This window comes from Vulpes lagopus, chromosome 13, assembly GCF_018345385.1.
Source record: "Vulpes lagopus strain Blue_001 chromosome 13, ASM1834538v1, whole genome shotgun sequence".
Classification (NCBI taxonomy): Eukaryota; Metazoa; Chordata; class Mammalia; order Carnivora; family Canidae; genus Vulpes; species Vulpes lagopus.
This window is the reverse complement of record NC_054836.1, coordinates 27,092,656-27,236,834: the sequence shown is the minus strand read 5'-3', so window position 1 is coordinate 27,236,834 and position 144,179 is coordinate 27,092,656. Positions and strand designations below refer to the sequence as shown.

The following is a 144,179-nucleotide window of genomic DNA, read 5'->3' as shown; positions in this document are numbered from 1 at the left end:
CATTAGGTAAAATCTGCAAATCGGTAACAATCTTGAGGCATTTTGAACAGTGTACACAGTTCCAGATGTTTAATTTCTGCCGTGAAGTATTCTATTTTGATTTGTGTCTATACCAAAAAATAACCATGTTTTAAAATTTTGTTTGTTTCTTACAAGGGAAGGTGAGATTATATTGTGCTAAAATAGACTGGTGCTTTAGAAATTTGTGGAAATGACCCAGATATCAAGAGAATTCAGTATGTTTAGTCTTTCCCAAGTTCCACCAAGTTCCCATTTCATACCATGATACAGGAATGCTAAAAAAAAAAAAAAAAAAAAAAAAAGGTAGCCTGGGTGGCCCAGCAGTTTAGCACTGCCTTCAGCTCAGGGTGTGACCCCAGGGTCCTGGGATCAAGTCCCACGTCGGGCTCCATGCATGGAGCCTGCTTCTCCCTCTGCCTGTGTCTCTGCCTATCTCTCTCTCTCTCTCTCTCTCTCTGCCTCTCATTAATAAATATTAAAAAAAAAATTAACAGCTTTTTGTGTCATGTTCCCCTACAAAATAAGTTTTCTTTAAATACATCTGTCAGAAAATATTCTGGCTATTAATAGCAAATATCCATTAAATGTTTACCATGTGTCAGGTACTCACTAAATATCATACTGTTTCATCTAAGCCTTTTAGGCAATTAAACTCAAACAGTAGGCATATGCCTCAGTTTACTAGTGAAGAAACTAAGGCTGAGGGCAAATAAATTGTCCAAAATGAAAGTAGTGCATAGTGGATCTAACGTCCAAATCTAAATTTCCATAGCCATTATCAACTGCCTCTCAACACCTACTAATCCATACCAGTTAACAATAATAGCTGCCATTTATTGAGTTGTGAATTGGTGAGGCACTAAGTAGTTTACATAATTTCACCCAATCCTCTCAAAATTCCATGTGACAGTCTTCATTTTCCCAAGAGGGCATTCACATCATGAGAGGTTTCAAAGTACATGCCAAAAGGTCACAAGTGAATAGTGAGAGAGTCAGGATTTGAATCCAAATCTCCTGTTGTTTTTTGGTAAAAACACTAAATTTTTAGGCACACTTGTCCTCCTAAACTAGCTTTCCATGTAGCTATTCCTGTGTTTTTAACTTGCATACGGAGAATTTAATACATACTTCAGCTGTGGTTTGAGACTATTCTCTCTGATTATCATGTTTTAATATTAACTTTATGATTATTAGTTTATCATGCTATATTTTTCATATTAAGTTTTTTTTAAGATTTATTTTATTTGAGAGAATGCACACTAGAGCAGGGTGGGGGGCAGGAGGAGACGCTCTCAAACAGATTCCCCACTGAGCAGAGACCAATGGGGAATACAATCCTATATACAATCATGTGGTCATGACCTAAGCTGAAACAAGAGTCAGACACCCAACTGAGCCACCCAGGCATCCCATTCATATTAAGCCTTAGATAACTCAATCTTCCGTAAAATTTGTAACTGAATCTGATCTCTAAATTAGGATGCCCTCACTCTACTTTTGGCTGATTCTTTTAAACTAAGTATATATTTAGTATTTCAAGTTTTTTGTGGTAAGATATACACAAAATTTACTATTTTAACTACTTTTGGATGCATAACTCAGTTGCATTAAGTACATTCACAATGTTATACAAGCATCACTACTATTCGTTTAAGAATCTTCTGCTAAATTTAAACCTTAAATGTAAAATTCCAACTTCAAATGATGGAATATTCAAAGTTCCAATTTGTATTACCTAAATGTTGACTGTTACATCACCAAAAGTTTTTTTTAAAAATCAAATATTTTTTGTCTTTTGTTATCATTGAAGAAACTGTTGTATTTCTATTACTGATGAAATTCTTGTATTAACTAGAACCCTGAAACAGTCTACCAAAGACCTCCTTCCAGGTCACTATGAATTATTAATCAAACATGGTGTAGGTGTCAAATGCCTTGTACAAACAAAAACATTCTAAGTCTAGGTCTTTCCCTCTGTTGAGAAACCATCATGCTTTTACAGACTAGTAATTCCCTCTCTATATACACTTATTTTTACTAGTAATTTCACGTTTCAGCTTCCAAGGATTTATTCATTTCTCCATGATTCTTAGGGAACCTATGCTGGCTACATAAACTACACAACTATTTTCCCCAAGTGTCTATAATCCATTTAGGAATAACCCCAGACTTCTTTATATTTAACTTATCTTTGATAATAATTTGAATTTAGAGTTATCTGGTTCTTGATTAATGTTGGAAATTAAACCAAATCATCCTAAATATAAGAAAATATTTTAGAAATATACTTTGGAAAAGTCGTACCTTAATAAAAAACTAGATATAAAAACACTGCTAAAACTCTTCAGGATGTATTTTAGGAAGACTCCTTAGCAAAATGGAAAATATTACGACCAGTTTTGGAGTTGAAAATGTGTTTTATACATCAAAGCTAGTAGAGTGTACACACCATTTTCTTTGTTGTTATAGTTGTGTGCTAAATATGAAAACACTTAGCGTGGATTGGCTCATCAAATTCTTAGGCTACAAAATAAGGGTCGAACATTTAAACTTTCAAGAGATAGTTAAAACAGTACTATTTCATACAGCAAGTATATAAAAAGTACAAGTGTGCTAAATATCTAAAACCATTCACTGATTTTGTTTTTTCAGCGAGCCTTATTAATCCATCACACATTTAGTGATTAGAGTATGTATCATGATTTCATTTAGTGAAAGTTAAAAAAAAAAAAAAAAAAAAAAAAGAGTTCTTCCGGAAAACAGCCTTTGGTGCCTGTCAGACTTGAGGAAAACCCAACCTACTATGGGACTATGTAAACCCAGCTGTCAGTTGTTTTTGCACACCTAATTAAAAGCTTTACCAAATGGAAATACATTAAAACTCAAACACTGGTCTCCTAGTGCCTCCAGTAGTTTATTGGTAATTATCCACATTTTTATAAATATAAACATTCTAAGTGACTGTCACTAGTGCAGTACATTTAACAATGAAAGCTCCACAGGAAGCTACTTCGTTTTGTGTGTAACAAGAATCAAGGTTCCAAAAACTTAACAGAACAAACCCTCAAAACAGAAACCCCAAATCAAAACAAAACCCTGCTAGCAAAGTGCAGTTCTTTTGGTTATCTTTAGAACAAACAGCTGTTGGCTATACACACAAAAATTATGCTGATTTGCTAATAATATATGACCACTGGAAGTAAGTCCTTGCTTATAGATAAGAATTAGGCAAAGGGTTGTCCTTTTAATTTACAGGGGCTTTTTGGATTCCAGGGTAAACGGCACCAGCGAATTTTCACAAAACATAGCTTTGCTACTTTCCCCTTCATTTTCTAGAATCATAATTCTTATCTGCAGTACTGCCTCATTTCTTCCTACCTTATAATCAGGACTGGACGGCCCACATAACACTGCTTAGATTGTAAACAAAAAATTAAAGCTCAGAGCACTTACAGGATATCTCTTACATTTTCACTCCACAGTGCATCAGGTGTTGATTATAAAGCTTCTGCTCCTCTCAAAACACTACAAAAATATATGAAACCACATTTGTGTTCAGCCAGCAAGGATCAATAAAACAAATATTTTACCACTGGAATTACCTTAGAAACTATGTATTGTAATTATGTCCTCTTGACTGAATCCCTCAATTGCTTTCTTCATAAATCCATACATATACCAAGCATACTCATTTATTAGTCTACATGCCCTAATTTACTACATAAAAGAATCAAGTAAATTATTTTAGGTTCTTCGAGTGAAAGTGCTTCTGATAATAAACTATTTCTGTAACAGCCCTAAATCCCCAAAAAGGAGTTTTAAACCTGACCATGGAGAAAGATGCATAGCTACTTCTAAAAAGTAAAAAACTACACACCGAAACATGCATTGTCAGGAAAACTAATCCATGCACTTGAATATGCCCCCAATATCTTATTTTTATTATTTCAAGTTAGACCAACTTAAACATTGTCTAGAATTAAGATATAGCATTACATCATTGGATTCCAGAAAATGTCAAAATTCATTTGGCCAAAACTTAAAAAAGCAAACACTTCTTCTTTATCCCTTACTGGTTGGACCAATGTGATCGATATAACTGTATATATATTAATCTATCTTAACATTTCCATTCATTAGCATTTTATCTTAACATACAAAGCCTTATATGCTATCTCCTCGTAAAGGCTTCCCCCCACAAGATGTAAGGACAAAACACTAGGCAGACATTCTTCAAAGTTTTATTTCACTAACTTCAGGTCAAATTTCCACAACTGTTTTCTGGTCAATAAACTATCCATGCTTGGCTTCCCAGAATGGTAGTACCAAAAGCTTTGTGGGGTAGGGAGAAGAGACCATTTTAAGAAGCACTGCATTTACTCATTTTCCACAAGGCAAAAGAGTTGGGCATCGGATTGTTCAACAAAACAAAGCTTTATCAGCATCCAGGAGGGCAGGCGGGCAAACCAGGCTGTAGACACTCTTCCATTTGTCAACATCAGACCAGAGAAAACCTACTCCACACAGATATAAAAAGGATCACCATTCATCTTTTCTTTTTCTGTTGCCGCAACATTTTTCTTCTTTTAATTATCATATCATGTAGTTTCTCAAGTCCTTCCTTTAGTCCATCTCCTATGATTGCACAGGTGGGCTGTAAATGCCAGGGAGTTGATGAGCTCAGTTCACCCATTGCTAACAATTTCTCAATTTCTGACAGAGACAGTGAGTTCCTCAGGTCCTGTTTGTTAGCAACGATAAGTACAGGGACTCCCTGATTTTCTGATATCCTGGTTATTTTATGAAGTTCAGTTTTGGCTTCTTCCATTCTTTCAACATCAACAGAGTCCACAACAAACACGATGCCATCTGTGCATCTGGTATAGGACTTCCACAGTGGCCTTAGCTTCTCCTGGCCACCTACATCCCAGAAGTGAAAAGTGACTGTTTTGGAATTTCCCAAGGTCACCTTAATTTTTTCAGTGTTAAATCCTTTGGTAGGTACAGTATTTACAAATTCATTGAACTGCAGCCTGTATAATACAGTTGTCTTTCCGGCACAGTCCAAACCCAGAATAACAATGTGAAAGGACTGAAATGAAGGCAGGCTGGACAAGATAGAAGTCTGGTCTGACAGTCCATTCCCCATTTCCAGGTGCAAGTAAGTGTTCCAAACTGAAATGCTTTCTTCTTACCGCTTTACAACTTCTCCTCCTAGGGGATCCGGCTACCAGACTGCTGAGGGGGGGAAAAAATGAGTAAGTTATTCTGGTAGAGAAATAACGTACTAGACAACTGTTTTTTCTCTCTCTCTGCTTAGACGAGCAAGACGAGGAGCTTGAAAAAATAAAACTTGCTTCAGCAAACAAACCACATGAGATATGAAACGTACGCAAACCAAGGCATCTGACAGAACAATTCTTGTGATTGCAATTCTTTCAACGATTCAAGAAAATTGCAGAAACACGCACTTGTCTACTCCCCTGGGTTCCCAGATCTCAAAGACCTCATTCCGATGACAACCGAGTCACCAGCATATGGTCCAGGCACAGAAGTGCCTCTTGGGGCAGAAAACCCCTAACGCATAATCAATCCTATCTTGGGGAATCTAATTTCCACGTGCTTAAGAGCCCACCCAAGGTCACTATCGTTCCCCCCTGCACCACCAAATTAGCACAATGCGCTCACCTCCGCAACTGGAGTCTGGGTCCAAATGAGAGGCATTTGGTAGGCGTTTTTTTACGCGGGGTTTTGCGGGGAGACGCACCTCACGTCCGCCCAGCTCAGCTCTCCGCGCAGCTCTGGCAGTTGCAGCGCCAGAACCCGGAGATCCACGCTGGCCACGCCCACTCCTCACGGCCCACCCACGAGCCCGAATGCCATTGGCCAGCCGCGACGGCGCGTCCACCAGAAGCCCGCCCCAGCGCCCCAATTGGCTAGAGCAACTGCCGCTCCGGCGCGGCCGAGCAGGGTTCTCTCCCGGTCCACCGGCACCACCTGTTGCCCTTAAGTTAGAAAACAAGGCGCCCGGGGAGGGAGCCGAGTGGCCCCTGCAGGTGAGGCGGCGCCGGGCCGGTCGGTCGGGTCGCTGCCAGCGCGCTCGCTCCGCCCGCCCGCCCCGCGCACCTGCTGCGCGGCCCGCGGACGCCGCGCCTCGGCTCTCACATCCGGGGCCCGCGGTCACCGCCGGCGCCTTAACCCTTTGTCCGCTGGCCCGGGTGCTCGCTGCGGCCACGCCGGCCGCCAGACGTGAATGACCGGCTGTGCGGCCCCCCAGGGGCAGGCCCACCGTCCCCGCAGCCAGACCCGTCGCCTCCGTCCCCCGCCCCGGGCCGGCAGGGCGTGGCCACCGCAGCCGCCTGCCCCTCTGCGGCTCACCTGAGTCACAGCCCCTCCTCGTCGGGAGCCGACGTCGCTCACAGCCGCTCAGGAGCGCGCTGACACCCGCCGGGAGGCAGCAGGGAGGCCCGGTCGGTGGCCCGGGATGAGACGCAGCTCCTAGGGGCGCCGGGCGGGCGCCGCGCGCCAGGCCGCCTAACGGTGCTCGGCCGAGGGCTCCCCGCGCCAGCCGCGGCCCCGCCCCCGAGGAGCGCTCGCCCGGGCGCTGGCCAGTGGGGGGCGCGCGGGAGCCGGGTCTCCTAGCAACGCCAAAACAAGGTCACGTTCGAACTGGCCGGGGGGCGGGGCGGGGCGGGGCGGGGCGGGGCTTCCGCATCAGCCTCGCAGCGCCTGCAGCCTCGCACGCTCCTCCGGCCCCGCGGGCTCCCCACCCTGCACTGCCTGCCCCAGGGCGCCTCCCGGTGACCTCGGGGCGGGGGCCGGTGACGTAGGGGCAGATCTCAGAAGACACCAGACGGGGCGGGCCCCTTATATAACGGGGTGACGTGGGCGTGCCTCGGTAGCTGCCCGGAGCGCCTGGGCCAGACCAGCGTCTGGAGCTCACCTTCCTTTTGCAAAGCAAATAAATTCTCTCTCTCTCTCTCTCTCTCTCTCACTATCCGAGCAGCATCCCCGCGAGGTAGAAATATCCTGGTTTTGCAGATGAGGAAATAAACTGGAAGATTGAAGAGCTGAGTCTCTTGACCCAAAGAAAATAAATGGTGTGTCCCAGGAATTTAAAAGTCTGCTAGTCATTAAATGCTTAATGCTTCCCAATGTATAATTCTGACCTTAAATGTCAGTTGCGCGCTTGACCCATAAATCTGCAAATACTGAACACTTAACAGGCAGTAGGCACAATTCTATGTGCCTGGGGATAGAACGGTGAGCAAATCAGACCTTGTCTTTGCTCTCGTGAAATACTGGTCTCACGGACAAAAAGGAAGTAACCAAGTTGCTGCATGAATAATTTAATTAAAAACGTGATCAGTGATCATTTCAGGGTACTTAAGACAACATCGGAGGAGGGGCAAATGGGAAAGTGTCAGTCGACAAACATCTTTTTGGTGGGGGCTGTAAGAGATTGGAACTTGGAGGAATTTACATGGTGCACTTTAAGGAAACATTGCACTTTTTTTTTTTTTAATATTTATTTTAGGGAGGGAGAGGGAGAGAGTCTCAAGCAAGCAAAGACTGGGAGCCAGAGGAGGGCCTTGATCTTACCACCCTAAGATCAGGGCCCTGAGATCACCACCTGAGACAAAATCAAAGAGTCCGATGCTTAACTGAACCACCCAGGCACCCCAAACATTGCACTTTTTAAATGTAGATTGAAGTTTCCTCAAGAAAATTTTTTTATTTCTCTTAACACCATTATTGCTAGTGATGTTTATTGCCTTTACGACTACCATAGAAACAGTACTTATCTTACTAGGTTTTAAAAAATAAACATAAAACTTTAGGACTAAGCGCAGTGTGTATTTTCGAGACAGCAACACCAATTTTGAAAATAAAGCCAGAAGTCTCAAATAGCATATTCTATCAAGTCATTCAATCTAGTATAAGCTATAGTTTGCTGTATTAGTTATAATTGTGGACTTCTTTGGCCATTTATAGTAATGAACAAGTAAGGGATACAGGGCTTCATGCAATGACTCATTTCCTCTTCTTACAAATTTAACAAGTATTCCTTATTGAACTGGAAAAAATTGCAAATTGTCATTACATGAAAAATTAAGAACCAGAGTCCATAACAGCCTTCTGTTTACAATAGTTTACAATCAAGTAGGCCCTTCTGATATTAGTTGCGAGGATGCATATTTGTATAGTTTTCCCTGCAGCAAAACGGAGGAGATAGGAAAATACTGAGGGCTTCTACCCTTGCAGAATCCCCTTCACTGAACTGCACTTAATGCTATAACCTAGGCTTATAATTAATATGGGGGTTGGCAAACTAAAGCCTGTGTGCATGCGGCCACATCGGGAGATAAGCATGGCTTTTACATGTTTAAAGGGGTACAACAGAGAAGATAAAGCTATACAATAGATGCTGTCTGTGGCCTCCAAAACCTAGAATATTTGCTCTCCAGCTCTTTATAGAAAAATGATACTCCTCCTCTATAATAACAACCACACAAAAACTGCAACAAATGATATAAAAGTGATGAAATTCCTGGAATACACTGTCTACTTAGTTGCACAGTCTTCCTATAGAAGACAAGTTCAGATATTTTGATGCTATTCTAGGAAAATGTTCCCTTTAAGTTGTAGTTCATAGGCTATGTGCTGAGATACTCTGGGGTGCCTCAGAACTCATGGGGATTCTATGGGATATTTTAACTTTTTTGAGGGAAACACAGTGCCATCTGTTGGACTCTCTTAACCATTGTAACTATTGTCTGGCTCTATCTATTTAAATAGAATACTGGGATATTTCTTCTGGCCTGAGGCACCATGAAAAAATTATTTAGACACTACAGGCTCTGTGAACCTCTGCCTTTAGTTATGGTTTTCCAAACTTTGCTAATAATGAGCATCTGGTAGTGCTTGTAAAAATATACATTCCCGGTCTCCATCACAGACCTGCTAAATCCAAATCATTTGGGGAGGGGTTGGTGATCTGTATCCAACAAGAATTCCAGGTAATTAATGATTAGATATTTTGAAGAAATACTGATCTTAAGAAATTGATAAGGTTTCTCCTTTTAAATACTACAACTGAGTAATTTACCTTGTTTCTCCTTTTTGAATACCAGGACCCAGATACAATCTGACGCCAATAGCATTTTTCCTCTCTCCCATAATCTGATTTTCTATTATATGCTTAAATTAAGTAGTCACACACCATAGCTAATGTCCTGCATGACCTTTGCCAATCCTTACTTTTATATACTGTTTTCTAGAATACCTCACTTCATTTGCTTCGGTAGGTACTTACTGGAATCTCTCAAGTTGGAGAGTCTGTGTAAACAGAAGGCATGGACTATGCTGGAAAGAATTGGTTCAGCGGAGACAACAGATACATAGCACATAATTACTATGATATACAATAGGACTTCTGAGTGGTAAAATAGAAATTATTATCAAGTTCTATGCTTGTACAAACTATCTGACAGAGTCAGGGTGGCTTAATAGAAAAAGATGTAATTTTAAAGCTGAATATTAAAAGAATTCAACACCAAACTGATGTAGGGGAGTAGAATTGCAGGTGGAAGCAACAGTATGCAGAGAATGGAAGCATAAAGTTTATGACATGTTCAAACACATCCAAAAATAGGAGATTACAATTTTCCATGGGGAAAAAATATTTGATAGGGAAATTTTAATACCCACACTCAATACTAGATAGATCATCCAGGCAGAAAAATCAATGAGGAAACAGCTTTCAAACAACACTATGGAACAAATGGACCTAACAGACACATACAGAAGCAGAATATTCATTCTTCTCAAACCCACGGGGAACATTATCCAAGATAGATAATAGGTTAGACCACAAAACAAGTCTCAATAAATTCAGGAAGATTGAGAGTACATCAAGTATATTTTCTGACCCCAATGGCATGAAACTAGAAGTCACTAACAGGAGGAAAATTGGAAAAATTTCAAATACATGGAAATTAAATAACATATTCTTGAACAATCAATAGATCAAAGAAGTCAAAAGAGAAAAGGAATATCATGAGAAATGAAAATGAAACATAGCATAAGAAAACTTATCAGTTGCAGCAAAAGCAATTTTAAGAGCAAAGTTTATAGCTATAAATATCTACATTAAGAAAAAATAAAGATGTCAAATAAGCATCATTAATACCTCAAGCCTGGTTCAAAGTATGCAAACCAATAAATGTGATTCACCACATTAATAGAATGAAGGTTACAAATCATATGATCACCTCAAAAGATTCAGAAAAAGCATTTGAAAAAATTTAACATTTTATGATAAAAACCCTCAGTAAATTATGTATAAAAAAATGTATCTCAGTATAATACAGGCCATATATGTAGCCCACAGCTGCATCATACCCAATGTGAAAGATTGAAAGCTTTTCCTCTTAGACCACTTTCATCATTCCTGCTTAATGCAGCACTGGAAGTTCTAGCCAGAGTAATTAGGCAAGAAAATGAAATATAAGGCATCTAAATCAGAAAAGAAGAAGGAAAATTGTCCCTGTAGATATGATCTTATATATAGAAAACACTAAAGAGTCCACAAAAAAACTGTACCAACTAATAAACTCAATAAAGTTGCAAGATAGAAAATCAACACACAAAAATCTGATGTGTATTTATACACTAACAAGCTAAAAAACTAAACAAAATAAAACAATCCCACTTACAATAACATTAAAATGAATAGAATATGTAGGAATAAATTCAATTAAGAAGATAAAAGATCTGTTCACTGAAAATAGAACACTGATGAAAGAAATTGAAGAAGACACAAATAAATGAAAACATATTGTGTGTTCATAGATTTGAAGAATTAATATTGTTAAACTGTCCACACTAACCAAAGCAATCTATAGATTGAACGCAATTTCTCTCCAAATTCTAATGGCATTTTTCAAAGAAATACTAAAAATTATCCTAAAATCCATATGAAATCACAAGAAACCCCAAATAATGAAAGCAATCTTGAAAAAGAACAAAGGGTCACACTTTGTGTTTTCAAAATATATTAAAAAACCATAGAAATGGAAACAGTTTGGCTCTGCCATAAAAACAGAAAATGGAGTAGAACTGAGATCCCAGAAATCACCATGTATATATGGTCAACTGATTTATGACAAAGGAGCCAAGAAACTCAATAGGAAAAGGATAGTCTCTTCAACAGAAGAGGATTAGAAAACTGGATATTCATATGCTTAAGAACAAATTAGACTCTTATCTTTAAAATACTTTAAAAGACTTATCTTTATCAGTTGAAGTCATGATATATTTCTATATTATATATATTATATATAATATAGAAATATATTTCTATAGAAGAAAATATAACAAAGAAGCTCCTTGACATTGGACTTGGCAATGATTTTTTGGATATGACACCAAAAGCACAAGAAATAAAAACAAAAATCGATAAGTGAGACTACATCAAACTAAAAAGCTTCTGCACAGGGGCACTGGGGTGGCTTAGTTGGTTAAGCATTCGACTCTTGATTTCTTCTCAGGTCATGATCTCAGGGTTGTGAGATTGAGCCCCTCATCAAACTCCATGCTGGGTGTGAAGCCTGCTTGGGATTCTCTCTCTCCCTTGCCCATGGCCCCTCTCCTCTCTCAAAAAATATAAATCAATCAATCAAACAAACAAACAAAGGGCTCCTGCACTGCAAAAGAAATAATCAACAAAATTAAAAGATAGGCTACGGAATAAAAGAAGATATTTGCCAACTATCTATATGATAATGGATAGATATGGGGTTAATACCTAAAATATGTAAGGAATCCATACGACTCAATAACCAAAAAGCCAAAAATAAAACAATATAAACATAATCCAATCAAAATGGACAAAGGACCTGAATAGACATTTTTCCAAAAGCATATTAATGACCGGCTGATACACCAAAAGGTGTTCAACATCACTAATCATCAGGCAAATGTGAATCAAAACCACAACGAGATATCATTTTGCACCTGTTAGAATGACTGTCATGAAGACAACAGATGACCTGTTGATGAGGATGTGGAGAAAAGGGACCCTTGTGCACCACTGCTGAGAATGTAAATTGGTGCAGCCACTGTGGAAAACGTTATGGAGGTGCCTCAAAAAATTAAAAATAAAACTGTGATGTGATCCAGAAATAAAATGAAATCACTATCTTGAAGAAATAATCTGCACCCCTATGTTTATTGCAAAATTATTCGCAATACTAAGACATGGAAACAACCTGTGTCAATTGATGAATGAATAAAGAAAATGTGCTATATGTACACAATTGAATATTTTTTGGCCATAAAAAAGAAGGAAATTCTGCCATTTGCAATCTGAATGACTTGGAGTATAAAATGCTAAGTGAAATAAATCAGAGAAAGAAAAATACTGTATGATATCACTTATGTGTGAATCTTAAAAAGTTGAACCACAGAAGCAGAGGGTAGAATGATGATTGCCAAGGGTTGGCAGGAAGGAAAAATAGGGAGATATTGATCAAGGGTACAAACTTCCAGTTTAGGTTCTGAGGATCTAATTAATGTACAGCATGGCTTCTGTAGTTAACAATACTGTATTGTTACTTGAAAGTAACTAGGAGAGTAGATCTGAAATGTTATCACCACACACACGCACATACACACAAGTGTGACAGATATTTTAGATAACCTTATTGTAGTATTTCACAATATTTCAAACCATCACATTGTACACATTAAACTTATACAGTGTTACCTCTCAGTTATATCTCAATAAAACTGGGGGGAGAGGGGGAGATGTGCCAGCAAAATGATAGATTTTCCCAAGCCCCAAATGATAGAATAAAAATGCTTGCATTTTATGTTTCTAAATCTGTTAATATCACTCATGTTATGGTAAATTATTCATGTTTCATAACCTCATAGAAAGGTTTTTTTTTGAGCTACACTCCATTTTAAATGGTCTCTTGTACTCCTCTGCCAAAGACCCAGCATGTTCGAAACTTAATTATCACTTCATTATCACTCTTGTTGAAACATGGCCCTGCTCTTTTAGTCCTTGTTTTGGCTGATGGTAGTTCACTTAATAGCCCCAAGTAGAATTGCAGAGCCATTTTAAAAATTCTCCGATGTCCCACTTAAAATTAGCCACCAATGTCTCTTTAATCCATTTCTTTCTTTACATTCTATTTCCAGTACTTACATCTGGTTTTCATAATGTCTCTCCTAAACTAGTTAATTTACCTCCTAACTGATTTTTCAGTTAATAGGCAGTGGCGCTGGGATTTGTCCCCTACGTCTGGCACCAGTGTCTGTTTTCTTCTTCATTATACTCTAGGGAGGCCACAATTTAAGCTAACTCACTTTGATCCACTATAGCATAAACCCAAAGTACAATTTGACAAGACTTTAAAAAGAAAACGTCAGAAGGGAAGTACAATCCCAAATTTACATAGAATGACCCCTAGATAAGAATTCACCAGGTCCACAGGTCCAAAACCCTCTCCATGAACTTCTTTTATGGGCAGCTTCAAAGACTACCTTCACCTGGTTTCAAGTCACAGGACAGTTCGTCCCTTCCTCAGAGAGGGCTGTCACATGCCTCTGGATACCTCGTCATGCCCAGCTGCCAAAATACACACTGGTGGAGGGATTCATGCCACACCAAACAAGGTCTACTTTCTATGTCCCTATTTCCTGGCCTTGGACATGCCTCTTCAGGCATGCTTGACAGTGAGAATGTCCAGTCTAACAGGATCCCAGTAAGACTATCACATCAGAACAGAAGAGTCCCGATTCTTCTTGTTTTAACAAGCACGGTAGGTGGGGGCACCTGGTTGGCTCAGTCGGTTAAGTGTCTACCTTTAGCTCAGGTCATGATCCCAGGTCCTGAGACTGAGCCTTGTGGTGGACCACCTACTCGTTGCGGAGTCTGCTTTTCCCTCTCCCTCTTTCTCTCCACCCCCCTCACCCATGATCTCCCTCAAATAAATAAATAAAATATTAAAAAACAACAACAAGCGCTGTGTGTTATATTTGATTTCAACAGTCCAGTCTTATCCTGTCCTTCTGTTTCTATCTTCTAACATGAATATTGTCATCTTCCCCATCACATTCATGTCCTCTTGCTGGAATGCTCCAAAACTCAGTCTTTGGATCTTTATACTCTCTCCTTAAGCAATCTCATCTAGGACCAGGGCTTTAAATACCTTTAATCCCCCATATTTGTTTCCAACCTGGACCTATTCCCTGAATTCCACAACTGAGAATATAAACATCAGAAACAATTCCTAAACCTCCTTTTCCCCATCCTATATATTAGCACTCAATTTACCTACTTGCTCAGAGCAAGAACCTGGGAGTCATCTTCATACACCACATCTAATCCATCCCACAGACACATACATCCAAACCAAATCACTTCTTACCACCCTACTGCTGCCTTACCACTCCACATTTCAGTCTATGTCCAGGGTGTCTCTGGTCCTCTCCGTGGTCTCTGTGCTTTTGAGGGAAAGCAGGAATGCTCTTCCCTCAGGCTCAAATGTCAGCACCTAAGAGAGGCCTTCCCAAAAATCTCATCTAAAGTAACTACCCTGGGGCACCTGGATGGCTCAGTCGGTTAAAGTGTCAGACTTGGGGGCTCAGCAGTTGGGCTTCAGCCTTTGGTTCCGGTTGTGATCTCTGGGTCCTGGGATAGAGTCCTGCATCGGGCTCCCTGCAGGGAACCTGCTCCTCCCTCTGCCTATGTCTCTGCCTCCTTCTGTGTCTCTCATGCATAAATAAACAAAATCCTTTCAAAAAAAAAAAGTGTCAGACTTGATCTCAGGGTTGTGAGTTCAACCCCACTGTGGAGCCCACTTAAAAAAATAAAAAATTAAAAAATAAAGTATCTTCTCTGAGCAACCTCCCATCCTTCTCACCACTTTCTCTTACTCTGCTTTGTTTCTTCTTCCTAGAATTTGTATTTGTATGTGTACTCTGTCTACTTCCTTTTGCATTAAAAGTTCTAGGAGGCAAGCATAACGTCAATGTCATGTGCCACTCTACCCCTCAGTGTCTATTGCGGTGTCTGGCACATAGTAGGAAGTCAGAATTTATTGAAGGAATGTTTCATATCCTAAGAATAATTGCTCAAACAGGAACCCACTAATCTCCATACAAACAAGTGACAATTTTATTTTATTTATTTATTTTTTTTACAAGTGATAATTTTAAAGATATATTTCTACACAGAGGGGAAAAAACAAAACAACTTGTACCTATTTATTACTAAACAGGCAGCAGATCCTATAGAAACAGCTTTGAAGGCTCCTGGGTGATTCAGTCTGTTAAGTGTCTGCCTTTGGCCCAGGTCATGATCTCAGGATCCTGGGATCCAGCCCCACACTGCACCGCACCCAGCTCCCTGCTCAGTGGGGAGCCTGCTTCTCCCTCTCCCTCTATCTCTCTTCCCCACCTCCCCACTTGTGCTCTCTGCTCTCACTCGTGCTCCCTCTCTCAAACAAATAAATACAATCTTTTAAAAAAGAGATAAACAGCTTTGAATGCACCATTATGACGAAATAGAATGTTTAGCTTCTCCGTGTAAAATATATTCATTAGACTTAACAGTTATTTCACTACTCCTAAGACCAGTCATCAGGTGCTGGCTGTTTTTTTATAACTAATGGACCCCTTCAGGTGGTTTCTCAGTCCTAAGAGCAAGGGGACCCAAAGTAGTGTTCAGATCTTTACAACTTTTGAGGCAGTAGCTAATTACAATTTTGAGCCTCTACCAAAATTTCTCTACCTTCAAACCATCCGTGTTTCAAATATTTTAGCTCAAGTGTCAGCCAGACTTCTATTTTCAGCTTTTCCATTTCTTTGTTCTTACCCAATATTTGCTTCTTTGCTTTGTTAGTGGTAGTTAACCTGTGGTGAGGGTGGGAGAATAGTTACCAGAGTGTACTTGATTAACACTGTCACACTGTTCCTCAGAGATAAGGAGTAAAAACATTATTACCACGAGTCAAGAATGGGCAGGAATTCCCCTTTTCAACTTTTCAAAATGTATCTTTATACTTTTAATGTCCAGGATTCATATGTGCCTGATATAAAATATGTAACAATCGCTCATGAAATGATTGTTTAAAATAACTATATATAACTGAAGTGTTCCCTCTTTGTCAAAGACAGAATAAGCGATTAAATAACTGATTTCAAATTCTCTAAACTGAACATCTAGGGACACCTGGCTGGTTCCATCAGTAGAGCGTGTGACTCTTCATCTCAGGGTTGTGAGTTTGAGCCCCACATTTTTAAGTAGAGATTACTTAAAATAAAATCTTTAAAATAAAAAATAAAAAGAAATAAACTGAGCATCTGTATAGTTAGTGAAGAAAATTAGATATTACCCCAAATAGCATTGATATTATAGTACTTCAGGGTGTTTTAATTAAGACAAAACAACATTCTAACATCTAACCAAACAGTATGTAGTCGAAATATTGCCTCAAATAGTCTCCCAATTATTAAAAAAATCCTAGCAGTTTGAGGTATCCATAAATGAGCTTTATGAATATACATAAATATATTAGTTTTCTTTACAAGAAACCACCTCTTAAGTAATTTTATTGGGACAATTTAGAAAAACTATGGCCTAATATCCTATGGAAAATGAGAAGAGAAAAGCTCAGTTACATTACTCTTGAGCCCATTTTATTTGGTTGTTAATTCACTTGCTTAAACACAAATTCCACAAAGATTTTTTTAGAGCAGTACCCTAATATTGAAACAGATATTTAGAAAACCACAAGTTGATCTTTGTCCTAATGTGTGTGTGTGTGTGTGTGTGTGTGTGTGTGTGTGTGTGTGTGTATAATGGCATTAGAGTAGTTGACCCGAGGAGGCTCTGGAAGGAAGACAAAGTTAAGTCAAGTAATCAAATATGATATACAAATTCTGAGGAAGGAATAACTAATTTATGATGTTAAGTAATATAATAAACTACTTTTTCATTGTCTTACATTTAGTATTTAAGGGCAGCTTGAAGTTTGGTTTATTTTAAAATCATAAGTCAAGTAGAATCTTCGCTTCCTTTCTATGAGTTCTCATGTACCAATGAAAACCAAATGCTTCACTGGGAACTTTGTTCTTGACAGATGAAAAGAAAAGATTATTTAAGAGAAAAAGAGGACAATTAAAGTACATCATCTCTCACTGAATAAATAATATATTTTTGTTGCCTATGGAAAATATTACAAAACCTAGATGAGCTTTCTGTTATGATGCAGAAGTTATAATTAAAGCTTAACCCCAAATACAAAAACCCTTCTAAACTTTATTTTATTTTAAATTTCTACTCCTTATTTTGGTTTACATTCCAGTTTACATCGAGGAAATCTCTGAGCACATCTGACATGCATATTGAATGCTTCGATGCTACCAAATGTATGACATCAGTTAATGTACTTTGATGCTTGTGTTGCTGAGCATCGAAAACTTTATTAGGGTTAAAAATATATGATTCAGAGCTATACATAATGCTGTGAAAATATCTGAAGACAAGGACTTACCTTCAATCAGGAAGAGCAGGTTTACATCACTGAAAAGATGTTGTTCAAGCTGAGTCTCCAAGAAAGCTTTGAGCACTGCATGTGCTAGGGGAAGGCAGGACAAAGGACAGGCCAGGAGGAGGAGCTGCATTCCCAGAAGAAGGAACAGCATAAGCAAAAGCACCGGAGAAAATTAGGGTGTGCTCCAACTAAATAGCAAGTAATTTGTCAATGAATGAGAATGAGGGCTCTGTGACGTGAGGCTGATTCAGAAAGGGGGAAAAATTGACCCTGATAGTGAAGAGTCTTGAATATCTTGGTAATGAAGTTGGATTTCAGCCATTGATGACTCCTTATTATTATCACCCCAGCCTAAGTTAGTTCTAAAGTCTAAACACAGGACTTAGTAGAGAGCCTGACCAGAGGAGTAACTCCTTAAAAATAAGTGATATTGTTCTATTTCTTGATAGTGGTTAAAAAGATGTGTTCACTTTCTTATAGGTTACCAAGCTGCATACTTAGGATTTCTGTGCATTTTTGTTTGTTTGCATTTATTTCATGTTTTTTTTTTTAAGTAAGGATAAAAAAGAAAAAGAAGTTTAAGATGTTACAAAAGAATGATCTTGGACTGGGGCTGAACAAACTTCTGTTTTTTGTTTTTTGTTTTTTTTTTGAACAAACTTTTGGATGCAATGATCACTTCCCAAAAATTACTTGCCATGTGAAAGGTCATTGAGGATCTCTCAGAGAATAGTTTCAGTAGAAGTGGGGGAAAAAAATAACAACTACTCAATTAAGTGTCAATAAAACAACTCTAGGTATTACTAAAGAAATAGATTAAGTTTTAGTGTAGACAAAAAAAATGGTATTCCCATAAATTACCTCTTCCCATCAGAAAGCAAAGTTAATATTTTAGCAAAATGAACCATGATTACACTATAGATTTGAATACCCCACAAACACCTCTATGTATCCCTGAAGTTGTAATACTCCACTTTGTAGGGCTTTCGTTACTGTTTTTTTGGCTTGCTTTCTAACCCCATCTGCTACCCTTCCCTCATCCTCCCCTCCCCACCCCCATTCCTGTGCTTCATCCACAAGGAACTACTACTTCTCCAGGTATCCTAGCAAACCATGCTAATTCATGCCTTTGACCTTTGTATACGATGCCCAAAATGTCCCATGTCCATCCCCTTTCAAGGCCTGGACTGACCCTTGTTCTCTTGGAGGTAATGTACAAGGTTCCAGAGCATGCACCTTGGTGAGGCTTTTCTGTTTCCCAAGCAGAGTAAATCACTCTTTTCTTTGTGTCGGTTTCATGTACCTACCACTATTTAAGCACCATCACTTTGAAATTCTGTTTTCATGTCTAATTCTCCTGCTAGACTCTTTGATCTCCAATGCCTTGCGCAACACTGGTACAGAATTTATCACAGCAAGGTGATTTATTAGGCTGATTACTTTTTTAATCCAGTCACATCTGCCATGTAAAAGTTGCCAACTGCCTCTCTGCCTGGGAGTCAGTGTTAAGTCTCCTTGAGGCATATCTCCGGTTGTAAAGAAGCAGTTTAAATGCCCTTTTTAGTTAAATAAATGCAAGGCTATTAGGTAAAAATTGTCTAGGGAACAAGACAGAATAGGGCCCTTTTTTTTGGTAAACAGTACTGCCATTCCAAACGGATTTGTTGGTTAGGAAAAGGTTCCTTGTTCTGAAGCCAAGGAACTTCTTGGATGGAAGAAGAATAAAAGACATGTAACTTACTGAAAATTCTTTTTTTTCTTTTTTTTTTTTTTTTTTTTTTTTTTTAGATTAACATGGTCTCAAGCCAAGGCATAAAGCAGGGAGGGGCTTCAGGTGGGAACTTCTGTAAGAGAAGTCGGGGGAGGGTCTGCCCTGGGATCTCGATTCAGCAGCAGGGTTTGAACAGAGATGGGAGTAAGGCCTTGTTCTGATACACACCATGGATGAATGCAAACGTCCCTGCTCGTCCTGCCTTCCTAGCATGGTGGACTTCCTCTGGATGTAAGCACACTCTTCCTCTATGTCAGAACTACTTCAGGCTTTGCAGATATCTCTACCAATAAGCACATTATGATAGTAGGTCTTGTCTGGAACAGCAACACTGCAGGACAGACCAAAACAAAGTGGGTGAAAAATAGGCCAATGGGAAACTGGTCATATTATCCTCAACCCCATCATCACAAAGTATTTAAAAGTAAGGCTTGCTCTTTAAGTTCCCATGGTTATGGGATCATTCAGGGAGAGAGGAGAGGCCCCAAAAGGAAGACTGTGGTCTTCCTGCTAACCCAATATTTGATTCTGAGCTGGTCTTATTTTGAAAAATAAGATTTGTGAGCTGACTTGTACCTTCCACTCTTGAGGTAGGTTCCACCAGCTACAGAATGAATAGTCCAGGATTTTTTTTTTTTTTTTTTCAGGTGAAGACTGCCAGTTTCAGGTCTGTGTTTTGGGAAGATTACTCTGGCAAAAAAAAAAAAAAAAAAGGTTAAGAATAGAGGGAGAACTAGTCAGGCAGATTAACCAGGTAAGACTCCTGCTTAGAGGTAATAGAAGTCCTAAATAAGATTAGTAATATGGAGATAATAATATGAAGAGTAGATTGACAGGTCCTACAAACAGATACAGGAGGCGAGAAAATGGTGTTGTATGGCTCTCACGTATTTAGACAGAGTAACGAGGAAAATGTTAGAACCATTAACAAAAGATAGGAAACACAAAGGTGTAATCGGCTTGGGAGAATTTAACCAGTCTGAAGCAAGAAGGCAGGCTTGGCGTGGTGGTGTCGCAAGTGTATGCACACAGCAGAGGGTAACACAGTCATCTTCAAAACTGTCATCAGAATCACCTGGTGGAAAAAAAAAAGAATCACCTGGTGAGGAGTATTTGTATAATCCAGAAATTTCTGTTACAGATGGAATTTTTAGATTATGGTTGGATTACATCATGATTGATTAAGCAGATAACATATTTTGCTTTCCTCACACTGCTACAAAATGCCCTTCATTATAATATGACCATGGGCAGAAAGTAGCAGGTAAAAATGATTTATTAATAGCAAGCATTAAAATAAAAGGTGTTTTCTTGGACAACAGCCACTTCATGTGGTTTTGTGCCTCCTAAATCAGTGATTTTTAAAAGTGTAAGGCTTTTAAAAATACATTTTTAAAAAATGCATAAGGATTCCTGTGCTATTAAGAGTTCTGGAGGGGCAATATTCAGCAATTCTAGGTAAAAATCATGTCTGGATTTGCTTGATTTTATATCCGTTTTAAAGCCATACTCATTATCATTTTGTTTAAAAGGTGCAGGAAAATTTTTTCCATACGAGTAAAAATTATTAGATTCTAATTCTCTTGTTTAATTTTTTCATTGAAACATCTGCTTTACTACCACACTTTGTGATAATGCATGGTCTCCTAGGAATACAACTCTAACGTATGGTCAAAAGATGTCCCAGTTTTCCCATCCAGATCCATCACATCAGACTATGTCAGGCTAAGGTCTTACACCACTTTCAGAATCAGAAGTAGTTGGAAACCACTGACTGAAGCTGAGGACAGAAGTCGGTACAGAATAAATTTCCAGGGCTGCTGGCATTGGTGCAGGGTAGGTGTAATTACTAGAGACAAGGGGAGGACAGAAACTTGGAGGAAAGCCTGTGTTTTCACGTTCACAGAAATATCTAAAAGTTGCATTACTTGGCACAATTGGTCAACTGTCAGGAGAAGGTCAGAAGACGCGGTGCCAGAGGAGATGGGAGTCGGAAGAGGCGTGTTTGCTCTGGCAGGGGAGACTGCTCCTGCCTTCTGCATACAACCAGGCCGGGCCATATGAACACCGGGATGTTTGGGTGGGACTGAAGAGGGCGTGGGCAGGGGTCCAGCGGGGAGCTGCCACTGGCCCGCTTCCTGGCATCAACCCTGCTAAGCGCTGGCGCACCGCCCTTCCTCATTAGAAGGGGCTCTAGGGCAGGCCCGGCCACCTGCTGCGCAGCCAGCCGCGGTCTACAGCGGAGCACAACCACGGGGCGACAGGGCGCCCTCTGCAGGAGGTACCGTGCCAGGGGAAGACTCCAGCAACAGTTTTTAAAATCCTGCAAGTCCCACACCTGCCAACCCACAGGCCTTTAGAAAATATTCCGAGAGTGAATAAATTAGCCAATTCCGTGCTCCTTGGGGTCTTCGTACCTCATCTCCTCCTTGGCTTGTTTTTGGGGCATTGAATGAAGCTAGTCTATGCATAACACCAACAATGTTAGTTACAATAGTACTTTATTTTATACGATTTCATAACATAAAAAGAGTATTTCATCTATTTTTTTATTTTTTAAGATATAATTTATTTATTCATGAGGGACACACAGAGATAGGCAGAGACACAGGCAGAGGGAGAAGCAGGCTCCCTGCGGGGAGCCCAATTGGGAACTCAATCCCAGGACCCCAGGATCACACCCTGAGCCAAAGGCAGACGCTCAACCACTGATCCCCAGGTATCCTAGTATTTTATTTATATATGACTACTTTTATTTGTCAACTTCCTAAAGAGCACAGAACTTCTTAACTACAAGCATGTTGGTTATAAGTAATTAGGATTTAAAAATTACTCCAAGCTCCTGACATTTCTGGCATAAAACAAGTAAACTGCAAAGATGCAGCATAAGACAAGTAAACTGCATAAAACGAGTAAACTGCAAAGATGCAGATGTCTGACCTATTGAAAAGAAAGGTAAAATTGTTGGCTATTTGTGAGTAATTTAATGAACAAACTGCTAAATTTGAAATCTGGTAAATCATTAACATTTTATAAATCTCAATTTGTTAAATATATGAAGACCAGTTATAGTCTACAAATTTATTTAAAAAGAGAGTTTTTCCCCATTCTTCAATTATCCTTGGAACTGCCTTCTAAGCAAGATCTGTGTGATTTGTACCAATCTTATTAATGAAGAACCTGAGGTTCTGTGAGGCTAAGTGATTTATTTGCCAAGGGTCACTAAACTGTTTTCCTTTCTTTCTTTCTTTTTTTAGATTGATTGATTTATCTTAGAGAGCTTGCACGACCAGGGGGCTGTGCAAGGAGGGGCCAAGGGACCAGGAGAGAGGGAGAGAAGTGGACTCCCCAACTGAGCCCAATAGGGCGTGATCCCACCACTCTGAGATCATGACCTGAGCCAAAATCAAGGGTGGGACACTTAACCAATTGAGCCACCCAGGGGCCCACTAAGCTAGTGTTTTGGAACTGTAACTTGGCTAACTCCAGGTAAGAGCTCTGTCTGTAACCACTTGCTGACTTAACTCCAGGAGGTGGGGAGCAAGGGAGGGAAGAAAGTTATTTCAAAAAGTTTCCAGGATAGGTCAGCAAAAAAATAAGGAAGGTCAATATGTTTTGAAAGTACATTTTCTGTTTTTAGCACATTAATTCCTCCGTATGCTTCATTTATCATGAAGACCTAGTGTTCGAGGATTAGTAACTATCAGTCTGGAACCTATTGACAGTTGGTAGCAAATTTATGATGTTCTCAATCCAAAAGGAGTGTATGGTCTTAAAGCATACCCCTATGTGGTTTCAATAATTAATTTCATTAATTAATTCTTAATTGAGGCATGAAATCAAGTTTAAGCTTAACACTCATAGAGAAATACTGGTGTTGAGTTGCTGTCCTGCTATCTTCTATTTAAAGACAGCACTGCCTTTTAGTAGAAAATTGGAGCTATTCTCCATGCCACATGTGATCACCAAGTGGTCTTCAAATGTTCTTTAGAATCACAACTCTCTGTGATGCAAATTGAAAGTGCGCTGGATAGCTTATGAAGCTGAGGGTCAATATACTTCCTCAGAAATCTAAAAATTAAATCCACCTAATAAACTGAGAAATCACTTCTGTTATAAGTCATAACTTAAGACATTACATAAAAATACAATACCATGCCAGGTTCTCAAACATTTCTATAATACCGAAATTAAACTTGTCTCCAGGATACATATTAAATATAATAAGGCAATGTTGTGTTTCACAAAAAATCTGAAATATTAGAAAGCTGTGCATGTGAATTACTACAAAGATAAATAGTACTGAAATTTGAATTCTTGCTTGTAATATAGAACAAAATAGAACCCAACCCTATCCTTTTTGTCTCATACCAGAAAAAAATTTTATTTCATTATGAAATAGAGGTATAGAGAAGGTATAAATGATCCACCAGAATATGTTAACATTTGACTCTAACAATATTTGCTAAACTATTAGTATCAGAAGATCAAGTTAAAATGTATTGTTTTGTATCTCAGAGTAAAATTATACTTATTTTTAGTTCTGTTCATATATTTAAATGAGAAATATATTTAGGAAATAATTTTGTATATTCTATTTTAATAAGGAAATTATACATGATGAACATGGTTAATATTTTCCACTTTTTGTCAGTAAATAGAGTTTCCATTTATTTAGTCAGAGGTTAGCGGAGGGCATTCGATTAGCTTATAATGCAGAAATAAAAAGTGGAATATAATTTGATCTTCTGAAGTTCATATACAACTTGTAAAGTTACAAAGTATAATACTTTTTAAAATTATTTTATTTATTTATTTGAGAGAGGAGAGCACAAGCTGCGGATAGGCAGAAGGAGAGGAAGAAGGAGGCTCCCCTCTGAGCAGGGGAGCCCGATGTGGAATTAGATCCCAGGACTCTGGCAGACGCTTAACAGACTGAACCACCCAGGCACCCTACAAAGTATAATTATGTGTAATATAGCCAAAAACATTTGTTTCCTTCTTCAAAGAAATTGATGCTAAAATCAGGCTTCTAAAAATCAATTACCATTTAATATTTTGTATTCAAAACTATAATTTCCAAACAATTAAAAAATTACATTTGTTTAGATTTTACTCAGATATTAATGATTATTATATTATCAGGTACAGAAATTCAAAGTCTTAATGAATTGCCAAAATATGTAAATATTTGGATATTAAAAAGTTATATGCAACTGCTGCTGGGAATACACAATGGTGCAGCTGCTTTGAAAAACTGTCTGGCAGTTCCTCAAAAGGTTAAACAGAATTACCATAGAAGCCAGCAGTTCCACCCCTGGGTATCTTCTCAAGAGAAATGAAAACATGTTCATGCAAAAATTTGTATATGAATGTTCACATCAGCATTTTTCATAATAGCCAAAAAGTGGAAATAACCCAAATGTCCATCAAAGGATGAATGGATAAACAAAATGTGGTGTGTCCACACAAAGGAATATTATTTGGCGATAAGAATAAATGCAATACTGTTGCATACTATAACATGGATGAACCTTGAAAACATGCCAAGGTGAAAAAAAATGAGTCACAAGGACCACCTATTGTCTGATTCCATTTGTATGAAATGTCTAGTTTGGGCAAATGTATAGCAACAGAAAGGATTATTTGTGACTGCCTAGGGCTAGGAAGAGAGAAGGATAGGGACAAATGGTGAATGACTGCCAATGGGTCTAAGATTTCTTCTTCTGGTGACAAAAATGCCCTAAAATTGATCTTGAATATGACCCTATAATTCAATATACCAAAAATCATATAGTTATTTTTTCTTTTTTTAAAGGAGGGCAGTAGCAATCTCTCAAAAACTAACCAGTTCATGCAAGTAAATCATGTTTCTTTTTTTTAAATTTTTATTTATTTTTTTAATTTTTATTTATTTATGATAGTCACAGAGAGAGAGAGAGAGAGAGAGAGGCAGAGGGAGAAGCAGGCTCCATGCACCGGGAGCCCGATGTGGGATTCGATCCCGGGTCTCCAGGATCGCACCCTGGGCCAAAGGCAGGCGCCAAACCACTGCGCCACCCAGGGATCCCAAACCATGTCTCTTTTTAAAAAGACTTACACACTCAGATACAAGGATATCTAGCACATTCAGGGTGGTGAAAAACAAAACAAACACAAAACAGTGTGCAATACTCCACTTCTCCAGGATAGTTGTACAGGCTACCAATCACGGTGTGTTCAGAAAAACAGACATTTGACTGAATTCTTTACAGTTCTTTTACTCCGAAAGGCCCATACGATCTGGCTTTAATATATCTTGAGTTTTTGTATCAAAATATCTGGTCATCTGAAGAGTGATTGACGGACAAGGAACTAATGAGCATGTACTAGCTTCAGTTACATATGCAAGACTTCCCACATCAACAGAATGCAGTCGAGGGGTTCAGTTTAGGATTGGGTCCACTACGTGTTTTCATCTCACAGATAATCCATTCCAAATAAAGTATAAAAATTGCACTGCTACAACATCAAAGAAGAGGACTAAACAAAGAGTAAATGGAGGTATTTGGCAATCCACTGTGCCAGGAGATGGAGACACAGATCTTCGTTTTGGCAGCTGTGTTTGTATACATTCTAATCCAGGCTGAACATTCAGACTCCTTACCAAGCTGAACACTCATGTGACTGGTAAGACTTTGGCATAAACACAGACAGTGTTATGTATATGAATTCCTTCTGCAGCCTGATATTTATGTCTTGGAAATTAAACATGCATGTGTACGAAGGCAGAGTATATCTGCACATACATACAATATTTATAGAGTCTCTTCTTGCCAGCACTGGGCTAGGCTCTGGGGAAATGAGATGCATATTGATACCTATTTATAAAAAAAAACAAACAAACCATGTGAAACATACAAGATGTTCTTTAACCATTGTTGTAATAGATCTCACCACGTATTCTTTTCCTTCATGATCTTAGTGCTAAGCACACTATAAATTATTTAATCAAATGCACAGAACACTAAAATCTAAATTTGCTCAGTTTTCGTCTATGCCTCTTCTACAGACGTAACTTTAAGTGACTAAAAGAGACCAGGGCACCAGATTTCTCTGTTGCCATGCTGAGGAGCTCTGACAATAAAATATTTCACACGTGGAAGGAAGAAACTTTTGGCTCATTCTTAGATTTTTAAGGTATCTGAAATGATCTACTAGAGCAACTTTGGAGACTCTTTTGAGATGACGGAACTTTCTGCAGTATCCGCTGATATTCTGGAATCACAGCCCTCACTGAGATAAGAATTAAAGGTGATTGTATCAGAAATTCATATTTTTTTTTTCCAGGAAACCCTCAATTCCAACAGTTTGGTCTGCAGCAGCAGTTGAGGTTCCAAGCTGCCAACAAATGAAATCAGTTCCACTTAGTGAAGCAGAAAGGGAACATATAAAAATGTCAGAGAGCTCTTTGAATCTGTGGGGGAGCCAGAGACCCAGGCTTAGGGGCTGCACGGCCAAAACCCATGCCAAACTTCTTTCAAGAAATTTCCTGTACCAGGTCTTTCTATGATGTCACCTCACACTCCCTCCTCAGCCCCTGAGCTCCCACGGTAACTGCTCTCACAGACCTCTGCAAAGACTGTTGGAGCTGCATCTGACAGGTGGTGCTTGGGTTTTATCCTCAATCACTCAGCAACTTTGAGACTGAAGACACCTCTTTCCCCCAGATTTCTCAGATATCACAGTCTTGTGTTCCTCTCCCGCCTTCTTTGGCCTTTTCTTTTGAGTGCCCTCAGAAGCCTTTATTTTCCCTACAGTATTTCTTAAATGTTATTATTTCCCAGCCTTTGACCTTGACCTCACCTCTTCTTTCTCCAAATACCTCTTAGGGCTTCTGCATTTCCTCTTATGGTTCTGAAAATCATCTAAATGATGACAACTCCCAGATCTGTATCTTAGAGATACAACCGAAGCTCCTGATCTGTGTGGCCAACATTCACACTCACATGGATGGCCTCATGGACATCACAGACTCAAAATCCTCAAAACCAAGTTCATAGTCCTCCCTCAAGGTTTGCCTGTTTCCACACTCTGTCTCTCTCCCATGAAATGACAACACCACTCTCTCAGTTGACTGGGCCAGAAAACTGCCATCGCCTTTGCTCATCTATTTGTCTCACCCTTTATGTCCGTCCATATGCAGAGTTCTCCCTATTGATTTGCTACTTCAGTATCTTTCAAAACCGCTCACTTCTATCCATCCTTGACGTGACTACTCTAGTTTATACCGTTACTGTCTCATGATTGGATGGCTGCCAGCCTCAGTGGCTGTCCTGCCTCCATTCTCGCCCTTTCCAGTACATTCTCTACACTGCAGCCAAGGGAACTTTCTATTATGCAAATTTGGCTACTGGCTTCTTTTTCTGAAATCTTTTAGTGCTGTCCCAAATGTTCCAAGGATAAAGTCCAAACTCTTTAACATGTTTTAAGGTCTTTCACTGATCTTGTTTCTGCTTGCTTGTCAGCCTTAATCTTCACACACAATGCACCAGCCGTCTGCACTAGATGAGATTACATCCAGCTATATGTAAACACTGACCCAAATAACTCAAATTGGGGGGGGGGGTGTCTGTTATTATTATTTTTTACCATATCAAGAAATTCAAGGGTAGACAGTTCAGGGCTAGAACAGTGACACCATGATATCATCAACTGCCTGGGCTTCTTATTATATCTTTCAACACCACCACCCACAGCTCGGGCTTTCCTCCTTATGGTTACTTCATGGTTTCAAAATGGCTGCTCCACCTCTAGAAGTACATCCATATTCCAGAGAGGAGATAAGGGAGAGAGCAACAGGGAAGAAGAGATAGCACCTCTGTCAAGAGAGCAAAACCTACTCATAAATCACCTAAACGTCTGCTGATATGTCATTCATTGGCCAGAACTCTGCAAATGGCCTTTAATTCTACATCAAGGGAAAACAAGTAGGTTTTTGTTTTTGTTTTTGTTTTTGTTTTTGGTGTTTGTTTTTTTATATCTTTTAACCTAGATGTTTTTCTCCTTTGAATAAAATCAGAGTTCGGTTCATAAGAAAGAAGTAAAAAATTACATATGGACTAAATAATAGCATTTACCATGGGAGCTTTCTCTGAATTCCTGAAATATGAAACATTCTCTGGAAGATCCTTTGGTCGTTGTCTCTGTTCTCTTTCCCCTGGAAGAGTTTTCCATGACACTTATTTGCCTGGCTAACATCTACTTTTTCTTCAGGTCTAGCTTAAATGTCATTTCTTGTAAAATATCTACTTTGAGGCCCTCTTATTCTACTATCCCTCATATTCCAGACTAGCCTTCCTACTATTCTTAGCATGATTGACTTATTAAAATGTGTTATAATTTTCTCTTTAATGCTCCAACTTTTCCACTAGACTGTGCCTATTTTGATCACCACTGCATGTTTGTAGCACATAGTATATATACTCAATATAAATTATTGAATAGATACAAAATAAACATGAATAGGATAGTGATTGAAAAGATACATATACATTATAATATGTTTATATAGTCAACATTGTATAAAGACATCCAAAAAATTAGAACATGCTTGAAAATAAATATAGGGTGAATCCTATGAGATGGGTTAATTTTATTTGCAATTAGTAAAATGCCCCTCTGCCCTCTGTCATGGTGCTAGGATTATCCTTCCCTGGGTTACTTGCTTATTTCTCTCAGAGGTATCATACTCAGGTGTTAGTACATTTAAAACAGATTAATGAGATTCAAAGGAGCTAGTTACTTTGAAGAAATGAACAACTACTATAAAGATCAAGATTAAAGAATATATCAGGTAATGGGTCAAAGGGGAGATTCTAATATTTCTCTCTCACTTAGGCAATGAACACTAACTAGAACAAAATAGCTTTATTTCCACTTTGTGAATCCTTACTCATGTTTTAAACAATCCACTTTCAAATGTTATTATGCATCCTCTCACATTTGCCAATATCTTAGCACATACTAAATAAATATTTTTTGGATAAAATATGTACCAGGAAAGTGACATTTTCCTCATATTAGGAGAAAAATAATGGAGATTTATAAAACGTAGCTTAGAAATGCTTGTCTAGGGATTTTCATATGATATCATGCAAAATGCTAAGATATCCAGGCAGGCTTCTTAGGCTTATTTTTTTCTCAGGGCAGAATTCAATACTTCTTTGCTAATCACTCCTTATGATCTATACTGATGATTTAACACAGAAATCCTCCCTTTTGGCTAATCATGGGTTCAAAATCTAGATAAAGTACTAATGCATTAACGCTTTCTGAAAATTAAAGAAAAATTAAAATATAAACTGAAAAGTAAGATTCAGGACATGTTTATATTTACTAGCCTCATTCTAATTGGGACAGCCATCAGAGAATAGGCTTTGGGAAAACAAGCCTCAGTTCTGAATCAAATAAACAATTTAACTCTAAACTTTCATTAATATGAATTATGTAAGGCACTAAGTGATGAGATCTGGGCAAAACATTTGTATTTTCAATGAGCTATCATAAAGTCGTGAACACATGATGAAAACAATTAAATAAAGAATAACTTGAAAGTATAAGTGAGGTCAAAAGTCAACTTGTAAATAAACCATTTCTTATGCATTTTATATATCTTCATCTGAATTTCTCACATGCTGTAATATGAGGGGTTTCTTGGATTTTTCTGGGCAAATGTTTGTTACCGAACCTAAAACCAGTATTTCCCCATTTTTTTTTCTCTCTCATTCCATTTTCCCCCTAACCTTTATTCAGGTATAATTGGTACATGACATTGTGTAGGTTTAAGATGTACATGTTGTTTAGAATACTTATATATTGCAAAATGATTACCACCTTTTTTTTGTGGTGAGAGCTTTTAAGATCTACTCTCTTAGCAACATTCAATTATCTACTACAGTATTATTAGCTACGATCCCCAAGCTAAATATTAGATCCTCTGAACTTTTTGTTTCCAACTCATTTCAGTGGGCTGCCGCCAAAAGCTCAGAGCCCTTGTCGGCTACCCTGGCTATTGGAAGGTCTACCTCCATGCATAACATTGCTTCCCGTAGAACTTGCCAGACTCTGCCAGGGGAACTATTTTTTGTACTTTTATTGTTCTTTAATCAATTCTTTGTTTTGGATTCTGCTCATTCTCTTAGCCTGTTTTTCAGCTTTAATTTTAATTTATCCTCTAATTATGCTTATGACACTTCCAACTCAACTTCCGTTCTCGGCTGTGCTTCTCAAGTGCAACTGGTTCAGGGAATGAAGAACTTCAACTTTGGTTTCCTATCCTTATACTATTATACTGCCTGGTGTCTTAAAAAGGGTGCAGAGCTTAGTAGAACCTTGCTCAATATTTGTTAACAGGAGACCAAACTATTGGTACTTTCTCCCACTCACTATCCAAAATGTTTTACCTTTTCCAGTCGAAATAAACCCTTTCTCTTATTACTGAATCTCCCTCAGGAAAACAAACAAACAAACAAACAACAACAACAAAAAACTAAAAAGATCTTCCCACTAATAACACACAAGAGCCTTCTTCACTCTTTAGATGTTCTTGCCTCATAAATATATCACTCAGGCTTGTCTTTGGAGAAGTCAGAGTGATACATGATAGTCCTGCTTCACCCAGACAGATTACTGGTCAGCAACAGCCCTGGCCTCTCAGAATCACTGAGCCGTGTTCGAGGACACATGAACACCAAAGTGCTAAAGGATGCCAAGCCATACTCACCCCTCACCTTGTCCAGTCTCCTTTCTTAGAAGGTTTCAAGAACATTTTTCATGTTGAGCTGTTACATGTCACAGTCTTCCTAACTTCTGAGAGATAAATGTATGGATGGTACATTGCTGATGTGCTCAGGATTTCTCAAGGTGCTTAAGCAAATCCCTTCCTCCCGACAAAGGCAGGGATAGGGCAGTGGTACAAACTTAGTTGTGTCTAGTTGAAACTATCTTGATATAGGAAGACACTCCCATTTTTCCTGCTCTGAACTATATTCTGCATTTCAATTGTAGAAAAGGTGCTCCAATTTCTAGTGTAGGTCTGGGTAGTGGGGAGGTTTCATTACTGGGTAGAAGCACTGAGACTTTCATGGGTATTGGCTAATGCCAGGGCATAGAAGTCAGAAGTGTATGCTCTGTGTTCAAGTCATAGCTCAGCCAGTTTTACTAGGCTATGTGTTGGACACTATCAGGGAAGATAACAGGAAAAGACCTATGTCCATCTAGGCTTTTGCTCTCTGCTTATTTATACAAGAAAATGTAAGTTGTAGTGTTCATTTGTACCTGTGAATGTGACCTCTTCCTAAAAGGGTTCTTGCAGATGTAACTAAGGCTCTTGAAATTGGATCATCCTGAATTAATTGGGTGCACCCTAAACCCAATGACAGGTGTCCTTACAAGAAGAAAAGACACAGTGAAGGAGGCCTTGTGAAGGATTGGCAATGAGCCAAGCAACACCTGGACCTTCCAGAATCCAAAAGAGGAAAGATTCTGCCCTAAAATCTTCATAGTGACCATGACCCAGAGGACACCTTGATTTTGGATTTCTGCTTCCAGAACTGTGAGAGAATAGATTTCTGTTGTCTTAAGCCACCAAGTTTGTCATAATTTGTGATGGCCACCTTAGGAAACAACATACAATTTGTGAGAGTAATGAAATGCAGTTAAATCATGAGATTTGCAATCCTCCCAACGCACCCTCCCTTCCAAGGAGGCAAGTGTCTTGTGTGAGCTATTATTTGCTCGTTTGTTTTCATTGTTTTGTGCTTGATTATGCTGAAGGGTAAAAAGGAGAGTAATGTTAAGAGTAGGAATTGGGCTAATGGCGGAGGACAGGGAGGGTGGGAAGTGAGTAAGTGAGAAATACAGCAGCTTCTGCGAAGAGCAGATTTGGGAGAAGGCCTGCTCTATGTTCTCCTATATTAACCCCCTTTTTGTGGCCTTCTCAAGAGAACTGCAACAAACCCTAAAACTACTTCAAAGGCTTCCTGGAGCTAGGTCTTTGTCTCTTTAGGTTGCATTTCTACACTGAGATTAGTGTGGTGGTGAGGGGCACTTACATTAGGTTACATTTTTATAACCAGAAAATAAAGGTAATTTCTCTTTGACAAAACAAAATGTGTGTGTGTGTGTGTGTGTGTGTGTGTGTGGTGTGAACACCAGGGTATTCTTGATATCTTATATTAGAGATGGCTACAGATGTTCAAGAAAAGAAAAGATTCCTTTACTTCTACCCCGACCAGGATGCCCTGACCCATCCAGACTGACACAGCCAGGATCTATGCCTCCAATTGAACAACAGATGTTTTCTGCTAGTCTTGAGAGCTCTATCCCTGCATGATTTGCCTGGGAAACTGACCCTGAAAGTATTATTCCCTTATCTAAAAATGGAAATTGCTTGTCAAATCTGCCTTCTGGGCTCTGTATCACTAATTCAGTTATAATCTGCTGTAGCCTTGAGCAGCTGCAAATAGGCTCCCAAACTCCTTCTTTGGCCCCATAGCCTGAATACTTTAGCACTTCAAATGTGCCATATTCTACATGCAGGGTATCTCCCCAGTATTAGCAATATTACAGAATGGCAATATTACAGAACCCCTTAAGCCCCAGTAGCCAATGTACAGATGAGGCCCAAACATGAGACTACCCCTGCTCTGAACACTTTGCTTTTGCTAACTGCCATTTGATCTTGAACGAGTGAGGCCATTGTGTTTACCAAATACTTATGTAGAGTAGGCTGCATACATAAAAATTCCAAGGCTAAGTGCGGAGCGACCTGTATAAAGTGGGGGACTGTATATTTTGCATGGGTCAACCTAGGGCCAGGATTTGCCACTGTGCCATTTTAGCCAACCACTGTATTAAATATATTAAGTGTGGTTTAGAATAAGAACAGTGATTTGTATTATGTGTACTCATGATATCTGACTACAGGTCAAGTAGTGCTAAAATAGATTATTTAAACCATTTTCTTCCCCTAAGTGACCATAAAGACACTTATTCTGGATTTTATCTCCTTCATTAATACAAAACTATCATGGTGATGTTATATATTCACACTAAAATGGCACATGATCTCTAGCACACCACTTATCTCCACTCCAGACATCGCCTGTTCAGAGAATCTCCTGACTCCATGGAGAAGTCTAGCTATCTGATGTATAACTCCTGATTTTTAGAGGTGTTGTTCAGATACAGTCAAATCTGTATTTACCTGTCTACTGTTTCCCATCCATAAAGAAGTACATAGACAAATAAGTCAGTAAATGTGCTCTCAAAAAGCATATGTAGAGGTACTGTAGTCTACATCCACCCGCCCTTGAATTAAAAAAGACAGGCACTTCACCCAGAGTGGGTTAGGCTCTACAGCAATTACAATGTCTTATTTCTCATATTCCATGAATTCTCCAGCTTCGCTGATGCCCTGAGGTAATTTGTATCTAAAAGAAATGATAGGATTGATATAAATACCTCCAGGATTTCTTCCCAAAGGCAAAGGGCACAGAAAAGAAGCAAGCTAGAGATGGATCATATAAATGAGCCTTGGCATCAGCTTTCGTCACAATCACCCTTTCCAAGCATCGGGTCCTTCTAAAATGAGGGAGACAGCCTCACTTCAATTGCCTGCCTGCCTTTTTTCATCTTATTCCCTGAACTCTATCTGATATGAGCTCTGTTATGCATAACAAACACCTAAAATGTTAAGCGCGACTGTTTTCCAGGAGATATATTGTTACTGAAGACTCCATATTCAGCTGCTATTTCCAGTTCATTGGAGAAGGAAGAGGTCAGGAGGGATTTCTACTTGTGTAGCATCTTTGGTGGGTCAATGTTCCATTGAAAACATGTCCCCATTCATCTCTCCCTTTGACGGTTCTAGGGAGTTGAGGGCCATCCCCCACTGTTCTTCCTCCATTGCAGGGATCATCCGTCCTCTGTGAGGAAATATATTATAAAATATATTCCAGCTACAGATCTAGCACAAGCCAATGCCAATGTCAGATAATTAGGAAAATTGAAATAATCTCATTCTTGTTTATTTGTTTATTTGGGAGTTGACATTAGCCAGAATAATTTGGATAACATCAACATTAATCTTAATTCATGAATTATTAAAACCTTAGACTGTGTCACAGTAAATTTGCAGGAATAATATTTTAATTCAGTACTGTTTGCAATCAGTATGGAAATGCATTTTATGATGAAGCATTTTTAATAAAGGTGTCATTTTTATCATAACAACATTAAACATTATCCTCCTAAAGAAAATGGACTTTGTCATAGTAACTAAATCAAAAAAACCTGTTTTTTTCAGAGGTTCTAGAAAACATTAGGACTGCTGAATTCTTATTCTGGTATTAGGAAAAAAATGTATTGGAAATTATCATTCTGAAGAGATGGAGACTGAATGAAATACATGCAAATACCATAGTCCTTTCTGTGCTGAACATGACATCTTAATACGGGACTGTTATTGTCAAATAAGACAGCTGATGTCAGTATGAAAGAGAAAAACACAACACAAGTTGCAAAGCACAAAGCAAATAATACCTCTGATTTGCCTTCCATTGATTGCATTATACAAGGAAATTGCTAATCAGTAATTTCATTTCTTTGCTAATGCGAAAAAATAAATTTATCACTTAAAAATTCAGTTATATCTTTTGGTGCACTTTTGTATGCATTTCCGTTGGGTATATACCATGGAGTGAAATTTCTGGGTCCTGGAGTATGTATGTATATGCTCATTTTAATCGAAAGCAAAAGTTTTTCAAAACCAATGTATCAACTGAAACTTGAACGAGCAGTGGATGAGAGTTCTAGGTGTACCATACCCTCGCTAGTATTTTTACTTGTATTGCCAAGTAAAATACTTGATTTCAGCCATTCCCTAATGAATACTCAAGTTGAACCACTTTTTGTAGATGTAATGGCTTTCTTTATATTATTTTTTGTGAAGTGCATTTATAAGCCTCTCCCCCAACCCCGCAGGTTGTTTGTCTTACCCAGGGACAACACAGCCAACTGGAATGAATGGTCATTCTCCATATGCTGGGCATATGTAGGTCTTTGAATTCAAACTCTGTTCAGATCCATTGGGCTTAAAATAAATGTTAGGGTTTTTTCCCTTCTAATTCAAAGTAAGGTTCAACTTGATATTTTTAGTAGAAGCGTTGGTTGCTCTATACAACAGTATATGTTTACAGCTTGGAGCTTTGGGATATGGCTGGCAGGAAAACTGCTGCATGGCTGAATGATGAGTCTGCTGGACAGATGCTTAATATTTGAATCTATAGTGGGTTTCTAACCATTACTGGAGGCCAAATGTTGCTAAAAATACAATATGGGGGCAATTTTCCTTACCAGGACTGTTAGAAGTAGGTGATGTGAAGAATAATTCAATAAGCTACTGAGATAGGAGATGGAAGTATCAAGAATTATGCTTGAGTAAGTACAGATGATCTCAAAGTGGCTCTCCAAGGCAGATGACTTCTAATCAACTGTATTTTCTGGTAGGAAACTGTATCATATTTTTTTCTTTTATGCTTTCTGAGAGCATATGTTTTTGCTCTGATGCATTCAGAAACCATACAGCTGTGCTTTCTTCTTTCTCCTTTTTTTTTTTTTTTTTAACATTTTATTATGTATTAGAGTGAGAGAACTAGTGGTGGAGAGGGGCAGAGGGAGAGAGAGAGAAAGAAAGCGAGAGAGAGAGAGAGAGAGAGAGAGAGAGAAGCAGGCTCCTTGCTCAGCAGGAATCCCAACTCAGGGCTCCAACCCAGGACCCTGAGATCATGACCTGAGGCAAAAGCAGATGCTTAACCAACTGAGTCACCCAGGCACTCCTTCTCTTCTTCTTTTGGGCAGGCTACAACTCCACAACAAAACTGAATAATCATTTTAGGCTTTCACAACCTTGTAATCTTACTACCTCTCCCATCGAAGTTTACCATTCAATAGATATTAACTGAAATCCTTCTATATGCCTAGAAATCAGAGATAAGAAAAAAAACCATGAGATAAGCTACAGAACCATAGTCAAATACAATTCACATTGAGTCACTAATCTTGCTCTTTATTAATTTTGTGAAAAAGTACTCTTTATATTTCTTTCTCACCAGCCTTAAGTATATTAAGCTTGCCTGATAAGATACTTCTTTTTCAAAAGACTTTATTTATTTATTTATTTATTTATTTATTTATTTATTTAGCAGAGAGAGGGAGAGAGAGCACATGCACACAGAATCAGGGGGAGTGGGAGAGGGAGAAGCAGACTCCTTGCTGAGCAGGGAGCCCTACATTGGGCTCAAACCCAAGACTCCGGAATTATGACCTGAGCCAAAGGCAGACACTTAACAGTACTGAGCCACCCAGGCGCCCCTGATAAGATACTTATAAATACATTTTTTATTATTTTTCATTCCATTATTATTCCTAGAAATAGTTAAATGCCTTCCTATAACATTTTTGTCAAATGCTCAAGTACTATCTTCATTAGTATATAGGTTAAGCTTCTGTAGCAAGAAGATTCCTTTTTAGGTAAACATCCATTGGTAAACATCAGTAATGAGCCATGTGGCCACAATGCACTTCGAGTAAGGCTGAGGAACTTTAGTTTTATCTGGCCAGCCATGTATTTGTTAAAATTTGGGTCAGTTCCATGATTAGAAGGCATTAAGGGATACTAAATACTAAGTGGCTTCTACCATGACCTATTTGTATGGTAACTAAGTTATCTCCTATCTCTTTTATCTCACATACATCTTTTCCAAGAGTGAACAAGGTAAGAGTCCAATCCAGTTTAGCTCAAAATCTAGAAAGTCTATGTTTTAGGATTTTTTGTGCCTTAGTGCTGGTGGTTCTTGGTCATACCACTTGAAAGAATGAAGAGATAGACTTGTGGGCCACAAGTCAAAGTTTGTTGAGTGATAGTACAAAGCTCCTGAAGAGGGAGGGCACCCAAGAGGGTTGCTGTTGGACTTTCTAAGTCTAGAGGTTTTTATGAGACTGTTGGCGGGGTGCTTTAATCTGATTCACCCTCCTCCCTACACCTGTCACTCAATCAGGTTTTTGTCCACCTGCTCATCTACCTATCAGGGAGTTGTTCACATGGGAAATGGTGGAGGGATCCTTCCTGGGTGGTGTAGAATAACAGGATGGGGTCTTTTTCCTTTTAAGGGTAGTTTCCTCTTAGGAAGGGGGAGGCCCTTGTCCTGCCTGCCTTTCTTCCAACTCTTCTCCATTATCTAGGTGATGCAAAATTATTTCCATGCACCCCAATGAGGCTTTGTCTGGTTCCTGTGACCCATAAAGTAGTAGATACTCTCACTGTCATGCCTCCAGCCCCCAAGTCGCCACTCACAAGTGCAAATACCCTGACCTAACGCAATGAAATAGAACCAGGAAAACTGCAAGAAAAATTCCTACTTGGACGTGCAGAGAATGGGAAACATACAGAATCACTTGTCTAGAGCAGTGCTGAAATCTTGCTGGGCAGAAAGCGTGAAGACTACCCTTATTCCTTAATGAAATCCTGCTCTGCTCTCTGAAAAAAGTCTCTTGTCCATTGTCTTCTTGGTCTCCAGGCTTCCTTCTGTGGGAAATTCTCCTCTGGCCATAATCCCGTGGGACACAACTACTATGTATATTGGAGAGCATACCGTCCTTTCTACTCTAAATGGGGTAATAGACAAGGGGTTCTAGGTCTTGAGCACGAGTAGTACACGTTTCTGAGCTCTCTGCTGAGAGGATCTCAGGAGGTGCTTTATGGTTAAATAATCACAAGTGTGTGTGTACCAGACTTGTAAGTTCTTTAGTGGCATAATTGGCTCAAAACCAAAATTGACTCCTTGTCTACTTGGTTCCAGGTAGTTGTAAATGAAAGAAACCACAAGCAGAGGCTTTATCTGAATACCACCCTAATAGTGGTATCATCCCTCTCTCCCTTACATTTAAGAGCAGCTACATTGAGTGGAAAAACCCCCTTAATCTGATTTTGGATTGGCTCCCATTCCTGGTTGAGAACACTCAAAGCAAGGCTCTTGAATAAGGTCCTGAGTGACAACTTTATCTACTGTTATTTTGTTTATAGAAACAGTTGGCTTTTCCAAGTTACTAATCCCTTAGTCAATTTAGATTAAAGGCCACCTGCTGAGAAGAGAGCAGATTTAGCTCCCCTTTCATCTCTGCTCTAAACTGATTAATTCTTGCCTGACTTCATCTCTCTTAGAGCACATTGCTAAAAACTGCAAGGAACAGCCAACACACATTAACATTCTGCATTTTCTCAACCTTAGCAGGCATCTGATCTGCCTTCTTAGTTACCACTGGTAACAGTTTTATTTAATGTTTTAGCATATAAAGGATTATGGGCATCTCAGCCTACAATATGTACTACTCCTAGCAAATGTTTTTTGTTGTTGTTGGTGGTGCCTTTTTTTTTTTTTTTAAAGAAAGAGAACATAGAGAGAGAGAGAGAGAGAGAGAGAGCAGGTAGTGGGCAGAGGGAGAGGGAGAAGCAGAATCCTCGAGGAGGGAGCCTGATGCAGGGGCGGGATCCCATGACTCTGGGATCATGACCTGAACTGAAGCCAGATGTTTAATCAAGTGAGCCACTCAGGTGCCCTAGCAAGTCTATCATTAAAGCAGGATGCCAAAAAAAAAAAAAATAAAATAAAGCAGGATGCCATATGTTAGAACATTTTTATGAAAAACTACACTTCTGATAGAGGTTTTTATATTAATTAGAGTACAAGCTGAACTGTTCTATAGAGACTGCACAGTACAGTGGCTCGTCTATGACACAATGTTCTTTCTTTTTATCTATCGATCTTAAAATAAGTAGATCCAAGTCATAGTAGAGAAGGTCTGTCATCCACTACATGTGGCTTCTGCCTCTGGGCCCAAGGTAACCATTTAAGCTCTCATCACTTTCCAACTAGCGGGAAGGGGACTAGAAAAGTGGAGGACTAAGAACTTCCTTTTTAGGAATTGACTAGAAACCTGCCCATATAACTTAAAGAACTTAGGAACATATGTCATTGGCCAGAATCTAGTCAGATGACAACACCTTGCTACTGGAAATGAGAAGACTGTGAACTATGAAGATATGTAGGTAGGTTTCTATTACTCAAAGGAAAAAGAGAAAAATGGATAATACAGACCAATTAGTGAATACAGATATCACATTAATATATTTTGTTCCTCCTTTTCTTCTGTTTTTGACATCACATTGAGGGAAATAGCTCACATATTTAGAAACAGTATTTTTAGCTCCCAAGTTATATACAAAATTATATATTTTCAATCTAGATTTCATATCCTTTGGATATTCAGGTGGTCTATCAGCACCAAATCACTATCAATAAAAGGTTTTTATTTGCAATACGCTCTGCTTTTTTGTTCTTTGTCCTTCAAGTTACACTCAATTTTTTTCAGAGCTAAAGAGAACACCTCTCAAAACTTCTACTTTCTGAATGTTCAATATAATTGCAATGTCTTACTGATGTGCTTGATGGGAGAAGACTGTTTCTGGGAAATGCAAAATGTGAGTGGATATATAAAATGGTTATTAACACTCCAACATGAGGTGGATATTTTTCTTCCAAAAAATTCCTTCCAAAAATACTCCTGTAAATGAAGGAATATTCCCTATCTTCTGCATAGGTGTTTAATTTTTTACTTTTCACCTTTGCGTCTGTAACAAATCTTATTGAGCACAAGGTACTTCAGATCAGTAAGAGTTTCACGCATTCACCTTTCTTTTTCTTCACCATCACCCCCCCCCTCCTCACCATTATTGTTTTATTTATTCTACTCTATCCTTCAGCTTCTGCCAACATCCCCTCCTTTTGACTTCTGGCAGTCAGCAGCCACACTCACCAGGGAAGGCTGTTTTCTATGTGGATTGCAAGGTGACTAGGCAAACAAATGCATACTCACCTACTAGAGAAACTGAGGTTAAAAAGTCATTAAGCAATTTATCTAATATACCCATCCCACTAGTAATGATAGAGCCAGGGTCCTTCCCAAGGTCTCTTTTAGTTAAAGCACCTATCAAGACCCAATGTAGTGTTCTTTAGTGTGGTGTTGGTATTACAACCAATGACACTGCTTTCTGACAAAACAAAGGAAGTCTAATAGATCAGATTTATATTATGTATCATCGTAGGGATGCCCAGGAGGGAATCTGGTTCTGCTGAGACTGAGTAGTTTCTTTTCTGTGGGGAAAAAAACATGCCTGGAATGAAATTATACCTTTTCCTTTTTGGTCTCATGTAATGATCATCCTAAAAGTAAACAAGCACTAAATACATTTAAAAAATTAAAACCCATAGAGCTAGAAATTTTAGAATCATAGAATATTTTAACTACAGAGTACCTGTAATCCTTACCAGGAAATAGAACATAATAAATTTGCTATTAGTGTTTTTTCATTAAAAGCTGTGGAATCATTATTCTGTGGCTATTTTTGAGCTTGTGGCTACACATTCTTTTGAGCTTGTGGCAGGTTTGGTACTAGAATATGAAGTGATTCGTTCCTCTGCAACATTTATAAAATTCCTTGAGAAATATATTGTTTTTGGCTGCAGCCTCTTTTCCTAAGGAATATCATCATGGGAGCATAAGGAAGAGGGTTATGTGGATTCTGTAGGGATGGTTAGGCATTATATAAATTTTCTGCTTTGAGTAACTGATGACCTCTTGGGGTCTAAAACATTACAAAGGCAAGTATCAAATACAGACTTAAATGAGCAGCTGATTCAAGGATTGTAAAAACAGATGTTATCTATAGTGCCTTTCTAAAGGCTCATGTAAAATAATACTTGACCTAATAAAAATATGACCTTTTTTGAAGTACTTTTATATCCAGAAGTCAAAATTTCAAATAATGATTCTTCTCGTTCGAACCTGGGTTGAATATTATGCACCATTAGAAGTCTGTTGGCTAACCTTGCTGATGACCTGCTGAGACTATTATCATTCTAGCAGTGTCTCTACTGTATCTTCAAATACAGGAAATTCACTGATATCCTGTGCCTGAGAATAGAAAATACCATTCTCAAAAACCAAAGCTCAAAAATCTCTTATGAAATTAGATCCTTAGTTGTTTAAATATTTTGTTTGTGGCTAAACCTCAATGATATACTGTACCTACTCCCTTGTCTCCATAATTGTCCCATATTTACTTTTGTCTTTCAAGTACTGTTACTATAATTGTACGGACAGTCCCCAGGATGAGGGATTTCTTTCTGCCTCCATTTATAAGATTTCTCCATTTACAAAGTTACTGTTGGAGAAAGAACAGCAACTTTGCAAGAATTAGGAAAGAGATGAAATGCTGACTAGATTTCCCTCCAGCTACAATTATATTTATTTTCTATTTAGGAGGTGAGGGTCTAGGTTGAAGGTGGAACAGATGGAAGGGAGTCAGAAAATCTATCAGTTCCTCAGTTTTCACCCAATATGCCAAGTGACTGGAATACTGATTTCATTTTATACCTTTCTACCCAGTGTAGTAGGTGGAATAATAAACCCTCCAAGATGACCACATCTGTCTGGAACCTGTGGATATATTACCTTACATGGCAAAAGGACTGTAGATGTGATTAAATTAAGGGTCTTGAGATGGAGAGACTATCCAGGAGAACCCAATGTAATTAGAAAGATCCTTATAACTGTAAGAAGGAGTGGAAATAGGAAAGTCAGTCAGAGAATGGGATGCTACTAATGGTCACATAGCAGAGGTCAGGAAGGGAGAGAGAGAGAAAGGTTTTTTTTGAAAATGCTACACTGTCAGCTTTAAAGATGGCAGAAGTGGCCATGGGCCAAGGAATGCAGGAGGCCAATAGGGGCTGGAAGAGGCAAGGAGAGGGATTCTTCCCCCAGAGCCTCCAGAAGGATCACAACACTGATGATCCATTTTGTAATTCTGAGCTCCAGAGCTGGAAGACAATATATTTGTGTTGTTTTAAGCCATGAAATTCAGGATAATTTGTAACAGAAGCAATAGGAAATGAATGTACCATGATTCAGCAACATCAATTTTAAATATAGAATATCAAATTTTTAGTGTTCAAAATTTTTAAAAAAATTATATACACATGTACTTGTATCCATATATTTTAGTATCTGCTAAATAATGAAGTCTTAGGTACAAGGTCTCTACGTCATGATGATAAGAATATGGCAAATTTAGTTAATTATCTGAAGGTCTTATTTGTCCTTTATGATGAAACATCATGTTAAAAAAGAATGCAGCTATCTTGTCATGTGGCAATATCTCATTTTAGCTGACTTCCTTAAGTTTCTCTGTAGTAACACACTACTTTTTTTCCACTTTGAAATGTAGCTCTTCTAGGTTTGGGATTCTTGGCCTTGGCAACGTTGACAGGTTGGACTAAATAATCCTTTGTTGTGAGGGGCTCTCCTGTGCTTTAGGATGTGTGGTGGCATCCCTGGGTTCCAACCACTAGATGCGAGTAGCACTTGATGTTCCCTCGCTGTGACAGCCAAAAATGTCACCAGACATTGACAAGTGTCCGCTGGAGAGCAAAATTAGCTCTAGTTGAAAGTCACTGCTTCAGGTAGTGCACAATTGTGGGCGGCCACAGACTAGCTGGAGTAACTAAACCAAACCAGGTCCGGACTTGCGTCCCTCATTCACTCAAAAGGCTCGGGAGCCTAAAGGGTAAATAGTTGGTTGACGCTTGAGAAAGGGCTTGAGCAATGGTTTTCAGAGCTTGCTTTTACGTGATTGCCCACATAGATACAATTTATTCTGGCCTGGTCATAAAACTTAAATAAGGGTCTGTGCTGTCCTTGCTGGTCTGTTAACCATATATAATGTTCCTTCGAGGTATATACACCTGGAGCAACAAGCTTATCTATTGACCAGGACCCTAAATCTTCTGGTGCCTGTGGGTCTGTCTTGCATGCTGATAAAGGGAAAGCTTGGAGGGATTCACAAATATGCTAAGAATGGACACTTCCTTATCTTTGTTTTGCTTATGCTATATAATATTGTAGAACCTTGAATAAAGCTGACACTGCTTGGACATTATCCACTGTGTCCCTCCTGTCCCCATCTCTTTGCTTTTCTTTTTTCTTTTTCTTTTCTTTTTTTTTTTTGCTTTTCTTTTATTTCCCCATCCCCTTACCCCCAGGACCCTGAGCATGTTGCCGCAGAGCACGCAACACACAATTTGATGACGAATACCCCTTAAGCATCCACTAGAACATTCACAAATATATGATCATTTTGTTGGAATATTATCAGAAAGGCACGGGCTGTTGTGTGACTAAAGAAGGCCAACATCCTCACCAAAGCATTCTTATCATGGACACCCTTGGATTTCTTGCCTCACTGAGATCTTTTTCTCATCCTCTTTGCTGCTCCTCCCCATCTCTCGGGCTTCTGCATGATGGAATATCCTGGGACTCGGTTATCCTGTCAGATGCCTTCTTTATCTACACTCACACCCCATGTCATCATGTCTGCTCTCACATCTTTAAATGTATCCATACACTGACTCACAGCAAATATATGTCCCTGGCCATGAATTCTCTATTGAACTTGAATAGCTTACCTGACAACTACATTGACAGCCCAGTAGGATAAGCATCTCAAAAGGAACATGTTCAACTCCTGTTTCCCAGTCAAGCTTCTCCTCCCACAGCATTTCTCAGCTCAGTAAATGGCAAGTCCTCTGAGAATCATTTTCTCTCATTTTCTCACACCGTTATCAAATCCATTATCTTCTTATCGGCTATATATTCCAAACACATCAGAATCCAGTCCCTCCTTACCAACTCCCATCAGCTCTGGCCTGGATTATAATCAAAGGCTCTTCACTGGCCTCTCCTTCCAGGCTCACCAACCTCACTCTCTTCTTGACTCAGCAGCCAAAGCGATCCTCTTTAAATGTGAGACAAATCATGTTACTCCAACATATCTCACCCAGAGGGAAAATTAAAATACCACAATTTCTATGTGATCTGTGCTTCTACTACCTTTCTGCCTCATCTCCCACATTTCCCCATCCCTCTTTAGCCACATGGGCTTCCTTACAGTGCCTTGAACAAGCCAGGCAGCTTCTTTTCCCTCTGCATGAAAGACTGTTGGATCTGCCCAGAGATATGTCCACGGTATTAGTCATTAGCTATGATTCTCCAGAGAAACAAATCCAATAGGAGGGATGTAAGTATGTGTGCATGTGTATAATTGAGAATTATTTTTAAGAAGTTTGCTCCAGTGATTATGAAAGCTGAGAAGGCCCCTGATATGTTGTCCACAAGGTGGAGACCCAGGAAAACTGGTGGTATAAATTCCCGTCTGAGTACAAAGTCCTGAAAACCAATAGAGCCGATGCTGTAAATCATCATCCTAGGGCAGCAAACTGATATTTCAACTCAAGTAGTTAGAGAGAGCCAATTCAACCTTCTGCCATCTTTTTTTTTCTATTCAGGCCCTCCACAGATTGGATGAAGGGCCATCTGCTTTACCCAGTCTACTGGTTTGAATGCTAATCCCTTTGAGAAACACCTCCACGGACACACTCAGAAACAATGTTTAACCAGATATCTGGGCATCTCATGGCTGGGTCACAAAGTTAACCATCACAGACTTATTCTCTTACTTTCCTTAGGTCTCTGATCAAATGTCGTCTTAGAAAGGCCTTTCCTGTTCACTCCATCTACAATAGAATCCCTCATCCCACAAATGCTATCCTCTCTGGCTTTATTTTCTTTATAACACTTAGTGCTGTACAGCACAATACATATTTGGTTATTTACTTCTTTTCTGTCTCCACCCACTAAAGTGTAGCTCCATTGAGGACAGGGTATCCTTAATTATCTGCCCTGTGCTGTATCACCAGTTCAAGGATATATCCTGGTATACATACACACACACACACACACACAGCCTGGCATGTAGCAAATATATTATAAAAATCAATATGTGATTGCACTCTGTTGAACCTCAAATTTAGAAGATAGTATAAAATATTTTTTGAGTGAGAACACAGCCACATTTGACCTGCCTAGAAGCACCATTCTCTTTCAATCTAAAACAGAAGTAAATATGACTGTATTTCTGTGTTTTTTTACAAATGAGTAAAGCCCGTCTTTATTAACGTGGAGAAAGAGTGCCCTCTACTGTGCTGTTTAGATGTACACAGCTCTGAAGTTTTAAAACATGCCCTAATTTTTGTTTTAATCAGGTGGTAGATCATTGTTTTAACGAATTTGAAAAGAGTTACAAATAGATAACTTCCATTCTTATTGTTTTAAAGTAAAAATAGTTTTCTAGGATAAACAGAAAATAAATTTTAAGCTGTTGGAGTGTAGATTTTTTATAATGGAGTATTGACTGCCTCAAATTTGATTTGAGGCTAGAATAGGACGTGGACAGAAATTTTAAGGCAAAGGGATATTTGCTAGTTATCAAATACATGTTTAAAAGACAAATAATTATAGTTTTCACTATTCCTGCATATGAAAATAATTTAAGTATGCTCCCTGTTTAATGAAGAGGGTTCTGGAGCTGGAGAGAGCTGTATTTGATTTGCAGAGATTTAGGGTTAGACTAGGTTTCTATCTTTGCTGCAATTACGGATGACCTGGGAACATTTAAAGGCTATTAATACTCAGATAACTTTCATAAGGAATATTTCTTCCTTTTCAATCTTTGAGTCTTTTAGTTCTTTCTCTTATCTTATTGAAGTAGTTCTCCATGGAGGGGCCGTTGTGCTTCTGTTTCCCCAGGGACATTTGGAAATGTCTGGAAGCATTTCCTATTGGTATACTGTGGGTAGAGGAGAGTGCTACTGGTATTGGGTAAGCAGAGGCCAGAGATGATACTAATCATCCTGTAATGTACAGGACAGCCCCCCTTAAAACAAAGAGGTATCAAAATGCCAATATTGCCAAGGTTTAGAAACCCTGCCTTGTTAGGCTGCTTATAACCTCCAGTAAAATATAGAATAGAAAAAATAAGCACAAACAACTGTATTTTGCTCCAGATCTGAGTGGGAAACATTTGTTTCCCACTTTCAGATAGGATGCATTTTTTTTTTTTTTTTTGCAAAAACCCCTTTTAAAATCGAGGAACTTCCATTCTATTTCTTGTTTGCTGAGAGTTTTTGTTATGAATGGTTATTGGATTTTATTAAATGCTTTGCTGCATTAATTCAAATGTTCATATGGTTTTCCCTTTGTAGTCTTAATAAGGAGAATTCTTGAAAATTTTTTAAATGTTAAAATGTAAAAAAAAAAAAAAAATAAATGTTAAAATGTATTCCATGGATAAACTCCTTTGCTTTTGTCATACTGTTGAATTTGATTTGTTATACTTTAAAATATTTTTAATCTATGTCTTGAGAAAGGCTGGTATGTAGTTTTTCTTTCTTATAATCTGCTTCTTTTTGATATCAGGGTATACTGGCTTCATAAATGAGTCAGGACATTTTTTTTTTAATCATCATCTTCTATTATGTGGAAGAGTCTGTATAGAACTAGTTTTGTTGCTTTCTTAAATGCTTGACAGAGGTCACCAGTGAAGTCCAGTTAAGCCTAGACTTCGCTAGGATATATAACTATGAATTCAATTTCTTTGGTATGCACATGTTTTGCTACTCGGGTGGCAAAATAAGGTGCTCCTTATTGAGTTAGCATTATTAGTCTCTGTCTTCCAAGGAATCTGCCTGTTAGTGTTAAATTTACAAGCATAAAATTATGTTTCTTATTTTTTTAGTGTCTACAGGTTCTATGGTAATAGAACCTCTTTTTTTCTGATTTTAGTAATTCATATTTCTTCCCTTTTCCTGGATGAGTCTGTACTAATCATTCTATCTCTCTTTGAGCTGTTTGCTCTTTCTTCAGTTTCTTAAGGTTGAAGCTTACATCATTGACTTAAGGCCTTTCCATTTATTCTGTTAACATTTACTGTTTTCAAGTTTCTTTTAAATACTGAGTTAGCCATGCTTTTGATATGCTGCATTCCAATTTTCACTGAAATAAAAATATTTTCTCATTTCCCTTGGGATCTCTCCTTTTATCCAAAGATTTGGAGATTAGCCAGATATCTCCCTGTCATTCACAGGTAGTTTAACTCCACTATGGTTAGAAACCATTGTATGATTTTTCAATACTTTACACTTGTTGAAATTTGTTTTATGCCCCAGAGTATTTGGTGACTATTTTAAATGCTCTTAAAGAGCAAATATGTATATTTCTATTACTGGTGGAGTATTCAGTACCTATCAATCAGGTTAAGCTGGTTGAGAACATTGTTTGAGACCTCTAGGTTCTTACTGATTTTCTTCTCATTGTACCAGCTATTGAGTGATGGATTTCCCTATTCAGATGTAATTCTATGTTTTCTTCTATTATTTTCATAGTTTCCTTTTCACTTTAACTTTTTGAACTATGTAAACTTTATCTAGGTACATATACTAAAATGTTGATCCAACCTTTTCTTTTTCTTCTCCCAACACCAAAGCAGCTCATCATTAATATTTTAGGTAGTATGATAAGGATGGTATTTCAGAGAAAATTATTTTAGAAAATTTGTAAAATACACAGCATACATTAAAAATATCTAATGTAAGTCTTTAAAACCAAAAGGGAAGAAATCATAGTGGAGAAAAAATAAGACAGCAAGAGTTTTGATAACTCATTTTTGAACTACAACATATGTATCCTGTATCTATAGATATAGTTATATAATGAATATTATTCTTTTATTTTGACCAGAATTTCATCCTTCTGAATAATGTCCATTGTAGAAGTTATTTTTGAAGCCACTTCTCTAGTAAACTTGCAAAATAACACAAAAAATGGTAAGACAAAACAATAGTTCACTTTACATAGATTCCTTGTTTCCTGGTCTTTTACTCAGTTAATATCACTATCTGATTTCTTATTTAAAATTCCTGAGATTGGGGTGCCTGTGTGCCTCAGTTGGTTAAGTGTTTGCATTCAGCTCAGGTCATGGATCCAGTCGGTTAAGCGTCTGCATTCGGCTCTGGTCATGGATCTCAGGATCCTGGGACAGATATCCACAGAGACTAATATGTGGCTCCCTGCTCAGCGGGGAGTCTGCTTCACCTTCTCCCTCTGTCCCTCACCACTCATGCTCTCAAATAAATAAAATAAAATAAAAATTCCTGAGAATTCTACTTCTGACTAGAATACTTATTTCTGGTTAGCACTTCGGTTTCCTGGATTCACTAAATTTTCTTTTCTAGCCATACATTTCATACAAAAATGAGTGTGCTCTATTATCTGAAGCAAGGAAGGGTCTGTAAAAGCACTAGTATCTGAAAACCAACTATATTCATTTCAGGTTTTTTTAAGATTTTATTTATTTATTCATGAAAGACGCAGAGAAAGAGAGGCACAGACACAGGCAGAGGGAGGAGGCCCCCTAAGGGGAGCCTGATGCAGGACTCGATCCCAGGACCCCAGGATCATGCTCTGAGCCAAAGGCAGAAGCTCAACCACTGAGCCACCCAGGAGTTCCTCGTTTTGGTTTCTCATCCCAAAAGTCTTTGAGGAAAATCAAAGAGAAGAAATAAATCTAAGGTTCATATTAAAAATTAATAAGCAATAGCTCTCTTCAAGAAAAATAGAAAGTTATAAAACTTTTACATCAATTAGGCTGTCTGAAACTGCATTTTAAATCTAGAAGACTAATTTCTATGGAGGTTCACATATAATTTGAATTTTAAGACTATCATATCATAGAACAACGATCCTTTTATAATCCACCAATCACCTTTTTGGAAGTAGATGGGTTTCCCTCCCCCTCATAATGATTTAATCTGATTTGCAGGTGTTTCTCCAAGCCATAGCAGATATTGGTGTGAAACTCAAAAACAGCAACTCCCTAGCTTCCTTCCAGGTAATTTTTCTAAATCCTCTTTTTCCCATCTCTCCACCAGCTGCCCTCCACTTGACTAAATGTAGGGCTTCTAAGTCTTCTTGGTATAGCAGCTGTAGTTGCTGGTAATTTCTGGGGCCACCTCCAGGGTTCCAGCTGGGCACTGCTGCCCAGTAGACACATCCCCCACACAGGGCTTACCCTGACGAGTGGCTGCCTCCTCTGGTGTCACCATTCCTGCCTCTGAGTACTTGGGTTTGGAGTTTAGGAAAGCAATCCTTTCACAGCTCAGGCTTAAAGCAGCTGTTCTGCTTAAGATGAACTGGTTCTAGTCCAGTGGTGATAGGAGAGAACCCTAAGGAATCTCCCTGCTTCGTTAGAATTCAGGCACGCGAGAATGAAGCGATGCCATCGGGCACACTCCCGCCTCTGCGCCTCGCACGATCACAGGCCCATTCCTTCCCCAAGTCTACGTTTCAACGTCATCTACCCAACAAGACCTTCTGTGACGACCCTATTCAAATTGCACTCCACCTAACTCTCACCTATTATTTTCCTGTCCTCCTTCCCTATGTGTCTTTCCTCCATAGAACTTACATTCTAATACATTTTAAAATATAGTGTAGTCCCCATTATCCATGGGGGATACATTCTGAGATCCCTGGTGGATGCTTGAAACTAAGGTTAGTACAGAACCTTATATATACATTTTTTCCTATACATACATAGCTCTTAATAACTTTTTTTTTTTAAGATTTTATTTATTCATGAGAGAGAGAGAGAGAGAGAGGCAGAGACACAGGCAGAGGGAGAAGCAGGTTCCATGCAGGGAGCCTGACGTGGGACTCGATCCTGGGCCTCCAGGATCGCACCCTGGGCTGAAGGCGGTGCTAAACCCCTGAGCCACCTGGGCTGCCCTGGATAACGTTTAATTTATAAATTAGCTCTTACAAGAGTTTAACAACAATGAACTAGAACAATTATAACTATATACTGCAATAAAATTTATGTAAATGTGGGCTTTCTCTCTCTCAAAATATCTTATTGCACTGTACTTTCTCCTGTGATGAGGTGAGATGGTAAAATGCCTACGTGATGCAGTGAAGTAAATGTCATAGCCCTTGTGTCGTAGGGTTAGGCTCCCATTGACCCTCTGAGTATAAGTCGGGAGGATCATCTGCTACAGAGCAGACCACAGCTGACCACGGTTAACTGAAACCATGGAAGGCAAGACTGAGGGTTAAGTGGGGACCACTGTACCACTCAGTGCCTGTGTTTTTGTTAGCTTCTTCCCTGGAATATAAACTCCATGACTGTTTGGGTTTTGTTTATTTCGTTCATGTTGGATTCAAAGATCCGAGACCCAGTAGATGCCTATTATAAAAAAAATATTTACTGACTGAAGGAATAGTCCCTGGAAGTGCAGTTTTTCAGGGCTTCCTCATCACTCATATAAGCTGCAGGTCCCCACAATACCATTCACTTTTTGGCTATAATGATACTGGGCTCACTTCTCCATGCCAGGACCCAGTCTGAAACACATAACACCATTCATTTCCCCCGGAGAGAGTATGAGAATTCCTCAGATCGCTCCTTGGCTACGAATCCCCTTTCCATGGAAATGTAGCTCCTGCTCCTCAACAAGCCACTTCCTAGCCTCCTGCCAAAGTTGGTTTCTGCTTTACTGGAGCTCCAGTTTTCTGCCCTGACTCCTGTTTTCTGGGGTCTGTTAAATTATTTGAACAGGAGGCCGGGAGACTGATGTGGCTCTAATACTCTGGAGACCTATGTAAGCAAACCAAAGTCTAAACCTATAAATGCCCCAAGGTTGCAAAATAAAAACCTGAGGACAACCAAGCACAAATAGCCAACTGGGCTTTAAGCCCAGCCAATCAACAATTTCCTTAATTTGCTTTACTTTTTCTCTATAAAAGTCTTTCCCTGAGCTCTGCCCAATCCAAACTGATTTTTGCTCAAATAAACTCTTGAGGTGTTTAATATGCCTCAGTTTATCTTTTAATGGGGCCCAACTTTCATATGCACTGGTATTTAAAATCTTTCATAATTATGTAACCTTGGAAAAGTTGTTTAATTTTGACTACTTAATGAGGATGAATTAAGAAATATTAAATTCGTATTTATTTATGCATAAAAGTATTTAAACTTAAAACTAATTGTGTCATTAACTCGCACGTCATATTTAAATAAAATGTCACAACAAAAAACCTTTCCAAAAAGAGATGCATTTTAATGATGAAAGACAGCATTAGTGAATTTTTTCGTACATAACCTTTGTGGTGTTAAACATGTACTGTCAAATACATATATCCAACCGGATAAGACTATAATTATTTTGTCATGAAAAAGCTGTGATTTCAAAGGCTTTTAAAAAAGGCAAAAATGGTAAAGTTACTCTTAGAAATGACACTTAGGAGTCAATGATATCAGAGTCACATTGGCTGAAGAAGGAAAAGAACAACAAACTTTTAACCCTTCTTAACATAAACCCCACTGCAAATACACAATTCTTCACAACACATAGGAAAGTGAATAACCTCAAGAGGCATTATGGCTTAGTTCTCTCCTGTATTAACAAACTTGGCTAAAGGCTCCTGAATTATAAAATCCTCTGACAAATTCCCCCTAGATTATATGCAGCTTTTCACCTTTAAAAGGTCATATAAAAAGATATAAATCAGTTTCCAGCAGAGCTAATATTGGTTCATAATATTACAAAACATTACAAAAATTTATTTAGGTTATTTTAAAATACTAATGTAAGAAAATTCTAGTTTTAAAAAAATTTCAAACCAATCCTAGGCATTAAAAAATAGCCATATGGCTGGCTGAGGTTAATTTTCTAAAGCCAAGCAAACAAAAAAAACCCTTTCTTCCCCTCAAAACAGCAATGAGACAGTTGCTCCATAATATTTGTTTTTGTTTTCCTACAAAAACCAGTTTACCATTTTCTGTAATCCCAGCCTAGGAACCAGCCTGTGAATGTGGGTGGTTCATGGCCCTGTTTTACAATGACAATTGGCGTCCTCTTGTCTCTTCCAGAAGGGTCGGTCTCAAGATACATTTTGGCTATAAAGAATTGAAAGATAAACACATCACTAGTTGTTGTTTTTTAAATTTATTTAAATTCAATTTAATTAACATATATTGTATTATTAATTTCAGAGGTGGAAGGTAGTGATTCATCAGTTGCATACAACTCCCAGTGACATTACATCAACTGCCCTCCTTACTGCCCATCACCCAGTTACCCCATCCCCCACTCCCCTCCCCTCCAGCAACCCTCAATTTGTTCCCTAGAGTTAAGAGTCTTGTATGGTTTGCTTCCCTCTCTGTTTTCCTTATTTTATTTTTTTTCCCTTCCCCTATGTTCATGTGCTTTGTTTCTTAAATTCCACATGAGTGAAATCACATGGTATTTGTCTTTCTCTGACTTATTTCACTTAGCAGAATACACTCTAGCTCCAACCACATCATTGCAAATGGCAAGATTTCATTCTTTTTGATGGCTAAGTAATACTCCATTCTATATATGTGTGTGTGTGTGTGTGTGTGTGTGTGTGTGTATCCATTCATCTGTTGAGGGACATCTGGCTCTTTCCATACTTTGGCTATTGTGGACATTGCTGCTATAAACATTGGGGTGAATGTGCCCCCTCAAATCACTATGTTTGTATTCTTTGGATAAATACCTAGTAGTGCAATTGCTGGGTTGTAGAGTCAGTTTTGATTAAACTAAAATATTATAGAATGAAAAGTATTCCAATAAAAGTAATGAATCAAATTTCCATTGCCCCAAAGTAGCCAAATACTGTTCCATATGAACAATTCCTTATTGATTTATCTCCTTGCACATGACAGTCTAATGATTGCCTAAAAAATTTCAAACTTTATAGAATTATCCTTATGGCATAATTATTCTTGTACTTTTCAAAAATTAAAACAAAAAACTGTGCCAAAAAGAACAGTACTACTCAAAAAGAATTTTTAAAAATCTGGGTTATCATAGTGATAGAGGTCTTATATTTCTATAATAAAATACCGTTAATTACATTTAAAGTTTTCAGAATTAATTAATCATGTTCTAAATTAGGTAACATTTTTCTTATTCTTATTATGAAATGCTTCAGTTAAAAAAAATCCATTACTCTTTAGTTCTGAAAGTGAAAGCTTACTAGATTCCTCTCAGTTTTAATATGTAGTTTTGAAGAATGTGGTGAAAAGAACAGTCAAGAACTTAGTAATAACGACTCAGGGTAAATGTCATCACTGTTCATGGGATCTCGCTTACCAGACTTCAGAGACTCTGTTCTCTCGACTTCATTGGCATCTTTGCCAACCCAAATAAAAATCTGAAAAATGAAACAATAATAATATGTACTGTTTGGGGAGTATCAGCTTGGTGCAAGCCCTATGCAAAGTGCCTTCACACATCGCTTATTTCATCTTCACAGCAAGTCCTGAAGTTAGGGATCCTCGTGGAGAAGGAGGTGCAGAGAAGTTCCATCATTCTCCCAATGTTTGCACTTATTAGAAGACACTCTAAATTGATAGCCAGCCAGTGACTCCAGAATTCAAATTCTGGTATTTCAGGTTTATATAGTATTTTCTAGTTTATCGACTTTCTCAAAACAACATATTGGCTGTTTTCTGCAGGCACCCCTTGGGGTTGTAAGGCAGTCTTGATCCCCATATTATTATTATCTTGGGGGGACCACACTTAGCTTGTTTGTGGAGACCTCAGACTCCCTTGCAAAACCTCTGTCTTAAGCCTGTAGTATACACCTAAAACTGTATCCTCTAACACTTTGGTGTAAGTGCTATAATGATTAGTATTTAAATACTGAGGTTTTTTTTTTTTTAACTGATATAATTACATATTCTGTATGTATTCTTCTTGTCAAACGTGTAGGTTGTGAACTTCAATACTGAAATATCTCTATTACCTTATATTTAAATCACTTTAAAATAACTTGTTGGCAGACAAATTTTGACCCAATTAGTTTTGATTGTATTCTAATTCATACTGAAAGCACTGAAATATTTACTTGCAGGGCACAGAACAAACCATAACAGCACAGTCATAAAAATGAAAAATATGATCTAAAAAATGAAATGTAGTAAAGGAAATCATCTCAAGTACCTATGGCTATAGAACGGACTACAAACGGAAATAATTAAATTCTCCTGAATAAGGAAATACTATTCTTATTTTATAATTCTTAATACAGAAAAGGTGTTTTATTCACATGACATTTTAAATTTCCTAACTACAAATAAGTGATCCATTCACCTGGAGAGAATCTATGACTAATTCCAAATTCACATATGGTGATTCTAGACCAAGAAGCCAAGGAGTAATATGATCAAATGACTTTAGCAATTAAGAACAGACCCAGAATTAACAATTACTGGGGTTGACTCTAAGATGAGGCCTAATTCAGATATGGGTTTCTTTTTTTATATATATTTTTTATTTATTTGTTCATGAGAGACACAGAGAGAGAAAGAGAGGCAGAGACCAGGCAGAGGGAGAAACAGGCTCCATGCAGGGAGCCCAATGTGGGACTCGATCCCGGATCTCCATGATCATGCCCTGGACCGAGGGCGGCACTAAACCACTGAGCCACCCATGCTGCCCCAAATATGGGTTTCATAATTGTTTTATACAATTTAGTTCCTAATATATTTACTTTTCCCTTTCACTATTATCAGCTTACACAAAGGCTAAAACAACAACAAAAAAATCCAACTATCAGGTACAGCATGCCAAATCACCATTCATTTTCTCCCAAATAAAGATACACACAACAGTGACATATTTTACTGTTTAGATTCAAAATTATTCTGCATCTGCTTCTTCCCCAGAGCAGAGGTCCCCTATGATGACTTCTTGTTAGATTTTAAGAAAAATTCTAAATCTTTCAATCTTCCCCATGGCACTATACCCCCATGGCATTGCACCCACTAGTGCGTTTACTAGTTAAATGAATGGATGAATGTATGAATAAATTGGGAATGAATGAATTTTAGAAGTAAATGAAAAATAGAAGTTTTTTACCTAAAACTATACACCCACAGATGGTAGCCATAGAATTTTTCCACATTAAGAAATCAATTTGCTATATGTTTTAGTTTTATTTTTTTGCCAAACTATGTTGTCTTTTTAAAACACAGCCTAAATCTATTTATTATTAGACTTGTCATTTTTCAAAGTTGGTTTTGTCAGCTCCCAAGTATAAGCACAGCAAATATAGTTTTACCTGTTCCCAAGCATCTAGCAACATGACATCATCTTCTGCTAAATCATCCTGGGTGAACTCTCCTGGAACCTCTTCAATCTGAAATGTATGAAAAAGTTTTATGATCAAACAGTGAAGCAGTAACTTTTCTAATACACAGGTTATGAACACACTGTATTTTTTGGAGCACCACAAAAATAAAGCCTGATAGTCATTTTTTGGGTTCTTTTTGGATAATAAAGGTTTAGATAATTGTTTATCTGCTTTCTCATGAATCACAAACTGATGGAATCTTATCTGGGAAGCACAGTGCTTCATATAAACACTGCACCAGAATGCCTTAGGTAGGCTATCGCACATTTGTGACAAGCTGCTTCACAGATTTCCATTGTCTTTCTAGTCCCTAAAGACACTGAAGTTTATGCTCTAAGTATTAAATTTGTCTTTTATTTTGTAGGTCAAGGTTATTATCATTATTTTTTAAAGGTTTATTCATTTATTTAAGAGAGAGAGACCACAAGCAGGGGGAGGAGCAGAGGGAAAGGGTGAAGCCTCAGACTCCCCACCGAGCACAGAGCCCTACTTGGGGCTTCATCCCAGGGCCCTGAGATCATGACCTGAGCCCAAATCAAGAGTCAGTTGCTTAACCAACTAAGCCACCCAGGAGCCTGGTCAAGAATATTTTAATAAGATCAATAGGTCTGGTCATTTTCTAAACCAACAATTTTTGCCAAGATGATATAATATTCCATATGCAAAGCTTTATTATAATTATTTTAAATGGTTAAATTGTGTTCTCTGTAGTTGACATTAAAGGTTACTGGGAAGGGTTAGTTTAATGCACCCACTACCAGTGGCAGATATTTATTTGAAGTCCAAAATTTTTAAAGGATTCTGGATAATGAACCCCCTGATTTTTAGGAAAATGTAGCAGATCAGATTACAGTTCTTAATTCTTTTCTCCTTCCCTCTGCTGTGTGACTCTGTAGTATAGTTGAATAAGTGGAGGTGCCCTCAGCCTTGGCCATGTCATATTAGCAAATGTGACTCATCAGAGGCCCTCTTGCACTCCTGGGCTCAGTCACTGGAAAAACAGGCATGAATCCAACCTGTAGCCCAAAGGAGAACCTCCCAGCTGGGCCTGGCCCAGGTAAATTTGGTCCCAGGCAACCTGCAGCTTCATATTTGTTGTAATCTGATAAAGCTTTGAGACTGTTATACAGAAAACAAACAAAAACTACTTACAGAAGGCAAAAACTTAGTTTGTATTGTCTTTTTTATGGAATATTTACCAATCACAGAGTGATTTAAAAAAGCAAAAGCTTTAAATATCACTTACTCCATATAAAGCATTATTCTAAAATCTTTTATATGAACAACTAATTTCATATTCACACAACCGAATGAAGTGGGTACTAGGATTTTCCCCACTTTATAGATGAGAATACTACAGCACAGAAGAGGGTAAGTAACCAGCCAAAGGTCACATAGCCAGTAAGTAGTATCACCAAGTAAGTGATACTGCACAGGCAGGTGGGATCTAAAACCTGTGCTTTTAACCCATAGGCTCTGCTGTCTTATGTGAATCAATATGTCTAAAGTCTACTTTCTGATTATGATAGCCAGATCAAATACTTGTTAATGACATTTTTCCTTAAATTGTGAAGGGAATGGTCAGAGTTACAAATATCAAACAAGAAAATGAATAGGTGTAGGGGAAAGTATATTTCCCTTAAATATATTAAAAAACAAAGACTAATAGATTTTTTTGAACCTGACTGAGAACAAAGCCTAGGTATTATTTTTGTAAAACCTATCTTCATTGGAAACAAGCATGTCATTTACAGCAATATTAGTATATAATACTAATAAGAAATTACAGAATGATTAGTTGAAAAAGAAGTCGTTTGGATGCCATATCAAATTAACAGTTAAAAGAGTAAAATAACATTATTTGTAACAAGTTTCTAAAATTCAGGGATTTCCTAGGAAGTAGTGAGCAATTGTGGTGCCCAGCAACCAAATATTTATCACAATTCAAATCTTTAATTTGAATCTTAATTTTTAGGTCAAATCACTTATAATCTTCAAATGTGGTTTAAACATGAGCAGTTTCTTCCTCAAAAAATCTAGCATGTCAAACAGAAAACAGAATTTTTATGGTTAAAGTGAGATGAGAGAGCTGTACTCCAGGATATCTTGGAGCCCAGTATAAAATCAGTCCTGTACACCAGATACTTCAAAATGCCTGGAATTCAAAGCCTGTGTGTGAATGACTATAAAATAGAATATTCTTGCTGATTTCAGTATATTTGCAGGTGTGTATGTAGCTTTCAATGATTCTGCCCAATGATCATAATATTTTCATAATATTTCTAGGCAGTCAACGTGGTGAAACTTTTTATTCCCTGGGAAACTGAAGTGTAAAACTGACACAGTTTGATCAGAAACTACCATGGTTTCCCACAGAAAGTGTCAAATTATTAAATCAGTAAATCCAACCACATGCATATTCATACAGCAACAACCTCATGCTGACACAGGTGCAAAGTAGCTGCTATTTTTAAAAGCAGCTTTATTTATATAGTACTTTACAGTATTCCTACGTTTTGACATCCATTACACCATTGACTCCTTTCCTGTGTATGTGTGTTCCTCACTCTTTTTTATTGTAGTTAAATACATATAACATAAAAATTATAATTTTAATCATTTTCAAGTGTGTATGTATATATTCACATATTCTATAGCATCCACCTCCAGACATTTTCATCTTCCCAAACTGATTTCCACACCTACTAAACATTAACTCCCCATACTTACTTCCCCTCACTTCTTTCTTCTTTTTTTAAAAACAGGCATTTATCTAATTTCAGAATTACATGTAAGATAGACCTGTTTCAGTTCTTTCCACAGTTTTGCTTTATTGCTTACCTGTTTTCCTATTTTGTTTAGGTATCTCATACATTTTTATTTTATTTTGTTTCAATTCTATTTAAATTCAATTAATTAACATCTAATGTATTGTTGGTTTCAGAGGCAGAGATGATTCATCAGTCTTATATATACCCAGTGCTCATTACATCACATGTCCTCCTTAATGCCCATCACCCAGTTACCCCCCCCCCACTCCCCTCAAGCAACCCTCAGTTTGTTTCCTATGATTAAGAGTCTCTTACGGTTTGTCTCTCTAATTTCATCTTGTTTTATTTTTTCCTCTCTTCCCCTAAGCTCCTCTGCTTTGTTTCTTAAATTTCAATAGGATTAAGATCATATGATAATCGTCTTTCTCTGATTGACTTATTTCACTTAGCCTAATATCCTCTAGTTCCATCCATGTCATTGCAAATGGTAAGATTTCATTTTTTTGATGGCTGAGTAGTAGTCCTATACGTATACGATGGAATACTACTCAGACGTCATTGACTCTTAAAACCACCGTCTGTAGAGCTAAGATTATCAACTGCCGTTTGCAGATAAGAGGGCTAAAACTGAGAATCACAGCAATGACATGGCTGAAAAGTGTTAGAGCCACACCAGAATGCCTCTCCCAATGTTGTTTGGTTCTACCCCAGTATTTCGCAAGACACTCACAACAAATCTTCCAGTTTTATTAGAGCAGCCATAAAGCCGAGGCGGGTGGTCTTCAGCCTGTGTTTCTAGCAGTGGAGAGGTCTGGTAGTCTTTTTTCCCTCCAAGGGAATTCCAAAATTCCTCTGTGAAAAACACAATGAGTTATCCATTGCATTTCCAGGAGCAGAGAGTTGGTCTTGCCTTATTTTTTTTTAATAATAAATTTATTTTTTTTGGTGTTCAATTTGCCAACATACAGAATAACACCCAGTGCTCATCCCATCAAGTACCCCCTTCAGTGTCTGTCACCCATTCACCCCCACCCCCGCCCTCCTCCCCTTCCACCACCCCTAGTTCATTTCCCAGAGTTAGGAGTCTTCATGTTATCTCTCCCTTTCTGATATTTCCTACCCATTTCTTTTCCCTTCCCTTCTATTCCCTTTCACTATTATTTATATTCCCCAAATGAATGAGGCCATATAATGTTTGTCCTTCTCCGATTGACTTATTTCACTCAGCATAATACCCTCCAGTTCCATCCACGTTGAAGCAAATGGTGGGTATTTGTCATTTCTAATAGCTGAGTAATATTCCATTGTATACATAATTGGTCTTGCCTTATATTAACAAATGATATTATTTCACCTTGACCTTAATGTCAAGAAACTACTTAAATATAGCAGGTATCTTCACCCACTTTTGCAACTAATGGAAGGATTTGTAATGCCCTATAACTGCTTTGAAGGTCTTATTTATGAAAATAATGAATTATATGATAAGCAATTGTACCAAACAGAAGTCCTGGCTAGTGTCCTTGACACTGCAGTACACACCTGGTTCCTTGCCTTCCTGAATCCTTGTGGTTTTGCATTTGAGGACACTTGCCACATACTCAGCTCCTTTCTCCTCCTCCTGGCTAGCGCCTTTTCCTATCCAGATATAGCCATTGTTTTGTCTCAGTTTCAAGACAAAAACATCATTGGAATTCAAAGACTGTGCATCAACATCTACCTAGAATATAAAGAAAAATGACACAGTGATTCAAATTCATTGTGACTCCCTCAATAAACATGTCTGAGAAACTGTGACAGGGACAAACCATCCATCACCTTCTGTCCTGATCCCAGGGTGGCACTGGGACACCACTATGGCCTTAGAAATACCAGTAGCACCTTGCTCTGTATCACTTTAATGCTCAGCTGCCTGCAGAGAGCAGCACAGGGCTCTAAGAATAAAAGTAGCCAAACTTAAGTAACAAGTAACAAAGATAATATTCAAAGAAACCATAAGAACAAGTATGGGCTATGATTGATGTTTTGAAAGTGGGTGTAATATGCATAAATGATATACATAAAGCAAAGATGTTCAGTTCTTCTCTCCTGAAGAAAGTTTTCCAAATAACCAAAGCGACACCTACCCAAAGCAATCTACAGATTCAATGCAATCTCTATGAAAATACCAACAGCATTTTCCCACAGAACTATAACAAACAATCCTAAAATTTGTATTGAACTACAAAATACCCTGAATAGCTGAAGCAATCTTGAAAAAGAAAAACAAAACTAGAGGTATCACAATTCCAAACTTCCAAGGTATACTACAAAGCTGTAGTGATCAAAACAGTATGGTAAGGTACAAAAATAGACACAAAGATAAGTGGAACAGAATACAAAGCCCAGTAATCAAGCCATGCTTATAAGGTCAATTAATCTTTGACAAAGAAGGCAAGATTATGCAATGGAAAAATTCTCTTCAACATGTGGTATTGGGAAAACTGGAGAGCTAAATGCAAAATAATGAAATTGAACCACTTTCTTATACCACACAAAAAAATTAACTCAAAATGGATTAAAGACCTAAATGGGAGACCTGAACTACAGAATTCTTAAAAGACAGCACAGCTAGTCATTTCTCTGACATCGGCCATAACAGCATCTTTCTAGATATGTCTCCTGAGGCAAGAGAAACAAAAGCAAAAATAAACTATTGACACTACATCAAAACAAAACAAACTTCTACACAGCAAAGGAAATAACCAACAAAACTAAAAGACACCCTACTGAATGGGAGAAGATATTTGCAAGTGATAAATCTGAAAAAGGGTTAGTATCGAAAATATTTAAAGAACTTAAATAACTCAACACCAAAAGAGCAAATAATCCAATTAAAATTGGGCAGAAGACATGAACAGACATCTCTCCAAAGAAGACATCCAGATGGCCAACAGACACATGAAAATATGCTCAACATCACTCATCATCAGGGAAACGCAAATTAAAACCACAATGAGGGATCACCTCACACCTGTCAGAAGGGCTAAAATCAAAAACACAATCGTTGTGCACTGTTGGTGGGAATGCAAACTTGTGCAGCCACTGTGGAAGACAGTATGGAGGTTCTTCAAAAAGCTAAAAATAGAACTACACTATGCTCCAGTAATAGCATGACTGGGTATTTACCCAAAAATCTGAGAACACAAATTTGAAAGGATTTATGTGCCTGTGTTTATTGAAGCATTATTTACAACAGCCAAATGATGGAAGCAGCCCAAGTGTCCAATGATGGGTAAATGGATAAAGAAGAAGTGGTGTATATATATAATTCAGCCATAAAAAGCAAGGAGATCTTGCCATTTGACAACATGATCTATGGAGTATAATGTTAAGTGAAACAAGACAGAGAAAAACAAATACCATATAACTTCATTCATATGTGGAATTTAAGAAACAAAGCAAATGAACAAAGGGAAAAAAAAAGAGACAAACCAAAACAGATCCCTAACTATACAGAACAAACAGGGCTACCAGAGGAGAGGTGGGGGGATGAGTGAAATACACGAAGGGGATTAAGATTACACCTATTACCATGAGTACCTAGTAATGTATAGAATTGTTGAATCACTATATTGTACACCTGAAAATAATATAATACTGTATATTAACTACACTGAAATTTTTTTAAAGCTACCAAGGGACACCTAAAAAATCATAAAACAGGGACTGGAGTCCAATGTCGGCAAAGAAATAACAATGCAAATTCACTAAAGGGTTCTCTGGGCTCTGATAAATTGTAACTCAAATTGTGTAAGACTTTAGCAGATTAGTAACACAGCACTGATATGTCCCTTTCTTTCAACCAAGAAGCTGTGGCCACTGTCTGAGATCAGCTAGGTTAGCATAGTTCTGCTCTCTATGGTCACAGAGAAATGAGAAGGACCCACTTGGGCCCAGGCTTTGGCCTGAAGGGGAGGCTGAAAGTGCAACATCAGGGCAGGGCAAGCATGTACAGTCACAGGCCAAAGGTCCTATGATGGCCCTGTGCCTTCACGCCTATAAACTTGTGATTCTGTGACTCTGTGTCAGACTCTGTGAGGACCTCTGTCTGACCACATGACTATGTGACTATGACAGTATATGAATGACTTTCTGCACCACTGAGGGACTCAATGTGATGAAGAAGAATCAGTGAGCAAGCCTGAAATGCAGCAGCCATGAGAGAGGAACAAAATCAAGGGTGGAAAAAAAAAAATCAAGGGTGGTGTTCTGAGGCCAAGGGCTGAGGGAGTTTCAAGAAGGAAGTGATGCTGAGCTGCCCAATGATGGTGTTTCATCAACTGAGTTGAGCTGCCATTAATTATGTGGACAGCTGGATTTCACCAAGTTCATCAGAACCCTATTCCCAGAAAGAGCACTAAAGGAGGAAGAAATAGATACTAGAAGTTTTATTTTGATTAATATTTTTATTAAAGTATACTTGACATACAATCTGTTGGAAATGTTAAAGATGTGTTCCAGGGGTTGGTTACAATCATCTCTTTTTTGTAGGAACAAAGCCTTTTGGACTAAGAGTCAAAGGAATCTACCAGATGTGATGATGAAGACTAATAGGAACCAGGATTGCCAACTTCTCATCCCAATGTCTCCTTATTGCTACAGAGCAAAGAGCTCGGATGATAGACAGGGTACAATAGGCCCCCACACAGAGCAGTGTGACATCAGGAAGGTAGTTCCAAAATAGGACATTATAAAGCTTTAGCTTCCCAAGAGATGAAAATAGAAAGCTTTACAAACAATGATTCTGATGAGCAGATTTCAGACAGGAGGGGAATGTGAAGGACAGTTTGAGAGGCAGCAAGCAAACAAAGGAACCACATCATAAGCAGCTCACATGTCTCATAAAAAACATGCATGCCAGAAGAGACCAGGAATGCAAGGATTCTCACTGACTCTTCCATCTAAAATCAGCTGAGAGTGCCTGCAGAGGAGAGCTTAATGGTTAATGTCACAGATTAAAAAGTGTATATATATCATAATTGAACACATGAGAATCTGTGTACAGAATGTTCTAGATGAGGTCAATACATATGACAGCATTTAAATGATATGACTGAATGAGAATGCCATGGAGACGGCCAAGACTGAGCATTGGGGATTTGGAAGACACACAGAGGAGGAGAAGCAGAAACTGGATTGGCGTGAGAAGTGGAGTGAAAACACTCTTCAGAAGTTTGGAGGAAATCTTGATAAGTGTGGTGCTTCAAAGGTCTTAGAGAAAAAAACAAAAAACAGTGTTTCAAGAAGCTAGGGAAGAATGATTACGGCAAAGGCCACTGGAAGCTTAAGGAAAGAGGTCAGAAAGAGGTTTGACTCCGTTAAAGGCAGGCATGAGGTAACAGGCCAGAATGAGAGGAGAAGGGACTTAACCATGAAGGGACAGGGAGTGAGTGAGGACAATGCTTTGAGGGCCTGTGCTCTTAAGCAGGACGGAGAAAACAACATGACAGGTGGGAAGATCAGGGTTAAGAGAGTTTTTAAAGGAAGACGGGAGTGTTTTAAAGGCATGCTTGCATTCTGAAGTAAATGATCCGGAGAGGAAGAATGCGCTGCTGATACAGAAGAGTAAGGAGATCACTGCCCACCATAATGATGAACTGGAAATGAAGTAAGAACACGAGACCAAGGGAAACTCAGGAAAGCCCTTAGGAAGGCAAGAAGGCAGGGGTTATGGACAGAAGTTGGAGGTTCTGTCCTCAGTGAGACAATGGCTGAAGCCACCATAGAATAAGAGAGGAAGGACTGGCAGCTCCATGGATGGTGGCACCAGGAAGCTAAGGGAGGAAGAGTCTGATAAGAAGGACAAAAGTCAAAGAGGCAAGAGTGAGCCAGGGGAGTACCCCACCCACACCCCTACTTGGTAAGAGGACATTGGGGAAAAACAACTATAGAGGGCTGCATGAGACTCTGTGTCCTCAGAGGACAGTCACAGAGAAAGAAGGTAATGGGGGAGGCTGGTTTAGAGAAGAGGTTGCAGGTGGAGGGTATGCCATGACCTGCCCAGTGTCAAGGGCTTGGCTGAATGGATTGTGTGAAGGGGAGGGTTGGCGGGTGGGTCCGAATGTGGGGGTTACAGAATGTGTAGGGCAGTTTAGGTATGACTGGAGAGCCTTGAGATTTCTTTTTTTTTTTTTATAAATTTATTTTTTATTGGTGTTCAATTTACCAACATACAGAATAACACCCAGTGCTCATCCCGTCAAGTGCCCCCCTCAGTGCCTTGAGATTTCAATGGTGACTGAGGTGTCTGGGTCATGAAAGGTAATGGATTATCTAGAGGTCAAAACACTCAGCCATTTAAACACCCGGGCCCTACTGGCTTGTCCATACCTGGAGGTCTTCTTGTCTTCTGACCTGTGATATGGGGTTTGAGTTCTTTGACAGCTGCTGTCAGAGACAGCTTATTTGGACGGTTGAGTAATGGCTCTGGCCCAATATAGGGAAGCTTGCCTTCCGCATTTGTTACAGTTTTACCAAGAATGGTTTTCCCTCTCAAATTTTCTCTGTGTGACCACCTGACCATCACCTGCCATCCATCTTCCTCCAGGCCTTTCAAGATAAAGCTTCAATTGCCTCAGGCCCTTGACCATTTGATCTGCTACATTATTCTTAAAATTCATTTGTTTTGATACAATGCAACTGAAAAGTGTGAGAGGGCTGGTCTCTACAGTTAACTTTTTACTTGGTTCTCCTGCTTTTGTTTTTTTGTTTTGTTTTGTTTTTGTTCTTATGCGAATAATGGATTAATTTTCAAAAGACAGGGAGTTTACTTGACAATTTTTTTGAAGACTCATATTTGTTAATGGCTCAGGTCCACTGGGAAGTCCATAAATAGGGCCCGTTCTATTGAATGCATGACATTACCTCCATGATTCTGGTGATCGATGCCAGGTTTCTTCGGACTTGAAAGAGGCGTGTAGGGGGAGCAGGTGCCTGACCTCCTTTCTTTGATGTTCCATTCTTGTAAATAATGAGCGGTTTGTCTTTGAACAAACTCAGCAGGTGAGCAGGCTCTTTGCCTTGGGAGACTCGGATCTGGGAGGGCGGTGGATAAAAGAAATGTGATGAAGGGCACAACGAAGGAGGGTTCTATTTCCACATGTGTTATTTTCCTTTTAGAAAACAAAACAAAAAATAAATAAATAATCCAGAGCAGGAGGCATGATGATTATCAGATAATATGGGTTAATGCTAATCAGGCACAGTGTTCTTGCTAACTTAAGAGTCTTTGACTCCAGACACAGTACACTGAGCCATTTCTTGTAGGAGGAAATATCACCCTACTGCACCACTTCCTGCATCCAGAAAGTATAAAGTCGTGAGTGTGTTCATGGCCATCTTCAAAAGAGAAAAAACAACAAAGTGCTGATGTAAGTCACTGTAAAAATTACTCTTTCTTCAAGAGCACCCACATTTGATAGCTGTGTAGTGACACTCTTGTTTCTGAAATGTCTTGGATCTTGTTCAGAAGATAAAGAGATGTGCATTTAAATGCTTCCAAAAATAAGATGACACCAAAGCATACTCATTACTTGTACATATCTACAGCTATGAAATGAAAAATTATAACATAGCCTCTAAGCATCAAAATCTGGCAAAAATAAATACAATATATTTTCTACTTTTTATTCATAGAAATGGTAATAGATTTGCTTAATACAAGCACTTTAAAATATGTAATATAAGGACTTTTCAGGATAAGAAAATTGAAAAAAGTAAATGATAAATTATTTAATTTCACCTATTAGCTTAACACCAGATATTGGATTAGAAATGAGTTTCCTATTTCTTTTTTTTTTTTAAGATTTTATGTATTTATTCATGAGAGACGCAGAGAGAGAGAGAGAGAGAGAGAGAGGCAACAACACAGGCAGAGGGAGAAGCAGGCTCCATGGACTCGATCTAGGGTCTCCAGGATCATGCCCTGGGCTGAAGGCAAGTACTAAACCGCTGAGCCACCCAGGCTGACCGAGCTTCCTATTTCTTACATAAATTATTGATGCAATTTTTTACATAGTTCAACTTTTGTGTCAGTTCTCTATATTTTTTCAATTATTTTGCCCAATGCTAAAAATGAACTGTCTTACACACCTAGTGTGTCTTTTTCTAGAAGCCAAGTAAATGAGAATGCTGATGCACATACCATAGCAGAGAGGTCTAAAGAACGTTGAAAATAATTAACTTTCTTTCTTATTTTATTAAAAAAAAAATTAAGTAAATTCTATACCAATGTGGGGCTTGAGCTCACAACTGCAAGATCAAGATTCACATGCTCTACTGACAGAACCAGCCAGGCACTCCTTACAGATATCTTCCAATTAGTAGACATTCAAATAAGCAAGTAGTAACTTATGAAAATGTCTTTTAAGTCACAAGGTTAGCTAGGATTACCTAAAAAACTGTTGTTGGCTTGGCATTTCCTGTAACAGTGAGAAAATTTCAACTGCCAACATAAAAAAAAAGATGGCCCCTGATTAAGACCCATTTTCCACTGCTAAATTAAAATAAAAGAGATAAAAAGTAAGTTGAAAAACTTTCACTACTGCTAATGTACACTACAAAGAATTTTAAAACAGCAGTACAGCACTGGAGCTGCTTATACATTATTGTAAACTACTGCCATCTAGTGATTAAACTAAACATTACCATTTCATTGTGAATTTAGGATTCAGTGGGCTAATATTTTTTTTTTCCAGTGGGCTAATAATTAATGGAAATTCATTCACTGGGCATACCAAATATTTTATCACAAAAGACAGAATTTATAAAGGACAATGTAGATCTTCAAAGTTTTTGCATATTTTGGTAAGGAACACTTTAAAGATCAATTCCATGACACTGATGTCAGTTCTTAACTAGAAATATTTCTTCAAGGGGATCCCTGGGTGGCTCAGTGGTTTAGCACCTGCCTTCAGCCCAGGGTGTGATCCTGGAGTCCTGGGATCGAGTTCCCATCGGGATCCCTGCATGGAGCCTGCTCCTCCCTCTGTCTGTGTCTCTGCCTCTCTCTCTCTTTCTCTCTGTGTCTCTTATGAATAAATAAAATCTTTAAAAAAAAATTCTTCAAGAAGTGAATGTAACAGTTCATGGGAAAGTAGAGTTCAGTGCATTTTAAAAATTCAGTCATCTTGCTAATTTATAAAAAAAATTAAAAAGTTTATATGAACATTTACATTTAAATTTAAATTGCTTTATATATCCATTAACAAGCACCAAGACAGGAAAGAAACCAGCCAGAAGACCAAATTTAGCGGCCACATCTTAGATTCTCTGTACTAAAATATTTGACTTACCTCCCTATTTAATTATTACCCTTTAAGAAGTAAAGACACATTTACAATGATTTGAAAACTGGAAAGTGATCACCTGGAAATAATAAATTGGGTAGAATAGTTTAATGTCAACTGTCAATTCTTTGGGTTCCTTAGATCTACTAATAGCTTTTTGTTTTTAGTTTTGTTTGCTCTCTCTTTTCCAGAATCTGAGAGAAATAGTATGGCATTAAAGTAGGAATATTTAAGTTGCAAAATGAAAAAGATGCAATATTTAGAAAATGTCAAATTCCCATCCCAACTTGAGAGGAAGGCTTTAACTAATCATCTGGCTAGCAAAACTTTAACTTGCATGTGCTCTGGGAGTAAAACTATCCCAACCTGCACAGCCTGTCCTCTGAGGGACCTATCCAACTGAACCGTCAGGAATGCAGATGTTGTCAGTTCGTCTCGTGTGGCATTCGCTCCTTGCCTGGAGGAACCAAAGTAAAATAAATTAGTTTGTATTTACGTTTTTAAGACTTTCTAATGTAGGCATTTCAGAGACTTAAGTCATTATGAAAGATCAAGATGAAACCGTTTTGACGTGATATACCCACGGAAGCTATTGTTTTTTGAAAGTACTAACACTGAGCCATGGACTACCCCTGTGTGTTGCCTAGGACTATACATGATAATTATATTTCTGTCCTCATTTTATAGAAAAAAATATTGAGGCTTAGCTCCTTATATAACATAGCTAAGTAATCAGGGCAGTCTCATTTCAATTTGGAGCTGCCTATTTTGGGAAACCATCTCCACAGTAAAAATAATATATTTGAGTAGAATATGAGCCTCATCTGTTAGGCGGATATTAGAAGCATCCTATCATTACATGAATATTTGGTGACCATAGTAACAAATGTCTGGACCCAGAAAAATCAAGAAAATAATCATCAGAAGTAGGTAGTGGAGTGGCCCTGTTTTGTCATTCTAGCGATTCTTTAAAGGAATTATCAGTAAAACCATAAAAGTGGCTTAGTTCTACCAGAGACCCAGATAATAAGGGCCAATAAATCAGTTCATTCAGTTCATTTCCAATTTCTCTTTCTAAGGTAGCTTGTGATTATATCTCCAAACTCTAGCTTAACCTGTAAAGCAACCTTTGGGAGATCTGCTTGTTTGATGACTTGGGGGCGGGGGGGGGCGGGTCGGGAGGGAAGCCAAAGCATTGAGCAGTTTCTTTCTAGCCTATTTTCTCATCTCTGTCTCACTAGGGGTTAGCAGGAGAAACACTAATCCTGGAAATGGATTTGAGAAGTTAACCAAGGCACCCAGGTGGCTTAGATGGTTTGACATCCAACTCTTGATTTCAGCTTGGGTCATGATCTCAAGGTCATGAGATCAATCCCCACAATGGGGGCTTGAGAATTTCTCTGTCTCCTTCTGCCCCTCTCCCCCCACTTGCACACATGCTCTCTCTTTCTAAAATAAATAAATCTTTTTTTTAAAAGAGGTTAACCATATCTTTTCTTCTGAAATTTTAAGAGTGACCTACTTGTCCAATACCCAGAACAGATTAGCAATAACCTCCCATCCTGGGTAACACACACATATACATACACACACCCCAAAAACACTGGGTACAGGAAACATGCTTTGTTTATATCAGAATATTTCATTGCACCAACAGGGTGAAATGATATAAAAATGTTCACAATGCGGGGGGGGGGGGCAAAAAAAAAGGGACATGCTCACAAGAAGCACATATTTGAAAGAAAATAAAAAATGTTTTCCCTAATAAAGACACTCATGAAAATATAGTCCTTTAATGCTAATAGCCTAAATTTTCAAGGAGCCTATAATGTGAACAAACACTTCTGTGAACCACCAGGACCACAGAGTGGGGAGTAACAGAGCTGTGGGTGACAGCTGGATCTGTTACCACTTGTCATTTCTCTGACACATCTGCAATTCCCCGACTTCTCTGTTTCCTCTTTTTTTCTGTAGAAAAACACTCAACTGACTATAGACAGTATCACCAAATTTTTGTTTCAATTCCCATTTTTTTTACCTCTGAAGTATTTCAACAAGCAAACCTGGAAAGCCTCACCAAACTTCCACCTTTGGACACTCTCAATAAATTTTTCACTACTTGGGGCACCTGGGTGGTTCAGTGCTTGAGTGTCTGCCTTTGGCTCAGGGCATGATCCCAGGGTCCTGGGACTGAGTCCCGCATTGAGTTTCCCATGAGGAGCCTGCTTCTCCCTCTACCTATGTCACTGCCTCTGTGTGTCTCTCATGAATGAATAAAATTTTTAAAATGTTTTTCTTCACTATTTACCTTTTCTACTCCATGGCAAAGTGACCCATGCACCCAACCACACAGATTCAGACCAGTTTGCTTTATGGATCTCTGATGCAGAGGGTTAAATATGCTACTGCAACGAATACATAATAAGGTTGCTCTTTATCTCTAGCTTTGAAAATCTATGTTTGGGTGCTGGGGGTGGGGAGGAACAGTCTACTTTGACAGGATTTCTTCTTTATAAACTTTTGGCGCTTGTTACAAATTAAAAATAAATGCTGCATGAAAATGGAATTTATTGCTTTGAGAGATTCATCATTGCCATTGTTCAACAATATTTGTTTAATTTCAATTACCTGACATTCCAGAGAAAAGATCACTGCTGAAATGTTTTTTCACCCTACCATTTTAGAATATAAGTGGTTTCAGGAATAAAAACAATAACATATATGTGTGTTCAGTAGTTAATTCCAGTCCTTCACCTTCTGCTGTGCCTCCTGGACTTAAACATTTGCACCCCTGCACCAAAATTATCACATTAACTGTGAAGTTGTTTAGTTTGAAAGATAATCTTCAAGAGATCTGCTTATTTTCTAAATATCTCTTCACTGTTCTCATAGAAGCTTTGAAGTCCTACAAACCATACAATGTTAACAAACTTCTGTATTTAACATCCATGATATTAAATGGCAAAGACTCTCAAAAGGACTCTCAGGTATCTAACTTATATTCTTGATATTTTATAAAAATCAATTCTCATCATAGAAAACCCGAACACATAAAATTGAAAAGAACAAATTAAATGATCTCTCCCTCCATCCCAAAGAGAGTAACTATTAAGAGTGTGGCATATTCTCAACTTTTCCCTTTGAATATTTTACAGTGAGGGCCAAACCTGCTCTCCTCCTAAGTTTTCTATCTCAGTGAATGAGACACTACCCACTTGTGCATGGACTAGAAATCTGGGGTCACCCTTGATGTGGTCATCTTGTTTCCCATAGCCAGTCGTTCAGATGCCAACACCTTAATACCACACATTGGTATTAAGTTCTCTCCCTGATGCTTTTAACACTCAGTTCTGGCCACATTCTCATTCAGCTGGATGACTGCAACACATTCCCAATGGCCTCCCCTGCCAACGATCTTCTCCTATCAGTCCATTCTCATAGAGATGTCAACCAGAATAACTTCTCTAAGAGGAAAGCCAATCATACTACTGCCCTGAGCAAACTCTTTGACTGGTTTCCAATACCCTGAAAATAAAGTTCATGCTCCCCAGACACTTACAAGGCCATTCACCGGTTGGCTCCTTCTGATTTCTCCGATTTTATCTTTTGCTCCCTAACTTTGCTTGTTACTAATAGATGAGAGCATACTTTCTCTGCATTGCTTAGAAAAACCTCTCTATTTGCTGGCCTGCCTCGCTGCTACTTCTGCTTCTACTTAGATGTCCCTTCTTCTAGGAGCCCTAGGAGTGGGCTTAGAGGTCTTGTCTTGAATTTCCCAAAGATCAGCTTGATTTTATCTTAAAATACTTCATACTTTATTGAAGTGCCTAATCACCTGCTTCCTTTAAAGTGTAAATTCTTGAAACACAGGTCATATATTTTTTTTAACCACTCTATCTTTAGTATGTATCTAGCACAGTGCTTGCCACATAGAAAGTGTTCAGTGAATACTTTCAAATAATTTGAGAAATAGTAACTGCATTTAGCATTGATCATCTGATTTCATCTGCTTTAGTTATATCCACATAGTTATTCACATAGATTGCAAATTGTTAATTTTTCAAAATAGTCTTTTGAATTCCTTGTTTAGTCTTTCTTGTTTGATCTAAGTGCCACAATCAATTATATTTTTCATATACAAAAGAGACTTAAAGGATACCTGGGTGGCTCAGCAGTTGGGCGCCTGCCTTCCGCTCAGGTCATGATCCTGGGATCCGGGATCGAGTCCCACATCAGGTTCCCTGCAAGGAGCCTGCTTCTCCCTCTGCCTATATCTCTGCCTCTCTCTCTCTCAGTCTGTTTCTCTCATGAATAAATAAATAAATCTTTAAAAAAAAAGAGTTAAGACGAAGACTAAGAAACAGAATGTAAAAGAAAAGCTGACTGAGAACAACTGATTATCCCTACAAATGCCATGCTTTGCACAAATACTTTTCTGAATTAAAATTTTGGAAGAGGAAATGCCAAATGGCCAAATACCAAGGTATAGCTGCACTCAGCTTTAGACTTAAAGAGAGCTATAGATCAAGGTGTGAGATGTTGCTTCACCAATTACGACAGTTGTCAATGTGGGGTAAATTACTTAATCCGTTTGATTCTCCCTTCCCCTTATTTTTGAAAATAACACGGTTGTAAGGAACAAACATAATAAATGGAAACATCTAGCACTTTGCTAGTACAAACACGCTGCTCCAAAAAATGGTTGCTATGAAGATGACACCTTAAACACAGAGTTAAATAGCTAAATACATTAATCCTTGACAGAGTATGATGGGAACCATTGCCTAAGGCAGTGCAGTGCCTGTTAATCATGAAAGTGCATGTGAATCATCTGGTGATCTTTTTAAAATGCATGTTCTACTTTAGTGGGTCAAAGGTGGGTATTGGGATTCTACATTTCTAACTAGCTCACTGATGATGCTGATGCTTCTGGTTCCCAGACCACCCTTTGGGTACCAAAGCCTACAGGATAAAGATAATCATTCCACCTCCTGAACATGGTTGGGTTCAAGGCACTGGTCAATGTAAGTGGTAGGTGGTCACACTATAGGGATGGAGGTGAATCTGTCAACTGGTAGGACCCTCACCATGTCAGCAGAGACCTGCGTCCACGTACCACATAGGCAAAAGTAGGATTCTCTTGACCCCTGCACCTCCTACCCACACCTCTCAGTTTTATGATCTTCTTTGAAAAGGTTCTTCTTTTTTTCTTTTTTAAAGTTTTATTTCTTCTCAGAAATATTTTATTTTACCTGATTTCTGTTAACAAATAATTTGAGAATCACACACTATATGACTTGTTGCAGAATCCTCATGCCTTTGGAATAGCCCAGCATGGTGTGTATACTTAACTTACCTGATTGGATATTTCCCATTGATCAGGGCCTTGGCATGGACTCTGAGTAAACTTAACCCTCAGTTAACTCAAATCATTATGCAAAACCATATAAGATGTGGATACACTGGCATTTTTTTTTCTCTTCTATTGCCACAAATTTCATGAGGACCAAGAGTAAAATGCATCATTTTGAAACAGGGTCATAAATTATATATATCACTTAGAGGGTTTGCCTCACTGCAATTTCACAGCTCCAATTAAGAGGGACTTCTGTGAATTTTTTTTTTAATTTTTATTTATTTATGATAGTCACAGAGAGAGAGAGAGAGAGAGAGAGAGAGGCAGAGACACAGGCAGAGGGAGAAGCAGGCTCCATGCACCGGGAGCCCGATGTGGGATTCGATCCCGGGTCTCCAGGATCGCGCCCTGGGCCAAAGGCAGGTGCCAAACCAGCTGCACCACCCAGGGATCCCTGACTTCTGTGAATTTTAACAATAAGTATACATGGTAGCCAGTGCTGGCCAGCTGGAGTTAGCTTGCAAGGGAGGTGAAATATTCAACTACATACCCACTAAAAGAACACTACATTTGGATACCAAAATCTTTTCCTAGACTAGAAAGGATGATTTTTTGAAAAAGATTGATTTATTTATTTGAGAGAGTGAGAGCATGCATGAGTGGAGGGAGGGGCAGAGGGAGGAGAGAATCTCCAGCAGATTCCTTACTGAGTGGAAGAGGCAGACCCTGGACTTGTTCTCATGACCCTGAGATCCTGACCCTGAGATGATGACCTGAGCTGAAATAAAGAGAGGCTGAACCAACTAAGTCACTCAGATGCCCCTAGAAAGGATGATTTTCATCTAACCTCCTCGTGCTTATGGACAGGAGTTACAAAATATAGTCAAAAATCATACTGAAATAAAATTCCACATGCATGCTATACAAATCTCACTGGACTAACTATAGGATAATTCTACCCCATATCCCATGGAATTTAATGAAATGTCACTTTGGAGCAGAATCTGTCTTCTTTGAAACTTGAGATTTATGAAAGAGGAAAACTTACCATGTGTAGATAATCTGTCCTCCAGGATAAGTATAGAGGATAATGTAGCAGTCACCACCATAGAATTCACCATATGAATTCTGGTCAATTTCGACCCTACCATTATTTTCTACACGCCAAATCTGAAAGGAATGGAATGTGTGTACCAAAATTAAAATTTTCTTGATCTAATAGTACTTTTCAGAAGGCAAAAAATTAAAATTTTCTTGACCTAATAGTACTTTTCAGAAGTTAAAAAAAATTTTTTTAGACTTATTGTTATGTTAAACAATTTTTAAATTACTTTTCTAACTAGTTTTCAAATTAAGCAATGAGAAGAAATTTTATCAGTTTGACAATTTTGTTGACTGATTTTTTAGGTGCTTATATTTTTTGCATCCTCCATAGTACTTAGCTCAGTTCTGAGCCTATTAATACATACCGACTGTTCGATTGGTTAGTGAGAATAACATGAGACTTCAGTGGAATAATGAAGTAAAACATTCAGCCCAGAAATATATCCCTTGTATAAAATATTTCAATCCTCTGGGAGATAACTTGTTTGTTAAATTTTTTTTTTTCCCTGCGCTGTAAGGCATGAAACCAATATCTCCTCAGGCAACAGTGACAGATTGGGACCAAATAATCAATATGCCAATTGCCTGAATATTTTCAAGAGGTGCCATCCAGACATAAGACTGAAAAGATAAAAGTAGGCAGAACCAGTTTTTTCTAGTTTCTCATCCTCATCACAGATTAAAAACACTCCAAGTTGGAGAGATGAGAGTTTTAGATGAACCAAGAAAGTAACAGGAGAGAGCCTGCCAGGCACTTTGTGTATGCATGTCCTACTGGGGAGGGGGGAGGTAGATGATATGCCCCTTGCTTTAAAATTTGGAGATGAACAAGTGGCAGTGCTTTCAGAGAGAAGCATGACATCCTGGTGAGCTGAGGAGAAACAGCAGCACTGCCAGGCTAAACCCAAAAAATCTAGAGAACGTTTCCAGACTTCAGAAGTCCTGGGATGACTCAAGACATCTCAGAGACAATGTGACCTGACAAAGGAGACTGCAGGTGATGCTGGGGAGCCAAATCTGAAACAAGGTTCTCTGGCTGTGCTGAGCGTAAGAAAAACATTACCTGAGTAGGAGACAGACCCAGACCAGAAGCTGATACCCCTCGGACAATGGCCAAAAGGAGCATTTGTCCCTTGGCAGTTCCCACAACCCTTGGAGAGCTTAGATTCACACTTTGTGTCTTTGAAAAGAGGAAAAACTACTTCCTAAATCTCTCAACCATATACCTTGCTCCAAACACTGTAGGAAGCCTTGGGAATACAATGATAAAATATTCAATCCCTGCCCTCAAGGAACTATCAAGAGGGCTAGGAAGAAAAATGATCAATTCTGTAGTATTTTATGATGGGTTCTGTGAAAAATATTACTTATAGTTTGAGCACAAAGGAAGGCTGCTCCAGGGCAGAGGGAAGGCTTTTTAAAGAGATGCAGCTTGTGACTGAACTGAATTATGAAGGAGTACAGGTGGAGACTTTAGCCAGAGGGAGAAGGGAGGGGAAGAGCCCTCAGGCAGTGGAAAGGTGAGGCAGAGAGGAAAGCAAGGATCGAATTATGAAAGTTCTTGCAGGCCCAGATGAAGATCAATGTTCTCAGGAAGACTATGGAGAGCCATGAAAATATTTTATGAGAAGACGTGACATTACCCAGTTTTTATTAAGTGAGATTACTCCACAGTAGAGGGTGAAGAGAGTTGAATTAAGGAGAATTATAGGGTGTTATTAGTGTTTTGTTTTGTTTTTTTTTTTTGGCAAAAAAGGGGAATAATAAACAATTTGAATGCTCTAAAAATATCTGTGATTTTAGCACATCTGTGAATACCTGTAAGGTACAAGGAAAGGTCTAATAATGGTAGTTGGTACACTCAAAGCAATATGCCCTGACTGGACAATCCCAGTTCCAGGAGCAGGAGCAATTCTGGACCAGGAAAAAGACAGCTGGGTTCCATATCACATCTCTGAGATGATAATGAAGTGATCTTGCACAAATCACCTAACTTCCTGGGATCTTAACATACACATTGTAAAGCAGGATTGAAGGTCAGAGAGTATTTTTTCCGGCTTTAAATTTCCTGATTTAATATATAGTCACTGACCATCTTCATTAACAAATAAAATTAACAAGTAAAAGTACAATGTTTGTAGTTCCCTGAAATTACATTTCTAGGTGTACTGGTGTAAGTGGTCTTGATGAAAACAAACACACAGAAACAGAAACAGCCAAATACCTCCACTTTGCCGGAACCATCATCCACCATATTGTGCTGGGCAGCCATCTGTGGAGAAGTATGTAGTTTTGAGGCATCAAATGGAATTTGTTTTATTCGAGCCACTTTCTCGGTAACATACACTTTCCCAAAGCCATCACTCTGATCCTTCTCTCTCCAGTCCTTAAAGAACTGTTTGAAGATCGGTGTTTCCCCTCCTTCTGGAAGAACTTGAATCTAAAATTTAAAAAATAATAATAATAATAATTACAAAAAGAAAATAGAGGAAAATCATTCATCCAGTAGTGGAGAAAATACTAAGGAAATGAAAAGACTATCTTGGTTTCTGCAATGACCAATGGAAACTTAGAAGCTGGGATCCTTAAGTGAATGTAACATGGAAGGTTATCAGATTTCAAGGTAAAACAGTCCAACACTCCTTTCTGTCATAGCGAAAGTGAATGCACTGAATTTGGATGCTGGAAGAAAGAACAAAGTTCTCTCGTGTTACCATGACAGTCAAATATGTATGACTATTTTTCTCCATTGGGCTTATAAGAGGTCTGTGACCTGGAAGAAATGATCTCGTTATGTTCCTTGGGTCAGGACATAAAACTAAAGAGAAAGGATGAGGCTGAAAGACTCAGAAAAGGCGGAGTAAATAGGCGGCAGGTGTCTAAACTGATGTCGATGAAGCCAAATCTTAACTGGGAATTAGCCCATGTCTGGACAACTTGCTCTACGGACTAACTGGAAAGTGCTCTCAGTTCACCCAGCTGTGGTTGATTATCTTCACTGAAATGCTGTGGAGGAAGTAGATGGGGTCCTTTTTTCATCATGCAGCTCCACAGATGGTCTGATAGGTAGTTTCTGCAAAATTCCATCCTCACAAAATTCCAACCATTCCCTATGGTTTTAGGGACACAGGACACAATGTGACACACACATTGTGGGGAAGGAGGACTTTCATGCATATGTTACTTTGAACCAAATTCTCTCATGAGTTTTGTAGAGATATGATGAGTTCCCATGTTTTTAATTTTTTACTAGCCAGCTCATTTGCACACATACCTGGGTATTGGTGGAATAATTCATCTGCTTTAGGAACTCTTCAGCTGTCTTCATTGCAGCCTTTCTCTCCTGGGGATTAGCATCTTTACCTAAAATGGAGGACAAATGAAAAAGACAGAATTTCAGAGAGGGAAGATATCATATGATTAAGAAATATTTGTGCACCAAGCAATGAACATAATTACAACTTAAATATAACAATGAGAATGGAAAAATTTCCTAGTATGTTAAATATAGTTAGTAATATAATGATTGCCTTATATAAAAAAGACTTTTTATATTGCCCTAATGCTTTCTTTAACACTATCATTCTTGACATGATACTAGTAGGAAGAAAATATGGTTTTGATGTCTGCATTTTATATGAGCTATTTACAGATCAAGTCTCAAAAAGATAGTCTTGGGATGAGCACTGGGTGTTTTTCTGTATGTTGGTAAATTGAACACCAATAAAAATTAATTAAAAAAAAAAGATAGTCTTTTTTTTAAATCAGAAAAGATGTTTTCTTTACCTTTCCAAAGAAATAGCTGTAAATCTGAAGCACTGCTACAATGTCAATGACATTTTTTACCTTTCCATACAAAAACTTGTTTTGCAGCACCATGATCCAAAATAAAGCATTCTTCAGAAAGCAGCATTGCCATGGAGAAGGGGTTTTCTTCTGCAACCACAGTCACTCTCATGGATCCACTGGCATCTGAAACCTAATATAAAAACCATGAGCTTGTTTGCAGATAATAAAAATGTTCTAAAATTACATTATGGTGATGGTTGTACAACTCTGTAAACATAAGAACAACCATCAGACTGTATGCTTTAAATGTGTATAGTATGTAAATTGTATCTCCACAAAGCTCTTTAAAAGAAAAAAAATAACAAAAATCCATGAGCCAAATTATACCCTAAAAGGTTTTTTGAAAGTTCTTTGGACAATCAATAAAACTAAAAAACAATATACTGAATAGGAGATGATATGTTTAGATGGCATATCTGATAAAGGGTGAGTATCCCAAATATATAAAGAACTTACATAACTCAACACCAAAAGACCCCAAACAGTCCAATTAAAGATGGGCAAAAAAGACATGAACAGACGTTTGTCCAAAGAAGACATTCAGATGGCCAACAGATACATGAAAAGATGCTCATCATGCTTATTATCAGGGAAATGAAAATCAAAACCATAACGCAGTATCACTTAAACCTGTCAGACTGACTAAAATAAAAAACACAAGAAACAACAAGTGATGGCAAAAATGAGGAGAAAAAGAAACCTTTCATGCACTGGTGGTGGCAATGCAAACTGGTACAGCCACTGTAGACAACAGAATGGGGTTCTTCAAAAAAGTAAAAATAGAGCTACCATATGACCCAGTAATTCCACTACTGGGTATTTATTTACCCAAGAATATGAAAACACTAATTTTTCAAAGATTTTATTTATTTATTCATGAGAGACACAGAGAGAGAGGCAGAGACATAGGCAGAGGGAGAAGCAGGCTCCATGCAGGGAGCCCGACATGGGACTCGATCCCAGGCCTCCAGGATCACACCCTGGGAGGAAGGCGGAGCTAAACCACCAAGTCACCCGGGCTGCCCAAAAACACTAATTTGAAAAGATCTATGCAGCTACATAGGTTTGTAGCAGCGTCATCTACGATAGCCAAATTATGGAAACAGCCCAAGTATCCACTGACTGATAAATATATAAAGAAGATATGGTATGTATATAAACAATATTCTCAGCCATAGAAAAGAATGAAGTTTTGCCATTTGCAACAAGAATAGATCTAGACAGTTTAATGCTAAGTGAAATAAGTCAGTCAGAGAAAGACAAATACAATGTGATGCTACTCATATGTGGAATTTAGGAAACAAAACAAATGAACAAAGGAAAAAGAAAGAGAGAAACCAAGAAACAGATTCTTTTTTTTTTTTTTTTTTTTTTTTTTTTAACAGATTCTTAACTCTAGAGAATAAACTGATGGTTACCAGAGGAAAGGGGGGGGTGAGTGAAATGGGTGAAAGGGATTATGAGTACATTTATTACCATGAGCACTGAGTAATGTATAGAATTGTTGAATCACTATATTGTACACTTAAAACTAACAACACCATGGAATTTTTTTTAAAAAAAGTCTTTTGGGGTAAAAGAACCATTAAAAATGGTTAAGCTTCAACACCAGACCTAAAGCATCAGAAAATAATCATAATAGTAATGGCTAAGGTTTGTAGAGATTTCTATATAATAGGCACCAAGTGATGAACTTTACATGATTACTAATTTTTAGAATAATCTTATCAACTAGATAATAATCTTACACTCATTCTATATAATAAAAGCTAAAGCTTAAACATGTATTTATTCAACATTTACTGAGTGCCTACCATACACTAAGCACTATACTAAGAAGGCATTGGCACATTATAGTCTATGCTTATAGACTGCTTTCAAATTAAATCCTGTAATTTAAGTATATTTTGTGTAAGTTGTCAAAGTAGATTTCTTCTGTCACAAATAGTTATTTACTTAGACTCCTGAAGTTTGGAAATAACCACAGAACATTTTTTTAGGGGCACCTAGGTGGCTCAGTCTATTAAGCATTTACCTTTGGCTTAGGTCATGATCTCAGGGTCTTGAGATCAGGTCCTTTTTCCAGTTCCCTGTTTAGCAGGGAGTCTGCTTCTCCCTCTCCCTCTGCCCCTGCCTGTGTGCTCTCTATCTGTCTCAAACAAATAAAATCCTAAAAATAAAAATTAAAAAGTACATTTTTAAAAAAGCTGGAGGTGGTCTTGCAAAATTGAAAGTGATATTAATGCCCAGGTTAGAATTCACTGTTTTTCAAAGGCCAGCTTGTTAGTTACAAGGTAATCACCTGGTACTTGATAAATAGGCAGACTCCAGGGTTCTCCCAAGATTAGTGGTTGTTTTTGCAGCATTGTGGTGGGGTTTGAATCCTGTTTTTTTTTTTTTTTTAGAAATTTCCTAGGTGACTCTGCTTCCCAGCTATGTTCTGCAATCCCAAATTACAGTACTTTCAGACAGATTTTGGATTTTACATATAAGCAATACATCATATATCCACTAGAGGGAGCAATGATTCAGGATTAACATTTTCACATTTTAAAATATTTTAGTTCATAATGCTCTCCAAGAGGAAGGATGGTTTTATTTGATGATGTGGCATAAAAGATATTTAAGCTGTTGAAAGGGGATTTTGTAAGCAGTAGTGGAAAAAAAAGTGCCATTAAGACTTTACTTTCTGGGCAGCCCCGGTGGCTCAGGGGTTTAGCGCCACCTTCAGCCCAGGGTGTGATCTTGGGAGACTCAAGATCGGTCCCTTGTCGGGCTCCCTGCATGGAGCCTGCTTCTCCCTCTGCCTGTGTCTGCCCCCCTCCCCTCCCGCCGTCTCTCATGAATAAATAAATAAAATATTTTTAAAAAATAATGAACTTTACATCTTTAAAAATAAAAAAAGACTTTACTTTCTACTATTAATTAATTAATTGAGAGAGAGAGAGAGCACATGCACTGGGGTTGGGGCAAAGGCAAAGGCAAATGCAAAGGAGACTGTGCCCCAACACTCGGAGATCCAGACCTGAGTGGAAACCAAGAGTCCCACACTCAACTGATTGAGCCATTGAGGTGCCCCGTGAAGTCTTTAGAATAACAATTGCTGTGTGACTTATATTAAAATCATCAGTATTTAGCAGAAGTGGTGACTACATTTTCCTTTGCCTTCTAGGAAGAAAATAATAGACTTCCCCTTTACAAAATGCAAGTTATTAGACACATTTGCTCTTCATTCAGATCAGTTTCTGAGCTAGAAGTTCCCTTAAAGAAAAGCAAATGTAACTCCTTCCTGTGATGACTGATGACTACTTAGTTCTGCAAAGAGATTAATGGTCTGTTCCAAATCATGTGCTTGGAAAGTTACAAGGGGTGGGAACTCTTGAAGGATCCCATTTGAGCAGTCTCTTCAAATGGTTCATCTGTAGCTTCTGTTACTTTCACCAGCAATAAAATAATAAAATCATGGAGTCATAAGGAACATAAAAAGAATCTTCTCATGTAATCTTTTTTTTTTTTCTTTCAGATAAAAAAAACTGAGATCCAGCATGGTCATATCTTGCCCAAGGTCATCTAGTGGGTGATCACCACAAGGTCTCCAATGCCCAGGATAGGGCTGTTTTTACCCTGTTTCCTCCCAGCTGTTTGATTTGATAGCTTTGCCCTCCTGTAACATTAAAATAATGTGAAGATTTTATAGTTTATCACAATTTTATAAGAAAAAGTTTCCTAAGTATTTTTATTCCATGAGGGAAACATTTTATTGAATGTCATATATATCAAAACATATTGTTGCAAACTATCACACAACCCTATATCATTTTATTTAAGTTGTAGCAATCATTTCACTTATTATTTGACATTTTTAAGGAAAGTAAGTAACAAAAAGAGGAATTTTAATAAGCACACTAGAGCAAAGAATGGATTCTGCCAACATACTTCTCTTTGAGAGCAACAAGAATTATCAGCTGTAGCAGAGTCCTTTCCAGAACAGGCCTCTGGGCTACATCCAGTCTAGTAAAAACAACAGAACTCACTAACAGTGAACTTACCATGTAGAGTTTGGCCATTTTCCTGTTAGTTATGTCTGCTACGATGTCGTCATCATCGTCTCCATCCCTGAGCTCAGGCTTTGTCCCTAAAACCTAGAAAAAAGTGACCAGATAAAAAGATAAAGATCTCTCATTAAAGGACGCAGGGTTTAGCTTTTTTTAAGTAAACTATCTTATATTTCTAAAGACACAGATTATAAAATATTTGCAGTTAAAACAACCAGGCTCAAACATTTCTCACCAATCATACCACACTGGCCTTTTCCCAAGGATCAAATGAATCAGTTGCATTAAGTAAACAAACACTGAATTTGCCATGATGTGAACTTCCAAGAAAAGTAAAATCCTACACTTTGAAAGCACAGGTGTTCATATTATTTTAGACTAGTAGGAATCAATTAAAATATGATTTCTAAATTCATTTCCATAACAGAATTTCTTCTTGTGACCTCCACTTCTAGAAGTAATCTATAGGTTTAACTGCAAAAACTTGTATCAAATTACTATTTGAGGGTAGAGCACCGTTATCATTAGATAAAGGACAAATTCTTGACTACACAATGCTATTTCCTGCTACATATATGGCATAGTTTCTGGAGCATAAGAGATACTCAATAAGTGATTGTCAAATAATAAACGAATGTATTTATTCTCTGAATATATGATATAATCCAAATGTTCAAGTACATAAGGCATTATTAGAAAGTACATTTGAATCTGCTTTGATTTTCTACTCACTACAATCACAAAAATAGAGGTATACAAAGCAACCTAACTGATTAAATTAATTGACACAAATATAATATGTCAAGGACAGGAAAAAAATATAAACTTACACTAAATAATGTGACTTTTAGAACAACATAAGCATAATTCAAGTTTAGAACATGCAAAGAAGATATTCATTTAGATTCAATAAATATTTCATATACATTTCATATATAATATTTCATATACAAACACGTGCATAATGTGTTTTATTTCACTACAATACATTGTGTGGGGCAGCCTCGGTGACTCAGCGGTTTAGCACCGCCTTCAGCCCAGGGCATGATCCTAGAGACCCCAGATCGAGTCCCACGTTGGGTTCCTTGCATGGGGCTTGCTTCTCCCTCTGCCTGTCTCTGTCTCCGTCTCTGTCTGTGTGTGTGTGTGTGTCTCTAATGAATAAATAAAATCTTAAAAAAAAATACATTGTGTGAAAATACATACTGCCAAATACCAGGCAACAATAAAAATGTATATAAATTCTAATCCTTGTTCAAGTATGGACACTGCCTCCAGTTTAGAAACACATTACAGAAGTTATTTTCTCTGGGAACATGCAGATCTTTCTGTTGACACAGTGATCAATAAAACATTTTAATTATTGTATATATCAAATGATGATGATACAGTTTTTCTTTTTTGCTAAAAGTAGGATCAAGACAAAAATTAAAACACTTGCAAAGGTGCTTTTTTTTTTTTTTAAACAACTTTACTGTGCTATAAGTTTGCATGTCTTCTAAGAGCAGGAACAGGCTCCTTATGCAACCTTTCGTGATTCAGCTTCAATCAGGACAGTAGTTTGGAATCAACAATTTGGGTTGAGGACACAACTAATACTTGGAAGTTTCCCAGTGGGCCAAGTGAGTCTGAGATTTGGGACACACTCTAACTTTTAATTTTCAGACAACAATTCCCATATGAGCCAAGGATCTTAATTAGCCTCTCAAAGGATTGTAGCACAGTTGGGAGTTGAACCCGTGGGATTTACCAGAAACAGGCTTAACTGCACGGTAGGGGAATGATATACATTGTCAGGTATTGCCAAGAATCATTTTAAAGTCCAGTTGAGGGATCCCTGGGTGGCGCAGCGGTTTGGCACCTGCCTTTGGCCCAGGGCACGATCCTGGAGACCAGGGATCGAATCCCATGTCAGGCTCCCGGTGCATGGAGCCTGCTTCTCCCTCTGCCTATGTCTCTGCCTCTCTCTCTCTCTCTCTCTCTCTCCGTGTGTGACTATCATAAATAAGTAAAAATTAAAAAAAAAAAAATAAAGTTCAGTTGAACAACTAAGCATTTACCAAATACCTCTCTGGGGTATGAGTAAACAAATGAGTTTCTAACTACCTTCCCAGACCTTAAGGATACTATATCTTGCCTGGAAAGAGAAAAATAATTAAACATGTTCTCTTTATCAACTAAGCTATATATTTTGATCCTTGAAATAAACTATAAATACAGCTTTTTTTTTTTTTATAGGTAGGATAATGCCTAAATTTAAAACATTCATTTTAAGTTTCTCAAGTGATTAACATGTAACTTATATGATCCTTGGTGCATTTAAAAAAACATATATTTTGACAATATAAAGAGGAAAGGAAACAGAGAAGTCTTATCTGAGAATGTTTCTTAAAAATTTCATCTATTGTCCTAGCCAAGCCCTGTCACTCCAGCTTGGAGCCTCCCTGCCCCTCCCCTTCCTTCAATTATTTTCTGTAAATTTCCACTTAAAAGTATCATCATCCTTTAAAATGCTCCAGACTGAACTTAGCTTTTCTTTCCTTTTTTTTTTTTTAAGATTCTATTCATTTATTCATGAGAGACACAGAAAGAGAGAGAGAGAGGCAGAGACACAGGCAGAGGGAGAAGCAGGCTCCATGCAGGGATGGAAGGCATGGAGGGAGAGGTAGAAGGAGAAAGAGAATCTTAAGCAGGATCCACTCCCAGCATGGAGCCCAATGCAGGGCTCAATATCATGACCCTGAGAGATCATGACCTAAGCCGAAATCATGACCTGAGCCAAAAATCAAGAGTTGGGTGCCTAACCAACTAAGCCACCCAGGCTCCCCTTACTAGTTATCTCATTAATGAATGACCTTAAATCAAATCTTTTTTTTTTTTTTTAAGATTTTGTTTATTTATTCATGAGAGACAGAGAAAGAGGCAGATACATAGGCAGAGGAAGAAGCAGACTCCCTGTGGAAAGCCTGATGTGGGACTCAATCCCAGGACCCCAGGATCACGCCCTGAGCTGAAGGCAGGCACTCAATCACTGAGCCACCCAGGCATCCCTAAATAAAATCTTTGATGTGGGTTATTTTATATTTGTGTAAAACTCATGATTTTATTTGTTTAAAACTACCCTTTAATACCTAATACCCTTCTTATCTAAACCACATGTATTGAAACTTGTTGATATTTATTACCTTTTATTGTGTATTACATGTCTTCAGCTAATGCTTCTCAAGTGCTACTATGTGCCATGCCAGGGACTTTATAAATTTTGTTTAAAAGATGCTTACAGGAGCACCTAGGTAGCTTAGTGGGTTAAGTGTCCAACTCTTGCTTTCAGCTCAGGTCATGATCTCAGGGTTGTGAGACTGAGTGCAAGTCGGGCTTCACGCTGAGTGTGAGGCCAGCTTAGGATTTTCCTCTCTCCCTCTGCCCCTCCCTCCACTCTTGTGTGCTCGCTCTCTCTTAAAAAAAAATTAAAATTAAAATAAATTAAAAAACAAAAGATGCTTATATACCCCTACTTACCAGACACCAGTCTATGAACATTAGATTTAACAAGTCATTTCATCTTCACATCAACTGGGCAGTTATTATCTCATTTGATGCTTCAAGAAACAGACTAACTTGTCCACAGTCATGCAGCTTACAACAAAGGACAGAGTCAGGATTTGAACTCTGGCTCCAGAGTGTATGCTCTTAACTAGCATGCTGTGCTGCCTCTGTAGCCACTTCAAAAGGGTCTTCACACTTAGTTGTGTAGGCCTGGTCTCTAGCGATAAAACAGAATTGTTTCATAGCAGAGATATGTACAGGGACCACTCTTAGTTCTCTCTTTCTGCTTAGAGCAATATTAGCATGTCTACTGGGCGGCACATATGCTAGTTCATCTGGTGACCATGCTCTGCCCCCCTCCCTCCACAGATGTTCTCATTTCTCTCCAAATCCTCTCCCTACTCCCCTTCTTATCGGTTCTGCCCATGCTGTGGGCATGGAAGGCTGGCAGAGGGAAGTTCTTGTGTCACATCACGGGGCTGTGTGAGCAAACAGCTCTTCAAACAAGATAGGACAGTGTTCAATAACATGAAAGAGCTACCAAGGAATGTAAAATAAAACAACACTTCTTTACCCATGAAATTGTTAAAAGTTAGGAGGCAACTTATAACATCTGATGTTGGGAAAGCTTCTGTATTCAACCAACCACTCTGGTGAGAAGGCAAATTCTGGAAAGTGCCTAGAAGTAGGTAATAGAAACCCAAGAAACAGACCAATTATTTAACCCAATAATTCTATTCTGGTAATTTATTCTAAGGAAATAATGAAAATACATGAAAGAATCAACCTAAAAATACATCACAGCATTTTACATATTAAAAAACAAACCAGGGCAGCCCTGGTGGCCCAGCAGTTTAGCACCACCTTCAGCCCAGGGCATGATCCTGGAGACCTGGAGACCCGGGATCAAGTCCCATTATCAGGCTCCCTGCATGGAGCCTGCTTCTCCCTCTGCCTGTGTCTCTGCCTCTCTCTCTCTCTCTCAATCTGTGTTTCTCATGAATAAATAAATAAAATATTTTTTTAAAAAATAATAAAATAAAAAACAAACCACATAAATGCCCAACATGAAAGGGATTGATTAAATAAATTAGGGTGTATCAACAGAATGGAAAACTATAGAGACATTAAAATATAAAAATCATGTGATGGTCAAGAAATGTTCAGAATATTTCAAGTATAAATTTAGCTTGCAAAGCATTATCTACAATATGAAATCTTTCTTGTGAAAGCACAGAAATACATACATGAAAATGAAGATCAGGAAAAATTTAGTTACTTTTTTCCTAAAAGGTGGGACTTGAGGATATATTTTGTCTCTACTATGACTATGTATATTATGTAAAATTTCAATAATAAGCAGATATTTGTCTTTAATAAATAAAACTGCAAAAGCTTTTATTAAACAAAAAATACTGGCATCTTGTTTTTGTATTTATTTTCTCTCCCCATGGAAGAAATAGTTGGCATTTCATTACTTCAAACACAGTAATTGTAACTCTTTTTAATTTATAATCTATCTTAGGTTTCTCCCTCAGGCTTCTTCACTCAGTTCATCAAAGCATAGTAACTATTCTTGATGGATTCCTAAATGCTCTAGGAATTTTAGTCAGAGAAACTTTTTGTTAATGTAAAGATCTACAGGTGGCCACCAGTGACAAAGAGGCCTTAATTTTTCATCAAGAAAGTAAATGATTCCAAAGGTCACGGGTGCTACTTTGTTATAGGTGTGGTATTAGCAGAAAAATGGGAGTATCTCTATCTTCTCTCTGTTTGTTAGTAACATAAGGGAAGTGTTTAACAACTTAAGCCACTAAGTACATTAGAGAGGTTGGAAATTTGTGGGAATATAATTTTATTCTATGCCAAAGTAGAGCTTTTGTTCTGCTGTTCACTCTTTGTCTTCAACAGGAGTTCAGTTCAAAATAATCCAGGAGATATTTATATTGAATCATTAGAGCAAGTACACCAGCTTGCTTTAGATTCACAGTCCTCAAGCTTTGGGTTTTCTGGGTTCTCATGACATGGGTCTAGACCATCCTTAGGGTTCTGTGTTTTTTCTCTATGACCCATGGTGACTTTTTCTTTTAAGACATAAATAGGCCTATGTGTAAGTTCATTTAAGAAAGAAGGACCAGGAAGTTAAAAAAAAATGCTCTCTCTTCATAATCTTTACTTAATCTTCACATTTGCATCTGTCTTTATTTCTTTTGAATCTTTTAGCCAGCCCCACCTATTGGGGATATGAAATTCCAACATTTCTGATCTTGCTCCCTCAAAATGCACTTTCTCTATTTTAACTTTCTACAGATAACTCACGACGTTTAAACAAGTAAGTATTCAGAGTGAATGTTAGGAAAAGAAGGGATAATACATAGCCTGGAGGAAGAACAATATTTAACTTAAGACTCCAGATCACTCTGGATGAAAATGTTCCAATTGGTATCAAGTCCTCAAAGAATTTAACATAAAAAGTCTCATGTGCTTCTCAACTGTGATTTCAGCTGGACAGATTAGGAAAATGAGAATGAGAGAAGCTAGGAATTTTGCCTGAAGTCCAAGTCTAGTAAATAGTAAAGCGAGGATGCAAACCCCAGGCCTCCCAACTCCCCACAGCATAGGAGACATCACAGTCTTCTTACTGTTACCACTTAAATACAAAGGAGGCTCTCAGGTCCCAAAAGCTAATGTTTTAATTACCCAGAAATTCTCCTGTCTTATTTCCCTTCCCTAACTGGGGGAAAAAAAAAACTAGTAGTTGATTGTTAACATATGGTGAACAGAAATAAACTATAAAGGCAAAATATAGCCTTATTATATTGCTTCTAAGTAATTTATGGTGTAAGTCAGATAAATATTTGATAACAGGGAAGACATACAGAGATATAAAATCACAGGCAATTCTCAGAAAAGCTATGACCTCATTTAGCTAGCTCCACCTAATCTGGATATGAAGTTCCAACATTTGCTCTCCTGATCTCAGTGGTGTACATCCCTGCCTCTGAAACACCTCTACTCCATTACTGATAAATCAAATAAAAAGGGTAATTTAATACATCAAGTAGTGGGTAAAGTTACTTTAGACTGAAAGAAAGCATATTAAGTACATGTTTGAATAAAAGATTAAAGTGGTTTATGAGTCTGCAGGAGAGGTTTGGTTATTTAATAATCTGGGCCAGGAGTGTCCAATAGAATTTTCTGTAACTGAAATATTCCACATCTCTCCTTTACAATATGGTAGTCATTAGCTACCTGCAACTACTGAGCACCTGAAACATGGCTAGCATAACCAGGTAACTGGATTTTTTATTTTACTTAATTTTACTTAATTTAAGTCAGAATTTAAATAGCCATTTGTGTCGGCCAATGCTGTATTTGACAGTGTACCTCTAGAGGGCTCAGGGAATGCTGTGGCCTTGGACAACTCACCATGATGCAGGTCTCATTCTTTGACAGTAGCATCAGGGTATTGGAGATCAGATTTAGAGGGTCCAATTTACAAGAAAGTTAACTCTTAAGTTATGGTAATATGGAGAGCAAGTTAAAAGTTACTATACAATGGAAAGCTGACTTATAAGATACTATAATATGGAAAAAGCTAACATAACTTATGTATTAAAATACATAAGCCAGAATGCCAACTTGTTAAATTAGAGCAGTTGTCTTAATTGGCTACATATTAGAACCATCTGGGGACTTATGATAACAAGTACTAAAGTCTGAATCTGAGCCCAAAATTCTGATTGAAGCCCTGGCACTGTGCATTTTCAAAGCCCTCTGGGCCTGGTTATGTGATATATTCACAATTTTAGTGGCATCAGCTTTGTTAACCTGGCTCATCTATCTCAACATCAGGACAGGTCTTCTAAGCATTTCTGATGTTGAAACAGCTTCTCAGGGAACTCTTCCCTGAACAAACTGTCATGGCCTGCAGTCAGGAAGCTGCCCCAGAGCAAATTTCAGGTAAAGATTTTAGCCCATCTACCCTTTCTAGGAATCATAAAATCTTTTTTTTGTTTGGTTTGTTAAGCCTGAAAACCCATTTGGACATTACTATGTCCAGAGTGACTCTGTGACTTTGTTTCCACCCCTAAAATGGTCTAATAATTAATGCTATTCACAATCATCTTGATGATTTAGTGAAATAATGTATGTGAAGTGACTGTCACTGTACCTGGCATGTCGTGAGAACTCCCCAAAAGTTAGGTCTCATCCTTTCTCCACCTTTATATACATAGAATGAAACTTGCCTTGCTCAGAGGGTCATTCTCTCTCCTTGGCAAGACGTTGCCATTCACCTCTGTGATTCTTTGCATGATAATTTTACCATTGAATTTCTTGCCACATACCTCCCTGAGGACTGATGTTTACTTATTCACTTATTACGTGTTCATGTCTTGATCTAATGATGTCACTAAGAACTCCATATGTCTTGACAGTGCACCCTTGTCAAAGTCTTATATTTTAGATTTAAAACAAGTTGAAGACAGTTCTAAATATCCCTCTTCAAGCAAAACCTGAAGATAGTCTCCTATGCATCAGCAAAGGAATAATTAATAATGCTGAGAAGGAAAATAAGATCATCTCTTCTCTACAATTGAGATATATATGATACCATTAGTCTTTGGTTATGAAGCAGATACTCTGGTCTTCCCATCTGTTTCAATCATATCTCCCCATTTAGTCCTGTACATATGATCTTATCTTGGTGAGTCAGCATATATCAGTTACAGTTTATTTATCAGTAAGGTTTAGGTATGGAGTATCTATGATATATCCCATTGGAAAGGGTTGGGAGCTATAATGATTAGTAAGTTAGCTCTGGCCCCTGTCCTCAGTGAGCGGACGTGCTGGGATGCTAAAGGAGTTTTGCCTGTCCTTGCATTTACAAATGCCAGTATAGGCAGTGGCTGCTGGAGCAGTCTGCAGAAAAAGATACTGAGGTTGCTTCCAAATTTAGTGAGGAAGTTTAACATGATCCACCAGTTATTACACTCGTGGACAAATAAGAGAAGTAGCAGGACACACTTCATTTGTTTTCAACCCTATGAAAATAGCCTGGAAGGATTCTCAAATTCAGAGATGTTCAGAGAGTGTGTCTTGTCCAGAGAGGATTGGCAGCTTCTCTACGATTTACTTCCTTCATCCATAAAGTAAAGGTATAGAGATCCCATTGGTGCTCTGCCCATTTCACCTTGGTCTACCTCAGAGGTCATCTGTAGTTAATTTCTTAAAGATCTAAGCCCTCTGCTCTCTGTTTGATGGCATTATCTGGCCACTGAGCTGTACTGTATGTTTCCACACAAAGGAAGTCTGGAATTCTGGGAAGTTAACACCCAAAGAGTGACCCTCAGCCCATGAAGGATGGGAATTACTAGCTAAATCCTGCAGCAACCTCAACCACCTGTGGACTGATTCTGAAGTGTGTTCCATATAGCTTCTCATAGGGTCCCTCTGGGACTAGCCCCAGTTTCCCAGGGCAGTAAACTATGTATTTACAAAGTATTGCCTCACTTTACTCCTATTTTCTGCTTCCAGGATCATCTTCCAAATAACCACCTGCCCCCAAGTCCTTGTATAGCATTGGCTTTTGGAGGAACACAAACCAAGATAGAACCGATCTATCAAGTCTACAGGGCTGTTGTAAGAATGAAATGAGCTCATTCTTGTAAAGACGATAGAAGAATGTTAGTCACATGATAGGCACTGGATGTTTGCTATGATGGTGGCTGTTGTCACCTCCTCTGCAGAAAAAAAAAGTCACAAATTTGTTTCTTAGATTATGGCATTTCTGTGTTAATGATAAGAATTACTTGTATGATATAAAGAAAGCATAACTAGAAAGATTAAGGAACAAACAAAACTCAGCCTGCTAGTGAGCCACTTGCCTTTATCACCACAGAACAAGAACAAAAAGATGAGAGAAATTATGTCATCACATAGCAATAGAACCCCATGACAGTGAATATCACAGCAACTCATATTTAATTGTATTGCATTTGTTGCTTGCTTTGAGATAGTTTTTAATTAACATATTTGTCTTGTCCATGCACTCTGTCAGACTTCATTAAAATCTACATTCAGTTGGGTTTGCTTTTTAGTTGCCAGTATTCATTGAAATTGGGCATTGGTAATTTAATTTCTCCATTATGCATGGCATAGTACCTCATTTCCCTGTATATCTGCATGGCTCTTATTTGTTTGCATGCACGTACTTATATATTTTAATATTTTTTTAACAGTATGTTTGTATTTTTTTCCTGACTAGTAGAATGTTATACCTACAACTAAGGATTGCCTCTTGGTTTCTACTGAAAACATACTGTATTTACCTGAACAAATCATGTTTTCCTGAAAAAGTCACTTTAAAATTCTTTTTTAAAAAGATTTAATTATTTACTTGAGAGAGAGAGAGAGTGAGTGAGAGAGAGAAAGAGCAAGGGGAGGGACAGAGGGGGAAGGAGAAGCAGACTCCCCACTGAGTGGGGAGACCAAAGTAGGGCTCAATCCCGGGACTCCAGGATCATGACCTGGGCCAAAGGCAGCTGCTTTTCAGTTGCCTGAACCACTTACGTGCCTCTAAAATCCTTTTTATAAATAAATATGTATATGTATATTTATACAGGTTATATATATATTCATATATAGATTAAGATAAGATAAATGATCTAAAATTGCTTAAAGAAAACATATTCTTACTGTTAGGTTTTTATTATATAGTATCACTAATATTATAAGAAACATGAGAAATATAAATAAGGAAAATTAAACCTGACAATCTAGTTTAATATTTATATTAGTTTATTAATTCCAATATAGACCTGTGGAGACAAAGATCTATCCTTCTATATAGTCCATCTGTCTTAGAATTGTACTATCTTATTTACAGGTCCTATCACACTATTCCCTCACTTCAGCTACCAACTAAAGGAAAAATTATCTCATTCAGAAATGATTGCCAAGAGGTATTAATTTGGGTTTGGTAAATAAAAGTGACACCTGATCAGTAAGTTCACAAGTCTTCATGTTGAACTTTGGTGTGACAAAGTGGAAGATTATTTGAAATATTATATTGCAGCATATGGTAAACTATACTATTACTGTATCTTATCTTTGTTCAGAAGGTCCTGGGGCTCCTGGGTGGCTGTTGTGTAAGTGTCTGACTTGGTTTCAGCTCAGGTCGTGATATCAGGGTCCTGGAATGGAACCCCACATTGAGCTCTGTGCTCAGTGGGGAGTCTGTTGGAGACTTTCTCTCCCTCTGCCCTTCCTCCCATTCATGCACTCTCTTTAAAATAAATAAATCTTTTTTTAAAAACCCAAAAATGAATATTTCAACTTCAACCACTGGATCAATTGGTGAGAAATAAAATGAGTATCTGAATTGAATACTAGAAATCCAAATAAAAGATTCATTAAAATAAATGACAACAATGAATGGTGCCTTGAACAGTGCCTGGCATACAGTGAACTATCAATAAATGGTATATAAAATTAACTCTGCCAAGAAAAAAAGAAAAGAAACAGAGCCATAGCACGCACAGTGTTCTTGAAAGCATTATAACCCTGCAGCATGGCTACTTGTCAGTATAATTCTTCAGATTTTGACCATGTACGAAATACCATGGCTGTAATGCAAAATGGAGAAAATGATTTAATTCCAATGCAGTAGAGAAAAGAAAAGGAGAAAAGTATTTTCTGGCCCTCTGATATTTTCTAGGCAAGACTAAACTGGAGAGAGTGGCAAACATGTTGAATCCTTTTAACTTAAAAACCTTGAAATGGTTAAGCCCATAAATGGACCTTCTCTTTCTACATGGCTCTCATAATAATGTTATTTCGGTCAATGAATACTGATGAGCACCTACATGCCAGACACCATGCCGCTAGAATGGGAAATTACAAAATCTTTAAGATATTGTTTAATTTCCCAAAAATTTACAAAAAGACCCTGGAAAATAAAGGAGGCATAAACAAGGAAACTAAAGCTATTTGAACAGCACACAAGGCTAAGTGTTTCTCTGATAAAATCTTTGTCTCCATTGTCAAAGTGTTTACTGTGTCTATTTACCAAATTAATATCTCGAGCTACTCAAATTTCTGCCCTTACAGAGCTGTGACTAACAATGAAATCTGTAAGAAGGCAAGAGATAATAGTTTACTGAGTGATTTGTATGTGTGTGGCTATTACAAACCCACAAAACAACCTTAGGTCTTACATTTAAGGAGCTCCAAATACCCACGTTTGTTCCCAGATGCTTTTAAAAAGCAATATGATTTTTATTTTTGTATTACTTTTCTATAGATCTTTAGATCCTTTAAAAAAATATTATATATTCATTGTTCTAAAATGGTCATGAGGGGGATTTTCAAAACAGCGCCCTATTTCTATACTTGGAGCTTCTATGGTTCATTTGATATTAGTCTACAAAGATAAATAGGGATTGATGTATCTAATCAAAGATTATCCCCAGAAAATAGTTCCTCCCACTATCTATAACATCATGTCAAAATTATCATGCTTGATTTAAACATACAATAAAATTTTAGTTAAAAGTTTAAAATGTGATCCCATGTAAATCCAATAAACCCAAGATTATTCTAGGAAACAAACATTTCCACAAAGAAATTTTAAGGAATGTTGACAGAATTCTAAATTTCCAAATTCCAATTTTTTTCTTTCTTAATCATACTTTACATGCTGAAATGTATGAGTATTTCAAAGCTTATTATTAAATGTTCAAAATCACTCCTAGTTTTACTTTTCCATAAATTTATACATAAGAAGTTCGGAGGCATTAGTAATGTGCACAGTCTTTTGATGTTAAGTTTGGGGGAAGAATAAAACAAATACATGGAGTGATTTCAAAAATAAAGCTCTATATGTGGGTAGTTCCTTGGAGTTCATGGGCCATATTCATTTTTAATCTAGTCATGAGAAGCAGCAGCACCGGGATGCGGGTCACAGCCAAGCAAAGTGGTCAAGGCCAGTGAACAGCCCTGTTGTGTGCTAGTCAGTGAGAGATGTGGGTTTTTGTGGTTACTGGACACTAAGTGGGGAGGTGACCTGACCTGGGAGGAAGGATTCTACAGATAAGGGTATCCAGCTTCAGCTCCAGAGAACATGTATTTTTACCACAGAATGAAAAGTTTTAGACCAGTTACTTATTTCTTACCATGCTACATGCTTTCATGTACGTGAAAGTACGTGCTGCCTAATACATGGGAAGGTAAATATAAACAATCCCAAGATTCAGTTGCTGCTTTCCAAAAGGTTAGTTGTAACTATCTGTCTGCAGATAGAAGACTAGTAGAATATATGAGCTGCCCCTTATCTAAATATCAACTGTTCTTACATAAATGCAGTGGACTTTAAAACCATCAATAGTATGGCTTTTTCAAATCTTCACCAACACTATTAATCAAAACATAGGAAAGTTTTTTAAGAGGTACTGCTATCCTCCAGAAAATAGAAAAACAAATGTAATGGGTTTCTGGTACCATGTAGCTCACAGCAAATTGTACTACTTATCCAAATATGAATGTGCAATGAGTTCGAGTTGTAAAGGTGACACAGATACAAAGGCAGTGCAATACCCTCCCTCAAGGAACTTAGAGTGGAAGTGATAACATAAATTTTATTTGGCAAAATACTTTGAAAAAATAGTACTAAAGTTTCACTGTTTGCCTAAATGAACATCTCTAAAGAGTAATTTAAGAAATATCTGCACTATTCAACTCTAGATTATACTCACAAGATGCTCTGCTGGGAACATCGTACATATCCAATCAACTTGCCAAGAGAATGATTAAAAGGATTATTTTATTTTCAAGCTGTCAATTATGACTTATAATAAGATGAACCCAAGTCCCATGTTGGGAGAGTCTTTTGGAGGTTAATCTAGCCTATTTGTTATTTTTAGACAGTCTAAAATACATGAATTTTATCATGAGAAGGCTTCCAATAATGGTGGTATCCAACCATGCTTTCTGGTGTTTGCGGACCCTCACAATCTGCTCCCACTTTCTGACTCTGTCTTAGCTCTAGTGTGTGCTTCTCTTCTCAATCAGATGACAAAGTAAGCAGTTTCTGAGCTTCACTGGGAACCAACCCAGTGTTCAATAAATGCTTATTAGCTGGACATAATATGGTATTTCCAGCTTTCCTTCCGATCTTTTTCTTTTTGTCCAGAATCTGAAACAAAGATTGTGCATGGCTTTCCAAGGAGCCTTCACATTTTCATAAGAACAAGAAAGCTAACAGTTAGCAATAGAGCAGTTATATAAAATCTTCTGTAGTATTTTTGCTGCCAGTATTCCACCATGAGCATTTATAATTATTATAAACTTCAGAAGTTCATTAAATCATTGAAAAAAGTCTTTCTGAATTAGAAAAATTAGTTGATTTTTGTTCTAATTTCAAAAACTTGCCTTTTCTGCATTCTCTTTTTGTTATCTACCAATGCTGTTCTTTAAAAAATGAAAGTCTATAAAACAGTTAAACTATTGACCTTAGCAATTTTTCCTGAGGGCACTTTTTTTAGCTTGCCTCCTAATGTTTAGAGGATAAATAGGACCAATGAAGAAAGTCTAGAACCTTAGGGTTAGTGACATATTTAATTCTCCTTCACATTCATTGTTTGTTTATTTTAAATAGGAAAAGAAGAGCAAGAAAAAAGCATTACATAATTAATGAGCAGCTTTTCCTGGTAAATACATTTACAGTGAAGAAAAAACATGCACAAGGTAAAATGTGATTTAGTTATAGGCTCTAGTTAGTTCCATGTACAGGATAATTTTCCTATTTAGAAATAAGAATTTTTAAGAGTGCTAATGACACAGATAAGAGGCTGAACACACACCCTATTTCCCCACAGAGTCTTGTGAATACATGCTCTCTCCCAGTCCTGTCTGGTGAGTGCCCCCTATTACTCTCCAGGCTGTTTTGGTTTGAAGGATTAATTTATGACCATCCTAGACATAAGCCATATTAAAATTTTATGAACATTACAGTATGAACGTAATAGTATGAAAAGATAGCTGAAATACCAAGAAATAAAGGTGAATTCTCCAAAAAACTGTCATAAAAAGTATTTTTAACTATTTATAGTGAAATGTGTTGATATGTTAGAAAGACACATTCTGAATATTCCACATCGAATATGGAATAATGATGTAACCATCATGTAACTGGTTTCGTTATGTCAGGTCCTTGATTTTAAGCTATTACTAACCTTCATATAGAGACTTTCAAAGCTTTTGAAGATAAATAACTTTAAAAGAGTCTTATTAAAAATGAACCACTTAAAAGGACAGTTTTAAAAGATATTTTGAGGGATCCCTGGGTGGCTCAACAGTTTAGCACCTGCCTTTGGCCCAGGGTGTGATCCTGGAGTCCTGGATCAAGTCCCACATCGTGCTCCCTGCATGGAGCCCTCTTCTCTCTCTGCCTGTGTCTCTGCCTCTCTCTCTCTCTCTCTCTCTCAATAATAAATAAAATCTTAAAAAAAAACACACAAAAAAATGAAAATCCCCTAACACAAAACATCACATTTTACACTAAGGATGATGCCCCTTATCTCTATCACTAATGTTTTAAGATCAAAGTTATATTTTTACAATTTTCTTCTTTAGGTTTGTATTTCCTTTTTTTTTAAGATTTCATTTATTTATTAATGAGAGACACACAGAGAGAGAGAGAGGCAGACACACAGGCAGAGGGAGAAGCAGGCTCCATGCAGGGAGCCCGACATGGGACTCGATTCTGGGTCTCCAGGATCAGGCCCTGGGCTTAAGGCGGTGCTAAACTGCTGAGCCACCCGGGCTACCCTGCATTCCCTTTTAAATTTAACAGTGTAATATATTGACTGCTTAAACTTTTTTTCTCTCAAAACTCTGAATGAAATCCAATAAGCAAGCAAATGTATACACGCAGTAGGTGCTAAGCCTGTGGCTTCACTTTCTGGAACAGAGTACAAACGACTTGGTAATTAAACACAGAAACTGCCAAAGAGACAAGGCAGGATCATAGATCATTGGAACCCAAAGGGACCACAGAAGCCGCTGTGTCTAACCCTGCACTTTACAAATGAGGAACAAGAAACAACAGAGGTTGAGGGACTTACTTGGGACCCAAGAGGACAGAGGAAAAGCTAGTCTGAGAGTTAGGGCCCCTTCACTACTCCACCAGGACGAATCTCAGTCCTCAGTCCACTCTTACCAAAGCATAGTTATTGAAAGGAGACATTACAATCAACTAGAAATGCATCTTATTTATAGATTTTTGCTTCCAAATATGAAATTTGGAAGACTTAACTGGTGATTAACTCTCTACAACAGAGGCCTTAAAAGAATATTAAAAGTACAAGAAATTGTTTTGAAGTTCTCAAAGTGTAACTTATTAGTGATGTTATTATGACTATTGAAACCCAGTTAACCCCTAATTTTGCTTTTTTTTTTTTTTAGTTGGCCTTTTTTTTTACCTGATTACAAAAGGAAAACACACAAAATAGTAAAAAATAAATAAAATAAAATACACATCTATTATAATAAATTTTGAAAATATAAGGGACAAACAAAGAAAAAAATTACAAGGAGTCATATGCTAGGAGTCAAAGACAATACTGGTAATTTTGGCAATATTTCAGCATATTTCTTCCCAGATATATATATATGAATATATATCTATATGCCTACCTACATATAAACTTACATATTAAGAATATGTAGCTATATACTGACCTACAAACCTACACACATACATATTATATGTAAAATTTTATATCCTGCCTTTTCTCTTAGCATTTGACCATGAATATCTTCCCAATGAATAAAAGTCATTTCTAAAACATCACTAACATGAAAGTCGTGTTCAGTGGTTATTAAAATACTAAAGTTTAAAGACATGACAATAAAATGATCTCATATAATTTTTGATCACTGGATTATATAGACTATTACTATATCGAGTAACTCTAACGCATAAAATTTTCTAAACCAAAGTTATTAAAATCATGTTTACAAGAGAGTGGTTAGAAAAACTTAAGTGCAGATAGCTAAAGTCCTTGAGGAAAATGTGACATATCTCAAGAAATGAAAACTCACAGGGATACCACCTGCTACTATTAAGGCAGGAAGATTCAAAATGATATTATGTAAAGTAAATCTTGACAAGGTTCTGTGAAGTCAGGTGGGAACAGTTAGTGCCTGATATACCACAGGTGTCCAATAAATACTGTTGAATGGACAAATGGGAATCAATGTACCAACAAGTATCAAGACAACTTGAATATGATTATATCCTTGAATCAAAATCTTAAGGGAAAATATAAAATATATACACTTAGGCACTCACTTCAGTTTTCTTAAAGGGGAAAAATTGGTTACAACCAAATGTACAAGACTGACATAATTGCTAAATAAATAGCAAAGGTATAAAGAGCTGTGGAGATAATTTTCAAATTAATTTAATAACTATACTAAAACCATATGCATCTTGCCAATAATTCTTAGTTTAAAATTACTGAAATATTTAAAATATTGGTATATTTATTCTCTTGGAATAAGATTTTATTTCATTCTTTTCATAAAATAATGAATGCTGAAATTGAAGACTATCACTGTATTAAAAAAATATATATTCAGAGGCTCACACGAATAAACTATTTTCTTTCCAAAATATGCTCTTATGGTCAATGCCAAAAGTGTTACCCATCTGTCCACCTATACGACTGATGTTGGGAGTCAGAGCTTCCTCCAGGGGTCATACCATTGGTGAAAGAAAACAGTCACGACTTTCTATTTTCTCTGTATCATGACTTAGATAACCTTGATGTTTCCCCTTACTTAATCTTAGCCTAGCCCCAGTATTAAAGAATTTGTTAAAGCTAAAACACACACACACACACACACACACACACACACACCCTACTTAGAGTGGTAAACCTTCAAAAAAACAACACAAGTCACAATACCCTTCTGAGCTCTGATGGTTCACTTCCTTCTTCCACCACAATGAGTTGAGATCTTCCTTTTCTTTCATTGTCCCGAATGCCAATGGCAACCTGGCTTGCCTTCAGACGCTCGTATTTGTTGCACGAGGAACCACACCATTGGTAAATTTCCTAAAAGAAAGAGACAAATCTTTTAACCCAGAAATAGGTGGAAGACATTTAGCCCTGTTGTAATACCCAAGGTGATTAATTAGGAAAAAACAAAAAGATATAGAAAATAAAAGCCATCTCTTATGGAGGCATATATAATTTTATGTATTTATCTCTCATTCTCTATACTGTTGCTTTCAGTTAGCATGATAAAGTAACCATTTTTTAAACATAATTTATCTCACCATTCTTTGTGTATAATCCACTCATTACAATTTATGAAAGTAAACTAGTACGTATTACTTAAATTTAAAACAATAATTTTACCATACTTCAGAAAGGTAGTCAAAAATCTACTCTAGTAATACACTCTTGATGATTATAAAAACTGATCTAACACTTTTTGTAAAGCAATTTAATGAATCTTATCAATAGCCATAAAAAGAATTAAAACCTTTGACCCAGTAATATCACTATCTGGAGTTCATTTTAATAAATCACTCAGAAAAATTAGGAAAAAGCCATATGTATACAGATTTTTATTGCTATATAATTATAGTGAGGCATTGGAAAGACATTAAATGTTCTATAATAGGATAATAATTACATACCACTATGATACATAGAAAAAACAGATACTTAATATCAAAGTTATATTTTGACACAGAAATCTATAAAAATAAAAACAAAATAACAGTTTGATGTATTCTAAAATAAACAGATTGTATTAGCTGCAATTTAGATTAAAATAATGTATATTTTTTGGTTTGGGTACACTGTTCAGAGGATACAGAAAAATAAAAGAATAATAAAATATCTTCCCCATTAAATGTGGTCTTAATGAAAGAAAGAAAAATTCAATGGTACCTAGGCTTGGTGGGGGCATGGAAATGGGTATTATCACATTCTATTTGGGTTGTATAAACTGGCAGTCTTTTTCTAAAGAAGTTTGGTATCATATCAAAAAATTACATATGATTTTAGGATTAGGAAATTCCATTTCTAGGGATTTATACTACAGAAATATTCAAACATGGTATACAAAAACAAAGAAAGCAAAACAAAAACCCCACAAATGTCCATTAGTAGGGCGATGGTTATATACATGTCATTATATGGAGACTGCAGATTGTTCTTCGATGCCTAAAAGCTGAGAAAAGTGTTTAAATACTGACACAGAAAATCATTCAAGGTATACCATCAGGAATAAAATAAAGCCACAGAATAATCTAGTTCCATTTAAGTAAAAACAGAAACATAAGCTCTATTTCTGTGTTTGCAAATAAAGATTTTTAAAGATACACAGTTTTAACAGATGGAGAGAGGCATGTATACGTAGAAAGTCTTCAAATTTTATCTAGGTTGAGGGTTTTTTCTTTTTTTAAGATTTTTTTTATGTATTTGGCAGAGTGCGTGAGCACAAGCAGGGGGAGCAGCAGGAAGAGGGAGAGGGAGAAGAGACTTGGGGCTTGATCCCAGGATCATGACCTGAGCCAAAGGCAGACACTTAACGAACTGAACCACCCAGGCGCCCCTCTTTTTTTTAATGTCACATTTATTAGGTGCCTATAATGAGCTAGATGTTGGGGACAGAGAAAAGAATAAGAGAAAGCTAGCAAGGAGAGATTGACATAGAGACAGCTAATGCTAATAATGTATTTTATTTGTACTACACTTGCTTTCAAAACCACACGGTTCATGCGGTCCGCCGTGGAGAGGTGCTTAAGCGTAGTGGTTAAGTGTGAAGGACACAGACCAGGCTACAACTTACCAGCTGTATGATCTTGTGTTTGCAATTTTTAAAAGAGCACGTCAATTAACAACAGCAAAACAAACAGCACCCAAGCATCCAGAGAGAATAGCTCTTTTCTCTGATGATAAAACATTTCTAGTCCAGAGTCATTTCTTTATTCCCAAATACTTTACTGATTGCCTAAAACAGGCAGGCTCCCTTCTAGGCCCTGGGGGTTCAACTTCGAATCACACAGGCCTAGGGTAGTCTCTCTGATTTCCCCCACCCTCTCCAGGTTCCTGACTCACCTATTCCATACTCCTCTTCAAGAATAAAAGAGGCATTTTAGAAATTCAAGTCTTTATAAGAGATATAATAAAAAAGACTGTGCGTCTTGCAATTCCTTTCACTGTAGAATCTGAACTAGTCTACGTGGTCAATGGGGTGTTTCTTTTCCATTTTGAAAAGAATGGTGCACTGCCATTGTTTTCTCTCTCGTTTCTTTTCTACATCTGGATATCTGAATATGAGATTCACATTTTGAATCAATCTGAATACTATGCCCAGGTCAGCAGTTACAAAAAGTGAGAACAAATGGTTCCCAGTGATTAGTCAGGGCCTATAACTGTGCATTAAAATCAGGTGGTAGAGTAGGAAGGTGATTTTAAAAAATGCAGATACCCGAGCAGAACCCTGAGGGACTCTCAGGTGTATTCCCGGCAGCCCTGTTTTTTGAATGCTCCCCAGAAGATCCTAGCACTCAACTCAGGCTGAGAACCCCTGCTGGTGGCCTTGAGCACAGTGCAACTGGATGGCATTTACAGAGAATCTGTAACGTCTAATTATCCAGTATAGCCAAGCACGCTACTCTAAGTATACCTAGGCTTAGGCTGTTAGCTCAGATATCTTTCCTATCTTATTCCAGGAGATTTTGCTAAAAATTCTCTTCTCAGTAGGTCTGAGAAGGCAAACTTCCAATATTTGCATGACAGTGAAATATAGGAGGTAGATCTAGATTTTTAGATTTCTCAGACTTTTTAGCAACTTTCACTACTGACTTGCTCTGCGTTTATGTAATTGTCCAACAGGTGTTTATGTTCTCCTCACCTCAGCTGTATAAATGACCTCTCATCTACTTCAAAGGGGTTATATAAAATCACACGAAATTTTATTAGCTTCTATAAAGCATTATGGAAGCTTGGTAAAATGTGTTTAGAAGAGAATTGTAGATAATATTTGACTAACACAATTATTATTTAATGTAGAATTTTACAATATTCCATGGATCCCAAAATATTTTCTATGACATTACCTTGGGTTGGGAGTTTTTATGTGCAGTATCAGTTCACAGGTAACTTCAATTGTAGAAAATACAATTTTCTCACCATTACTGATAGACCTCAGTTTCTACTTTTAAAATAGCAAAAAGAACAAAGCTGGAGATCTCACAAGCCATGATTTCAAAGCTACAGTAATCAAAATATCATGGTGCAGGTACAAAAAAAGACATATGGAACAGAACAGACAGCCCAGAAATAAACCCATGCTTATATAGTCCATTAAAACCTATAACAAAAGATGCAAGAATATGCTTTGGAGAAAAGACAGTCTCTTCAATGTGTGGTGTGGAGAAAACTGGACAGCTGCATGTTAAAGAATAAAACTGGACTACTTGCTTATGCCACACACAAAAACAAAGCCAAAATAGATTAAAGACCTAAATGTAAGACCTGAAACCATTAAATTCCTAAAGGAAATCACAGGTGGTAATCTCCTGGACATCAGCCTTAGCAGCATTTTTCTGGACATGTCTCTTCATGCAAGGGAAAGAAAAGCAAAAACGTGTAATTGGGACTACATCAAACTAAAAAGCTTCTGCACAGTGAAGGAAACCATCGACAAAATGAAAAGGTAACCTACTGAATAGGAGAAAATATTTGCAAATGATATATCCAATAAGGAGTTAATATCCAAAAACATATAAAAAGCTCATACAACTCAACACCAAAAAAACAATCTTATCTTAAAATGGGCAGAGGACCTGACTAGACATGTTTCCAACAAAGATATACAGATAAATGGCCAACAGACACAGGAAGACATGCTCAATATCACTACTCATTAGGGAAATGCAAATCAAAACTACAATGAGATATTGCCTTATCCCTGTTAGAATGGTTAGAATCAAAAAGAGAAGAAATAACAAGGGTTGGCGAGGATGTGGAGAAAAGGGAACCCTCACTTGATGGGTAACTTTGTGCAACCACTGTGGAAAATGGTATGGAGGTTCCTCAAAAAGTTAAAAGTAGATCTACAATGTGATCCAGCAATTCCACTCCTGGGTGTTTAACAAAGAAGAAAAAAGAAAAAAAAAAGAAAAAAGAAAACACTAACATGAAAAGCTATGTACACTCCATGTTCAGTGGAGCATTATTTATAATAGCCAAGCTATGTAAGCAAGCAACATGTCCACTGATAAATGAATAGGTAAAGAAAACATACACACATGCGCTTATCATCCAGTCATACAAAAGAATGAGGTCTTACTATTTGTGACAATATGGATGGATCTAAAGGGTAGTATGGTAAGAAAAATAAGTCAGACAGAGAAAGACAAATATGTGATTTCACTTAAATGTGGAATCTAAAAAAATAAAACCCACAAACAGAATCACAAACACAGAACAAACTAGTGGTTGCCAGAAGGGAGAGGGGTGGGTAAAACAGGTGCAGGAAATTAAAAGGTATAAACTTCCAGTTATAAATAAATCACAAGAATGAAAATTACAGCATAGGGAATAAACTCATTAACAGTGTAATAATGTTGTATGGTGACAGAGGGAAACTGCACTTATCCTGGTGAACAGTGTGTAATGTACAGAGCAGTCAAATCACTATGTTGTACATTTGAAACTAATATAGCATTGTATGTTAACTACACTTCAATAAAAAAATTTTTAAGTAGCAAAAACATATCTAGGAAATGCTCATAAAAATAATAAAACTGTTAAAAGCAAAATGTTCCTTTTTAACTCAAAGATGACCCAATTACCAAAGAAAGTGTTACAGAAAATTTCTTAATTGGGCATGAAAATGAATGCTTTGTGTTATATTTACTCTTTTATTATTTTCACTTAATTTTGTGCTATTTATATAAAAGTGATGTATTATCCTATTTCCTAGACTTAATTTTCAGGGGTTAATTCAGACAAGAAATACAATAAAATGTGGACTTTAATTGGCTATTGCCAATAGCCAGAATTGTTTAAAGGGTTATATTAATTTAAAAGCCCTTTTCTTTGGATGCTCCTTCAGTATTTCTGCAAATATATTCATTCAATTATGGCAGCAACACATTAAAACATGCTTTAGATTTTAAACAGAAAATCTGTTTAGACTTTAAGTAGAATTTTAGCAATTCATTAAACAAGTAATTTAAATTCTATCATGGGTGGATGATGTGGTTAAGACATCTCATTTTAACAAAGCTCTACTGTGCTAAATAAATGTGTATAGTACTATTAATAAGCTGTACTGCCAACACTTACTCTATTTAGAGGTAGTTGGTTAAGACCACTTCACCACTCTGTATTTCCTTGAATACAAGGAAACTCTGTATTCAATTGGCCCTGTGCTTGAAAAATGCTCCTATAATTCAACTTACCCTGTTTTTCGGATAAAGCGAATTAAAACAAAATAAAACAAAACAAGAATGCTACACAGAGCTAAAAAATGCCTGAATTGATGTAATAGGTTGATACATATTATTACAACAAAAACTTATCATAAATGTTTCATTTATGATACTTTAATGGGGATTTAGGTAAAAATTATTTTGTAAATCTGATTTAAGCAGATGAGACCCTGAAAATTATAAAGCAAATATGGTTTCAGAGAAAGCTATTTACCCTCTAAGATGCTAAAAAATTTAACAATTCAACACTACATATTAATAATACTTAGGGGCACCTGGGTGGCTTAGTGGTTGAGTGTCTGCCCTTGGCTCAGGTCCTGATCCTAGGCTCTAGGGATGAGGCCCCCCCCCCCCCCCCCCCCCCCGCATTGGGTTCCCTGCAGGGAGCCTGCTTATCCCTCTGCCTATGTCTCTGCCTCTCTCTCTGTTTTTCATGAATAAATAAATAAAATCTTTAAAATAAAATAAATAAATGTTATACTTATTCGGGGAGAGGGACAAAACCCCAGTCAATATGAAGTATACACTCAATTCAGAATGAAATTCACTTAAACTTTGGCCAAAATTTATTGATGTACATGTTGCCCATGAACACCCTGTAGTTGAAGATTGTGAAATTATACCTATTGTATAATTGTATAAATTATTTATATATTGTATATTGGGGATCCCTGGGTGGCGCAGCGGTTTGGCGCCTGCCTTTGGCCCAGGGCGCAATCCTGGAGACCCAGGATCGAATCCCACATCGGGCTCCCGGTGCATGGAGCCTGCTTCTCCCTCTGCCTGTGTCTCTGCCTCTCTCTCTCTCTCTGTGTGACTGTCATAAATAAATAAAAATTAAAAAATATATATATATATATTGTATATTGTATTTATATCATTGTGATTGTATAATATACAGACTATTAAAGGAAAACAAAATCATTATGGATAACTGGAAAAGTAAATAAGGGAATAAAGACAAATCTGTTACGGATTTTGCTTGGACCACCAATAACCAGAAATAAAAGCCAGTGAATGATATTTATGGAAACAACCATACTGGGGATAGACTAGAAGTCTCTAAAATTTCCTTTAAACTATGTGGTCAGAGTTAACAAGTAAAACATCAAAGTACAGCCAAACCTCATTTGGGGGCAGGAAATTGAGCAGAAATAAAACAATGCTCAAGGACGCCCTTGGAGGGAAGCAAGATTTCAGAAGCTAAGTTTAAAGGAGGACCCAGAACAGCCCATGTGATGTTGACTCATAACATGTGCAAAGAATTCAGCATAGACCTGTTACCCTTTTGTTCTTTTCTAAGTTATTTATTCTAAATACATTTACAATTTTATAAAAGGAGAAGGGTGGCCAGACCTCTTCCTCTCCCTTGCCTCTACTGGCTTTACTTTTACTGTGTTTATTTCTCCCTTAGCTCTAGTTAACAAAATATAAAAGCTCATCCAGATATCCCTCTCTGCTGGAGACTCTCTAAGCATGACTTAAACACCATCATGACTTGTGAGATACCTCCAGGAATTTACCTTGTTCTATTTTTAAACTTTAAACCAGGGTGGGTTTTTTTTAGTTTTTGGATGAACAAGAGTTTATTTACAACTCATTTTGTTGTTGTGCAAAGCCGAACCAACTCAGTATCATTCAGTGATGCATATATGTATTTTTATAAACACCTCTGATTATAGAATGGGAGATGAATGGAGTGGGTATGCATCGCCACTAAAGGCTTGGTGACTGGAGAGGAAGGGATTGCATGTGAACCAGGGCAGAGCAGTGGCAATGAAGAAGACAAGAATCAAAGGATCCCTAGAAAGTTAAAGCCTCCAGAATTGTCAACAATGCCATTGGAATGTGTACTGGAAGACAAGGAGAGGGGGACATGACTTGGACCCTTCTAGCTTGGCTGCTGGTAGTGATGTCACTTACTGGGACCAGGTGACAGCTTTTGGAGCATTCTTTTTTTTTTTTTTTCTTTTTTTAAAGAGAGTGAGGCAGAGGCAGAGACCTAGCAGAGGGAGAAGCAGGCTTCCCATGGGGAGCCCAATGTGGGACTCGATCCTAGGACCCTGGGATCAAGACCTGAGCCAAAGGCAGATGCTCAACCACTGAGCCACCCGAGTGCCCCTGGAGCATTCTTTTCATAGGGATAATGAGAGTTAGTGAAATCATGTTCTTTATATTCGTCAGAGTACTTGGAAAATCAAAGAAGTTTTAGTCGTATTTCATCACAAATAATTTCTGGCAGCCACATGAGTTGGTGACTTAACTATTTTTAACTGATCTACTGGTTTTTCAGATGTGTAGATCCCTAAATTTTTTCAGATCCCTAAATTTTCCAGTACCTTTAGATAAAATGACCTGGGGTAGGGACTAAAAAGTACTCACACCAAAGTCCCATCTCAAAACTTTAAAATCAGGATCTTTAGGGATCCTATCACATGGCATTGGTTATTTTAAAAAATTCTTCCTAATGATTCTAATGTGAAACTATGAGAATGAAAACATAAATCCTAAGACCTTGGGAGGTGTCTCTCCTAGTGCTCTCATTTATTTTCCAACTGTAACGTGTCTGTGTCTTCCTTCCAGCATGATGACTTGAGGAAGAGAGTAGGCCTAGCAACCAACTGAATGGGCAGCCCTTGGGAGAAGTCATCTGGATGACTTCTAGATTTGGAGTTTGAGGTCTGAATGATGGGTAGCTCCATTCAACATAAGAACAGTAAGAGGAGAAGCCATTTTGGAATGAGAGCATGAAGTTGATGAGTTCCATTTTTATTGTTGAGTTTGAGGTTCTTGTGATACACACAAGAAATATCTGGGAGGTAGTCGGAAACACTGACAGAGCTCAGGCAAGAGGTCAGAGTGAGACTATAAAATTAAGATTTACTGATGGGTGAGTAGTTCAAGTTTTGGGTGAAGAGTAAGTTTGCTCAGGAAGAACGTATAAAGAGACAATGATCAAAAGTGGAATCCTTAAAAAAATAAACAAACTTGAGGAGGTGGGCAGACCATGTGAGAAGAATGAGAAAGAATGGCTTGAAAGGGAGGAAAAGCAGAAAGCCAGGGGAGGAGTGAGGCTGAAGTAAAAGGAATAATAAATAATGTCAATTGCAGCACAGGAATGGAGTAAATAATGAACCAACTGTCCACTGGATCTGGCAGAAGGCATTGCTGCCATAGGATGGACAGATGCAAAGTAAGGGTGGGAGTGAAAGTCAGGAAACGTGGGTTGCAGACCAACATGCAAATGAGGAAGTATAGACTGCTGTTTTCAAAGCAGGGAACAATGAGAGAGGGGGCTATAGGTTATAAATAGCAAAGTGAGTGGGGCAAAGCTGCATAACTGACCAAACAAGTTAACAAGGAAACGGAACATGCCCAACAAATTAGTAACTCACCACAAAAATCCCTCCTCCTGTGAAATCCAACTCTCCACTAGTGGCTGGCTCGGACACATATTTCTAAAAGAGCTCTACATCCCAAACTTTGAGCTTCTTGACTCTTTCTATTATCATTCACATTCTGTAGTTACTGATGGCTTTGCTGCATTATATTTTGAGGTGACTTTGTTGTCATTTCCACAACTACCTCAACTACCTCATAGCTTTAAAAATAGTGAGAAAATGATTATCAATAAATTCACCAACATTAAAATACACTGCTCCAAGTCACTTCAAAGATTTGGTAAATTCCAAATTGCTAAGATTGAGTCATGTTCCGTATTATTTTCTGAGAATACACTAAACATAAGATAGCTTATCCAAATCATCCTCTAAAATGTTGATGATTTCATATTTTCAAAGTGATTAAATGGTTAATTTTATAATCTCATACTTTTAATTGAGGTGGTTACAGGGTCCTATCTAGGAGATATTGACTGTATTTTCAAATCCTATAACAGGGAATCCCTGGGTGGATCAGCGGTTTGGCACCTGCCCTCAGCCCAGGGCGTGATCCTGGAGCCCGGCATCGAGTCCCATGTCAGGCTGCCTGCATGGAGCCTGCTTCTCCCTCTACCTGTGTCTCTGCCCCTCTCTCTGTGTCTTTCATGAATAAATAAATAAAATCTTTAAAAAAAATCCTATAACAGCATATGTTTCAAAGGTATATGGCATATCATATTAATGAGAGTGATTGTTGATCAAAAAAGTTGACTTCCTCAAACACAAACAAAATATAGGATCTAGGTTATATCCATAACCTTAGTTTGGGCCAGCTGGCACTAGTTGGAAGAGAACTTTGATGTCTGACCTACTTTTTTCATACCTGGATAATAAAACAAACTTGAAGAAAGTGCAATGGCTTCTTTTTTTACTCTCTGATGCAGAATTTAGTTATTACATAACCCAATAACTGCTACTGAAATATTCTGGCAGAGAAAATTTTGGTCTCATATCCTCCTTTGTTTACTGTGTCACACCCCAAAAATAAAGTCTCCAAGGTAATTGCAAGATCTTATCACCATTTAGAAATTATTGACAACATACCAACTGGTTAAAGGTTAGTAACACACAAAGAGATCATGTGAATAAATGAAAGTGTATTAAGACTGCTTGAATCCTACCAGGGTATCCCTTTATGGTACAGTATACTTCTATAACATAAGAGATAATCAACTATCTCTGCAACAAAATCATTCCAAATGTCTCTAACCAGGCATTAGAGCAGGAGACAACTTGAAAAGTCATTAAAGGTAATTAACTATATAAAATAAAGGTGATTTACTATTAATAAGATAAATATCCTTGAATCTCAAAATAAAGGCTCTGTCCCTAACATATGAGCCTGTATTTATGGGTCATACTCCCATGGCAGACACCACCTATGGGAAGACAATATGTCAGTGGAACTACAATCTGCCTACCATAGCACCCAACTATCTAAGCCATTGTGGAAGCTCAATACTTCATTAACAATACTACATTTGGAAGATTTTAAGCTAGATTAGACATAATTCTGAATTGAGCAAAATCTGAAACTGTTGCAAGATACTCTGTTAAAAAGCCATACCATTTTATATCCTATCAAGTTAGCTTAGGGTAGTGAAAAGAATGTAAGTAAACTAAGAATAGAAAATCCCACATCAGACCGAGGTCACCACTAAACCTATATTAATGCAAGCAACTTGCTTACACCCTCTAGGCTTTTTTTCTCTTGTGAAACCATTATCACAATTGTCATTTCCAGATGTGACTCTGTGTCAGAGGAGACTGAATCATAGTCAGCTAAGGGTAGAAGTACCAAGAGAATCAGAGGCGAGATGAAAACAATGAGGAAGTTAAAGCTTTGGAGAGGTTAATGGCTTGCTCAAGATTAAAGAGTAGGTGGTTAGAAAGCTGAACTGGCAGTCATTCACAGTAATTAAAGAGATTAGTGCATGTGTGGAGCAATTTACATTACACATGAAAAGTTATTTTAAGAAAGAAATATGTTCCAGTCATGGCAGTGATGAGTTACATTATCAACGGGAAGTGTCTCTTCTGTTTAGGGGCCCCAAAGATCATCTCATCAAACACTCGACTTTTATAGACAGGAATCTGAGATTGAAATCAGCTTGGATAAAAAAAAAAAACAGTCTCTTTTTTCTGTGAAAAATACTATCTTATATGTTACATTATCAAGGGATAAAGGGCTATAAAAATATAAGTGGTTGAGATGAATGTTGAGGTAGATAATTATTACGCATAGGCTTGCGAGATTCCGGATGCTGTAAGTGTTTTTGGAACTGTGTGGCTTGATGATATGTGTGGGCATGGATTTGTATAAGTTATGGTGTTGGCTGCAGAACAACAGAAGGTATGGAACATTATGTTTTCTGCCTCCATCTGAGGGTCAGGACTTAAACCGATTAGGAGAATGGGTTAGCATTTATAGTTGAAAAGAACTTTTCCAAGAAATTCATGGCGAGATGCAGGGCTGTGATACTGCCAGTGTAAGGGCAAATATCTAAGTGTGACATGGAGAATTGTACTTCGGGCATTATTAGTATTATGATCTCAACTGCACACACAACCTGGTGTGATCCAAGATAGTCGAATTATACTTTAGCAGTCATAAAACTCTAGGTGTATCCTGAGAGAAACCCACAAAGTTTATAGCTTGGGGCCATCTTCCAAATGATTTATAACCTTCGGACACTTAATCTCAGTGCTGTTGCCAAATTAAGATTGCCTTAACAGAACCTTGACTGTGTAGCTTCATTTTCAAAACCCTTAGTATCCGTTTCCTAGGCATGAGGAACAAACCCTTTTGGCTTTTGTCTGATGCTCTTCTGCCCAAATACTGCCCCTGGAGAGGCAGTAAAATGCAACACTCAGGTTGGAATCAAACCTCCCCAGGCTCTAATCCTGACTTCACTACTCACTTGCTGTGCATCCGGAAGCAGATCCCCCAACCAGTACAAGCCTCAGCTCCCTGAAGCAGCACAGGTCAGAGCAAGTCTCTGTACAATGCTCGGCCCAGAAATATTATTGATGACAAGCAGGATGATGATGTACGTGCTGTGAGAGAATGATGAGCAGGAGGAGGAGGAGGAGGAGGAGGAGGGCAACACAGATGTGCTCTGTGCTCTCCTGCCTTCTCTGCTTTGCCCATGGGTTCTCAGTGGTAGGGAATGCCTTTTATTTCTACTTTATTTTAATTCTACCTTACAAAGTTTAAAAGACCCAACTTAAATCCCACTTTCTAGAATCTAGCACAGGACCTTGAAGCAATACTTCATTTCAAGATTAAATAAAGATTAAGAATAATATACCTGAACTTAGAGGGGCCTCTTTTTCCTTGAAGAAAATGTAAGTCGATATTGCCCAACCTATTAAGATGATACTTAATATATGTACTTGTGCCTTTTCTTTTAATACCCTTAAATAATAAGAATTTATGAAACAGTATGGTGTAGTGTATGTGTGATCTAAATACTAAAATATCCCCTAAAAACCCCTCAGGCGGGCTGTTTTGATTCATCTTGGGTCCATTTGAAATTCTAGAAACTTTGCTTTCCGGGGAAACCAACTTTCCCCTCAAGTAATGTTTTCCCACACCCAATTAAGGACAAAAATAATCAGCGGAAGCTCTGTCCAGACAGAAGGGTCAGTGTATGAAAAATTATTCAATATGTGTTCTATGCTAGGAAGAACTAAATCACTTCTCCATTCTAAACCTATCAAAGAAAATAAAAACTTTGAAGTCCCACTTTGTGTTATTTAAATACTTGCCAATTGGTCATATGATATGATTGTCTCTCACATAAACAAGACCTCTTCCCCGTGTGTAGAAAAGGTGATTCTCTTCCACGGCACATACATCTTACTTGATCTGAAGACAATTCACTTCCCTTTAGCTGTCTGCATTGGTATGTAACACTTACAGTGCCAAGATCAATGATGAAGCAGTCTCCCTTGTTGAAACTGTCCCAGGTGAGAGGAACTTCCGTGGCCCTGACCACTCTCCGACCTTTCACATGCAGGAGCCTCTTAGCAGTCAAGTCATTCGTGAGAACATGATTTAATCCAGATGCCACACCTCCAGCCTGATCAGTGGGAGGAAGACAAAGGAAAAAAAAAAAAAAAAACAAAACAGATAAGGCTTCTAAGTAGATGCAAAAACATACAAAACCTGGTATGGTTATGTGTGTATATGGCACATATACCTGGTCTGGTATATGTGCCAGAACTGTCTGTCAGGCCAAGATAAAATAGCCACCTAAGAGCATGTGAAAAACTTACTATGCAGAAGAGAATACCTTGGTGAATCAACACTTCTTTTTCTTTTAAGGCCTTCTGCCCCTCCTGTTTTAATCATTCAATTAACAGTGTATGTACTAAATGTATGTATGTGCTAATTAACTTCGTATGTACTAAGAACCTTCAGTGTATAAAACCTGCTACATAAATGAACAGAAGTAGTACCTCTTGTCCTTTGGGAATGAATGACTCTAAAACCATTAAGTGAGAGACAGACAAGATTCCAGGGAAGAAGAAGACAGGATAGAAGAGTCAGAGGTAATAAGAGCAAGTGAGGAGAGAACAAGACACCCCAAAATTCCCATGTCCACACAGTGTTAGGATAGAGAAGAGGAGCGGAGTGTAGTCAAATGTGAGTGGATCCTATAAATGACTTTTATTTTAACATTATAAAAAAAAATTTTCTGGGCACCTGGGCAGCTCAGTGGTTGAGCATCTCCCTTTGGCTCAGGTCATGATCTTGGGGTTCTGGGATCAAATTCCACATCAGGCTCCCTGCAGGGAGCCTGCTTCTCCCTCTGCCTGTCTCTGCCTCTCTGTGTGTCTCTCATGAATAAATAAATAAAACCTTTAAAAAAATTTTTTTCTTTCTTTCTTTTCTCTTTCAGTCTCTCTCTCTCTCTCTTCCTCTCTCCCTCCCTCCCTCTCTCTCTCTCTCCCTCCCTCTCTTCCTCCCTTTCTCTCTTTCTTTCTTTCTTTTCTTTCTTCATCAGGCTTACGTATTTATATCCTAAATTCGGTTGCACATTTCCAAACAAAACAAAATAAAATAAAACTATATTCAATTTAAAAATGCTAAAGAAAACAATTAACTGTATCAAGTACATCTTCTTGCCTTATTTGAAATCAGCTTTTACCTTTTCACTTCCTTTTTTTAAAATTTTTTTCTTTAAAGATTTTATTATCATTTCTTTAATTAAATGTTAGAAAGGATAATCTTAATTTCCACAATTAATTATGAGGTAATGTGCATAGTAAAGATGCAATGCAAGCAAATCACTTTTATTGCTCAATGCCTCCTACAAAATATGGTAAGAAAATTAGCAGTATAGGAAATCTGTAAAATGATCCAATTTTCAAATTGATTCATAGGGGCACCTAGGTGGGTCAGGTGATTAAACATCTGACTCTCAGTTTCAGCTCAAGCCATGATCTCAGGGTTATGAGATCGAACCCCAAGTCAGGCTCTGTGTTCAGTGAAGGATCTGCTTGTCCCATCCCTCACCTTCTCTCCCTGAGCTCTTGCTCTCTCACAAATAAATGAATTAAACACTTTTTAAAAATTATTCATAAACATATAGAGTAAATCCAAAGAAAGAAGTTAAGCTGCCTATGTAATCATTAAGACATTCTTGAAATTTCCCCGGACTTTAAATTGCCACCATTCCCCAAGAAAAGACCCTCATGAATAGAAAGGTTTTATTACTATAGCCTAAATGTTGACTGTAGGACAACCATAAATTTTATGAAATATATAATAATTCCTCAATCAATAATTTCATCAAGATTGTCATAAATGAACGAGCTAAGTATTATACAATAAAAATAAATACAAGTTGTCATCTATATACTACTGCTCTTAGCATTTCACCTTTAAAAAAATAAGTACATTATGATCTGATAAACAGAGTTAAGAACACTGTCATCGGGATCCCTGGGTGGCGCAGCGGTTTGGCGCCTGTCTTTGGCCCAGGGCGCGATCCTGGAGACCCGGGATCGAATCCCACATCAGGCTCCCGGCGCATGGAGCCTGCTTCTCCCTCTGCCTGTGTCTCTGCCTCTCTCTCTTTCTCTCTGTATGACTATCATAAATAAAAAATAAAAATAAAAAAAAAATTAAAAAAAAAAAAAAAGAACACTGTCATCTGAAAAAGTCATAAAATATAAAACAGACTAGACTGAGGATACTTAACCTACTGTCACATAGTGAATCATCAGTGATATCTAGTCTGTGAACATTTAACAGTATTTTAAAAATTAATTTTGTCTTAATATTTGATGTGAGAAAGGCACAAAAGAAAACTGTAAGTTTCATATACATTTGTATTTGATAGTAAGTATTTCTGGAATAGTGCTTGAATTAACCCTAAAAACTCCCAGTCTCTTTCTACATTCTCAAGGCAGAATGAAAGCAAGATGGATAACCCTCTATATCAGTTACACTATTAACATGGTTTTACTGGCTGTTAGATGTTTGATGGTCGCTATTTACAATCATGGCTAAGAGCTGGGTCTTGCTCAGCTTGGGAAAGAAATTTAAGATAAGGAAGTAGTGGGAAATAATTATCCTTTAGAACTCACCCAACCCCCTAAAACACCCCATTAAAAAAAAAAAAACCTCAGATCAATTAAATGACATAAGAAGACGGTGTTCATGTTGCCTAGCTGAATCTTTCCCTTACACAGGATAACTAAATATGGCTGTTGCTGACTTGGTAATAGGTTTTGCCAAACTGTGCCCATTCCAAACATACACAATACTCTGTTTCATAGAGTAATCTTTTTTAAATTTTTTTTTTAATTTTTATTTATTTATGATAGTCACAGAGAGAGAGAGAGAGAGAGGCAGAGACATAGGCAGAGGGAGAAGCAGGCTCCATGCACCGGGAGCCCGACGTGGGATTCGATCCCCGGTCTCCAGGATCGCGCCCTGGGCCAAAGGCAGGCGCCAAACCACTGCGCCACCCAGGGATCCCCTCATAGAGTAATCTTAAAGAAAACATTCATAGTGATATTTGAACCATTTATTTATATTGAGAGCATCATAGTATGATTACCAGCTTAGGCACTGAAGTCAGATGGTCACCAGGTCATATACCAGATATTAGACCTTATTAAATTACATAGTTTCTTACACCTCTTGTTTATTTATCTTAATAGGATGACAATGATAGAACCTGCACCATGGGGGTACCATTTGATGAAATTAGATGATATACATGAAGTGCTTAGCACATTCTTATAAGCATGAAATTAAACACAAGAGCATAGCCTTTGCTATTCTGGGGCACCCGGGTGGCTTAATCAGTTAAGCATCTGACTCTTGGTTTTGGCTCAGGTCATGATCTCAGTCATGATCTGAGGATCGTGAGATCAAGCCCCGTGTCAGGCTCCAGGCTCATAATGGAGTTATCATGGAGTTTGAGATTGTCTCTCTCTGCCTCTGCCCCTCCCCCTGCTCTCTCTCTCTTTTTCGTTCTCTCTTCTCTCCCTCCCCCCACACTGCCAAAGACTAAAATATAGTCTTTGCTCTTCTGGGTGGCAAATTATCTTTGCTTCCACATTTCCTATTGAGTATTTTGCAACTGCACATATTGTAATCTGCTCGATGTCACTAGTGATAAGACAGTGAACTAATTTTCTTGCTGATAAATTTGACCTCCATTCGCAAATACCTTCTTTAAAAAAAAAAATGCTGATTTGTAGTGATTTTGATGTTGATAATTATAATTATCTTATAACTGTAAAATCGCTTTTTTATATCCACTTTTAAATATATATCCAGAAGTTTGATTTCAGAGGTCCTGCTAATAGCCAGAAGGATTAATATCACAAGTTCCTACCGACTGTATATGCACTATGTATTTTATTATTTAATTTGATCCTTAATCCTTAACAACACCTATATGAGAAAGCTGTTGTTACACCCATTATACATTTGAGGAAACTGAGCACAGAAAGCTTACACACTTGCCCTGAGGTAAACAAGTCATATGTAGCAGAAATGGGTTCATAACCAGGGTGATATCATAGTACACGGTTTTAGTAACTACAAGACCCAGCTTATTCAAAATGCTGGTTTCACTGACATAAAAGAAGTTTCAGGATCATTTGACATAAACTGTAGGAACTTATGCAAATTAAATAAAATGAGAAGGCATATATAGTTTCATATTTGGGACTGCTCATAGCCTAGAGTAAAAAAAAAATGATTTCACGAGAGAAGAGAACCTATTAAGTATTTATCCTCATCTCAATAGCATCACAAACTATTCACTAAGGCTCTGATCAGGTAAAAACAGAAATAAACCACGGCATGGTAATAGACAGATTTAATATATATACTCAGAAGTCTAGTTTACCTCTGAGGTTTACAGTCTTCAGTAAGCTAATATGCTCAAAGGGCGAGGCGGGGTCTGCATATCATCTGTTGGAGCATGTCTGATTTTGAAAAGGATTGCTTCTGAAATGTTTCTCTAAGGAGGTATTTCTGAAACTTTAACTGGGCACTCCTGGGAACAGGGGAATTGTGAAGGATGGCCAGTCTACAAGGCTCACGGAGGGAATTCCAGAAAAAAAGGCTGTCCTTCACCGAAGGTCGCCTTAAAAGGAAAGAACTATTTAACTTGTTTGTTTGGTTTTTTTTTTTTTTTTTGCTTGCCTTTTCAGAAGTAAAGCCAGTTGAGGATTAGTATTTCAGGCCAAAACACATATATTGTGTTTGTGGCAATGTATGTATATTCGATTTTATGAGGCTGAACCACATATATATTCAACTCAATGATTTGTTTCTATTTCTATCATTTCCAAGATCAAACCAACTTTTTGGGAAATGTGTGAATAGTCCTTTCTATTAACTGGAATTATAATTGTTATAAATACTGAATCAAGATATTCTAGAATAACTGAGATTCCCAAGTCTTGGGTTATTTGTGGCAAATTCAGAGGTTCTCTAGAATATCATAAACAAAAAATATTAATAACTAAATTGCCAATATTTATTAACTGAAGTAACTCCACAAAATTTTAACGGGTTTTCTTGTGACAAAATTATCGCAAGCTCCTAACTTTATTAAAAATTAATCTACTAAATGAAATCAAGTCAGAGTATTTCACATATTACACCCATGTTCCACAAACATTTATTGAGCACCTACTATGTGTCTGGCAGGTACTGGCATATATCATTAAGAAAACAGAAACAAAAACAAAACAAAACAACAACAAAAATAAACCCTACCCTCAATGAACTTTCATTCTGTAAAGACATAAGATGTAGATGGATAGGAAGAGAAAGGGGGTCATAACAGAAATAGTTCAAGAGAGCTGCTTACCTTGTATTTCAGACCTCCTTTGAAATAGCCAACAAAATCAGTAGACTCGTAGCCCTGCAGCTCTCTACTCTGCACTGGCTTGCCGCCCAGATAGTCATCCAACTGAACGGTAAAGATCGCAGCCGCCGTGCTTTCATCCTGAGTACACTCTTTTCCTGAAACAGCAAAGGACAGCACCTCATTTACCAAGCAAGGAAAAGGATTAGGGCAGAATTTTTGATAAGATAAAGCTCAGGGACATCTGGGTGGCTCAGTGGTTGAGTGTCTACCTTCGGCCCAGGGCGTGATCCTGGAGTCCCGAGATTGAGTCCCACATCGGGCTCCCTGCGTGGAGCCTACTTCTCCCTCTGCCTGTGTCTCTAATGAAGTTTAGAAGCCCTAACAATACTACAGTTCACATGAGATCCCAATTGAATGTATTCACCAAAGCTGAAGGGATTCAGCCACATTAATGAAAGAATTGTATTTCTTTATATTTCTCTCTCTCAAAGGGAACCTGTGTAGCAACTTATCTTCTCAGGACAAAAAAAAAAAAAAAACCACTAGCTATAAGAGTATTTGACATAGTATCAATTTTCTAACTTGTTGTGGTCAAAGGAAAAAAAATACATATGCAATTTTGCGACGTGAAAGAACACTAGTGCCATTCTGACCACCTTCCCATCCATAAATGAGATTACCAATAAAGACACAGATGTTTTAAGAGGGAAGTTTAAATCAAAGTTAATATCAAAAGTATTAAGGGCAATTGTTTGACAAAAACATTCTTACTTGAGCACAAGTTGAAACACAAATTTCTTTAGACAGATGTAAATGGCCAGGCATGCAATTAATGAATGACCTAGAAGTAAATTAATTAAATTATACTATCATTTGTTGATGCTTGTGTACTGCTCTGGGCCAAGAAATACCAGTATGAATAAACTAGAATCCCTGCTCTAAAGAAGTTAAAAGATCCTAAAGAAGCCAATACCAACCTCTGAATGTGAAAACCAGAATCCAATTCAGTGATATCATGTATGGTGATGCAATTTTAGCAATGTTCAGAAACATATGAACTTGCTCTATGAATTTCACTTATGACCTCATTTATTTTCCCTCTTCCTTTTTTTAAAGATTGTATTTATTTATTTGAGAGAGTGAGCGGGCAAGAGAGAAGGAGCAGGGGGAGGAGCAGAAGGGGACGGAGAAGCCAATTTCTTGCTGAGCAGGGAGCCTGATGCTTCATGTGGGCTGATTCCGGGACCCCAGGATCACGACCTGTGTGGAAGGCAGATGCTTAAACAACTGAGCTATCCAGGCACCCTTATTTTCCTTTTTCTGATGCCTTTTCACCAATGACTTTTACTGATCTCATTCAAGTTATGATATGTTCTTTGTGTTATTTTATATTATATTGCCATACATTATATTTGTACATATGCTGCAAAATTCCTAAAATTGTTTTGGGGATGTGATGTACATGATCTCTCTGCTAAAAATTATAGAATGTTAATAAAAAAAACAAAGACCTTAATAAATATAAAAGCATAATGTTCATGGACTGTAAGATCTAATATAACAAAGATGTTAATTTTCCCTGAGTTGACCTACAAGCTTAACATTATTCCTATAAAAAAATCATAGGAAGATTTACTATAGATTACATAAGTTTATTGTAAAATTCATATGAAAAGGCATAGGTCCTGAAAGAGCTAAAACATCTTGACAAAAATAAGCTCGAAGGAATAACTCTATTTGATATTAAGGTTTTACTATACAGGTACAGTAATTAAGACAGCATGGTATCGGGAGAAGGAGAGACATAGATCAACAGACCAAATCTCCTCCACTGGTAACATTTTCCACACTACGGTACACTTCGGTGTGCTACAGTGGACTAAAGCACAAGCATATAAGCACAGTACATCACAGAATACAAAACTGATACAATTCTCTCATTTTTTTTCATATTTCCCCAATTTTATTTGTATTCATCTATGTGTGTTTAGTTCTCTAAACTTTGATCACATATAAACTCAAGCATTCATCTAGATACTGTATAGTTCTATCACCAAAAAAAAAAAAAAATCCCTTATGTTGTCATTTTATAACTACCACATCTCCCACCTGCATCACCCAGCTCCCTACCCCGTCCCAAAACTCTGATAACAATAAATCCAAAATCCTATCATTTCAAAATATTATATAAATGGAACTGAACAGTATGGAAACTTTTGGCTTTTCTTTTTTTAAGATTTCTTATTTATTTATTCATGAGAGACACAGAGAGAGAAAGAGGCAGAGACACAGGCAGAGGGAGAAGCAGGCTCCATGCAGGGAGCCCGACATGGGACTCATCCCGGGTATCCAGGATCACGCCCTGGGCTGAAGGCAGCACTAAACCGCTGAGCCACCTGGGCTGCCTGACTTGAGTTTTTTTTCACTCATTCTAATCTCCCGAGGATTCCTCGGAGTTGTGTATATCAATAGTTTATTTTTTAATTGCTGAGTAATAGTCTCTGGGATACATTTGCCACGATTTGATGAAATCAGTCACCTGTGGAAGGGTATCTGGGCTGATTCAAACTTCTTTCTATTCAAATAAAGCTACTGTGGAATTCGTGTGTAGACTTTTACATGTACATAAATTTTCATTTCTCTGGAATAAATGCCCATGAATGCAGTGCTGGATCATATGGCAGTTTCAAGTCTAATTTTCTAAGAAACCATCAAACTCTTCTTCATAATGGTTGTACCATTTTACGTTTCCCCCTTAAGCAATGTATAAAAATCCAATTTCTCAGCATCTTCACCAGCCCTTGTATATTACACAGTCCCTGACTTGTACACTGCATGCTGTAATCCAATTCTTGGGATTCCCAGTGCCTTGGATAGAGCCTAGCATTGACTAGATATACCACAAATGTTTACTGCTCTCAAATACATTTATGCAAAATTAAAAACTGGAAAAGAGAAACAATGAGGGTGAGTGTTTGTAGCGCAGGTCCAGGATGTGCAGAGTAGCTTTATTATTAGCTGTGCTCAGAGACATGATGCTCTAAGTAATGAGGGGTAGAGGGTGGCTGCTTTTTTTTTTTAAGATTTTATTTATTCATGAGAGACACAGAGCGAGCGAGAGAGGCAGAGACACAAGCAGAGGAAGAAGCAGGCTCCATGCAGGGAGCCCGAAGTGGGACTCGATCCCAGGTCCCCAGGATTAGGCCATGGGCCACAGGTGGCGCTTAAACCTCTAAGCCACCCGGGCTGCCCAGGGTGGCTGCTTTTAAACTGCTAGGTACAAAGCTGAAATGGTTTTTATGGAAGGACCAGTGCAACAACTTGTTAGTCAAATGCGACAATTTCTTATTTGTAAAGAAAAAAATAATAGAGAAACAATCTGAGATATGCACAAGTATTATGGAAAGCCTTTGAGAGAGAGCAGGAAAGAGGACTCTTCCTCTCCTCTTCTCCTCTGTATGTCCTGCTGCTTCTTGTGTGCCCTTTGCTTCTCTCACCTGGCCTGTTTCTTGATTTTTATCCTATGTACCTTTCTACCCTAATCTGATTTTAACTTCGCTCCCCTTCAGCTTCCTTCCTTCCCACTGATCCTTTAGTTAAACTGTCTTTCTCCCTAAACTTTCCACTCTTCCCCCCTGGAACTTTTCCTCAATCTGTCTCTCTGATTAATCATCATGAATTCATCTAAATTTAGCTCTCAGGTTAGAATATTCTGGATGAAATCCAGCTTGCTTCAGGGAACTAAAGTAGGAAGGGCTGTAGAACAATTCCATCTAACGGCTCCATGAACCATTTTGTGCTAAACTTTTCCATGTTCCCCAAGATTTTCTCTCGGACAAGATCCCTTCCAATTACCCTCCTTTTCTTTTTTTCTGTCAAAGCTTCTCTACTCCCCTGCTTCCCCATAATTGCAGATACTCTGTCTCTTTCACAGTGTCTAGCATGTTCTACCTGTGTTGTATCACTTTTTATCTTATTGTATCTTTGAGATTATAAACTTTCAGAGAGGGTTCATAAACTATTCATATGCAAAAACGCCTTACACAATGCTGGGCACTTTCAATAATTACTGAATGAATTAATTTATTAATACACTATTAACTTCAGTTTTAGATCTTTAAAATCATGAAGTGTGGGGCACCTGGGTGGCTCAGTTACTTAAGGGTCTGCTCCTGCTCAGGCCATGATCCCAGGGTGCTGGGATCCAACCCCATGTCCCCACATGGGGGGGTGAGCACATGGGGCTTCCTGCTCAGCGGGGAGCCTACTTCTTCTCCTCCTTCTGCCTACCACTCCTCTGCTGGTGCACTCTCTTTCTCTGTCAAATAAATAAATAAAATCCTTTAAAAAAAAAAAAAAGACTGAAAAAAGTCATAAAGTGTTTCTGCCCAAAGCATTTTCTATTACAGTTTTCAAAATTGGTGAACACTAAATGAATAATTGAGTTAATGTGAATCTGTAAGTCCTAAAAAACCATTTGCTTAATAAGCGAGTTTCTTTGCATAAGAAAGAACCTATAGCATAAACCCCCTCCTAAAATAAACAAAACCCACAAACTGTGTTCAAAACTTCTTGCAGTCTTCTAATAAAGTCAAACTTAACCGTTGTCTACAGCAAGATATGAAGTCCCTTCACATCTCAATTCACCAAAATTACAAATGGGGCATTTCAGACACTTTGATTCATTCTAGATCCAAGTTCTGAATAGAAAGGCCAAGCTGAGGACATTACTATTTTATCTGGCATCATTCATTTATAAACATGGTCTTATATTAAGGTTTCAGTGAATTCTGGTATAAGATATAAATAGATCACTGTCTATAACAGGAAAAGTGACACTACACTGGGAAGCCAAAATGTATCTGGAATTCAGCTTAAGCTTCCTAGGGTAAGCACAAAATCTTAATATCAAACGCTATAATAAAAAAATCCTTCTTCCTCTTTGTATTTCTCCTTTGGAGTGTGTTTCAGGTAGTGTGTTCACTACCATTGGGAACATCACTCCTTAAGGTTTCCTGCCATTTTATTTAAAATCTTCAAATGTCAGAAATAAAAATGATGGCTTTTCAAGGACTGTGTGTGTGTGTGTGTGTGTGTGTGTGTGTGTGTGTGGTTTTGTGTGGTCTCCCCACAGGCTCAGGAATAAAGCTAAAAATAAAGAAACAGAAGTCCAAGGGAGGCAAGCTAGTTTTAAAAGAAGGCAAGAAGTCTCAGATAATCGGCACGTTGTTAGATGGGGTGTGCCCCCTGGCACAGGATCTTCCAGGGAGAGGCTGGACATTCAGGATGTTTACGAGTAAAAGTAGAAGGTGGAAAAAGTAGAGCACACAAGGCCCAGTATTCTGACAACCTGGCCCAAGTGCAGCCCAAAATAATTACTACTCCTGAAGGCGCTGTTTTGTTTCCCACTGTATCCTTGGTCAAATAGCTAAGTAATAATAATAATAATACGATTACAGTAAAGCAACTCATCTAAAAAATAAATATGCCATATCAAGCTATTCATTTATATTGAAAATATCTATTTTTTTTCTCCTTTCCATCCACGATCGCCAACATCCCGATCAACAGGAATATTCTGTTAGCCACACGTGCGAGCAGTATGGTGCAAGTGGATTCTGATTTAAAGTCGCCCAGACCATTAACTGCCGAAATTTGTGGAGAAATAGAAGCCGGGGCCCAAGGGCAAAAAAATAAAAATGAATTAATTAGAGAAAAGGGCGGCAGGAGGGGGGAGGTACTTCTCGCCAGCTGCGGCGGATGCCTACCAACTCGTCTGACTTGGTCTCCTCGCCCACCGGGAAACCAGGACTGAACCTGTCGGACGGCAGGTGAGCGGGCAGGTGAGTGGGCAGGTGAGCGGGGCTCGGCCGCAGCCCGGGTGCGCTGCGGGAGGGGGGCGGCAGCGGGGTTTCCAATCTGGAGGTGAAACCGGGAGACGCGAGAGGAGCCAGCCTCCAAGCCCCGAGATCCGCCCCGGCGGAGGTCCAAGCCCGCGGGCTCAGGCCGCTCCCCACGTCCCCCGCCCCGCGTCTGCAGGCGCGCCCGCAAGAGCCGACTCTGGCGCGAAGAAGGCGGCCAGCCCCACGGGGCCGCCCGGAGGGGACCCGACAGGCGCGACCGTCCCTGGGCCCTTCCCGCTTGCGGTTCCCCTCCCCACCCCACCCCCGCCGCACCCCACCTCCAGCCTTCAAATCCCAGCCTCCCCGCCGCCTCGCCCCTCCCCGACCTGTGCGCGTCGGGGTCCCCCGGCCCGCGCACCCCCCTGTGCCCCCCGCGCCCGCACCCCCTTACCCAGCCAGAGGTGCAGGCGGTAGGTGAAGCCCCGGCTCGCCTGGGCCTTGTGCAGCACCAGGTAGGCGCCTCGCCCCCCCCGCCTGCGCCCCCCAGCCTGCGCCCCCCTGCCTGCTCCCCCACCACCTGCGCTCCCCCTGCCTGCTCCTCCTGCCCGCTCCCCCTGCCTGCGCTTCTCCCTCGCCTGCGCCCCCCCCCCCGCCTGCGCCCTCCCTGCTTGCGCCCCCCCCCCGCCTTCGCTCCCCTTGCCTGCTCCCCCTGCCTGCGCTCCCCCTGCCTGCGCTCCCCTCCTGCCTGCTTCCCCTGCCTGCGCTCCCCCTGCCTGCTTCCCCTGCCTGCGCTCCCCTCCTGCCTGCTTCCCCTGCCTGCTCCCCCTGCCTGCGCTCCCCCCAGCCTGCGCCCCCTGCCTGCGCTCCCCCTGCCTGCTCCCCCTGCCTGCGCTCCCCCCAGCCTGCGCCCCCTGCCTGCGCTCCCCCTGCCCGCTCCCCCTGCCCGCGCTCCCCCTGCCTGCGCTCCCCTCCTGCCTGCTCCCCCTGCCTGCTCCCCCTGCCGCTCCCCCTGCCTGCTCCCCCCGCCTGCGCCCCCTTACCCAGCCAGAAGTGCAGGCGGTAGGTGAAGCCGCGCCTCGCCTGGGCCGTGTGCAGCACCAGGTAGGCATCGCCCACGTAGAAGTCGCCGTGAGCGCTCGGGGGCACCGGCACCAGCTCGAGCCTCTCCACCCGCCAGACCTGCAGCCCCGCCTGCTTGCCGGCTCGGGCGAACTCCTCGTGGTACAGCCCCTGGGCCATGGCTCCGACGGGCACTGCTCCGGGAGAGGGCGCGGGACCTCGACGACCTGGAGGTGGGACGGAGCGGAGACCTGCGCCGGGGACCCGGCCGGGCGCGACTTTATAGGGCTCGCCCGGCGGGGAGGCGGGGCTGGGGGCGGGGGCGCCTTGGCGCTGGGCTCGCCGCGCGGACCGCCGAGCTCCTACGCCCTGCTCCGAGTTAGCAGCAGAGTCCCGAGCTCAGAAATCGTGAGACCCGGAGGCGACTTACAGAGACTCCTGGAAATGCCTCCTAGCCTAAGGAAGGACATTTCTTTTCTGGCAGTAAATGGAGGAGATCAGCAACTTAAACTCTGGTGGGCGCATCCTTCTTTTAAAAAAAAGAGGGGGTCCCTGGGTGGCTCAGGGTTTAGCCCTGCCTTCGGCCCGGAGCGTGACCCTGGAGACCCGGGATCGAGTCCCACGTCGGGCTCCCTGCATGGAGCCTGCTTCTCCCTCTGCCTGTGTCTCTGCCTCTCTCTGTGGGGTAATGAATAAATAAATAAAATCTTTAAAAAAAATAAAAATTAAATAAAAATAAAAGAAGGGAAAGAGAGAAAATTGGCTGTCTATGTATCACTAACTCCTTCATTTACCGGCCAGTCTCTCCATTCCTGATAGCCGAAATTTCCGTCTTGATCTGAGCAATCTGAAAATGCCATGAAAAACGTGTCAGGTTTCTTGGAAAGGTGAAAATCTGGAAGGCTGGTGGTCCTAATGCAGAGGACAGAGCTCTCGCAAATGCCCTGGGGTTCAGGAGCTGTGGTTTAGCTCTTTGCCACCTGCTTTCTTTGGCTTGGAAGGTTTCTGAAAAAACGAGCCCTCCTCCTGGGGTGTTCTCGCGCTGCACAGGTCGCTGCTAATAGGCGCAGTTTGCCTTGTGAGTTACCTGGTACCTGGCTTCAAGCAGCTGAGTTCTCGTTGTTCACCCTGCAGTTTTTGCTTTGGCAGCACTATACCATTCATGTGGGATTTTACTCTTTACTTTGCATTCTTTTAACCGAAGCTGGTATGGCAAAGGATTTTGTTACTGAAAAAGCAAATCGCTCAGGATCTGAAGATTAAGAAAACTGATTTTTATGCATGTGCATTTTCTTTTACTGTTTTTCAAATTACAAGAGTCCCCAAAAGGTCACTAATAATGTACAAGTCAATTTTTCCTTGATTAATTTATGTTTGTAGGTAGATATTAGGTGACTATGGGAAAAAATTCAAAAGCACAAAGTTGTGAAATACAAAAATTAACTTCCATTTAACCTGCCACCCAGTTGCTTTCCCCAGAAGCAGCTAAGTTATCGTCACCCAGTTGCTTTCCCCAGAAGCAGCTAAGTTATCAACTTCTTCTGTATTTTTCCAAAAACACTCTTTTATCTACAAGAATATAGATAATATAGTTATTTTTTTCTCTAATAAATGGTACTATGCACACTGTTCTGAAACAATATATCAATATATATTAATACACAATGCTCCTAGAGCTGCCTTCTTTACTCTGTGGTAAATAGTAATATCATCTTAAAATGTACTGTAGCTTCATCTGACCAAGTTCATAGACATTTAAATGTTTTCTATCTTTTGCTAATACAATGTTAGAAACATCATTTTTAATGTACTTTTTTCTACTCATGCATTATTATAACTGTGAGTTAAATTCCTAGAAATATAATCGCTGGAGGGGTTGGAATTAAATGGTTTTGATGATAGTGATGATAATTAAGAAAGCAGTCATTACTCTTTATTGTTCTGCGGTGGTGGGCTATGGTACATCAATTCCTGTCTACATCTCTTAGTTCTGAGGCTTTCAGCAAGTTAGTGAACTGTAGTAAGTCTCAGGTTCCTCACTTATAAAATGGAAAAATAATAGTATTCACCATAAAGACTGTTATTTGCATTAAATGAGATGACACAAGTAAAGCATCTGTATGTGTTACATAGGAAATGCTCACTAATCATGAGCTACTATGGTAGGCTTCCACATAGGCTTTCTTTTGCTTCTCTGGGTACTTTCTCCATCCTTCTGATCCTACAGTCTTCTTGTAGGGATGATAGCATAGACTAAAGCACAGGTCTTTCATGACCACTAGCTTAGAGTTTGGTTGGTAATCAAAGTGGGAGAGGAGAGCAAGGTCAGAATATTTATTTACTTGGTTTCTTCTACCAACAGTCACTAACTCTATGTGGCTTTCTCTCTCTCTCTCTCTCTCTCTCTCTCTCTCTCTTCTTCTTCTTCTTCCTCTCTCTCTCTCTCTTTGTTTCCAGCAACCAGATGCATTATAATTCTTGGTTTATCTGTCCTACTTCTTTATATAGCCTACAAAAAAAGAAAAAAAAAAGCACAACTTCTGGGATTTTCCTGTTTTGTGAATATCATGTGTTTATAGGTTGAGATGCTGATTGATAAATATTAATAGCTATATTCTCTTTTTCCCCCTCCTAACCAAAACAATAATAGGTAAGTATAATGAGGCTCATTTTATAGATGAGGAAACTAAGTAAGGCTTTGCGATTTGTCAAAGGTTGTCTAGCTAGGAATGGCTGAGGAGGAATTCAAGCTCATTATGTCTCATTCAGAAGTACATGCTATTTACCCAAACTCATTCTCTCAGTCCAATGATTTGTCTAGGATTTGCTCACATAAATATACTTCATATTTTTATTTCTTCCAATTTATACCCCAAGAAGCATCTGATCTAATATGTCCCATGTAGCTACAGGAAGTTTAGTTTTAACTGAGCCATTATATCTCTCGGTTTTCTTTTCTGTACAGGAGAAAGACTTTGTTCTCTTCCTTCCTCTTGTGAAAAATTATGAGAACTGATAATCTGGATACAAGATAATGTAAAAATCAGATTAATCAGTTCAGTTTCAGTTTCAGCAATAATTCCTTTCCTGTTAGTGAAGGAATTCCTTTTAATGAAGTAATAAAAATAAAAGGAAATTATTTCTTTTAGTGAAGTAATTTAAAAAAGAACTTTAGTATGGATAAGCAGAATTTCCTCTTGCTTAAGCAGGACTAGGGTAAGGCAGGTGAAGCACCTGCCTGGGATGCAAAATTTAGGAATGAAACAGAAAAGCTCAGTGATCAAGACCAATTCTCTCTCTCCTCCTCCTCCTCTTCCTCCTCCTCCTCCTCTTCTTCTTCTTCTTCTTCTTCTTCTTCTTCTTCTTCTTCTTTCTTCTTCTTCTTTCTTCTTCTTTTTTTCAGAGAGAGAGAGAGAGGGATGAGGGGCAGAAGAAAGGGAGAAAGAGAGTCTCAAGGAGACTCCATGCCCAGCACAGAGCCTGATACAGGGCTGGATCTTATGAACCCTGAGATCATGACCTGAGCTGAAATCAACAGTTGGTCTCTTAACTGACTGAGCCACCCAGGCTCCCCAAGATCAATTATTTTTTAAGGCAGTATCATAACAAATCAAAATTGATGCAAAAACCATGACAAATATTAAAAGTTTTCAAATTAAGGTAGAATTGATAATAATGCTATCTGGGGCCATATTGGAGACTAAGGCAGAGGAAAAATCTTCCTTTACTTAAAATTTTGATATTTGGTTTGCCTTTTTTTGCATTAATTTTAGTATTTTTACAAGTAACATATTGAAATATTATTGATTTTGATGAAATCCTTTTTCCATTTCCCTTAGATTTTGTGCCTGAGGTAACTCACTTCTACTACATGAGTTCTGTCCTGACTAAGCAGCCTCCAGACTTCAGTTTGCAGCTTCTTGTTAGACAGACCTCCCTAAATTGATCCTGCCAAGATCAAGTTCAGCTTGTCCAAAACAATCAATCTCATCATTCTCTCCAAACATGCTTCTCCTCTTCTTCCTAATTTCATTAACATGATGTAATTTTGACTCAGCATTCTCATTTTGTCTCCACAGTTAATCAACCAGGGTATCCAAAATGCTTCTCAGTCCATCCCAGTGGCCTACTTTCTTGCTCTTGCTTTGAGTCTCATATTGAGGAGAGGTATGCCTGGAAGTGAATGGCCTGGTTTATTTAGGCCTTTGAAGTAGGCTGAGGAATGGCCCCTGCACTTTTCAACTGACTGAACTTGGACACGTTACCTAACATTACTGTGTCTCATTTTTCTCACCTGTGGAATGGGAATACTGATTAAAAAAAAAAAAAATACCTCATAGGAGTGTCATGATTATTAAGTGAATAAATAGACACAAACTTGGAATCACCCCTGACATATAGGAAGTTGAATTTCATAAATTCAACTGAAATTGATAGTGGCTAATCCACTCTCTAAATCCACTCCTATGAGAACAATATTTGTAATTCTGAAGGAGATAAGGACTGCCCATTTTCCATACAAAAAAGTTTCCTAAAACCAGATAACAAATTCCCTTCCATGTCTAGATTTTCTCTCTCTCAAATTCTAGACTCTTAGGAGTGAATTATTTTCTCCCCTTTGTGTTACAGTACTTTTTCCATATCTGTCTTACCAATTCTTTACGTTTTAATTAAAGATGCATAGATTCTAGGGCGCCTGGGTGGCTCACTCGGTTAAGCATCTGCCTTCGGCTAAGATCTTGATCCCAGAGTCAGAGCTGAGGATTAAGCCCCACATCTGGCTCCCTGCTCAGCAGGGAGCCTTCTTCTCCCTCTGCCCCGCCCTCTTTGCTCATCTGCATGCGCTCTCTCTCTTTCAAATAAATAAAATCTTAAAAAAAAAAAAAAGAAAGAAAGAAAAATACATAGATTCAACATCATTATGACCCTGGCTCCACTGAATTTCAGCATCCTGCATGCTCCCGGTGATCTTGATATGCAGTACATTGCAAAGTGTGTTTTCGCTCACAAGATTGTAGGCTCACTCACAGACTTGTGTCTCACCATTTTCTTCTCTGGCCTTAGGATAACACATGCTGAATTGATGTGGTTGAATAGCTGATTTTGGACTAAATGACTTTTTATTATTATTTTTTTTTATCCATTTACAAATACTCTCTTAGTCCAGGTCTGAACAACCAAGGTAAGTAGGTCTTTTACCGAGAATCCCAAGGTGTGAAGACTGTGGTTAAATTCAAGACAGGTGTTCTTCTAGAAGGCTAATGCTCAAGGGGAAATGTTGCACAGTTTGATCCTTGAAATAAATAACAATGTTCAAGAATATAATTGATTCATTGTGCAATTAATTGGAATGAGTTGATAAACCAAAAATAAAGACATACTAACAAAAAATTTTGTTTCCAAGTGATCTTCATTCCTCAAGGTGCAGAATCTTAGAGCTCAGAGGATCTTATTTCCATCACTGAATTGTGACCACAAAATTGTGGAAATTAAATATATGCGAAAGACAGGAAGTGTATATATATTTTTTTCCAGGAGAGGGAAAGTCTTTAAAGTTGGTATTTATTTGCTTTCTTTTCTCTATAAATGTATAATTTCATTAAAAATACAATTGTTTTATTGGTAGTCCTGCTGAATAGCAATAACTTTTGTTTGATTTACCAAATGATTTAAGAGTTTAAGTATGGAACCTGGCATCAGAAGAGTTGAGTGTTGTGAGGATTAAAAGCAATAATGTATGCCAAAGCTGTGAGAACACAATCAATAAACACAGTTAATAATTAGCAAGATCCCTTAGCCCCAGTACCTATCAAAGCCATGTGATTATTAAAAGTGAAAAATGCACTCTAGGGAAATTGTATTTAAATTGTTCCTGATTATACTAGACAAACTAGAACTTCAAAAAAAATTCACCTTTATCTTTTTTTAGTTTCATGTGGATTATACAACTTTCCCTTTCATTAATTAATTTAAAATTACACATAATACTATGATGACATGGTCACGGCTCAGTACCTTGGCGAAGGTTTTATTGGTCTTGAATGATTGCTGTTTTGATAAGTCATTCATTTCTTGTAAAACTACTTACTGCCCCAGGTTGATTCAGCAACTTCCTTTTTAATGTCTTCATTATACATAAATCATTTATTATTTTTATTGTATAGGAAATAGCTAACCCCTGCAAGACTGTTGAGAGCAAACCCCATCATTATTTTAGTGTACATATTAGAGAATGCTTATGACAAAAAGAAAGTTTGAGAGTCTAAAGTCTCATGGAGATTTATGATGTAAAATGATAATTTTTGCTTTAAGTTTATGTTTATGCAGATAGAGATATAAAGATAATTCTGGTTTTAAAATACGATAAGATTGAGGCTAATGTGCTTGAGACTAAAGCAGCTTTTTTTTTGCCTGATTTTTCTAAATGTATCTGTTTATTAATTATCACAATTAGCATTTCATTTAGTTTTGTTTGTGTGTAGCCGTGATTTGGCCAGCCTTGAGAAATAATTTAGATTTTCAAGGACTATGTCAATAACTACTTAGAATATTTAAATGTCAGAGCTGTATGACCATAGAGAATGATGGAAATCAGACATGATCAGATCATCATTTTGTGTGCAGGTACTTACAAAAATAAGGTTAATTAATTCACTTAAACCAAATACCAAGTTGTTTAAAAGAGTTAAAGGCAAGAGGCCTCGGTGGCTCAGCAGTTGAGTGTCTGCCTTTGGCTCTGGTCATGGTCCTGGGATCCTGGGGTCCTGTGATGGAGTCCCACATCCCGGTCCCTGCAGGGAGCCTGCTTCTCCCTCTGCTATATTTCTACCTCTCTCTCAGTGGCTCTCATGAATAAATAAATAAAATCTTTAAGAAAAATAAAATAAAAAATAAAAGTTAAAGGCTTGAAATACCTGCTTCTCACTGACCATAAATTCTTCCTTCAGCAAATTCTATCCTTGACTTAACATCTCTTTATATGAGTTTAAATTAAGCAATTTGGTATTCCTTTGACTCTAGCTTCCTCTTATCTTGATACTTTGAGGCTTCCCAAAAATCACAGGCTTCTATGGACTACTCAAATTGATTGGAAGGATTTTTGAAGAGTTTGTTGTTTTGTTTTTGTTTGTTTGTTTTTTGTTTGTTTGTTTTTTACATATTTCAGAGAACACTGTTCTGAAGCTGGCAAAGGGGAGCCTCATCACTTCCAGGTCTGCTCAGTCTCTCTCCTGAAGTGACAAAGATTAAAAGTAAGCCATTCCATAATTATCCCCTAGATCCTTGGTGCTCATGCTCCCAGCTGAGGCTCACTGAGGAAAAAAGTGGAAGGCAGTTTGTTTCACCAAAAGAAATTGTGGGACATTGTGATACTTGGGAGACTTCTGAAAAGCAAGAATCATTCTTATTTTTCCCACTATTTTTTAATTTTAATATTTATTGTAAATTTTTCTGATTACAATAGTTACATTTACTGAAGACAATTTTGAAAGTACCAACTACAAATAAGATTCAAATTATCTCTAATCATACAACCCACAGATAGGTTCTGATAACATTTTAAACAAAATTAAGATCATGATATGAAACTCTACCTTTTTAAATTATTATTATTCATGAGAGACACAGAATGAGACTCAGAGACATAGGCAGAGAGAGAAGGAGAAGCAGGCTCTCTGTGGAGACCCCAATTTGGGACTCAATCCCAGGACTCTGGGATCACGCCCTGAGCCATAGGCAGATGCTCAACCACTGAGCCACCCAGGCATCCCAAAAAAGAGTAGTCTTATATGGTTTTTAGAAGAATAAGATGGGGGCATGATATACTTGGAGAATACTTTAGAAGTATCTATCACATTTTTATTTTTTTTTAAAGATTCTATTTATTTATTCATGAGAGACACAGAGAGAGAAAAAGAGAGGCAGAGACACAGGCATAGGGAGAAGCAGGCTCCATGCAGGGAGCCAGATGTGGGACTCGATCCCAGGATTCCAGGATCACACCCTGAGCTGAAGGTAGACACTCCACCGCTGAGCCACTCAGGCGCCCCATCCATCAAATTTTTAAAAAGAAATATAATTTGATCCATCAGTTTCACTTCTACAAATCAATTCTTCAGAAAGATTGGTATTCATATGCAAAGTTATATATAAAATCCTGTAGGTTTAAATACCATTTGTAAAGCAAAAAGCCTAGAAAGAAAAACTAAAAGTACATTAATGTAAGATTAGTACATCAATATAATGTGTCGGAAGGCAGCAATTTTTCAATTAGCAATAATCACGCCTCGGATAAACTTCATTGGTTATCATACTGCCACTGCGCAAAGCTAGGCAGCAATTTTTAAGTGAGATAAATGTTTATGTACTTTCCTTTAAAAACTAGTGCATGGTAAGTACAAATTGCAAGGTAAAAGCAAAAGGGTTACCATTTTGGTTCATGTATGCATATTTACATGTATGTATATATGTGTATTTATCTGTATACTTATGATAATGATGATGGTTATGTTGATACTAATGATATAGCAAATATATACTGGCCTCCTACCTTGTGCTAAGCCCTATCCTAAGCACTCTACATGAATGGACTCAACTAACCCTCAAAAACTACCCTACCAGCTGGGAATTATTTTTCTCCCTTTTTGAAAGACCACAAACAATTCACCCAAGACACACCATAGGTGACAGAACTGGAATTGATTTCAATGGTTTGTGTCCAGAATTGCATCTCTTAAACCTTTCATTGAAATTCTCTGAACAGGTCCAGCCTGAAACAGGGTGACAGACCACACAGCCTGGTTAGAGTTGTCAAGCTCTCAGAGTCTCACAGATGCTAGATTCTCCTCTGAGCCATCCAGGAATCTTTGGAGAGCTCTTGGCATTTTTTTAAAAGACCTGGGCTCCTTTTCTTCTCCAACAATACGTCATTGGAATCTATCTTTGATGTCTTAATTAATACCTGTAGGGAATAAGATGGAAGGTCAATGAATATGATATATTAAGGCCCTATTAGATAAAGAACAGCTTTTGGGGAAAACACTGGCACTTATTTGGTAAGAAGCTTTTTATTGGAGCCACAATGATATCGATTTGAGAATATTAATAATTAAGAACTGAAAGCAATGAGGAGAAAGTTTCTACATTTGAGTATAGTTGTACAGCACAGCAATTGTGAGCCAGAGATTGGCTTGTTCACATTCTTACAATCACATTAACAATCGATAAAGGCCCACGTGCATAACCTGCTGCTTATATTTCTCTTTGTGAAAGATTTGAGCAGTCAATAGACTACTGCCTCCCCGCCAAAAAAAAAACAAAATCATGAAATGACATTTTTGTCAGGGTTATGTGAAATTATCAAGCACTTATTTTAGGAAAAAAGAGCAGTGATTTCCAAGGCTAATTCAAACCAGATGCAGTTTGAAAGTCAAAGTATGTTCCAATGAGAAAACTGTCTCTTTCAGGGAATTTCAGGGCAATTCAGAATCATTCAACTGTGCAAATACATGCTGCATATTTGCTTCTGCTGTACAACAAATGTGTTTTTTAAATTTCCTTTCAAAGCAATTCTTTGGCCAGTCATACATATCTATTGCTATGTATTTTAAATTAAATGTAAATGGTATCTCAGAGCCAATAATAATTAAAGTTTACTGGGCACGTTCTATAAATATGCTACTTCCTTGTTATGTGCCTTTTATGCACAATCTATTTTAACCTGTACAACAATGTGCATGTTTTTACATGTATGTGCTCAATATATATTCATCATCACTATTTTACAGATGGAGATGTTGAGGAGGTCACTTATTTGTCAGAGGACACAGTTATTATAAATGGAACATCTGGAAATAAAACCCAGGTAGCTTTGTTTCTTTTTTAATGCAAATTCCAGATTCCTAACTACTATACTCCGTGCCTTTAAGAGTTACAATCATGCAGTGGGCAGGAAACAGCTTTGAAGTGTCTTTTCACTTTTAATTTTATCATGGAAAACTGACTTTGTGGAACTGTATCCCCTAAACTACTAAGTATTTGACCTATTTATTTGTCTATAAAATTTGACAAACACACAAAACAGCTTTTTATTCTTCTCTTTAAGTGGAACAATGTCTTTCCATGTTTTCTAGAATAAGATAAAATGTAAAGCCAAAAAAACTTCCATATTTTTAAATGACTGTGGAGGAACATTCGATTTTTTTCGTTGGTTGAAATACAAAGTAAAAATACTCAAGTGTCAGACACTCCAGGTGGCTCAGCGGTTTAGCGCTGCCTTCAGTTCAGGGCCTGATGCTGGAGACCTGGGATTGAGTCCCACGTTGGGCTCCCTGCATGGAGCCTGCTTCTCTCTCTGTCTGTCATGAATAAATAAAATAAAAATCTTTTAAAAAAAAATTCAAATGTCAAACTATTTTCCTTTTATTGTAGTAGAACTTTAAACTTTTAAATTTCAATTTCATCATTAAATTTTTAAACTTCTCTTAGCAGATGGGCAGAGCACTTTCTGCAGAAAAGATTCACTTTTATAGTTTCAGCATCCCAAGAGGGAAAGTGGAAAGCTATAAAAATTGAAAAGCTGTCCTGGTCATCCAAATGACAGAAAAGTCAACCTCCTGATCACCTTTTGAAAGATGTGACCCTTTTCTAAATAATGAGCTTGGTTTACTTGACATGACAAGTAAAGAAGCCATCTAGTTACAGGGTCATATGAGGAAAGCTGCTTGGCACAGACCTCCAGAGCGGTGTTCCTCAGACTTTCCACAGTCTCAGATTTTAGTACTCATTACTTGAAATAATTAAATAGTCACAGACCTCAAAAAATACATGTTACTAATTTTCAACTAGTATTTTTTTAAAGATTTATTTATTCATGATAGACATAGAGAGAGAGAGGCAGAGACACAGGCAGAGGGAGAAGCAGGCTCTATGCCGGGAGCCCGACGTGGGACTCAATCCCGGGACTCCAGGCTCAGGCCCTGGGCCAAAGGCAGGCGCTAAACTGCTGAGCCACCTGGGGATCCCCTCAACTAGTATTTTAGTATAGAAAATTCCCTGAAAACAAATTACTTGGTTTAAACTATGTCAGTAACATTTACAATTTCACTCACTAATCTCTTTTCGGGCAACGTTTTTCTGCAATGTGCTTTGGAAGTTGCAAACAAACAAACCAAAACCAAAACAGAACAAAAAATTTCATTATCTTCCATTGCAAGTTTACTTGATTTTAATAAATATTCATCACTTCCTGGTTTAATCTGGAAATTGTTCAATGAAAGAGAAAGCAAGATCTGTAGACAGGAGGTGCCCCACACAAATTCAGGGAGGAAAAAACTTACTGATGATTACCACACGTAAGAAAAAGTAGCTCACACCTGCCAGTTGTTTTGGAAATGAGAGACATGTCAAGCCATACCTCATCCTGAATGCGGCTGGCCTTTTGGATGGCATCATAAACTCTTCCTAATGTATCCAGCCATGCAGCTCTAGGAGCTTTATTCACGTCATAAATATTTCAGAAGGCATTATAGAAAAATCATTTTTTAAACCATACAAAGTCCAAATTTATTATGTTTTTAAGAAAAACATTTTATAATAGGGAATCATAATTTTATACAAGAGTTGGCCTAAGAGGATACTGAACCCCTATATGCTAACCACTCAATATCAAAAACTATTATCACCTTACCAATTTCCTTTTATCTTTTTCTCACCAACTACTTTCCTGGAGGATTTTAAAGTGACATTGTATCATTTTATTCATAAATATTTTACTATATCTCTAAATGAGAATAGGATTTTTTTTTACCTTTTGTCTTTAAGGAACACATACATTGCATTTTTGCCATTGTTTAAATAAGTATTGCAAGCACATAATAAAGGCCATTATGTAAGAGGATAGTAATTAAGACCATTAGAATATAGCTGAAAGGGAAGAAATATTTTCCTTTTTTTTTTTTTTTGCCTTCTCTTACTTTAAGTACTCACCAAGCTTCTCCCTCTTTGCTGTTTCTGTGATTCAATAAGTAAATACATTTTGGAGTCATTATAAGTTTTGGAACTAGATCAAAAGAAAGGCCAATACATGCAAGAAAAGGCATATTTTCCTTAGCAATCATTGAATATTTTTGTAAGGCTGCAAGATTTCAGGTCATAGAAACAAGTATTTTGCTATGCATTCTTATGTCACATAGAAATAAAATAGTAAATTAGTAACCCAGGTTTTACAATTCATGTGAAACACTTCCTGAGTTCAGTGTTTTCCTTTTTGTCACACAGCTAAAAGAATATACAGGGATAAAAGGAATTAGAACCATTCTCTTTGTGCTATTCTATAGGTCTCCATAATTTCTTTAAATTTCTACATATTTTTATTATAATAGATCTAAATTCTACATAACATTTGTGTATTGATACACCAACATTAAAAATATATATATTAGGTAGATGACAGATTTTTAAATTTTTAAAAATTTTGTTGCTATTTCTATTTTATTTATTTTATTTGCCTTGGGATTTTTATCTCAGGTGCACAGAATTTTATCTCAGGTGCACAGAATTGCCTTGGGTCATAGCAAATTTTTATTGTCAACCAGTGTTTTATTTCATGATTCTTCCCATTCATTCCTCCGTCATCAATCCCCTTCCCACACCCATCTGGCCCCCACTCACATGCAGTCCAAGGAACATTCCACATGGTTTGTGGCCACTTGTAAATATGTTTGTCCTTGAAACTAACCAACTAACTTCCTTCCTTACTTCCCTCCTTTCTTCCTTCCTTCCTTCTTTCTTTTATTCTCTTTCTCCTTTCTTTCTTTCTTCTTCTATTCCAGAGAGAGCACAAGCAGGAGGGGCAGAAGGAGAGAAAGATTCTCAAGCACACTCTGTACTGAGTCCTGAGCCCTATGGGGGGGCTCATATCTCACGACCATGAGATCATAACCTGAGCTGAAACCAAGAGTCAGTTGCTCAAAAGATTGCACCACTCAGGTGCCCCTGAAATTTATTTTTATCATAGTATGCTTTTAATGACATAAATAGTGTCACATTTTGTTTCTTACTATTTTATTCAATTATATAGTTTTGAAACCTGGTTACACAGCTGTTTCTTCCATGCTGCCCATTGGCTCTGACACTGTACAGTATTCCTCTCATGCATATCCAGATACCACATTTTACATATATAGGTATCTATTTTGAACTCCTGGGTTGCCTTCAACTCTTTCTACCACAATATGCTTTGAGGGTTATCATTGTTTATGTCTTCTCGGGCATCTGTGAAGAGCATCTCTGGAGGGTAGACTCCAGAGTGAGAGTTTGGGGCACAAAGTATATGCCTACAATTTTACCTAAATATTGCCAGATTGTTTTCTAAACAGCTACATTGTACTATGCCTCTCAATATTATATAAGATTTCTCATTTCCCCACATCTCCATCAGCCTCTGATATTATCTCTCAAAATTTTAGCTAGCTTATGACTTTACCATTGTCGAAGAGCAGCAGCAGAGTCACAGTGGTTCAGAGATTAGGTGGGTAAACTCAAAGCTATCCCAATTAGATCTGGATTCCAGCTCTTATCATTGAACGCTTGTGTAACGTTCTGTTCCTGATTCCTTATCTGTAAAATGAGATCATGATAATATCTAGCGCATAAAGTTGCTGTAAGAATCAGGGCACTTTATATTTTAAAAGCACTTAGAATAGTGCTTGGCCATAGTAAGTGCTCAAATATTGGCTGTTCACAAAGTTCCTCCAATGAACAAAAGGCCCCAGTCAATGAGCACGCTTCATATATTTTGTGGCCATTCAAATTACTCCACAGCTTTAAATTATTTTTCTATAATGTTCCTTGACATTATTCTTGTTGAGTCCTTTGTCTTTATATATATTCTTAACATCCTTAGTTATTTGTAGAAACTGAAAAGATTTTTCACACAGTCTACCGCTGATGATTTAATTTTGTATTTGTCATCCTATTTTGAGGGCACATCTTTACTTCAATGTAGTAAAGCTATCAATTTGTCCTTTTATATTTCATGCTATTTTTGGTATTGTTTAAAAAATCTCTTTCTATCCTGAAATCGCAGACACATTCAATTTTATTATTTATAAAATTTATTAAAATACTTATAAAATTATTTATAATAATTACATTATTTTAATTCTTTAGAATTTATATTTCATTTTATATAATCACATTTTTCTAATCATTTCATAATCTTTTTGGATTTTCTTATTGAGACAATTAGATTGTCAGATTTTTAGACTTTTGATTTTCAGGTTTTCATCAGCAAGTAATGAGTTTCAATTCTTCCTAGCAATTCATACTTTCTATTTCTTTTTTTTTTTTTGGTCTTCTCGTATTGTCTAAGACTTTCTGTGTTCTGTTGAATAGTAGTGAAATACTTGGTCTATATTTTTTTCCAATCTTAAATGAAATCCTTCTAAAATTTTTTCATTTGATGTGTTATTGCTATAATTTATTTTGTCATTAGAGTAAGAAAATCCCCTTTCTACCTAGTCTTTTAAGAATGCTGAACATGTGGGGATTTTATTTCTTTTTGATCTATTGAAATTATTATTATTTTAAACAAAACACATTTTTATTTGGTTGGATAAAATTCTATTGATAATATTAATATTGCTGTTCACAAATGAAACTGAACCATAATTTTATTTTCTTAAACTGTCTTTATTGGTATTTGTATGCTATAATAGGCTCATTAAAATACTTTAGCAGTTTTTTTTTTCTGCTTCCTAGACAAACTAGCCTATGTTTGTAGCCTATGCTTACATGTAAAATTCACATGTAAAACTTCTAGATAGAAAATGTTTTAAAGCAATGTTATTTATTTAAAATACATTGGTCAATTAAGATTTCTATTTCTTCTTGTGTTAATTTTGACACTTTACATTTTCTAGAAATATATCCATTTGCTTTGAATTTCAAACTATAGACATTAATTTATTTAAAATATTATCTTTGATTTTTCAAATATTTATGTAACTGTTGGAATCAAGAACTATATATTCCCTAGAGTCCCATCATCTCTCAATCTCTGTATTTGATTCTAAGATTAAAGAACAACAGTGTGGCTAAAATAAATCTAAATACATGTCAAATCAATTTACTATTCTTCAAAAATTAGGCAACCTCGTCCAGTTAGGGCCTAGATATCCTGAAGCTTGTAGACGTTTGGATGGTCTCTATGGTTTATTTTATTTTATTATTTTATTTTATTTTATTCTTGGTCTCTATGGTTTAGATGGTGAGCTCATAACTCCGATTGCTTGGATTCAGATACCAGCTCAGCACTGAGTACAAACTACCTTGTCCAAGTTTCTTATCCCTTCCATACCTAAGTTTTCCCTTCTTAAAAATAGGGACACCTGGGTGGCTCAGCGGTTGAGCATCTGCCTTCAGTTCAGGATGTGATCCCAGGGTTCCAGGTTTGAGTCCTCCATTGGGGTCCTACATGGAGCCTGCTTCTCCTCCCTGCCTGTGTCTCTGCCTTGCTCTCTGTGTCTCTCATGAATAAATAAACAAAAATCTTTAAAAAAATAAAAGAAAATGGAAATGATAATAATAGGGCCTCTCACAAATGATTGTTGTGAGATAAAACTGGAAATGCATATGAAAACATGTACACAGTATATGCCACACACAAAATATTCAAAAGTAATCTGCTTATTTGCAATTTAACCAAATATGAATATACAACTTTGTATTTGACATTTTTTCTTTCATCCAATGTTATTATGAAAAACTTTCCAATAACTCCAAATTTTTCTAAATTATAACTTTTAGTAACTTCTAAAGATTATCAGATATTTTTTTTTTTTACCATATATTGGAATTGTGTAGTTTCTACTCCTTTAATTTTGAAGGTGAACCTATTATTGGAATAGGAGTACAAAAAATAAAACCACATGTATATTATATACATACATAAACTATATATATAGTCATATGCAAACACAAAACATAAGGGAAAACACAAATGTATCATATATTCAATCATGAAAAGTCTAGGAATAAGAATTTTTTAAAATTCTGAAATACTCTTGACCAAGACATGACCAAATGCCATGATTACATCATGTTCCCTGAACAGTACATTAAACTTATGTTAAAAGTTAAGTTAGGGCAGCTCCGGTGGCCCAGCAGTTTAGTGCCGCCTTCAGCCCAGGGTGTGATCCTGGAGTCCCGGGATCGAGTCCCACATCTGGCTCCCTGCATGCAGCCTGCTTCTCCCTCTGCCTGTGTCTCTGTCTCTCATGAATAAATAAAATCTTAAAAAAAAAAAAGAAAGTTAATGTTCAACTGATTTTTAATTTTACATGGAAAAATATGTGAGAATTGATAAGAAAATTCTGGAAAAAAATATTTAGTGAAGACCTGTCATAGCAGAAGTTAAAGGGAAAAATAATTATCATGATAAAAGAAGCATGTTACAGATAAATGAATAAATAAGTAGATTAGATAGAAAGCTAAGAAATAAGAATTTATGTATAATAAATATGATATTTTGAATCAATATGGATTATAGAAAAAAATCATATTGAGAAATATGGCTATCATTTTGGGGAAGGATTCATATTTCTACATCATATGACAACACAAAATATGTTTCACATGGACTAAAAAGATATAAGGAGACAATACAAAACTGCCAAATTATTACAATACAGCATATGTGAATGATATTTAACATCAGGTTAGAAAGGACTTCCTAAGAAGGAAATAAAGGAGGAAAATAAATGATACATTTGCAACCCATGTGAAAGCAAAAATATTCTCCATCTGCAAACTATGAAAAAAATGTGTAGTTCAGCAGACATTGATGCAAATAAAATAAATATGAAATTCTGCTCTTCCACTCTGGGCTCAGAACCGTTTTTTGGTGACATGGCTAACCGTACCAAGAAGATCAGAATCGTAGGTAAATACCGAACCCGTTATGGTGCCTCCCTCAGGTAAATAGTGAAGATGATTGAAATTAGCCAGCATGCCAAGTACACCTGCTCCTTCTGTGGCAAGACCAAGATGAAAAGGCAAACTGTGGGCATCTGGCATTGTGGCTCCTGCATGAAGACGGTAGCTGGTGGCACCTGGACGTACAACAGCACTTCTGCTGTCACAGTAAAGTCTGCCATCAGACGACTAAAGGAGTTGAAAGACCAGTAGAAGCTCCACCATTTGAAACATTGGTAGCCTCTAATAAATGGGTTAATTTATGTAATAAATTTTTTTTTAAAAACATGAAATTCCCATAAGATATATAAACAGGTTAAAAATACATAGAAAGGTGCTCAACCTCACTAGTAATCACAAATACACAAATTTTCAGAAAATGAGATAAAATTTTCATACATCAGATTGGAAGCAATTTGTTTTTCAATGAAAGATTAACACTTAAAAAAAGAAAGATTAACATTCAGTGCTAAGGAATGGGAAAATAGATACTCTTACATTGTTTTAGAGAATGCAATTTTTTTAAAGATTGTGTTTATTTATTTGACAGAGAGAGAGCGAGCGAGAGAGAGAGAGAGAGCACAAGCAATAGGAACCACAGGCAGAGATTGGGAGAAGCAGACTCCCTGCTGAGCAGAGAGCCCGATGAGGGGCTGGATCCCAGGTCTGTGATATCATGACCTGAGCTGAAGGTAGCTGTCCAACTGGCTGAGCCACCAAGTGCCCCTAAAGAATATAATTTGTTAATATCTTAACATTTTTTAAAATGTAGAATTCATTTGACCCAGAAATTCCACTTTTAGAAATCTCTCCTACAGAAATAGTGACAAGTACAGATAAAGAACAATATGCATAGAAATGTGTTTATTGACATATTATTTGAATAGGTGCATTTTAAAACAACTAAAATTATTTAAGTGGAAAATGGCATATTAACACCATGAGGTTATTATTAATTTTATGAGATAAATCTATGCATACTTACCTGAAAGTTGATCATAATCTATTCATGTAAAAGCAAGCCACATATAAGTGTGCTCTCCATTTAAGTTGAAATGTGTGTGGGTTATATTTGTGTGTGAATAAGAATAGGCATTAATTGAGAATTTTACTCTCTGGCAAGAATTCTTTCAAGCACTTTATATTAACTCATTTAATCGACACACCAGTTCTATCATATCAAATGTCAACACTTGAGAGACAAAACTGAGCAGCCAAGAAACCTGCCAGAGGCTACACAGCTAGAACTGGCTGGGTAGAAAACTGAATCTAGTTGGCTCTAAAGCTTGTGCTCATAAGCACTAACATGGAGAGAGGTGGATAGATGGATGAACAGAGATAGACAGATGGGAAGACAGATAGGTGATGCATGAATATGTCTGTATCAACTCAAATATTTGAAAAGAATATGCATCAAATTTTTTAAATGTTGCGACCACTAAACATGGATTTCCATGAGTCAAAAATAGCCATTCACTCCTTAAATAATAAAATGTTTGTCAAAATGGAGAGCAAGAAAGATACGGTTATGTACAAGAACAAGTAAGATATGGTTATCCCCTATAATTTCACAAATAAAAGTAAAAGTTAAAATCATGGCATACTTTCAAAGATTCTAAAACAACATGGAATTTGTTCATGTCCAACAAGTCTGGATTTCCTAGAGGGAAGGATGGGATTTTTGGAAATTCTATATTGTTTACAGCCCCACACACCCAGTGAAAAGACATATATTCTATAGGCGATAAATTACAAATTAAAAGGTAGAGTTTGGGGAGCCTGGGTGGCTCAGAGGTTGAGGGTCTGCATGTGTTTCTAATGAATAAATAAATACAATCTTTAAAAAAAGAAAGACTATTCATTTTCACAGGTCTTAGTACTTAGTGCTATCAATTTAATTAATGCAAATTCAATGGGTATGAAATTGTATTGCATTTGTTCTTTTGTTTTTAAAGATTTTATTTATCTATTCATGAGAGACAGAGACAGAGACAGAGACATAGAGGGAGAAGCAGGTTCCCTGCGGGGGTCCCATTTCAGGACTCATCCTGGGATGCCAGGATTATTCCCTGAGCTCAAACACTGAGGCATTCAGGTGCCCCTATATTTCTTTTTAAGATTTTATGTATTTATTTCAGAGAGAGAGAAAAAAATAGAGCAGTAAGGAGGAGTAGAGGGAGAGAGAGAAGCAGACTATCCACTGAAAAGGAAGCCTGATGCAAAGTTTGATCCCAGGACAGCAGGATCATGAACTGACCCAAAAGCAGACACTCAACTGATTGAGCCACCCAGGCACCCCAGTATTTGATTTTAATTTCCATTTCTTGGCTAACAGTG

At 37.9% G+C, this 144,179-nt stretch overlaps 2 protein-coding genes, 1 non-coding gene and 1 pseudogene across 6 annotated transcripts; 1 reads left to right on the top strand and 3 right to left on the bottom strand.

Annotated features, from left to right (window-relative positions):
- Positions 1-4,246: 4,246 nt before the first annotated feature.
- Positions 4,247-6,605, bottom strand: ARL4A (ADP ribosylation factor like GTPase 4A). 4 transcript variants are annotated; one of them, XM_041728299.1, is made up of 2 exons: positions 6,400-6,605; positions 4,247-5,259 (listed from the first exon to the last, which is right to left on the bottom strand). In XM_041728299.1, the coding sequence occupies exon 2, from the start codon at positions 5,168-5,170 to the stop codon at positions 4,568-4,570; it is 603 nt and encodes a 200-aa protein (XP_041584233.1). In that variant the 5' UTR covers positions 5,171-5,259; positions 6,400-6,605; the 3' UTR covers positions 4,247-4,567. The 4 variants fall into 4 exon arrangements, with proteins under 4 accessions (XP_041584233.1, XP_041584234.1, XP_041584232.1 ...); XM_041728300.1 differs by having other exon boundaries at positions 4,247-5,256; XM_041728298.1 differs by lacking the exon at positions 6,400-6,605 and adding an exon at positions 5,710-5,854 and having other exon boundaries at positions 4,247-5,256.
- A 44,904-nt stretch (positions 6,606-51,509) lies between these two features.
- SCIN (scinderin) lies at positions 51,510-125,138 on the bottom strand. The gene is made up of 16 exons (XM_041728089.1): positions 124,850-125,138; positions 117,967-118,121; positions 112,537-112,698; positions 99,619-99,768; positions 82,094-82,186; positions 78,042-78,174; positions 77,470-77,558; positions 76,420-76,635; positions 74,140-74,261; positions 68,102-68,192; positions 65,313-65,483; positions 59,949-60,126; positions 59,137-59,258; positions 55,564-55,641; positions 53,592-53,652; positions 51,510-52,369 (listed from the first exon to the last, which is right to left on the bottom strand). Exons 1-16 carry the CDS (start codon positions 125,046-125,048, stop codon positions 52,242-52,244), a joined length of 2,148 nt encoding a protein of 715 aa, XP_041584023.1. The 5' UTR covers positions 125,049-125,138; the 3' UTR covers positions 51,510-52,241.
- A 7,919-nt stretch (positions 125,139-133,057) lies between these two features.
- On the bottom strand, positions 133,058-133,197 carry LOC121475164. The gene has a single exon (XR_005983638.1). It is a non-coding gene; the product is annotated as a U4 spliceosomal RNA (small nuclear RNA).
- Positions 133,198-141,776: 8,579 nt separating this feature from the next.
- Positions 141,777-142,055, top strand: LOC121475142 (annotated as a pseudogene).
- The last annotated feature ends 2,124 nt before the right edge of the window (positions 142,056-144,179 follow it).

Bases quoted from the DNA above. Each gene is read 5' to 3' on its own strand.
- SCIN (XM_041728089.1), bottom strand. From the start codon at position 125,048: ATGGCCCAGGGGCTGTACCACGAGGAGTTCGCCCGAGCCGGCAAGCAG. The intron at 112,699-117,966 runs GTAAGCAGCTCT...CCCACTGATCAG, and splicing joins AAGGAGGTCTGAAATACAAG to GCTGGAGGTGTGGCATCTGG. The intron at 65,484-68,101 runs GTTGGGATAGTT...CCGCCCTCCCAG, and splicing joins TCAGAGGACAGGCTGTGCAG to ATCCGAGTCTCCCAAGGCAA.
- ARL4A (XM_041728299.1), bottom strand. From the start codon at position 5,170: ATGGGGAATGGACTGTCAGACCAGACTTCTATCTTGTCCAGCCTGCCT.